The sequence below is a fragment of the Melanerpes formicivorus genome, unplaced genomic scaffold, assembly GCF_026170545.1.
Source record: "Melanerpes formicivorus ecotype bairdi unplaced genomic scaffold, bMelFor1.0.p_v2 SCAF_30, whole genome shotgun sequence".
In the NCBI taxonomy this organism is placed as follows: domain Eukaryota; kingdom Metazoa; phylum Chordata; class Aves; order Piciformes; family Picidae; genus Melanerpes; species Melanerpes formicivorus.
Genome location: NW_027142382.1, coordinates 6,727,323 through 6,834,783, shown reverse-complemented (window position 1 = coordinate 6,834,783; position 107,461 = coordinate 6,727,323). Strand labels below are relative to the sequence as shown.

Here is a 107,461-nt window from a genome sequence, read left to right as displayed (position 1 = left end):
GGGATGCGTGTTCCTTTCCTGAAGAATCCTCCAAAGTAAACCCAAAGCTGAGGCTCAGGGTCAGCTGGCTGTAAATGTATTCACATCTGACACCTTTTACACTTGTACTTTTCCCTGGGAGATAAAGACCATCCCCATTCCTCAGCTGTACACTAAGATCATACAGTCTCACCTGAAGGCAAACCAAGACCCGCTGGAAGATCACTTGGCATTTTTGCTCCCTTCCCCACATTTTTATCAGAAGACTGCCCAACGGGAGTAGATCTCCACAGTTTCTGCCCTTCACATATCCCTGCCTGCCTCTGTCCCTGCTCCCTTAGACATTAGCACTTCTTTAGGGTATTTGTGTCTGCAGCAAATGACAGGCAAGTGATAACAGCACAGTCCTCTGTCATCTCTTTGCCAGACTGCAAGCACCCACTTCTTGGTTTCTCCTGTAGGTTTTCCTTTCCCTAATATTTTGCTTCTCTGAGTATTCCTGGTTGTGCTGAGCTGCCTTAAAATGACGGATGAGTTGCAGCATGTGTCACTGTACAGGTAGACCTTGTCTCTGGAGAGGATGAGCCCCAATTCTAAGAGTACCCAAGCAGAGACTTCTGTTGCTTTCCTGATTTGCACGAATGCAGCTTTTTCTTATCTCTCTGCTTCCACTGGATCTCCTCAGATGCATAATTCATTTTTAAAGGCTGATGATTTTGATCTGGAATTTTTAATGCTCTGTTCCAGGACCTTTTTTTCCTTTCTTCTTTCAGTTTTAATGTGAATGGGTTAATTTTTTTGAGTACAGCATAATAAAGAATTAATTTGATTAAGATATTATGATCATTAGTGCATGCATGCAAAAGCTAAGCCATGAAAAGCAAAGTTGTAGCTGATGAGCTCTGTTCCTTGATGTGTGTTACCTTGCCATGTGCTGCAGAAGAGATAGTAGTTGTTCATTCTCATCCTCAGAGGCACCTGTTTTCTCTCATGGCCTGTTCATGGCCCTTCTGCAAGTCCTCTTTCCTGAGCTGCTTTCTCTTGCTCTATATACTGGAGAAGAGGCAGCAGTGGGTAGTGTGGGTGTAGGGTAGTTTACCAGAGCAGCATGTCACCAGAGGCTTTGACAGCCAGACAGCCCTGTGTGAAGTAGCTGTGGAAATGGAAGAAAACATCTTCAACTTGGATGAAGGCACAGGAAGGGTTGTTAGGTGGTTTGTTTCGGTACTAAGCAGTCCACAGTGGCATTTAGGTTGTGGGAGCTTCTTAAACACCCTCTGTTTGCAGACTTAGTAGGAATTTCACTGTGGTGGTAGTGGTGCCTTCTGGGTGTAGCACTTCTAGATTCCTTATCTCACTTACTCCACCCTTTTTCCCCCAATCTTGCAATAGACTGGGGAAAAGAGCCTGGAATTCAGTAAAAGTGATACTGTATCCTCAGCACTAGACACAATCAGCTACTGCAATGGGAGTGAATTCGTGTTTCAGATGCACTGCTGCATTTGACCTGACTGCAGCTATGTTGGACAGGGGACTTTTTGTGGGGAAGAACAGGTGAATGTGCATTCTACATCTAGACCTGGAACGTGTTCCTGAGACAACTGACAAACTGACTGCACCTAAGAAACAAAACTTTGTGCAACTTGTTTTTTATAGGTAGATAGAAGCTTAGTAACTGTGGTGTGGGTTAATGGAATGCTCTTCTGGATTTTGCCAGCCTATGGATTCACATCCATAAACTTACAGGTATGTATTTCAGGATCTAATGCTCTCTGACTGGGGTCTTTTAGATATCTCAGGTGTGGTAAGTGTAATATTTAGTATCAACTTTACACTTCTTTACAAGGTAGTTGCTGTTATATGGGATTTCTGATTTACCATCATGATACCAGTTACACTGAAAGCACAACACAAATGTGAGTTGCACACAGTAAGCTACTGCAGTGGCAGGACACGGTTTGAGCACAATGCCAATACGTTCTCCATCACTGGTCCTTGATATGCTCACTGTCATGATGCTTCGCATCCCCAGGTGCTGATGAACATGTGGGTTGAAGGCAGCTCAAGCCTATTCCTCTTTCAGTATTTGTTGTTAGTTTTTATACTCTTATGTGGAGCTGAGCTGTTCATTCATTGCCCCTGTGCTGCTCTGCATAGGTCAGGGAGATGTTTACACCACCAGCTGATCCACTCAGCTGTTGATAGCTGTGTATCTAAAATAAAAGCTGCTCTCCAGACCCCTTTGTGGTCAGGTGAGGTCAGTTTGCTTGCACCAGCTGTGGTCAGTCACACCCTGCACTGCTTCCTGAGCTTCATAGGCACCTTATCTCCCTGGAGCCTTCTTCCCTTCCAGGGGTTTATTGGTCAGCTACAACAATAGTCTATATGATACTGGTGTATCATACAACATACAGTATGATATTCATATATCATATAAGATAGATATCTAAATATCCTCTGTAATGCAAACATCATTGTGTTCCTGCTGTGATAAAGGTGTGTGCCAAAGGGGCAGGATTGCTCTGTGTGAGCCTGCTGGGGCTGGAGCTGTGCCACCTGAGGCAGTGTGATTGGCACAGACATTCCTGCTCACTGCTGGAAGGCAAAGCACCTTGCTTACCAAGATATTTGCTTGAGAGCAGACTACCAAAAGCAGATGCCACCTTGCCACCTGTGGTAAATGCCTCTGCACAGACTCTGGGCACGTAACTGACAGGATACAATGATCAGGTTTCCAAGGAGGTGATTGCAAAGAACGTGGCACAGAGCATAGCTGCCTTTGATGGCAGATTGTTTCTCTTCTGGCTGGAGAGCAGCCAGGCAGAGAGGGACTTGGGGGTACTGGTCGATGGTAGGCTGAACATGAGCCTGCAGTGTGCCCAGGCAGCCAGGAGGGCCAAGGGCATCCTGGCCTGCATCAGGAACAGTGTGGCCAGCAGGAGCAGGGAGGTCATTCTGCCCCTGTACACTGCACTGGTTAGGCCACACCTCGAGTCCTGTGTCCAGTTCTGGGCCCCTCAGGTTAGGAAGGAGGTTGACTTGCTGGAACGAGTCCAGAGAAGGGCAACAAAGTTGGTGAGGGGCTTGGAACACAAGTCCTATGAGGAGAGGCTGAGGGAGCTGGGGTTGCTTAGCCTGGAGAGGAGGAGACTCAGGGGTGACCTTATTGCTCTCTACAACTACCTGAAGGGAGGTTGTAGACAGGCAGAGGTTGGTCTCTTTTCCCAGGCAGCAAGCACCAGAACAAGAGGACACAGTCTCAGGCTGCACCAGGGGAGGTTTAGGTTGGGTGTTAGGAAGGAGTTCTGTACAGAGAGAGTGATTGCCCATTGGAATGGGCTGCCTGGGGAGGTGGTGGAGTCACCATCACTGGAGGTGTTCAGGAGGAGACTTGATGGGGTGCTTGGTGCCATGGGTTAGTTGTTTAGGTGGGTTGGATTGGTTGATGGGTTGGACACGATGATCTTGAAGGTCTCTTCCAACCTGGTTTATTCTATTCTATGCAATTCTATGTAATTCTCTTTGCAGTGACTTGTGATGCATACTGCCTTTTGTTTTTCATCCTGCTGATGTAGGGAGCAATGTTTGCAGAAGCTGAATTCAGCAGTGGGTGAGTTGTCTTATGACAACTCTCTTATTTACTTGTCCAATGAATTTACAAGTGGTCACTCCATTTATTGGGAAAATCGTTAGAAGGAGGAAACTAGACAGGATTTAAGAGTGTGCATAGATGTTCCACCTTTGCAATAAGGTACAAACCGTACAAGGATTTTCAGGAAAATGCTGTTTCTTCTCTGCTTCCTATCAGCTCAGAGCTCCTTGTCACAAGTAGGAAAGTGGTACGCTCTCCTTTTCCCCATCTTTAATTCAGCTGTAGCAAAAGTTATACAGTGAAGATTAGGCTTTTAATTGTAGCTCTCTATCCTGCAGATACACTGAAGTATGCTGTTACAGGCTGCTTCTTCCAATCCATGGAGATAAGGCTCACATGGCAGTGCTTTAGGCACCCCCTGGTACTCTTGTTTTTCCCATGACCCCAGGAGGTGTAAGCCTTTTCGTAGGTGGTTTACAGAAAGGAAGACCATTCTGTGCCTTACTACATCTGGTTGAGGCTCTCCATTTGGTAATCAGCCAGGCAGGACTTGTGAAGCAGAATATAGACCCTGCAGCTTGTTTGGGTCATCCAAATGTTTCCATTTGCGTGGCGATGTTCAGGATGATGAGTTTATTTGAACTAAATCCTGTTAAGACCATGGCAGTGACTGGGGTATGTGTCATTGTCTCCTTAGGGATCAGCAGTCTGAAAATTGCCTCATACAGCTGATAGTGACACTAAACCTCTTTGCAGGCAAGTGAGGACAGTAGATGTAGGACTGCAGACCTCATAGCTACTGTCTTCCGTACCTTGTACAGCAAAGCGGAATTGCAGGTTGCAAAAGTGCTGTCCACTGTGCCACAGCTGAGCTGATCTCCTGAGGCTTGCAGGGGGCAAATCCTTCCCAATACAGCTACTCCTCTCTTCACACAACTTCTGCAAGTGTCATGTGTGAGCAAAGGAGGCCAACTTGTGTTATGCACGAGTGGGCTTTGGTCCGGTCATGAGGCATTCCTGTAAGCAGTTGCACAAAAATGAGGCATTGGGAAAATGCCTGAATGGGCAGACCAAGCTCTCTCCTCTTAGACCTTTTACCCTGTTGTGCTGCTTTGTTTCCTCTGACATTACACTCAGAACATAATTGCCTTGTTCCCATCATTTACAAAGCTTTATTCCAAATCTCTTGTGTTTTCAAAGACTATATTAACTTTTTTCTTCTCTTTAAGGAACTGGAGTTTTTCAGTACAGAGCATTTATTTGAGTTATTGTGGCATCTTCTGCCAGAAGGATGGGGAAGCATTGCCTGCTTTCTCTGCCAGCAGGTAGCTTCAGAATGACACTGACCAACTGAGCATGATAAAAGAGTTTGCCTAGCAAATGCCATATTGGTTGCCTGATTAGATTAATGTTAAAGGCTCACCAAAGATGGAGAAGACCTCAACCCACCAAGACATGCCTCTAAAAGGGCTTCTGCATATTCTTCAGCTGTGTGTGGACAAGACACAATGATGTGCTGTGGAGTAAAACTCTGGGTTTGCGAAAGGAAATTTGCCCAGAGCAGTGTTAGCTTCCTGTCAGATGGGAACAAACAAATAACATAGCACCACCACCCCCAGCCCGGAGCCACAGCCTGCAAACTTGTTTTTTCCTGAGACTGCACTGTTTTGCTGGCATCCACACAGGAAGGCAGTTGGGCTATCTAAATTAAGTACCGCACATAATGGAACATAAATGATTGTAGTTAACTCCAATGCAATACCTTGGTTAGAGAGAGCAAACTGCACAGAAGCAATAAGGGTGGTGGGTTTTTTTTTCTCTTGCTCTCGAAGGGATCTCTCAGTGGAGCAACTTCTGGAGCTAATACTTGGTGTGGGAATTTCACAGGCACTAGTAGGATTAGGCACGTGACTTCCTTTTCAGTCTGAGGGAGTCAGGTGTTTGAATTCTTTTGGCTCCCTGAGATTTCAGCATGGATTCAGATGTGGCACCCAAACTGTCACTACATCCAGGTTTTCCTCACTGGCTTTCCCCCAGGCATAGAGAGATCTGCTAATCCACTCATCACAAGGGTGCTTTTTCCAAAGACAAGCAGTTGGTGCACAGCCTGTGAGAAAACAGTACCCACTCCCACTCAGTATGTGCAACAAAGCATCATAACTCTGCAAAACCAAAATTGTACTCTTCCACTCACAGGAGGAAGTCTGTTCTTATTTACCAACAACTTATTTGGGAGGGGCTTCAAGCTTAGTCTTACTCAGCTTTAGTTTGGCGCTTAGGGCAAGGTTCACAATGCCTTCATATCTTCAGGCATAGCTGAAAAAGACTAACAGTATTAGAAGTATCATTATCCATTAGAAATATTTATTGCCTTATTATTTGGTGGGCAGTAGTGATCAGAACAAGAGTTTATGAAACATCTCTTTATCCTTTCTCTCCTGTCAATGATATCTTTGTTTTACAGCTGCCTTAATAGCTTTATTACTAAGAGCACCAATGTCTAATAGGATCAAACCCTGAAATAGGAAGTTGCCTCAGGAACAGCCTGTGCTGTCTGTATGGCTTTGTGACCTCAAATCTTAACAGTACTGTGGTGTCTCTGGTTGCCTTGTCCTCCTCCCCCTCTGTGAAATCACACATAACTGAAGCCAAGAGCTGGCAGTTGTCAATTTAACCCTCTAAGGGGTACTGCTTTGATGGCCTCTTCTTCAGAAGTGAAGCCTAGTGCTAATGAAGCATCTTATTGTTTGATTGTGGTGTAAGAAAAAGTCTCTTTCTTCCAGGACTCACTCCTGTGCATACTTAGATAACAAAAGCCACACCCCATCTCTGCCCCCATACATGAAAACTTGTGATGTCCTTGTAACTGCATTCCAGTGCACATGGAAAAGCTGTCCTCTCTCCAACCAAGCTGAAGATGAGGAGTTTGGCTATACCTCTCATGTCACTGAAGAATGCAATTCTACTGATTCACACAAAAAGTAAGGGCCCTGAAGCGAAAGATTCTTATTTGAATCTTTATTTCCAGGCTGCTTGTGAGGCTTTCCTGAGTTTCTTCTTCAAAATTCATTATTCTTCTAGCATTTCTCCATTCTGCTACCCAGGGAGGACCTGCCTACAGTATATTTGCAAGGGAATCTCATTTCTAATTAATACTACATTTTCATTTAATAGCTAATAACTTCTGACATGCTAATTTTGAAATTAGTTTTCCCTTGATGAACTCAGAGAAGAGTATTTAAATACTGCTGTAATTCTCTTTAAGATTCCCTCCATTCTTCCTCCCATCAGTTTTTAATTATACCTTGGACATGTGAGCTCATCCCTGGGCTGCTGTGATTGGACAAACTGAGATCCTAATTGCCTAGAAAATCAAATAAGAAATGGTGTGGTCCTGCTCTTACCAATTTCACAGTATCACTAAGGTTGGAAGAGACCTCGAGGATCATCGAGTCCAACCTGTCACCACAGACCTCAGGACTAGACCATGGCACCAAGTGCCACGTCCAATCTCCTCTTGAACACCTCCAGGGATGGGGACTCCACCACCTCCCTGAGCAGCTCATCCCAATGACGAACGACTCTCTCAGTGAAGAACTTTCTCCTCACCTCCAGCCTAAACTTCCCCTGGTGCAGCTTGAGACTATGTCCTCTTGTTCTGGTGCTGGTTGCCTGGCAGAAGAGACCAACCACTTCCCGGCTACAACCACCTTTCAGGTAGTTGTAGAGGGCAATGAGGTCACCCCTGAGCCTCCTCTTCTCCAGGCTAAACAATCCCAGCTCCCTCAGCCTCTCCTCACAGGGCTGTGCTCAAGGCCTCTCCCCAGCCTTGTTGCCCTTCTCTGGACACGTTCAAGTGTCTCAATGTCCTTCTTAAACTGAGGGGCCCAGAACTGGACACAGGACTCAAGGTGTGGCCTAACCAGTGCTGAGTTCAGGGGCACAATGACTTCCCTGTTCCTGCTGGCCACACTATTCCTAATACAGGCCAGGATGCCATTGGCCTTCTTGGCCACCTGGGCACACTGCTGGCTCATGTTTAGGTGGCTGTCAGTCAGCACCCCCAGGTCCCTCTCTATTTGGCAGCTCTCAGCCACTCCGACCCCAGCCTGTAGCTCTGCATGGGGTTGCCATGGTCAAAGTGCAGCACCTGGCACTTGGACTTGTTGAATGCCATCCTGTTGGACTCTGCCCATCTGTCCACTTGGTTGAGGTCCCTCTACAGAGCCCTTCCATCCTCTAACTGACCAACATCTGCCCCTAACTTGGTGTCATCTGCAAACTTGCTGATGACTGACTCGACCCCCTCATCCAGATCATCGATGAAGATGTTAAAGAGGATGGGGCCCAGCACTGATCCCTGGGGGACACCACTGGTGCCTGGCTGCCAGCTGGATGTGGCACCATTCACCACCACTCTCTGGGCTCGGCCCTCCAGCCAGTTCCTAACCCAGCACAGAGTGCTGCTGTCCAAGCCATGAGCTGACAGCTTAGCCAGCAGTTTGCTGTGGGGGACGGTGTCAAAGGCCTTGCTGAAGTCCAGGCAGACCACATCCACAGGCCTCCCCACGTCCACCAGACGGGTCACCTGATCATAGAAGGAGATCAGGTTGGAGAGGCAGGACCTGCCCCTCCTAAATCCATGTTGGCTGGACCCGAGCCCTTGGCCATCCTTCAGGTGCGCAGTTATTGCCGCCAGAATAATCTGCTCCATCACTTTCCCTGGCACTGAGGTCAGGCTGACTGGCCTGGAGTTTCCAGGTTCCTCCATCTGACCCTTCTTGTAAAAAAATTCACCCATACTCTTCAGAAGCTAGTCTTAAGCAGAAGGATAAAAGAAGACAAACAACAACACAGAACTATGCAGTTACCGTAAGTTTGTGTAAACCCATCATTAGTTGGGAAAAGTGTAATTTGTGAATAAATCCTGTGATCTGTTTTTAAAGTGACTTCTAGAAATGACCACACATTTATGCTTCTAATAATGTAGTAAGTGAAAATGAGCAGTCACAAATGTATGCTGGAGGAAGGGGTTGTCTTTTGTCCAGCCGGCACTGTCCCCAACTGAGAGTATACTGGTGCATGGTCTGCAGTGTACAGCTGTTAAAACAACTTAAGTAATAGTGATTTACCTCCTGAGCTGTGATCAGAGAGCCCTCTGGCTGTGACACAGGTTAAATAAATCATGGTCCCTCTAAGCTCTCATGGCAGGTCATGGTACAGGTTGTACATACTGGGCAACGCAGTCACCTTTGCAAGCAGTGGTACCAAAGCATCTGTACTTGAGTTTTGCTTGGAGATGTCCTGTGGTGGTGTCTTATCTCCCCCTTTTCCAAAGTATGGCCAGTGTTCAAGTTCTTAACTTTCTGTGCTTCTAACTGCTTCTCTCAGGATAGTGTTGACTTTGGAGATAAACAAGAAATAAGCCCTTTTCTTCTAAGAGCTTCATTCACAAGAGGAAGGTCAAAACTACCTTGGGGTGTGACTATCCAGGAACTCTGCCTTGGGCTCTCCCCAACTCACACTCTTGGCACAAATGAGAATGAAACTCCTCATACAAACCTTGTCTCTCTCTAGCTAGAATAATTGCTTTTCATTCTCATGCAGTAAGAGCTGACTGTATCTTGGGTATGGCTGCAAATTTGGCTGGGCTGGATAACAGGCAAAAGGAAGCTGCTAAGGAAGCAGGTTCAGAGTGATACAGACAAGTATCTCTTCAGCAAGGTTACTGTCACTTTCTGTGCATTCCCCCTATTTCCACAACTCTGGTGATGTGGCACAGTTTTCCTCTAGTCACACAGAATCACAGAATCATCAAGGTTGGAAGAGACCTCAAAGATCGAGTCCAACCTGTCACCACAGACCTCATGACTAGACCATGGCACCAAGTGCCACGTCCAATCCCCTCTTCAACACCTCCAGGGATGGTGACTCCACCACCTCCCTGGGCAGCACATTCCAATGACCAATGACTCTCTCGGTGAAGAACTTTCTCCTCACCTCAAGTCTAAACTTCCCGTGGCACAGCTTGAGACTGTGTCCCCTTGTTCTGGTGCTGGTTGCCTGGGAGAAGAGACCAACCCCTTCCTGGCTACAACCACCCTTCAGGTAGTTGTAGAGAGCAATGAGGTCACCCCTGAGCCTCCTCTTCTCCAGGCTAAACAATCCCAGCTCCCTCAGCCTCTCCTCACAGGGCTGTGCTCAAGGCCTCTCCCCAGCCTTGTTGCCCTTCTCTGGACACGTTCTAGTGTCTCCATGTCCTTTTTAAACTGAGGGGCCCAGAACTGGACACAGGACTCAAGGTGTGGCCTAACCAATGCAGAGTACAGGGGCACAATGACTTCCCTGCTCCTGCTGGCCACACTATTCCACACTACATTGTTGCAGAAGTACAGACACAGGCATCTGTGGATGGAATAGAAATGCTCTCAAATGGAGATGCAATGCAAACAGGGGGTTCCCTGTGCTGGTTTTGTTGCTTTTAAATAAATTTCAGTCACTGATTCTTTTGCAACAATGTGAAATGCAAAGCCAAGGTTGTGTACAGCTAATGGTGTGTGGCTGACATCCTACCTTAAGAAGACACGGTGGCTTTCCAAGTGTTAATTTTGAAACCCCAGCACTTGCTTTACAAAATTATTGAAGTATTCTCCCAAATGCAAAAATCATAGCATTTCTCCCCCCCGCCCCGTGTTTCTGCAGGTGGCTCTGAATTCCTTCAATTAGTTAATTAAACCCACATTTTCCTATGGCAAACCGATTCAGTGAAAAATAATCAAATGACTGCATGCAGAAATGTTTTATTCATGATGGCCTAGAGCTGTCAAAAAGTGAAGTATGCTTCCAGCATTACTTTTTTTTTTACTTTCTCACACACAAATTCAGGAATCACAGAGTGGATCCACCACATTGTTTGCTCTGATAGCACAAGAAGGTAAAAAACCATTGCTAAGCTGGTATCAAATGCATAAATCAGTAATTTCTGACTTCCGTATTGAGATCTATCTGCAATCCAGGCAAAGACTTGCAAGCATTGAAAGTGTAGAGGAATTACCTTCTTTAATGGGGCAAACACTTTGTGTCTTCTTTTTTGCAGTATTTTGATTAACAAGAACTATCTGAAAATAGAATAGAATAGAATAGAATAGAATAGAATAGAATAGAATAGAATAGAATAGAATAGACCAGGTTGGAAGAGACCTTTGTGATACTGTGATCGTGTCCAACCCATCAACCAATCCAACCCACCTAAACAACTAACCCATGGCACCAAGCACCCCATCAAGTCTCCTCCTGAACATCTCCAGTGATGGTGACTCCACCACCTCCCCAGGCAGCCCATTCCAATGGGCAATCACTCTCTCTGTATAGAACTTCCTCCTAACCTCCAGCCTAAACCTCCCCTGGTGCAGCCTGAGACTGTGTCCTCTTGTTCTGGTACTGGCTGCCTGAGAGAAGAGACCAACCTCCACCTGTCTACAACCTCCCTTCAGGTAGTTGTAGAGAGCAATACTGTCTGTTGGCATAGGTTCACACTGATGTGCACACTGGTCACTGCTGGGCCACAAGCTAGTGCCACATGGGCCAGCCTTCTAGCTGCAAGTTGAAATGAAAGCACAAAGCTATAAATTTTCTTCTATATCTACCTCCTTGAGTATTTTTCCCTCTTGGATAAGGTTTCCTCCTGCGCTTCTATAAAACTTAGTCACGATTAATAAGTGTGTTGGTTTTTTAATACTAAATGCTGTACAGCATGAATGAGAAGAGCCACTGCAGGCCATCGGAGTGAAAGCCCATGAACTTCACTATCTAGTTCTCTTAAATATGAATTACCAGAAGTACCAAAAGGAAAAGGTAAGAAATCCCTATAAATAAGAATTTAACATAATTGGAAAGATTCCTAGAATCATAGGATGTTAAGTGTTGGGAGGGACCTCCCAAGATCATCAAGTCCAACCCCCCTGGCCGAAGCAGGATCACCTAGGGCAGGCTGCACATGAATGCATCCAGGCAGGTTTTGAAAGACTCCAGAGAAGGAGACTCCATAATCTCTCTGGGCAGCCTGTTCCAGTGTTTCATCACCCTCACTGTAAAGAAATGTCTACCCATGTTGAGGTGGGACCTCCTGTGTTATGGCTTGTACCTGTTGTTCCTTGCCCTATCACTGGGCACCACTAAGAAGAGAGTGGCACCTTCATCTTGACACCCACTCCTCAGATATTTACAGACATAAGATGCCCCCTCAGTCCCAGTTCTGTCAATCTTTCTTCATAGGAGAGATTCAGATCATCAAGTCCAACCCCCCTGGCCAAAGCAGGATCACCTAGGGCAGGCTGCACATGAATGCATCCAGGCAGGTATGAGGACAGACTGAAGGAGTTGGGGCTGTTCAGTCTGCAGAAGAGAAGGCTCCGAGGTGACCTAATTGTGGCCTTCCAGTATCTGAAGGGGGCCTACAGGAAGGCTGGGGAAGGACTTCTCAGGATCTCAGGTAGTGATAGGACTAGGGGGAATGGAATGAAGCTGGAGGTGGGGAGATTCAGGCTAGATGTGAGGAGGAGGTTCTTCCCCATGAGAGTGGTGAAGCCCTGGAATGGGTTGTCCGGGGAGGTGGTCGAGGCCCCGTCCCTGGAGGTGTTTAAGCCCAGGCTGGATGAGGCTCTGGGGAGCCTGATGTAGTGTGGGGTGTCCCTGCCCATGGCAGGGGGGTTGGAACTAGATGATCTTTGTGGTCCCTTCCAACCCTGGCTCATACTATGATACTATGATACTATGAGATGTTCAAGTCCTTCAGTCATCCTCACAGCTCTCCATTGGACCCTCTCCAGCAGATTCCTATCTCTCTTGAATCAGGGAGGCCAAAACTAGACACAATATTCCAGGTGTGGTCTCACCAGGGCAGAGTAGAGGGGGAGGAGAACCTCCCTAGACCTGCTGGACACACTTTTCTTAATGCACCCCAGGATGCTGTTGGCCCTCTTGGCCACAAGGGCACATTGCTGTCCCATGGAAAATTTACTGTCCGCTAGGACTCCAAGGTCTTTCCCTACAGGTAGAAGTTGATGTTCATCTTGAAGGAAGAGGCTTTCTATAGAAATTGGTTCAGAATGATTCATTCCAAGCTTTACTACTGTCCAGATAATTATGAAGTTGAACATGCATATAGTCATTCTGCCTATGAAGTTTCTTTTCTGTAACCATTTTCAGGCTGGAGAGCATTTGAAGTTTTACCAAAACATCACATGTGTAATCTGCCATTTCAACCAGAACTTTTCACCTGCCTACAGTCTGTTTCAAGTAGTGGGGATAATAGGCCAAAGTCAGAGTATTATTGCATTAATAGTGTAATTCTGCACTGAGCCTCCTCAGGGAAACCAACCCAGCCTGTTAAGTGAATGGTTGCAGTAACAAGCAGTTTGGTACAGTGTAACTTCTACTATTTTTGTGTCTACATTCAAAAGCTCTAGGAGGACATTTTCAAGAGCCTCCACTCACTGGAAGTTGTCTAATGTCTGATTTAGACATTACACTTCCTCACAGTGGCTCCAGTAGCACCTTCCTTTGCTGTATCACCTATTAAATGGTCATTATCTCAACCCATGTGTTTTCTCTCTTCTACCTCCTTTCTGCCACTGTCCCACTGGGGATGGGTGAGGGAGCGGTTGTGTGGCTGCTGGCCCGGGTCAACACACTAGGTGAAAAAGAACTGCTATGGTGTGGTTGGAGGTGGAGAATAAAGATACATTTGTCATGAAAAACAACTTTATTTGCAGGTCACCAAATGGGAGCACTGGGGGATGTGGAGTAGAGGGAACAAGGAATCTTACATTCATGATTGTTACTGCTTAGCAAGTCCTGGGCTCCTATGATCCACCATGATACTCCTGGCCTCTGTTAGCTTAAAGACTATCAGACAAAACTGTAAAGAGAGAATCAAATTACAGTATGGACAGTGCTGGGTTTGTCTTCATCCTGATCAAAACCTGGCAAAGAAATTTTGCTTTCTTCCACTCACACCCTTGCTTGGTGGGAATAATTTCCTTTCCTCAACACCAGTCTCTTTGGGTTTGTCTTCTTTTTTTCTCTGGCTCCCCAGAAGAAGGTGGTTGGTATCATCCTCAAACTCAGCAGGAAGATTTCCAAACGTGGATTTCCCCCTGCAATGAACATTCTATCAAAACATAAGGCAATTCAGGGACACCATTTTACTGCTTTCTATCATTTTTCCTCCTTCTTAAATATTTGAAAGACTTTCAACAAGGGTTGTCCCAGTAGGGACCTGAAGACTGACATAGTATTTTAGGATCTCCTGTTGTACCGATGACCCAGGCTTTAATTAACGTTCTAACTCTTTGGGAGACTTGAGACAGAGAATCCAGTTCCTCACAAAACCACTGCTGCTTCTCCTGCTGTTACTGAGCTCATTAATCTCTCTGACGCTGTACTTAGGACTACGGCTGTGTGTTATTTTGGTCCCCTTAAAGTGCTAAGTATTTTGCAGAGATAATGAAATCCCTTGTCCTGCCTTGCAGACAGTATCATTGAAAGAAACTAATAACGGAAGAAGAGCTGGGGGGAAAGAAAGAAATAGACATTCAGAAGCTGCAAAAGGTGTGCCCTATGCTGACTTCCCCTTTTTGCTTGGTATCTGTGCCATGTGGGTTTGTGCTTCAAAAAACATGAAGTCTGACAGAAGGGGACAGTGAGAAAGTTAACTCTTTTGTCATGGGATGAGCTGAATCTGATGATATTCAATACCATGCTGCAGTCGTGTCAGCTTCCAAATCAAAGTGCTGGCTGGAGCAAAGTATCATGGGGCTTGAAGTTTAGATTGTAACATGAGGGGCTTCCTCTTTCCTGTCACTTCTTCCAGTTTCCACTTTTTTGGGTGAATTGAATAAACCAGGTTGGAAGAGACCTTCAAGATCATTGTGTCCAACCTATCATCCAACACCACCTAAACAACTAACCCATGGCACCAAGCACCCCATCAAGTCTCCTCCTGAACACCTCCAGTGATGGTGACTCCACCACCTCCTTGGGCAGCCCATTCCAATGGGCAATCACTCTCTCTGTGTAGAACTTCCTCCTCCTAATCTCCAGCCTAAACCTCCCCTGGTGCAGCCTGAGACTGTGTCCTCTTGTTCTGGTGCTGGCTGCCTGGGAGAAGAGACCAACCTCTGCCTGTCTACAACCTCCCTTCAGGTAGTTGTAGAGAGTGATAAGGTCACCCCTGAGTCTCCTCCTCTCCAGGCTAAGCAACCCCAGCTCCCTCAGTCTCTCCTCACAGGGCTGTGTTCCAAGCCCCTCACCAACTTTGTTGCCCTTCTCTGGACACGCTCCAGCAAGTCAACCTCCTTCCTAAACTGAGGGGCCCAGAACTGGACACAGTACTTGAGGTGTGGCCTAACCAGTGCAGTGTACAGGGGCAGAATGACCTCCCTGCTCCTCCTGGCATTGGTCTTTTAGGCTGGGCTGGATTCTGTGTGCTTAGGTGCAGGGTACCATTTTATCACTGGCTTCTGCTGCTGCTTTTGCTTTCTGCTTCAAGTTTCCTGCAAATAGGCTAAGGTCATTGTGCATTGCACTATTTTGTTTCAGTAAAACTCTTTATCTTGATCCAGAGGGGTTTTCTGCGTTACTTTCCCTCCTGCCTGCGTGTGGGGAGAGGGGCTTGTGAGAGCGGGCTGTGTTAATCCAGGACACCCTTTAATTGTTTACATTTGTCACCATACAGTATGCACAGCTGAAGCCATTTGTTTTAATTTGAAGAAAACACCCTCTGTCAAGTCAGACATCATTCCTTCTTCAGGACATGCAGCTCCCCAAAGCCACAGAAGCTGCTGACGGAACTAACCTAACCGGAAAGGAGCCATGTAACATGAGTCATGGTAGACTGAGGGATTGCCTGGGGGACAGTGACTATTAGATGTATAGATCTCGAAGTCATCAGTAAGAAGAAGTATTACAGTGGAACACGAGCAACTGCACAAAACTGGGATGAAGAAAACTTGAATTTCTCTGTGACATCTGATAAATCCAATTGAAGTTGTAAAATGTAGGGAAAGTGACCTGGCCACACGATCAGAATGCCATTGGGGTAGCTTATGAACTAACGTGGCAGGTAAGCCAAGTTAGCATGAAAAGCAGAAACTGTGTTTTCAAATGTAAGGAGTGAATTTGTCCACCTTGTTTTTGGAGATGGTTTTTCCTACTAGTGTGCTCTCAGGTACCCCAAGTCCTGTTCCTAGAGACATCCATTGAAGAGAATCAATGCCATGTGCTATGGCGCTGTTCAGCCTGCGTGTTTCCCATGGCTTTGTGCAGAAACCAGACTGTGAAGTTAAGAACAAAAGGAAGGGCTGATTTACACTTCTGTCCCACCAACCTGGAACTCGAAGGAAGCTGAGGTGCACACAGACTTGGAAACCAGAAAACTCTTTTTGGTCTATTAACATATGCAGTCTTTTCATCCTGGCCAACAGATGCCTCCAAGACGAATCTGCTCCTTTATACTACACCTCAAAGCCAAGATCCCTTCCAGTTGTGACCTACTTGGACACTGAGCCTGTTGCTGTAATCATAGTGCTGATCCTTAGGAGAACCATTTGCACCGGCTCTGTCTGGCTACACCTCAAGTTCAGCTTTTCCTCTCTTACCAATTTATCATTCACAGCACAGGTCTCTTCCAACCTTGGTGACACTGTGATACTGTGTTATTTCTATGCACTTAAAAGAATATCTGCAGTACTGTAATGGGTTGGGGCAAACCCCCTCCCCACCATGGGCAGAAACAACCACTCAGACAAAGGGATTGCAAAAGTGATAGAAAGTTTAAATAGAAAAACAATAACAAAAACCAACAATGAAAGCTTTACAGAGAACCACAAGCACCGTGACAAAGAGAGACATCCCAGAACATGCCCAAGAACATCCCATCCCCACCTGGGGGTACACCCAAACCCCCCAGGGCTCTTCCCTCCCCTCCCCCAATCCAGCCTTGACCCTGGGCAGGCCCAAGGGAGGCAGCTCACGCCATTTTACCTAGGCTGCAGCTGGGGACGAAAGAGGAAGTGAAGACCCTGCATGGGCATTTTATAGGGGAGCAGGGCATTATGGGAATGGAATACCTGCCTGTGACCACCCCCTGGGCTGGGCCCACCCCTTGGGACCTCCCAGGTGTGTGGTCTGTGCAGTGGCATCCGGGCCAGCACCCAGCCTAAACCACCGTAAGTACAAACCATTAAACCTTAAGGGGCATATTCACAGCTCCAACTGCTGTGCCCTCCTGTGGAATGGAAATACACACACGACCCTGCCTCCTTTCCAAAGCCGGTTGTGCTCATGCACCTCATTCACCCCCACTTACTCACTAGCCCATGCTCGTTTCTGTTCCCTAAAATCCTCCCTCTCAGCTAACACTCTGTACAGGCAACTCCTCACCATTTCTTCTCCATGGTTTCCATGTGTCTAAGGCCAGCCGTCTGTTGCCCTGTCTGTTGATCTGTTAAGCATATCTTCAAGACAGCCTGCAACAAAACTGCTTAAAGTACTTGAAGTCAGTGGAAAATACAATCCCATTGACCTAGTGGAGGTGTAGGCATGAAAAGCCCGTGGGAATGAAGTGCAAAGCAGTCCTCTGTTTCTTTCCTTTTCCCTACCTGGGCAGAAAAGAAACATGAGGTCTCCACACGGCCACAGCTGGTGAGCAGAGGCTTAAATCCACGTGTGAGAACTGGCAAAGCCTGTGTCACACTAAGCCCGGCACAACCCCCACCCCCTCTTTTGCCCTCAGACTCGGGGCCTGTCCAGCTCCTGTCCCTGCCCCTGTCCAGCTGCATCGCATGCCATGGGCTACTGCCCACGAAGTGCAGAGCGTTACAGAAGTCCTACATCGAATCTCAACGAAGATGCGTGTCGTTCAGCCGGGCGAAGCGGGCACGCCGACCCGGGTCCTCCTCGCCACAGGCACCTCAGAGCACTCTGCCAGCGGCAGCCTTGATCCCAGTGCCCTGGGGTTCCCGCCGGGCGGGGGCGAGGTGAGGCAGACCGGGGACAGCTAAGCGGCCTCCCGCTGCGGCCACCTGCAGCTTCCGGCACCGCCGGCTGCCCCTAACGCCTCCACGGCCCCAAGCCCCGGGCGGACTGGAAGCCCGGAGGGCAGCCCGGCCGCGCCCCACCAACCGCCACTCCCTTACCCTTGCGCGGGGGACAACAGGGACGGGGGGGAAGGGGCTGTACCCCATCGGCTCCGCGCAGGCGCACCCCGCCGCCCTCTCCCCGGCTTTCCCCAGGCCCCGAGCTTCCCCTTCCTTTCACCCCTTTTCCAGGTTAACTCTCGTGCGGCCGCGCCGAGGAGCCCGGGCGCCGTCGCCCCTCGCCGGCGGGCCGCGGCGCTCCCCGGAAGCGGTAATGCTCAGCCGGTGATCCAGGAAGCGGATGAGCTCGCCTGCCTTCCCCTCCGGAGCGGCGCTGCGGGGACGCGGGGAAGGGGGTGGGGGGAGGTGGGGGGGGGGACGCCAGCAGGCCCCGAGGCGGAGCGGTTCGTCCCAGCCCCCCGGCAAGGGGGAGCGGTGGCGGCGGCGGCGGCGTTTCCATGGCGCCGAGCGGGCGGGGGAACCGGGGCTGAGGACCCCGCCTGCTCATGGACTCCGCCGCGGCGGCGGCCGCCGAGGAGGAGGGCAGGGAGAAGCCCCCGGTGATCTACACCATGGAGAACAAGCCCATCGTGACCTGTGAGTGCACGTAGCCGGTCGTTGCTCGCCGGTGCCGGGGGAGGGGGCGGGGCAGCAATGGCCGTCCGGAGCGGCGCAGGGGTCCCTGCCCGGTGCCCCCACCCCGGGCCCGGGCGAAGGGCGGCCCGGGGTGGGGTCCAGCAGTGGTGACGGCGGCGGGCGGGCCCCGCGGTGCAGAAGCCCGGGGACCGTGCGGGATGCTGACACGGCGGGGAATGCAGGAGCGGGGCGAGGCGGAGAGCGGCCGGGCTGCCCGCAGCGCCGGGTGCCGGCCCTCGGGGCTGAGGGACGCGGCGCCCGGCAGGTGCTCTGAGGGCGGGTTTTGCTTCTTGACTGCCCTTTCCTTCTTTTTAATAGCAGTGGACAAACTTGGGCCAGGGCTGTAGTAGATAGCAAAAATTAGTGCCACGCTTACGGGTGCTTGGGAGAGGAAATTCAAATACGACAGTAAATCCTAACCCCAAACTTCTTGGTAGTGAGCTTTGTGCAGTTTTGCTTTACAAGAGCAGAGAAGTCAGGAGAAGTAAGGTATTCTCAGTGAGGAGGAGAGATTCCCACTGATGGATTCCCACTGACATAATTTAACTACTGTGCTTTGGTTTCATCTCAGGCAGTTTATTTAACAAACCGGATCGTGGGGTTTCAGTGGTGAATTAGTTCTTTTAGGCGTCATTGGCAGGCAGCTGGGACATGTGCATGCTGGTCTTGATGCAAAACGTGAGCTCTTGTGCTCTTACAGGTGTAGTGGGTTGCACACAAAATTCTGTTAAAACAAGCATGTGAGCCGCATCCATAACGCTCTTAATGAAGAAGTAAAGTGAATCAGGTCAGCGTGGACAATTCTGCTTTTCACTTTTGAAAGGAAAGACGAGCAGTGCCTGTTGGTAGTCCAACTGCTTGTTTGCACTTCATCAGTAAAACACTGGGAATGCTTTGTGTGCATGTGAAATAGAAACTATTTCACAGGTGTGTTGTCATATTGCAATATAGGCATTGACAGTTAAGATCTTAGACTGATACTGGTGTTTAGGAAAAAAATAACCAGCTGAAACCTTGTAACTGTAGAACTCTGTGTGTGTGTATATATTTTCTTCAGACTATTTTGTAAGTGCACTTTTTCTTTCTTAAGTTTTTACCCTTTTTGGGTGCAGTTCACAGGACCATAGGATGTTAGAGGTTGGAAGGGACCTCCGGACATCATCGAATCCAACCCCCCTGCCAGAGCAGAACCATATGATCTAGCACAGGTTGCACAGGAATGCATCCAGATGGGTCTTGAAAGTCTCCAGGGAAGGAGACTCCACAACCACTCTGGGCACTACTTCACTGGGAGAGTCATTAGTCATTGGAATGGGCTGCCCGGGGAGGTGGTGGAGTTCACTGTCCCTCAAGGTGTTGAAGAGGAGATTGGACATGGCACTGGGTGCCATGGGTCTGTGGTGACAGGTTGGACTCGCTGATCCTCGAGGTCTCTTCCAACCTTGGCGATACTGTGATACTGTGACTAGAATGGCTTGGTCCAAGACCACCTAATTCAGAAAATACTGTTACTTGAGCAAAAGTGCTCAGAGAAGACCTCTCTAGAGATTGTAGGAAGGGTGACTTGCTACTATTTTAAATGGAAACATCTGCTTTTAATGGAGAATACACTTTGCTTTAGCTGGTTTAGTTTCCTGTATTTCTTTGTTCAGAGAAGTGGAGTACTTAGAGACCATAGTATGGCTGACTTGAAGGAAACATCTGAGCATTACAATTACTGGTGATTTATGAGGAGGCGAAGCTTGGTTTTCCGGGGTAAGAACTGTTGGCTTGGTGTTGGCTTGTAGGAAAATACATTGAAAGGCACAATATTAGAAGCTGTTCAACTGTTTGTTTACCTTTTGTTTTGGAGTACTGATTTCAGTCGGTTTAAGTTGTCTGGGATGACTGCCCTGCCTGTCAGGTGCAAATGAGGGAAAAATAGGCCTGCAAAGGGATGGCTGGTTTTGATTACGTGCAGGAAGGGTTAAGGCTAAGTGTTTCTTCTAGCTACAAGATTTAGATTAATCTCTGTCAGGTAAACATTTGGGTCATGAAATGCTTCTGTTAACACTTAGGCTTTATTCTTCATAACAGAGAACCAAAGATAAAATTTTGATTGGAATGAAACTTGCTTTCAGCACTGTGTACCAGAGATGGTTTGTAAACAAGTATGTTTATCTACTGGAAATTAATTTGACAGTATGCTGAAAGAAAGGCTTCGATGGTAAGATTGTTATGCTTTCAAATCTCTAGCTTAGGCTGTATTGTAACAGCAGTCATTTGCTATATTGAGCCAATCCTGACCTCACCATTCTGTGTATGTACAGGCCTCAGCCTGCAAGGTAAACATGGCAGTTTGCACATGGCTTCTGTGTTTGATGCCAATTGCAAATGCGGTTCTCGTCACTGTTTTTCATGTCCGTACTGTGACTTGATTTTGTCCTCAGAATTTGTATGTAGATGCATTCTCCTTGTGTTTGTGGTATATTTATTACTGGCAAAACCCTCCTAATTTTAATAGAGAGTCTAGATGAATAGAATTAGCTAGGCAAACTATCTAACTAAAAACTTCAGGGACATTTTCCCTAGGCAGATAGACAACCGTATTCTGTAAGTGTCAAATAAGTAGGATAGTCACAGAAAGATGCTGTCCCTTTATTGTTTGGGTATTTCCACCCCCACCCCCTTTTTTTTTTTCTCAAGGCGGCAGTAGCCTGGTTAGTATTAAGTGGTTCTTGTCCATTAGGACTGAGTGCTGTGATGACCCCTTTTCAAATTAGTTTGAGTCTTGTTTTTATATTGTCAGTCTTACTAGATTGGAAACCCCCTGGGGAGTTTCCTTGTCCAGCTGTGGTTAGGCTTGCTCTGGCACATTACTTTGCAAACTGTCAATTCAACATTAACTTTGCCAGACCAACTCAGTGACAAGCAAATGAAGCTGTATGTACAAGCAAAATCTACACTCTACAATGGAATGCAATGAATGAGCACGTCTCCTATGAGGGCAGACTGAAAGAGTTGGGGCTGTTCAGTCTGGAGAAGAGAAGGAGAAGACTGCATCTGGGTCGAGGCAATCCCAGGCACAAATCCAGACTGGGCAGTGACTGGCTGGAAAGCAGCCCTGAGGCGAGAGACTTAGGGGTGCTGGTGGATGAGAAGCTCAACAGGAGCTCTCAGTGTGCACTTGCAGCCCGCAAAGCCAATCAGATCCTGGGCTGCAGCAGGAGAAGTGTGGCCAGCAGGTTGAGGGAGGTGATTCTCCCCCTCTGCTCAGCTCTGCTGAGACCCCACCTGGAGTACTGCCTCCAGTTCTGGAGCCCCTATTACAAGAGGGATATGGACATGCTGGAGTGGGTCCAGAGAAGGGCCAGGAGGATGATCAGAGGGCTGGAGCACCTCTCCTATGAGGACAGACTGAAGGAGTTGGGGCTGTTCAGGCTGGAGAAGAGAAGGCTCCGAGGTGACCTCATTGTGGCCTTCCAGTAACTGAAGGGGGCCTACAGGAAGGCTGGGGAAGGACTTCTCAGGATCTCAGGTAGTGATAGGACTAGGGGGAATGGAATGAAGCTGGAGGTGGGGAGATTCAGGCTGGAGGTGAAGAGGAAGTTCTTCCCCATGAGAGTGGTGAAGCCCTGGAATGGGTTGTCCAGAGAAGTGGTTGGGGCGCCATCTCTGGAGGTGTTTAAGCCCAGGCTGGATGAGGCTCTGTCCAGCCTGATGTAGTGTGGGGTGTCCCTGCCCATGGCAGGGGGGGGGAACTAGATGATCCTTGTGGTCCCTTCCAACCCTGACTGATACTGTGATACTATGAATATGTACAAAATATACAGTGCTTACAATATTGTACAGATAATTGCAATTAATAAACAGCACAAGGATCCCCCTTGCCCAGGACCACGGGAAGCTACTAGTTTCTGCCTGTCTGCCTTCCCCTCACCCCCTTGTACAAAAGGGACAAGAGAAAGGAACAGAGAAGTTAGACTTAGCCAAAGCCAGTCGATAAGCAGGTTATCTGTCCTGAGCAAAGCAAAACAGCCGAGATCAGAAGAGAAGAGAAAAGGGAAGAAATGTTATGGTACAGCTCGTCTTGTTTCAGATATTTGTCCAATGAATTTGTTTAGAATAATCTTTTGTTCTCCTTCTTACACCTGGTAGTGATTGATTTCTATTTTTCTACTTTTGTGCTCAAAATCTGTAACTAAATGTTTAAAGGCATGGCCGGAAACCACCACAATAGCAGACCTTGTATGTTTACAAACCATTTAAAGTTAGCTTCCAGCTTTCTTAATGCTGTAGAAATACTATTTTGAGTGCTATTAAGTGTTTTTATTTAAAGAGGCAAGTTGAGCATTTGCATCAGACATCTTGAACTTGGGTGTTTTCTTTACAGTGTTGACTCACTATCTTTAAAACAATGCAGATTAGCTTCTTAGAAAACCTGAACAATATTGCTTCCTTCTCTTCAGTCCTGTTTGAAACTTACATTTGAGAAGGTCTTTGGAACTTCAGTATAATGTTCTTGCACATACATATCAGCCAAGTGTTCTGATGAAAGAACTTGTCCTTATGCAGCTGTTTTGCACTTAAAATATTAGCTGTGTCTGTCTATATAAAGAGGAAGCTGAAGACTGAAGACACTTGCTAAATGAAGTAATTAATAGTTTTTCAGAATAGAATAGAATAAACCAGGTTGGAAGAGACCTTCAAGATCATCATGTCCAACCTATCATCCAACACCTCCTAATCAACTAACCCATGGCACCAAGCACCCCATCCAGTCTCTTCCTAAACACCTCCAGTGATGGTGACTCCACCACCTCCCCGGGCAGCCCATTCCAATGGGCAATCACTCTCTCTGTGAAGAGCTTCTTCCTAACCTCCATCCTAAACCTCCCCTGGTGCAGCCTGAGACTGTGTCCTCTTGTTCTGGTGCTGGTTGCCTGGGAGAAGAGACCAACCTCTGCCTATCTACAACCTCCCTTAAGGCAGTTGTAGAGAGCAATAAGGTCACCCCTGAGTCTCCTCTTCTCCAGGCTAAGCAACCCCAGCTCCCTCAGCCTCTCCTCATAGGGCTTGTGTTCCAAACCTCTCACCAACTTTGTTGCCCTTCTCTGGACTCGTTCCAGCAAGTCAACCTCCTTCATAAACTGAGGAGCCCAGAACTGGACACAGGACTCGAGGTGCAGCCTAACCAGTGCAGTGTACAGGGGCAGAATGACCTCCCTGCTCCTGCTGGCCACACTGTTCCTGATGCAGGCCAGGATGCCATTGGCCCTCCTGGCTGCCTGGGCACACTGCAGGCTCATGTTCAGCCTACCATCAACCAGCACCCCCAGGTCCCTCTCTGCCTGGCCGCTCTCCAGCCACTCTGACCCCAGCCTGTAGCACTGCATGGGGTTGTTGTGGCCAATGTGCAGAACCTGGCACTTGGATGTGTTCAATCTCCTGCCCTTGGCCTCTGCCCATCTGTCCAGCCTGTCGAGGTCTCTCTGCAGAGCCTCTCTACCCTCCAGCAGATCAACTCCTGCCCCCAGCTTGGTGTCATCAGCAAATTTACTGCTGATGGACTCAATGTCCTCATCCAGATCATCAATAGAGATGTTAAAGAGCACAGGGCCCAGCACTGATCCCTGGGGCACACCACTGGTGCCTGGCTGCCAATCTGGGTTTTTTTTTTGTAATTATCTTAATGCAGTGGTGAATATGCTTTAATCAACTCATAGTATTTGTTTATTTATTGTTTGTGTGCATGTGTGTTCTCACTGTCAACACTTTCTTAGTACAGTGATGTTTGTGTATAAAGTTTGGAGATAATGGAATGCATCACTTTCATCTGGTCCATATTCTGAATGTGCTCTGTTGCGTCAAGAGCAAAACCATCAGCAACATCATTGTAGGCCCAAGAGCACAAAACATGCAGAAGTACCTACAAGAGCAGCATAAACAGAAATGGTTAATAGAAGTAAAGAGGTGGTGCAAAGAAATTTACTTCTTAGTGGAGTGAAAATAAATGCTTACAGTTAAGAATATTGTTCTAGGACTGGAAGAGCTTGCTTACTAGTAGGGAGGTGTAACAAAAAACGTGCAAATAAGAAGTGGCAGGTAGCTCAAGTGATTAGAATGATTTGCCGCTAGTGAGAACTTTTAAAGAGCTGTATTCTATATATACATTTTTCCTCTTCTCACCAGACTCCTGTCTGCATTGTAAGTCATCACTACCGTGCAGTTGATCTAATAATATTGTTATGATTACATGCCGTGAGAAAAAGCTACATATCCTCGTTAATCATAACCCCTAGTTACTGGTGCAACAGTACAGTGTTACTGGAAGGATTTTCTTCTGCAGGCTACTAGGGAATCAGCTAAGATTTTTATACAGCAATTAAGCTGTCTCATGTTTCAGTTTTTGGACTTCTTTTGAGTGTGGATCTGGGCAGGACCTTGAAAAGAAACAAGTATGAAAAGCCTACGAGCCCTCCTGAGCTTCAGGTGAATCCATTTATAACAGGCCAGTGAGTTATGGAAAAAAAAGATTCAGAGCAGAACTTTTTAGTAGAGAAAAAATAAATGGGATCAGAAAAGTGAGCTGTGACTGATCCTTGGGCATAAAAACTAAACAAAGCTGCACCAAAGTGCAGTCTTGGCACTCTTTAAAACTATCTGAAGCCTTTTATCTCAGTTGACTGAGTTTGTCATTGGTATCAAAGGGAAATATTTGTCTTCTTTAGTCAGCTGACCTCAGGAGTTTTTGTTTTACACTCTGTGTAGCTAGTGGGTTGGGATAATTTCCTCTAGAGGGGGAAGAAAAAAAGAAAAAGATATGTTCAGATCCTGCAGTGACAAAGCCCCATAAGCACCTGACAAGTTTGGCAAGTTGTATAAAAAAGAGTCTTGGGGACTTTGGTGGGGTTTTGGGTGGGCATCAAACTTAAAACTATCAGTGTATTATGGTTCTTCTGCATCAGACAGCTGTATTGGATGTGGCACTTGGTGCCATGGTCTAGTCATGAGGTCTGTGGTGACAGGTTGGACTCGATGATCCTCGAGATCCTTTCCAACCTAAGTTATACTGTGATACTGTGATACTGTGATGTTCTTCCCGGGTGTCCTGGTGAGGTGGCCATTCTGGTTCTCATATCTTTCCTGTAAAGATCTGCAGCAGAACAGCAAGAAAGCAAGGATGACTGCATTAACTTGGCCTTCCAAAATATCAGGCAGAAAGACAAGGAGGAATTAATAAAGAAAAGGAATATATGGGACCTGTGAAAAAGCAGCAGCGTTTTAAGAATCAGTAGTGTGAGCATTCATAATGGTCTTCTGGGGCTGTGTTTACTGGGACACTCAGTCACCTTTGCATTCTGGTGTAATCTAAGCCAGCAGAGTTTTGGCATTAGATGCCTGTTTCAGTTGTTGGCTGATGTAAGTTTCAGAATTTGTCCCCAGTGTATGAGCTTCTACTTAGGGATACAGCCTGCCCTTGATCAAAAGGCATAGATGTTCTTTACTTGGTTTATGGAATGAGTATTTACAGCCAGGTTTACAGTCATTTGAGTAAGCATTGCTCTTCTTCTGCCTGACCTGGCTATTGTTAAATTTTGGCTTCCACTGCCAAAGTCTTTGGAAGTCTCATAAATGTTTTCCACTTAGACTGTCTGATTCAGTGTTTGGTTTAGCATTATCATAAAACCCTTTTAAGGCTCTACTGCTTTATTTGCCTTTGATTTCTGAATTGATAGCTGTTTGTCTTAATTTATTTGTAAAGTGTTTGGGTAAGTGGCATAGAATAGAATAGAATAGAATAGACCAGGTTGGAAAAGATCTTTGAGATCATTGAGTGCAACCTATCATCCAACACCATCTAATCAACTAAACATTGGCACCAAGCACCCCATCCAGTCTCTTCTAAACACCTCCAGTGATGGTGACTCCACCACCTGCCTGGGCAGCCCATTCCAATGGCCAATCACTCTTTCTGTGAAGAACTTCTTCCCAACATCCAGCCTAAACCTCTCCTGGTGCAGCTTGAGACTGTGTCCTCTTGTTCTGGTGCTGGCCGCCTGGGAGAAGAGACCAACCTCTGCCTGTCTACAATCTTCCTTCAGGTAGTTGTAGAGAGCAATGAGGTCTCCCCTGAGCCTCCTCTTCTCCAGTGTTACTACTACACATACAGACCCACCCCTTACTTGGAGTGGCATTGCTTAAAAAATTACTGGGTTTTGTCTGTATTTTGTGTGCGTGTTGACATCTGGATGGGACATAGATTAATACAGAAGCACATGGTTTAAAAGCTGAGGCAGGTGCTGCAGAGGTTATGGATTAGCAGTTTTTTCCTGTTCTGCCAAAAAAAAAAGTATTAGAACAGAACAATCTAAAAGATGTATTCAATTTAACATCTTTAACATCTTCATTGATGATCTGGATGAGGGGATTGAGTCAGTCATCAGCAAAGTTGCAGATGACACCAAGTTAGGGGCAGATGTTGGTCAGTTAGAGGGCAGAAGGGCTCTGCAGAGGGACCTCGACCGACTGGACAGATGGGCAGAGTCCAATGGGATGGCATTCAACAAGTCCAAGTGCCAGGGGCTGCACTTTGGCCACAACAACCCCATGCAGAGCTACAGGCTTGGGTCAGAGTGGCTGGAGAGCTCCCAGACAGAGAGGGACCTGGGGGTGCTGATCGACAGCTGCCTAAACATGAGCCAGCAGTGTGCCCAGGTGGCCAAGAAGGCCAATGGCATCCTGGCCTGCATTAGGAATAGTGTGGCCAGCAGGAGCAGAGAAGTCATTGTGCCCCTGTACTCTGCATTGGTTAGGCTGCACCTTGAGTCCTGTGTCCAGTTCTGGGCCCCTCAGTTTAAGAAGGACATTGAGACACTTGAATGTGTCCAGAGAAGGGCAACAAGGCTGGGGAGAGGCCTTGAGCACAGCCCTGTGAGGAGAGGCTGAGGGAGCTGGGGTTGTTTAGCCTGGAGAAGAGGAGGCTCAGGGGTGACCTCATTGCCCTCTACAACTACCTGAAAGGTGGTTGTAGCCAGGAAGGGGTTGGTCTCTTCTCCCAGGCAACCAGCACCAGAACAAGGGGACACAGTCTCAAGCTGTGCCAGGGGAAGTTTAGGCTGGAGGTGAGGAGAAAGTTCTTCACCAAGAGAGTCATTGGTCATTGGAATGTGCTGCCCAGGGAGGTGGTGGAGTCACCATCCCTGGAGGTGTTCAAGAGGGGATTGGACGTGGCACTTGGTGCCATGGTCTAGTCCTGAGTTCTGTGGTGACAGGTTGGACTCTATGATCCTCGAGGTCTCTTCCAGCCTTGGCGATACTGTGATACTGTGAATTTATAATATAAAGGCATTGTAGAATCCATTTTAAAATAGTACAAAATAGATATGAAATTTCAATACTCTAAACCTATCACCTGTAATTAAATATTATTTATAAAATAATTGTTTTGGACAAAGTGTAATAAGCCACAAGATACATAGTTCATGTGTTTTGAGTGGTAAAGGATGGCTCTTTAATGTTACTCCATAGCTGCTATCAGATACTTAGATCTTATTTAATTATGTTAGTTCTGAAATAAGAAAAACTTTCTCTAGAAGCCTGCTCATTTTTATTTATGATAGGATTCCCAAATTACTTTTCCTTTCCCTGTATGCATATCCTTCCTTCTCCTTTTTGGCTGGATCCTCTCATCCTTAAGTGTTGGTTAGGAGTAGCTTTCTTCCATTCCTGAGAATCCTTTGAGTAAGGAATCACTTGATCTTTGAGGTCTCTTCCAGCCTTAGTGATTCTGTGATCACTGCTGAGACTCTTCCACTGGATTGAATTTGCAGTGCTATGGTTGTGCTTAGGTACCTGGCCATATTAGTCTAGATTTGAGACTTTGTTTGTTTAAGTTGGTGTTGGTTGTTGTTGTGTTGGTTGGTTGGTAGGTTTTTAAACCACAAAACTCCACAGACAACCTACAAAAAACCCCCACTCCCAAAACGAACACTACCATCATCCCTCTCAAACAAAACACAACACTCCTCCTTTCCCCCCCTAAAAAAAAAGGCAACTAAACAAACCCCAAACGAAAACCTAACCAACTGAGAAAAAAAGGACAACAAAATATTTAAAGCAATTCTCAGACTTCTGTGCAGAATTTTGGGGTTTGCTATGAGTTTGAATTCTGTGCTGTGGTGTTGGGGAGGGGGGAAGTGATCAGAGAAGGGGAAGCGATTGGTAGCCCCTGGTTTTATCCAGAGGGGTTCCTGTGTTCTCTATAAATTGTAAATGCATGTGAATATTGCATATTTTGTACACACTCATTTCATTTCATATTTCTGTAGGTGTGCACTTCATTTACTTCCACTGAGCTAGTCTGGCAATTTTATTTTGGGGAGTCATTCTCTCAATATTGTTTTTTGGGGGGGGTTGGGGGATGATAATTTCAACCCACCACACCGTCCTATGATTCTGTGATTCTACCATGCTTAAGGTCTCTGAGTCATAGGGATATTGCACAGCTCCACACTAAAACTAGAGTGATCTCTCAGGATCTTTTCCTGTGATTCGTGAAGGTTGTGCTCTTACTTGTCTACTTGTTATAGGGAGCATTCCTCCTTCCCCAGAGTCCAGCAGCAAGCAGTTAACAGTTTAGCATGCATCTTGCATCTCTTATGGTCCTTAACTAGTGATGATGTTTGTCCTGTGTCAGTGCTGTGCTAGTGTTGCCTGCTGATAAAGCAATTTTTAGTCATCTTGGCTTGAAGAGCTCAAAACCACCAGTTACAACAGTTACAGGATCTAGCTGAGCAGAACCCAGAATGTAGCCTTTTGCATGCTTGTAATATGTGATAGCAGTGTTTGGTCTGTGTTCAAAAGATAGTTGATGTGTCTTGGAGTTGTGACTCCCTTTTCTTCTAATGCTTGCCAATAGCTTTGCCTCAATCATAAAACACATTCTAATGTGTATTTTACATGCCCTCAAAGCCCGTGCAGGAGGAAAACCCGACTGCTTTAAAAACAAATGTGTCTTTCTTAAGCTGATAATGTGATGTGGTTGTGTCCAATAGCAAAGTGCTTAGACATTATCATTTAGTAGTTCTTCTGTTCCTCTGTAATACAGAGGAGTCCTTTTTACTCAGTGTGTTGAATTCTGAAACCCCTTTTTGATGTATATTAGGTTTTCAGGTGCAGTACAGAGAGAGCGCTTTGTTATGCTCCAGAGGTAAAATGCGTGGTTGGTTCTTTCAGTCAGGCTTCAAGCTCCCTGGGCTATCATTTTGATGTGGTCATCATGCTGTTGCTAAGTCATGTTTCACTTTCTATAGGCAGTAATGAGTTGCAAATCAATAGACTGTTCTCTCTGGCTTAGCTCATAGAGATGTTGTAACTGTGTATAGCACAGCGTTAGCCATATGGCTAATACTTGTGTCACTATTAATTTTAGCTATTTGCTTATAGTCTTAGATTAGATTTGGTACAATACAGTTAATCCATATAGGACAGGATGGAAGGTGATTGCTGATGGCACTAAATTGGGTGGGAATGTTGATCTGCTGGAGGATAGGAAGCCTCTGTGAAGGGATGTGGACAGGTTAGTTTGCTGGGCTGAGGTCAGTTGTATGAGGTTTAACAAGGCCAAGGGCTGGGTCCTGCACTTGGCCCACAACAGCCCTCTGCAATGCTTCAGGCTTGGGACAGAGTGGCTGGAAAGATGCCCATCAATACAGAGCCCAGGGATGCTGGTTGAAAGCTGTATGAAGGTGAGCCAGCAGTGTGCTCAGGGGGCCAAGAAGTCCAACAGCATCCTGCCTTGTATCAGGAGTAGTGTGGGACAGAAGGACCAGGGAATTGATCATGCCCCTGTACTTGACACTGGTAAGGCTGCACCTCAAATACTGTGTTCAGTTTTGGGCCACTCACTACGGGAAAGCCATTGAGTTGCTGGAGCATGTCCAGAGAAGGGCAGCAAAGCTGGTAAAGGGCCTGGAGAACAAGCCTTCTGAAGAGTGGATGAGGGACCTGGGATTATTTAGAAAAGAGGAGGCTGAGGGAAGACTTAATTGCTCTGTACAACTACCTGAGAGGAGATTGCAGTGAGGTGAGGGTCAATCTTTTCTCCCTAGTATCAAGAACAAGAAGAAGGGGTCTCAGGTTACACGAGGCAGGTGAGGAAACGGGTGGAAAACTACCAGGAAAGAGCAGAATCATCTATATATACAATCTAGACTGGAAAATGTAGCTCTTGAGCTGCAGAGATCTACTTGGAGAAGAGTGGGGTGGGGGGAGAAAGCACAACAGCTGAGTGTCCATAGGAGGAAATAAAGGATGTTTTAGAATTGCAGTCTCTGCTAGAGGAAAATACAACCAGACACAGATGAAGCAGTAAGGAGGAAATACAGGGAAGGAAGCAATAGCTGTGATAACTGAGGGTAATGTGCATATGGAGGATTTAGTAAATGACACCACTTAAATGAGTATGGGCCAGCTCATTCTCCTAGATTTGGAGAGTTCACATAACAGATTGTAGAACTATGATCAAGTGCAGTGACATAGACATTTTTAACCATACTTAGTTCTCAGGCGCTGTCTGCCAGATGTCAAATGCAGTGTCTTATGTTTAAGCATCTTGAAAGGGATTATGCATTGGCTAGTATGCTTGATTGATCAGTTTGGATTCAAAAGTGCCAAAGTATCTTGTTCCAGAATTTACCATCTCTTTGCTCAAAGATGCTGATAACCATCAGAAGCTGAAAGAACTTACTCTGAGCCTGTCTTTTCCCCCTGAGCCTGTCGTGTCCCCCCTGCTCCCAAAGGAAAAGAACAGAATTTAAGAATTGATATTTGTACTGATAAAATATGTATGGTTTTTTTGTTATGGTAGACTATAGTTTGTTCCATTTTCTATGTAAGTAGCTACTTCAGTGGTGTTGAATTTAATGCAGCTGTTCAAAGGCAAAGTGATTAAAGCCTAAGCACAGGTTTGTGTATCAGTGTAGGGCCGGTTCCAAGGACCCTGCACCACGTTAACAGACCTGAGGTTTCTGAAGATGCCAAGAACAGTGTGGAGGGCAGGAGCCTGCCTCATGCTAACAGCAGTCCCAGAAAAATGGAGAGAGAGAGAGAATTGTAGATTTAGTAAGGTTGGAAAAGACCTCAAAGATCATCAAGTCCAACCTGTCACCCAAGACATCATGACTACTAGACCATGGCACCAAGTGCCACTTCCAATCCCCAAACCTAGTAAAGCACAAAACACGTGCTAATGCTAGTTGCCTCATGGTAGGCCCAGCTACAGAAGGGACATGAACCACTGTCTAAAATCAGTCTTTTGGCTTGCAAAGGCTAAATTCATGAGTTGTATTCTTTTAATGTACATTGTATAGCAAATGACTTTGGCTAAGTTGCTTGTTTAGCTTTAAGAGTTGGCCTAGCTATATGGATGCTGCTCTCTTTGGTACAAGGGTTATGTAGCAGTGTGAGAAATTGTAATAGGAAGCTATAATGGTAGATGTGTTATGTGTCTTGTTAAAGTGTTATATTGGGTTGTGAGAGCATGTGATTTTTAAAGCCTAGTTCAGTGCTAGACTCCAGTTTCCACATAGCAGGCAAAGTAGAATATTTTTCTTGAGAGAACAAACCCTTAATAGTATAGCTTATTAATCTCTTGTCTATAATTTACATGTGATGATTGATTTGTCCCTTTCCATTTTAGGCGCTGGAGATCAAAATTTATTTACTTCCTTATATCCTACACTTTCTCAGCAGCTTCCTAGAGAACCCATGGAATGGAGGAGGTAAGTTTCCATTTTATTGTGTCACAGTACTTCAGTGTGTATTTTTAGACTTGGGAGATGTTCTTGCCATAAGTTGAGTTGAATATAGCAATTGACTTGAGGAAAGGAAAACTTAGATTACCGAAGGAAATGTTGTTCAGGAAGATCATTTCCACTCAGCTATGTTGAACCTCACCTAAAGAAAAATGGTAGCAAAACTGTGTTTCTTTTTGGTTTTGTGGTTTGTGGGTTTGTCTTGGTGTGTGCTTTGACTGCCTTGCCAGACAGGTTCTGAAACTGACATTCTGTTTTCTTAATGAGAGTATAGGTAGAATTTATGTGGAATTAGATGCACTGCCTGCAAAAAAAAAGTTTAGTATAGCAGTCTGCATTCTGACTTGGGAAAAAAATATTTGGGGGTATTTTCTTATTTGTTCTTTTCTACTTGAGGTACAGAAAGCATTTTCATGAAAGCTGAAATACTTCTAGCTCCTGTTTTTGCAGAAAAAGAGCATCTGTCTCTTTTCAAGTGATAGCAAATTGTAATGAACTTTGTATAAGCTACAGTAAGTGTAGTTTGAGAATTTTCAGTACCAGAGTATTTCAGTTTATTCCTCTTCCCTGAAATACATGTCCATTTTGTATTCTGCCAAATATGTCTCATCCACTAATTCCAGGTTTTAAACTTTGTAGGTCTTATGGCCGTGCTCCGAAGATGATTCATCTCGAATCTAACTTTGTTCAGTTTAAAGAGGAGCTATTACCCAAAGAGGGGAACAAGGCCCTTTTGACTTTTCCCTTTCTCCATATTTATTGGACAGAATGTTGTGTGAGTATTAGGAAAACATGAAAAACCGAGTGCTTGGATTTAAACATGGCATGGTTTTGACTTTCTGCTTGTGCTCTCTGGTGTTTTTCCTTTGATTTTCATGCTTGTTTGAACAATTAAGTCTGTATTGCATAAGCTGCTTGCCAAATGTTGTTGGAAACAAAACGTAGTTTGTGTAGTTTTTGCCATAAGCAGTGTTTCTTTGAAACGTGGCTTGCCACGAAGAGAACAGGCTTTTGAGTAACCTATTTTCCATACTTTGTCATGGAAAGAAAGCCAGGATCTGGCAGTGTTGCTGCAGTAGCACAGCACTCTTGCTTCATAATACAGAAATGTGAAACGTGGGCAGACTTTGTAAGTTACGGTCTATTCACGAGGTTAAATCGTATGTGTTTTGTCTTTAGTTCATCTTCTCACATGTATCATATGTTAGTATGTGCTAGCAATCAAAACTGAGCAGTATTTGAAATGTCTTAATCCTGTTTATCTACAGTTCACTGCTTTTTGGTTGAATTAACTACCCAGTTGAAAGGCAAAGGTGTTATCTGATCTGTGACCAGTCGAAAAGTATCCAGAGCAGCCTTAAGAGCTGTCTGATCTGTTTAAAACCAACCCAGAAGCCAAAAAAGTGCCAAACAACACTTCCAAGTTTTTGTTGCTATTATTTTGATGAAAAAGCTTTTAAAAAGTTTAAGACTTGAGCAGCGCTGGAAGGCACAAATATCACACTTCTGTTACTATGTGAGAATAAAACACTCCAGCTTTGTAATTTTAAACATGTTGTTGTTGCAAAGTTCAAGAAAGTGTAAAAGAAAGATTTAAATTGCTTTAAAATATTAAATTCAGTGATCTAAAGAATGTCAGTATACCAAATACTGACATTTACTCTTAAGCAAAATACTAGAAATAAGTTAAATTCAGAGACTGAAATCTTACCATACCTTATTTGGCTTCTTTCAGTAAATAAAGTGTGTCACAAATTCTGTTTAATATGGTTTTCTATTTGTCTTTTTTTGGAACAAAATTTGCTATTAACGCTGTTCAGAATGTCCATTTGATTTGATGATTTGCCCCTTCTCGTCCCAGGACACAGAAGTGTACAAAACTACAGTCAAGGATGACATCACCAAGTGGCAGAATGTTCTCAAAGCTCACAGCTCGGTGGACTGGCTAATTGTGGTGGTTGAGAGTGATGCCAAGAAGAAGAACAAAACAAATATCCTTCCTCGGACCTCTATAGTAGACAAAATAAGAAATGACTTCTGTAACAAACAGAGTGACAGGTAAGCTTCTTTCAGTTGCAGACATTTTAGCTTTTTGACTAGTGTGCTGGTATAGACAACGGAGATTGGAGTCAATACAGCTGACCAATATGATCGAGTATTATTCCTTTATTGTTCCAGTATTGTAGGCCTATGGTGTGAGTATAGCACAGTAAAGTAAAGCAAAGAAGAAGAAGACGGGAAAGGAAAGGCAGAAGTGCGTAGCAAGGGAACTTCTACAACTTAGATAAACTCGGAGAGCCTCGTTGGCATAGCTTCATTGGTTCCCTATGAGTGACCACACATTGCACTGTTATAGATTATTGGTCCAACTGCTAATGACATGCGAGGTGGTTGATGCAGGTGCATGTCCTGTTGTCCCAAGATAACTCTCTGTGTTTATAGCTACCAGTGTCCTGTTTTAGTTACATGCTGCAGGCACAGCACTGTTTTGCTACACTGCTAGCTGGCTCTGCACTTACGCTGAGCATGGCCTACCACCATGTCAGGCTCTAGGCCTGCACTGCCAGATTGCTCACACTGCTCGACGCTGGCATTGCCACTTGCTGATTATCAGCCTCAACTTCCTATGTAACTGGTTCCTTGCTCATTTAAAGGTTTTCCTTAATGTCAAGGGTTCAAACTGGTGGTACTGTAAGACAATGCTTTGAAGAAGATCAACACAAGTAATAAAGGGAGAAGTTAATTTTCAGTTCTTCCTGGATTCATATCAGAGTTGAAACCTGTTTCAAAAAGCTTTCAAGTATCTCCTCTTTTCTAAGAGAGGGTTAAAGAGAGTGTGATAATAACGATCAGTTTTTAGAACTTCAGGTTTTTCTGTTTGTGTTGCTGTTTGCAAAATTGGTACCAGAAGTACAGGTAGTGGGAGTGAAGTGAAAATATGAAGCCAATAGGATTATTTTTTACCATTGCTATTCCTTACTATACTTAATCATCTTTCCACTATGAGGTAATTAACTTAAAGCCAGTTTCTTCAGATGTTTTTGTTGCAAGGAAAATAATAATGAATATATGAAACTGTTTCTGCTTTCATTAAAGTCAACAAAATACAGAAATCTTAATTTGAATCCAGCTTTTATAGATAGTCTTCCTTACTCTGAAACATTGCACTGAACTATTACATATTACCTTTTGTTTTCCTTTTAACCTGAGGAGTTAACTTTGAACAGAAGATTTTCCCCCTGAGAATGAGGGACAAGGTACACATCTGAGGTTGGAAAGAGCAGATGGAAGTGCTCATTGTACTGTGGTGTGAGCTGACAGTGACTGGCAAGTCAGCATGTTGTGACACACTATGCATTTGCAGCACTTCCATTTCACCTCAGCTGTTTGGTATAGAATTATTTGGATAAATAGTTTGAACAGCTCTGATTCAGTTTGCTCTTGGTTGCTTGGTTTAATCACCTTGCCATAGGATAAGATGACTTTTCTATCTGGAAATGCTGTTTTATGAGTTTTTCCTGCCTTTTGAAATATCAGTGTTTTTTTGAGTGCTACAAAATTGTGATAGGAAAAAAAATGAGGAAGGAAAATGCTCTGAGGAAGGCTGATTTATTTGTGAATTAATGGGATCTGCTTATTTATTTACTTGTTTTCTGAGGAAAGCAGTGGAAGTGTTGGTACACAGAATGTGTAAAACCAAATTGAGATTCTGTGAGAATATATTATGGAGGATTATTTTAAGTGACTTAGGAAAGGCTGACTATGTGTGATGTAATGGATCTTGATTTCTGTCTTGCACAGTCCTTGCCAGGAATAACTATAATTTCTTGGATAGCTACAGTATTACTTAAGTAATTGGAATAATGCATCCATTATTTTCTTCACAAAAAGATACTCACTTTGTGGAAAACACTTAACTCTTCTTGTAAACTGTATCACAGACTTAAACATAGATGGAGGAGTTTTTAAGAGGCCAATAAAAGCTAAACAAAAAAAACACAACCCCAAACCTCAGCATTCCTGTCCCCAAACAGCCTACCCTCAACTTTGTTTATTTCCTCTGGTCAGTGTTGAATGGAAAACTGAATTTTCCTCACTCTGAATCTGTCAGGTATGCACAGTATCCCGATGTGCAGCTATGTATGAATTTTGTGTTTACCTTCCCAACAGCAATTTTTCTCTCTTAACAGATGCGTGGTACTTTCCGACCCTCTGAAAGACTCTTCCCGTTCTCAGGAATCTTGGAATGCCTTCCTGACCAAACTCAGGACGTTGCTTCTCATGTCTTTTACCAAAAACTTAGGCAAGTTTGAAGATGACATGAGAACTTTGAGAGAGAAAAGGACTGAGCCAGGGTGGAGTTTCTGTGAATATTTTATGGTCCAGGTAAGAGTCTCTTTTTATTGGAGGATGTACCTGAGGCCTAGTTCTAATAATGGATTTTTTTTCTCTTTTTTTTTTTTGCTAGGTGGTTTTCTGGTACTTTTTCATGTTCTGCTAGTTCTTTGAGGGTTAGGTCAGGAAATAGGAAGGCTGGGATAAAGCAACATTTTTAGATCTTGTTTGTAATAGGCTTGTAATACAGTGCCATTACAGAAACAAAATCTTTTCAGGCTTGTCAAAGTTTCAGGAGCCTCAACTGAAGCAAAACAATTGCACCTAGGAGGTGGTTTAGTATTTGCTCTTGAATTTTGGGTAAGTGTCTTGTTAGTGTGCATGTGTGAAGACACTCAGACTTGTAATTCATAGTATCATAGTATCATTCAGGGTTGGAAGGGACCACAAGGATCATCTAGTTCCAACCCCCCTGCCATGGGCAGGGACACCCCACACTAGATCAGGCTGCCCAGAGCCTCATCCAGCCTGGTCTTAAACACCCCCAGGGATGGGGCCCCGACCACCTCCCTGGACAACCCATTCCAGGGCTTCACCACTCTCATGGTGAAGAACTTCCTCCTCACCTCCAGCCTGCATCTCCCTACCTCCAGCTTCATTCCATTCCCCCTAGTCCTATCACTCCCTGAGATCCTGAGAAGTCCTTCCCCAGCCTTCCTGTAGCCCCCTTCAGATACTGGAAGGCCACAATTAGGTCACCTCGGAGCCTTCTCTTCTGCAGACTGATTTGACAAGAATGTTGCTATGCATTATTTATTTACATTGCTAAAAACCAACTCCATATATAAGATAATGAAGTGTATATTTTGAAGCAATCCATATGAAGATTGCAATTTTCCATATCAGTAAATATGTCTTAGCTGCTATAGAGAAAAGCAAGAAACAGTTGTTTGATAGAATGAAATATCTTACTCCTTTGGAATTTTCTAGTCCCTGTACAGTGCTGTTCTCTACACCAGTTCCACCTCATCTTCATGCCTCTTGTGACTCCATGTGCTACTTTCTGCATTTGATGTATCTGATTCCCAGACACTTTCTACTTACCACTTTGACTCTGTGTACAAATGAACTTTTTATGGATGCTGCAATTGGTGTCTTAGTAGTGTAAACAGAAGGGAAAAAGTCTAACCGTGGGAGAGATGAGTGTTCAGCAGGGGGTTGGTTTGTTTGGGTTTTGGTTTGGTTTTTTGCATTTTTTACAAAACTTTTTAATAGAATTATGAACAATATCTTGAGGCAAATTGGGATCTAGCAGAAAAGAATTTACTGACATAGCTGTATGACTTGATTTCCTTTTGTGATCCTCCTCATCTGAGGAAGAGATGGGGCATCTGGTACAAGTTTTCCTTGACGTATCAATACTGAGAGGTGACGAATGTTGGAAAAATGATCTCTACGTATGGATAGGGGCAGGCTGTGGTACCAGACATGACAAATAGCAGTAACATGCTCCTTGTATTGCTTGTGTGTCAAAAGGAAGAACTGGCCTTTGTCTTTGAGATGCTGCAGCAATTTGAGGATGCACTTGTGCAGTATGATGAACTGGATGCCTTGTTTTCTCAATATGTTGTCAACTTTGGGGCTGGTGGTGAGTGTCTTTAAAATGTTACATAAAGTTAAAGTGTATTAACTTCTACACTATGCTTCTGCTAACTAACCCAGTGCTTTGGGTACCATATGTACATGGGGGAAAAGATAGTACATTGCAGTGAAGATACAGTAGGCAGTTGGTGCTCTTGTTTTATGCTACATACAAACTTAAGTGTACAACAGACTCAGGTAATAGTCTATTACATTTTTGGATTTAATCTCTGAGGCTTAGAAGCTTCTTTTGATGAAAACCTGCCTGTTGGTTTTATTTAATGATGGTTACAGAGCCCTGAAACTCTGTAATTACCTAAGTATGGATCTAGCTCAGATGCAGTTGCTGTTTTCACAGCTTACTGCTAAGTTATTCAGTAAAGAGCTTCCTGGAGAAATGTATGTGGTTTTTGCCTTGCATTAAATGAGACATTTGGTAATCACTACAAACCTGAATAAAATATCTGCTTAATCTGCACTACAGAAGATTTAGCTTTTCCTTCAAGAAAAATGACTGTACAAGAAGTGTCAAATAACTTTAAGTTGCTTAAAATCATATATTGTTATATAACAACAGCTTTATTCAGGTATGTCTTTTGCATCTGGTAAAAACATGCTGCAGGAGTAATTGAAATGAAATATGTTTATCCTGATGCTATACCTGAAAATGAGGACACATCTATCCATGATGGCTGAGTAAGAAATAATTTAGTGGATAAAGCTTGTTTCTTTGGAATTTCAGGCAGGCTTAATTGCTAAGAAGTACATTACAGACTGATTGCCATTTACAACAAATATGCAATTAAAGACAAAATGCCCATGGGGTTTCTGCCGGTGTTCTGTCTTTGGTTTGAAGTTAAGACATTAAGTCATTTATCCATATGGTAAACTTTAGAATGATTATACCAGCTTACCTTTTCTAGAGGGAGCTTTGGTAGAAAGCAGTGGTTGATTCTTGAATGTTAACTTTATTTACTTAGATGGTGCAAACTGGCTGACATTTTTTTGCCAGCCAGTAAGGAGCTGGAATGGTTTAATTCTCCGAAAACCAATAGACATGGAGAAGAGAGAGCTAATTCAGAACCAGGAAGCTACTCTACTGGACTTGCGTAGTTACCTCTTCTCCCGCCAGTGCACGTTATTAATCTTCCTGCAGAGGCCATGGGAGGTTTCCCAGCGAGCATTGGAGCTTCTTCACAACTGCGTGCAGGAACTCAAGCTATTAGAAGTGAGTCATTATGTGAATGATTTTATCTGATGTGGTGATCCAGACTGAATGCAGGTATTCAGACTGTGAGACAGTGACACTGATTTGTGTGTACCCTCTACCTGTCCCCAGTGTGATCCTTTTTCTTAATACAGACAAACCTCTGAAGGTGGCTTGACAGCGCTGAACATATGGCAGAAATCTGAACTAGTCTGTTCTGACAGTCTTTCTCTTCCTGAAAATTACTTCAGAATTCAGACTTTTCTTTCTCCAAATGCATTTTGCTGGCATGTTGAATGTTCCTGTCACATTAGTTAATTATCTAGTTTGTTATGGGTTTCAAGACTTACATAGCCTTTCTAAAAGGAGTATTTTCACATTGGTAGTGAACAGAATTTTAGACGCCATTGTTTGATTATATTCCAGATCTTTAGTTATGCTCATACTTACTTTTGATTACTGAAATTTTCTGATATCAAACTCTACTGTCTATCTCTGTCATGTCCTGACTGACTCTCTTCTTGGTCTTCTATGTGTTCTTTGTTTGCTTGCTTGCTTTTATCTGCATTCTTTAATTAGTTGTCCATGACAGGTGTCTTATCCTTTGATTAACAAATTTATTGTTGTGAAGAAAGACTGATTTATTTTTTTGTTCAGCTTTCTTCATCTACTTCTTAGCATACTTTCAATTTCAATCTCTGTTAGATCTGATATCTCCCTAGGAAGGCAGTAATACATTTACAGAAATTTTTCTTACCTCCACTTTCATTAGGATTAGTTTAGAAATTCTTGACTTCTTTTTCAAGTGCTGTAACTTATTAATCCTCTTTTCCCCTCTCTTTCGTCTTGTTGGCTACATCACATCTAGTAAATATGATCACTGTTTAGTTGATTAGCTGTTTTAATTTCATGAACTCATACATCTAAATGATTCAGGAGTTAGTGAGAGTTGGCCTGGTTTTCGTGTGTTCTTAGAGTAAGTCCTTCCAAGAGTCTCTCCATATGTTACATCAAGAAAAGTGTCTTGCTGAAATGTTTATTCACCTGAATGTCTCTTTCCCAGTTAATTTTTTTTCTGTGCATCTTCAGGTTTCTGTTCCTCCTGGAGCTTTGGATTGCTGGGTATTTTTGAGTTGTTTGGAAGTCCTGCAAAGAATAGAAGGCTGCTGTGATAGGGCTCAAATAGATGCAAATGTTTCCCACACGGTTGGTTTGTGGAGCTATGCCACTGAAAAGGTGAGTAAATGTTGTGTCGTGGTTGTGATATTCCAGTTCTGAAGTAGACCTGCAGAACAGGTTGTGCACTTTTTATTAGGTAATTTAAAATGGGGCTCTGTGTGGTGTCTTGAGTCTACTCTGGATGAGACATCTGCATTGCTTAGGCCGCACCTTGAGTCCTGTGTCCAGTTCTGGGCCCCTCAGTTTAAGAAGGACATTGAGACACTTGAAGGTGTTCAGAGAAGGGCAACAAGGCTGGGGAGAGGCCTTGAGCACAAGCCCTGTGAGGAGAGGCTGAGGGAGCTGGGATTGTTTAGCCTGGAGAAGAGGAGGCTCAGGGGTGACCTCATTGCCCTCTACAACTACCTGAAAGGTGGTTGTAGCCAGGAAGGGGTTGGTCTCTTCTCCCAGGCAACCAGCACCAGAACAAGGGGACACAGTCTCAAGCTGTACCAGGGGAAGTTTAGGCTGGAGGTGAGGAGAAAGTTCTTCACAGAGAGTCATTGGTCATTGGAATGTGCTGCCCAGGGAGGTGGTGGAGTCCCCATCCCTGGAGGTGTTCAAGAGGAGACTGGACGTGGCACTTGGTGCCATGGTCTAGTCATGAGGTCTGTGGCAACAGGTTGGACTCGATGATCCTCGAGGTCTCTTCCAACCTTAGCAATACTGTGATACTGTGATACAGGTTTATATCCACTTTTCCCACTGTCTTATAAGGCCCAGGAATAATTAGGGTGATAACCTCTTTGTCTGTTTATTCCCTCCTTGCTGCTACTTTGGTAATAACTGGCTCCAGAGTGAACTCAGTCCATGTCAGCTGAGAGGAGGAGTACATATTTCAGTTACAGCAGGAGAAGCTGCCCAAATTTGAATTACTTGCCATTGAGAAAAGATTGCAGCACATTGTTTACAGATATTGTTAGGGAAGTTCTAAACCCTTAACTTCATTGAAGGTGGTGCCCTTGGTTGCTTGTGAAAGAGGCAAATAAGTAATAATTTTCAGTTTTTCAGCCACCATTTCTTACCATGAAGGAGTGGTAAAAGTTGTAAAGTGGCTTTTTCAGTTTAGCTAAACCCCTTCCCTAATTGCATAAATGCCTTTTCAAGTTCTGCTTACTATAAGAGTTGCTGCCTAATGTTGCTTTTCTCTGTTGGAACAGCTTAGAAAGATGTCAAGCTTCAGAAACTAGGGAGATAGCATACTGTGATCTTTCTGGATGTTTTTGATGACCAAACAGATCATCATGTTGGCATAGCCTGTAGAATATTTTCAAACTATTTTAATCATAATTTGGTCACATTCCAGTAGGTTTAGGAATCCTCTACCTGACCCTAGAAGGTCCTTGTCTTATAACAAAAGCAGAGAAAACCAATTCCACCTAAAGGTGAAGGTGGGAGGGAAGATAAGAACAAAGAAACAAAGAACTGTTTGAAGTGTTAATGGGTGCATCAGATTCTTCCCATGATATTTCCATGTTTCTGTGGAAGGTGTCTATCTGAGCTGGAAATGTTCCTCCCACTCATAGCTCTCCTAACACAAAGGGTAAACGGAAAAGCTGTTGGGTATTGAGTTAGCTGTATGGTGGAACAGACTGAACAGAAATAATTTAGTGACAAAATAAAGTGGAATTCAAAAAAGCAACCAATCAAAACCATATACACACAAGGAAAACAAGCAAAAAATTCCAAAGTTAATGACCATCTTGATTTTATATGATGTAGAGTAATGGGACAAGCTGAGACCACCTTTCTTTGCATGCTTACATTGGTAGCTCATTGACTTACTCTGAATGAATTAACCTCATGACCAACACAACTGGCAGTATGCTATGCTGACTTCTGGGTATTGAGCATAGTAGCTGTTGTCTAGAAGGTGGTTGTGTGGCACTGTTTTATCACCTTTAGCTGTGCTAATCATCTCTTCTTCAAGAAGGTTTTCAGCTGGATACAATACATTGGGTGAATTTTCAGGTACTGGGGACTGCCTGAATTTCTTGATTATATAGTGTGTGTATATGCAGGTGTTCCAATTTTGAGTCAGTACCTTACATGTAATTTATCTACTGTGAGAATAACAATTACTTTTCAAAAGTTCTCTATTTTCTCCCCATCATGCAACTTTAATACAGATCCTCTAAGCAGTGTAAGTTGGCAGCTGTGGAAATGTGTTATATTGTAAGAGTGATGGAAAGAATAAAAGCAATTTTGTATTGATTTTTGCTTATTGAAAACAAGCATCTGGTTTCTCCTGCAGTTAAAATCTCTGGGTTATCTGTGTGGACTTGTGTCAGAGAAGGGACCCAATTCAGAAGACCTTAACAGAACTGTTGATCTGTTAGCAGGGTTGGGAGCAGAACGCCCTGAAACAGGTATTGCCAGGACTGTATGCTTGCTGTCTAATAACTGACATTGTTTTAAACACATAGCCTATAAATACATCACTAATAATTTCCAAGTATCCTTGCATATATATAAATGTTTATAAAACTCTATTAATCTCTTGAGAGTTCTTTTAATGTGTCTAGCACTTTAAATAATCAGTGCATCTCCTTACTGTTTCAGGTATACACTTTTCTGTCAATGCTCAGAATTCATCAGCGCTTATTTGTGCAGCTCAAATTTGTCAGCATTTATCAAGTCTTGACCAGTGCTGGTTTTGAATGAAGTTTTTAATGCTTTCAAACAAGTATTAAAAATAAAACTGTTACTGAAACATACATGGGAGCATCCTTGATCTGATGTGATTAGATAACCTGCAGCTGGAGCTACAAAGTGATCTTGAGTGGCTGAACAGTCAGACTTACTCCTTGTGGATTTTATCCCTTGTAAAGATACCTCTGAAGGGAAGAGGCTTTCAAATGCTAAATATGCTAGAGCAATTAGTGTCTTTGAAGCATTAATTGAGAGGCTGATGCTTCACTTGCTCTTGCAGGCTGATTCATATATGTAAAATGAAGGTTTTTTTCTTCTAGAAGTACCCACATGTATTTGGTCAGGCAAAGACTTAACTTGAGTAAGCTACTTCAGAAAATACTTGGTCTTGCTAACCATTTTCCTTTTGAAGTATGTTGTTTAAAGTAGTAAAATGCCTTTAAATTACAGTATACTTCTATCATGCTGACGTATAAATACAGCACCGGGGTGTTCTGAGAATATTACTCCTGGCATAATATGGTATTTAAGTACAATTGTGTTTGTCTCTAGGTTGAATAAGTGTTATGAAATACTGTCTGGAGCAGTTAGTACAGTTGCTATATTGCTATTTGCCTTTACCTTGGTGTCATGAACACCGCTCGTGTATGCATGCACACACAGAGTTGTGAAACAGCCTTTCTTGATCTTATTTTAGAGCCTGAGGAAGAAACTCATGATCAGTCTCTTAAATGTTAGTGATGTTTTGCACATAAAATTGGTTTGAAGCTTTCTTTCCACTTGCTACTGAAGTGAAAAGTGTGTGTGTGATTAAAATAGGAAAGTATTTGTGACACCTTGCTCTGCTTTTTTTTCCCTAAAGCCAACGCGTCACAGAGCCCATATAAAAAACTTAAAGAGGCCTTATCATCTGTAGAAGCTTTTGAAAAACACTACTTAGTAAGTACAAGGTTTTGGTTATTTATTTTAGTTTTGCATGTTTGCCTCACAGATTGAGTAGGGCCAGAATTTTCAAACCTGAGAAGATAACACTAAGAATGTGTCTCTGTATATGGGTGTCCAACGTTATTGCTTACACAACAGACACAACAAGGCTGATGTGGTTTGCAACTGGAACCCTGTATGGGCCCAAGTTTCAAATATTTGGATTAAATTGAATATTTACATTTATGAGTTGGAGGTTATTGTCTGCAAGCTTGTATACTTAGCTATTAAAAAAGTCAATGTTATGGCCACAATGTCGTGCTGTCCCCAGTTCAAAATTAATTGAATCATTGTATTGATGTGTGAACTCAGCTTCCTTTTTGAATGGCTTAGACTCACATCTTGCAGTGCTACAAAGTTTAAATTATACTCCTGAATTCTTTATATAAACTGTGGGATATGTGTCAATAATATCATAGTATCAGTCAGGGTTGGAAGGGACCACAAGGATCATCTAGTTCCAATCCCCCTGCCATGGGCTCGCCAGAGCCTCATCCAGCCTGGGCTTAAACACCTCCAGGGACAGGGCCCCAACCACCTCCCTGGACAACCCATTCCAGGGCTTCACCACTCTCATGGGGAAGAACTTCCTCTTCACCTCCAGCCTGAATCTCCCCACCTCCAGCTTCATTCCATTCCCCCTAGTCCTATCACTACCTGAGATCCTGAGAAGTCCTTCCCCAGCCTTCCTGTAAGCCCCCTTCAGATACTGGAAGGCCACAATTAGGTCACCTCAGAGCCTTCTCTTCTCCAGACCGAACAGCCCCAACTCCTTCAGTCTGTCCTCACAGGAGAGGTGCTCCAGCCCTCTGCTCATCCTCGTGGCCCTTCTCTGGACACATTCCAGCACCTCCACATCCCTCTTGTAATAGGGGCTCCAGAACTGGAGGCAGTACTCCAGGTGGGGTCTCACCAGAGCTGAGTAGAGGGGGAGGATCACCTCCCTTGCCCTGCTGGCCACACTTCTCCTGATGCAGCCCAGGATCTGATTGGCTTTCTGGGCTGCAAGTGCACTTTGAGTGCTCCTGTTGAGCTTCTCCTCCACCAGCACCCCCAAGTCTCTCTCCTCAGGGCTGCTAATATGGTTGGAGCTGGCATAGATTCGAGACATCAAAATGCTCATTGTATTTTAATTAATATGCATGGTTCGAGTCTGAGAGCTCCCTTTCTGAGGAGCCTTTGTAATGATCATCTGGGTTTGTTTTTATTTTTAAATGATGTTGGCCCAGTTTGAGGCAGATCCTCCTTTGCCTCCCAGCGGGGCAGGAAAAAAGGAGACTCACACAAATGGATTGCAGAAGTGATGGAAAGTTTAAATGGAAAAGCAGTGAATGTTTTACAGAGAACTACAAGCACAGTGACAAAAGAAACCCAAAGCATACCCAGAAAGCCTCCCAAGATTTCCCTTCTCCCTACCTGAGGGTACACCCAACCCCCCTCCCCCCCCACCCCTCCCCGGGCTCTTTCTTCTCTCCCTCCCTGCTTCCACTGTTAGGCTAATCTCATCTGGCCAGATCTGAGATTGCCCTTCCCCCTTCTCATCCTGGCATTAGGCCTAGCCAGGCCCAAGAGGCCTTGAGATGACTCCCTTTCCGTTACTGGATAGGGAGCATCTGCCACGGAGTAGTGAGGGAAGAAAGAGGAAGTCAAGACCTTGCAGATGGGTTTATAGAGAGCAGGACATGATGGGAATGCAATACACAGCTTCCTGTGTCCACCCACTGGGCTGGACACCCCGGGGCACCAAAGGTGTATCTTGTGTGGTAGCAGCAGAAGGCACCCAGCCTAAACTACCACAGATGTTAATAAAACAACACCTCCCACCCCCTCCTGACTGTCACAAGACTGTGTTTGGGTTTTTTGGGTTTTGTCTGAGGTTTTTCCTTACTTTTTTTCACTGAGATGTCTTACTTGCAGTGCTGCCATTAAAGTTTTCTGAGGAAAAGCTGGAGTAAAACTGAGCACATTATTTTTTTTTCAATCTGAAAATTAGGTAGTACTTATTTTTACAAATGTTTGTTGAAAGAAAAAGTCTCAAAGGATTTTGTCTGCAGGTACCAGTTTCATTTTTATACTCTCTTTTTTTTTTTTAATGAGACTGGGGGGATAGCTGGATCAAAACTACAATCATCAGAATTCCTAACTGCTCTTACCTGTTTAGTTCTAACTTGCACCTGAAGGTCCTTGCTAAATTCAGCAGTGTCTTCCTAAATTTAAGCAACTGCATGGGATCAACGGAGTTTGGCAATGAAAGAATTGCTGTTCTTGTTTGAATTTCTGACTACACTCATATGCAACAGACATTCAGATACCTGATACAGTACAAAAGTAGTAGGAAATCTGGTATCATCAGATGAAATCTGAAAGTCTGGAAAGTTAAATGCAGCTTTTCAGACACATTGAAAACAAGAAGTGATGAGCTTTTATTATGATGGGGAATGCTTTCATTATATGGCCAGAGATTATGATATACTAAAAAAGTTTAGTGGTGGTCTACAGTCTAAGTGCTGATTTTGAGAAAAAGATTTGTTGCTGTTATTTCAGTCTTAGAGCAGGGTCAGGAAGGTGACATATAGGCTGTGTGGCTGCATTATAAATTAAGCTTAGAGATGACTGAGGAACTTCAGTTTTGGATTGTGTAGCTCCCAGCAGAATTCCTTTAAGGCACTCTTGCAAAAAGTAATTATCCCAACTGTGACTTACTATTTTGCATTTCATTACATGTTTAGATACTGCAATCTTTCATATACTTGATGGTATTAGGAGCAGCTTTAGTGAAAGAATTGTTTACCATGTTCTAGATGTAGTTGATTCAATTTTGCAGTATTAGTTGTGAGTCTTTGGGGGCAAGGTCTCATACTGTTCTAAACATGCTGTGGTGTATTCTGGAATGATAATCCAATGGCATATAGCCAATGAGAAGGAAGTCCTTGTAAACAAAAAAGACAGGAGGATTCAAGTGTAAAGAAGTTCTTGAAGCTGCGTCTCATCTATTGTTTGGTTTTGAGTTGCCTTCTCTCATTTTTCAGTAGGCTTTTTCTCTTCTGCTATTTATATCCCCAGGTATGTGGAAATGACCAAATGTAGAAGAAGTGAAGCTTGCCTGTTACAAACTACTCTGTATTATGTGCTGGGGCAAGGGGAAATAACTAAAAATTACTCATTCTGGTAGTGTTGTAGTAACTTAACTACTGGCTAGAGGTTTGTGGCAAATACCAATTTCATGTGAAAAATAGTGGTGGGATTGCAAGTTCTGGGCGAGTGGCTGGATTTGATGCTCTCTTCCAACCTCAATAGTTCTGTGGTTCTAAATAGCTACTAAAAATATATAAAGCTTATAGTAGTTTCTTTTCTTTTAAACAGGAGCTGTCCCACGCCACCATTGAAATGTACACAAATATTGGAAGGATTCGCTCAGCTAAGCTTGTGGGAAAGGACTTGGCAGAGTTTTATATGTAAGCAACTGTTTTCAATGTCTTAAGTGCATGAGCTTTGAGAAGATTGAATCTGATCCTTGAGGAAAATACACTGCATTTTTAAAGGGAATTTGAAAGATTTATTTTTTTTTAATGTAAGCATACCAGAATTTTTAGGCCATGTTTCAGAAACAAACAAAACCAACACAACACAAACCCAACCAACAAACAAACAAGAACAAAACAAAACCCAATAACAGCAACTTGCCTGTAACTGTCTTTAGCTTGATCCTTTCTGCTCCTAGGGAGAAAAGGGCAAAGGTTAGGGAGGAGGGTGGTGAAGAAAGAGGTCCCTACACTTGCTGTAACTTGCTGTCTAACATGGATTCTGGTTTGTTTCAAAGATTATAGTTATTTTAAGTACATATGTGCCTATGTACACCTAAGAAAAGCCAAAATGTGCTTTGGAGAGTAATCAGTTTCATATTTGAGGCTATGGTTGCAAAATGTTTGTTTCCCCCTCTGTGAAACTTAGTGATCTTATTCCTCTCATCCAAATATAATTTTGGTGTTTATTTTTGCTGTTAAATTCTACTGAAAGAACCTTCTGGATTGGTTTCATTTTTCTTATTTAGAAGAATTTGGGAATCCTAAGTTGCCTTTTGGGAAAACATGTTGGGTGTTCTTCTCACCTGTGTTCACTAAAGGAGTGTCATCTGCAACAGGTTCTCCTAAATTAACTTAAATTTTCACCTGAGGGAACAATGTTAGGTTTAAAGACTACCATTGAACCTGTGTAGTGACAACATTTTCATTGAAGCATTTTCCTGCTTTAAAACTGTTGAGTAAGCATATTTTCAATTAACTGTTAGAAGCTTCCAATGGCTTTTTGTCACATTTGTGGAACATAGCATCACCTTGCTTGCTCTAACACAGGATGTATCCATATATGAATTTTAATGGCTGCAGAGGTTCTTGCATCACTCTGTTCTCATCTCTATTTTTAAAGGAGGAAGAAGAGTCCACAGAAGGCAGAAGTCTACCTTCAAGGAGCACTGAAAACTTACCTTGCTGAAGGCTGGGCATTGCTTGTCACACACACGAGAAAACAGTTAGCTGAATGTCAGAAACACCTCGGGCAAATAGAAAAGTATCCTCTGAAAGGCAGAGCTGGAAAAAATCAAAATAATATTTCTGATTATTTTTCTGACACATCTCTAACAGTAGAGTCTGCCAAACATCAGAAAGCTGAATTATTTCTTGTTCATTTGGGGTGGGTTGGGTTATTCTTCGTTTAATTTTTTTTAACATCTGGTTCACTCAAAGCCTTGTGCGTACGGCTGCTGCTCTCTGTGTTAGGCATGTCTAGGCTCCAGAGAGTGGTGCAACTTCTTCATTATGGAAGTTTTTATGTCAGACTGTTTTTCCATTTGATAAATGTGGCATGATAGTGTCTTCCCATATTAAGAAGCTTAATTTCTGGGCTTTCTTTCTGTAACGACTACCACTACATTTTGCCTCTTGTCTGACCTGGCAAGGACTCTGGTACTTATAATGGTGACTTTTGGAAAAAGTTATGGTGTAGAGGCTTAGAAGATGAAAATCCTGTGGCTCTGATGTGGTGTTTTAAATTTTTTGCTATTATTATTATTTTTTTTTTTAACTTTCCAGCCTTTGATCTCTGCTTCAGAATTGGAGTGGGAGTTGTTTGCTTGTAAGTTGGGTAAAAGCTCAGTCTTCAGCGTGTGAATTAAACAGCTGTAAATGCCCCACAAATGCTAAGTAGTGCTTTGAGAGAATGATTTGGCCTGATCCTAACCAATGTTTGTCAGTCTTCAAATTCTTCACTTTGATACTATTTGCATTATTTTCACAGACCAACTCTGTCTACTGCATCTGTATTTGTTTAAATACTAAACCTTTCCTTGTTACTGCACTGTTGCTGCTTTGGAGAGGGGTGTATGTGTGGGACAGGTCTGTTGTGTGGCCTTGGGTGTTTTGTTGCAATTTTTGGCATTAGAAACACCATAGTTTGAATTCTGCTTTTCATTTTAGCCTCATGTTGTCTAAATTTGGTAGCTAAGTTAAGTAACTTGATTCTAATTTGAACTGTTGTGCCGTGTGCCTCTTCTCCTTGGTGTCAAGCAACAGGATGAGAGGAAATGGTTACAGGCTGCATCAGGGTGGGTTTTGGCTGGATATTATAGTATCATAGTATCAGTCAGGGTTGGAAGGGACCACAAGGATCATCTAGTTCCAACCCCCCTGCCATGGGCAGGGACACCCCACACTAGATCAGGCTGGCCAGAGCCTCATCCAGCCTGGGCTTAAACACCTCCAGGGCCAGGGTCTCAACCACCTCCCTGGACAACCCATTCCAGGGTTACACCACTCGCATGGGGAAGAACTTCCTCCTCACCTCCAGCCTGAATCTCCCCACCTGCAGCTTCATTCCATTCCCTCTAGTCCATATTAGGAAATATTTCTTCTCTGAGAGGGTTATCAAACAATGGAATGTTCTGCCCAGGGCAGTGGTAGAATCACTATGCCTGGGGGCAATCAAGGGGCCTGTGGACTAGGTGCTTAGGGACATGGTTTAGTTTTGACCCTTCACTGCTGAGTCGAGGTTGTGACTGGATGGACTTTGAGGTCTCTTTCAAACAGGTGTTTTCTGTGATATGAGGTAATACAGGAAAATCACAGAATATTTTAATTTTTTTGGTGTATGGGGGAAAAAGTGCTGCTTTTATTGGTGCCATAGCTAGAAATAAAATTCCTGTAGGTGTTCCAGGACGCAGGTATCACAGTATCACCAAGGCTGGAAGAGACCTCAAAGATCATTGAGTCCAACCTGTCACCACAGACCTCATGACTAGACCATGGCACCAAGTGCCACGTCCAATCCCCTCTTGAACACCTCCAGGGATGGGGACTCCACCACCTCCCTGGGCAGCACATTCCAATGACCAGTGACTCTCTCAGTGAAGAACTTCCTCCTCACCTCCAGCCTAAACTTCCCCTGGTACAGCTTGAGACTGTGTCCCCTTGTTCTGGTGCTGGTTGCCTGGGAGAAGAGACCAACCCCTTCCTGGCTACAACCACCTTTCAGGTAGTTGTAGAGGGGAATGAGGTCACCCCTGAGCCTCCTCTTCTCCAGGCTAAACAACCCCAGCTCCCTCAGCCTCTCCTCACAGGGCTGTGCTCAAGGCCTCTCCCCAGCCTTGTTGCCCTTCTCTGGACACCTTCAAGTGTCTCGATGTCCTTCTTAAACTGAGGGGCCCAGAACTGGACACAGGACTCAAGGTGCAGCCTAACCAGTGCAGAGTCCAGGGGCACAATGACCTCCCTGCTCCTGCTGGCCACACTACTACTAATGCAGGCCAGGATGCCATTGGCCCTCTTGGCCACCTGGGCACACTGGTGGCTCGTGTTTAGGCAGCTGGCGGTTAGTTAACACAGAATACTTCTGCAGGACAGTTAAAATTGCCAAGAAAGGGACCTTTTTTTGAATGGGCCTTCTGCCTTTTTTAAAGTTGTTGGGCTTTTTTTTTGTTTTGTTTTTTCTTTGCCTAAAAAGCTTACATTTCAATCTCCAAGTGATAATACTAGGAAATCTTTCTGTAGCTGAAAATCAGTTGAGCTGAATTAAAATCTGTAGTGTATTTTGGGTTTTGTTTTATTTTATTGTGGGATTTATTTATTTATAGAATTGGATGTAAACAATGCCTGTCACCTTTGAAAAGTCTTACTTTGATTTTAGACCCATTTTTCTGCTTCAGTGCAAATGCTTTTGAAGAATGTGAGCCAGTAATGTTGCTGTCTTAGCCTAACATTTGTATCCCTAATACTCAACAGTATCAATACAAGTCTTCTGACTTAGTGATGCTGTAACAGCTGACAAATTCTCAGCCACCTAAATTGCAGGATCATTACAAACTCAACTTACTTAGTTCTAAGTGTTGGGCAGTGTAATGCATTACATATGACACGCAAATTCGTGAGGCAGCCAAGAGGGCCAAGGGCATCCTGGCCTGCATCAAGAACAGTGTGGCCAGCAGGAGCAGGGAGATCGTTCTGCCCCTGTACACTGCACTGGTTAGGCCACACCTCGAGTCCTGTGTCCAGTTCTGGGCTCCTCAGTTTAGGAAGGAGGTTGACTTGCTGGAATGAGTCCAGAGAAGTGCAACAAAGTTGGTGAGGGGTTTGGAACACAAGCCCTATGAGGAGAGACTGAGGGAGCTGGGGTTGCTTAGCCTGGAGAAGAGGAGACTCAGGGGTGACCTTATTGCTCTCTACAACTACCTGAAGGGAGGTTGTAGACAGGCAGAGGTTGGTCTCTTCTCCCAGGCAACCAGTACCAGAACAAGAGGACACAGTCTCAGGCTGTGCCAGGGGAGGTTTAGGTTGGATGTTAGGAAGAAGCTCTTCACAGAGAGAGTGATTGCCCATTGGAATGGGCTGCTGGGGGAGGTGGTGGAGTCACCATCATCGGAGGTGTTCAGGAGGTGACTTGCTGGGGTGCTTGGTGCCATGGTTTAGTTGTTTAGGTGGGTTGGATTGATTGATGGGTTGGACACAATGATCTTGAAGGTCTCTTCCAACCTGGTTTATTCTATTCTATGTATTCCACACTGGGTCTTTACCTTGCGTGCTGCATTTATCTGTTGTTACATAATGAATTTTCTATGCTGAGTGATATTTTTTTTAGATAGGGGAGGATTGCACAGGTTAATAATGGGTCATATTTTAGTAGATCTTGAGAGAGCAGTCTCACAAAAAAGTAGAGATTCTGCAGTGTTCTCAGATGATAGCAGATCTTCCATTTTTCTTTACCAATGGAAGTGTGTGGCAATGAGAAAAGCAGGTCTTGTATTGAAAGATCAGAAAAGCAATACTTTTACTGTCTCATTTTCAGTCAGATTTTTGAACTTTGTAGATGTCTGCCTATGTTTCCTTAACTCTCTTTAGTTATCTTCAAACAAGCAGCCTTTTAGCTGGTGATAATCACTTAACAGAGGACGAACGCAAACGCTTTTGCCAAGAAATACTAGATTTTGCCAATCAGAAAGCAGAGAACCAAGGTAAGTCAGGGTCTTAAAACTTAAGCTGTGCTAATCTGATCCCAGAGTAGATTGGCAGGCTTTTTCTGATTGTTTTCTTTACCTTGTGTATAACTTTTGAACCAGCGTGGTTCTTTTCTTGTGATCTCCAGCACAATTATAAAACTCATGCAATAACTGGATAGTCGATAATGAAAGGATAATTAACATTTTCACCCTGAATACCAGCAAGTCTTTGTTCTCTTTCATTTATCTCTTTCTCTGCTTTCACAGCTCTTTATTTCTTAGGGTATTTTTTTTATATTTGTGGTGGGTTGAAATTCCACCCACCCCACCCCCAACATAAAGTAAAGAAGATTTTTGTTATATTTTGCTGTTCTAGTTGTGCCCATTGCCCCTTGTCCCATCACTGGGCACCACTGAAAAGAGTCTAGCCCCAGCCTCTTGACAGCCACTCTTTAGGTGTAAGTATTGATAAGATGCCTTCTCAGTCTTCTCCTTTCTAGGCTAAAGAGCCCCAGATCTCTCAGCATCTGCTCGTAGGACAGATGTTCCAGTCCCCTCATCATGTTTTAGCCCTGTGCTGGACTGTCTCTAGTTGTTCCCTGTCTTTCCTGAACTGGGGAGCCCATAACCTTGACCTGCTGGTCATGGTCTTCCTAATGCGCCCTGGGAGACCATTTGCCTTCTTGGCCACAAGAGAACACTACTGGCTCATGGTTAACTTGTCCACCAGCACTCCCAAATCCTTCTCTGCAGAGCTGTTTTGCAGCAGGTTGATCCCTAACCTGTACTGATGCATGGTGTTGTTCTTTCCCAGGTGCTAGGACTCTACAGTTATCCTTTTTGAACCTCATTAGGTTGTCCCCCATCCAACTCTCCAGCCTGTCCAAGGCTCCTATCTCTTCTATTGATTTATTCACCATCCTGCCTCTTCTCTTTATTCTTCCTGCTGTGTCAGTAATACCTTGACCTGGGTCATTGATCATAATTAAATTGATACAGAATAGTTACTGTAGATCCGAAGACTGTTCATTCTTGTGCAGAAGTTTTCCTTGATGACTGGATGTACAATAAGGAATATGCTATTTTAGGCTTGTTTGTTAATTAAGGTTTTGCTACTGCTAGTTGTTGGAATCTAGAAAAGAGAATGAAAACCTTTGTGTGGTAAAGCTGATGGCTTTCAGGCACTAATCCAATTTCTGAGGTTCTTAAACCTTTACTTGCTCTTAATTTACACACTGTTGGAATTTTGTGACTTTGTGCTACTGTGGTCATTTACAACACTTCTTGTAGTAGTGAAATGTTAAACTACTTCTTAGAAACTAACTGATAGTTCAGTCATCTTTAGTGGCCTGAGTGCTAAAATCATATTAGATGTAACTGTTAGAAAACAAATCTTGGGCATCTTTGTCTCGTTTCTGTGCAAGACAAAATTCAAATACGACAGTATCGATTGGTTCCGCAAAGAACCATTGGGAGAAGTGGATTTGTTTAATTCTAAGGCTTACACTTTTAAGAGAAAAGATTTGCTCATCTCCAGCAGCACTGGAAGAGAATAAAACCTCTGGTTTTATCTTCTCAGGTCAAAAGGTTATATTGCCTATGCACACCTTCGCACAGTTGAAAACTCTACATTTTGACCCTCCAAATGCTGTCGTCCATGTGGGTGGAAAGTTGTCCATTGAGTTGACTTTGCTGAGCCAAATGCCCATCCCTGTCCAAGTGGATCAGATTGCCATCCATGTTCACTTCAGCATTGAAAAAAACAATTACAGAAAAACAGCTGAGTGGCTTACTAAGCACAAAACTTCCAATGGTGTTATCAGCTTTCCAAATGAAGTTACAGGATTTCCCGTGTCAAGAAACAACTTGCCAGCACTGGAGCTGTATGAAATGTATGAACGGAGTCCCTCAGATAACTCTTTGAACACAGCAGGGATTATCTGCAAAAATGTGCACATGCTACTACGAAGGCAAGAGAGCTGCAGTTCACTGGACATGCCCTCAGGAGTGACTTTAGAAGATGGAGCTCATGTGTTGAAGTGCAACAACTTAATACTGGAACCGGGGATCAATAAAGTAACATTCAATACTCAGGTATGTTTTGTAATTGAGTAAATGTAGCACTCATGAAAGAATAACTGAAAGTGCTGGCTGAGGAAGAGCATAGTGCTGGCAAGGGGTCCTTGTATTGCTTGAGTGATACCATTCCCCTTGTGGCTTTATTCTTATTGTTCTAGACCAATTTCCCTTGAAAGAGTGCTGTTGTGTTTCTGCTGAAGTGTGCAGGTGACTCTCCTATTTGCAATTATGTGAGTCAGCCTTCCCAAACTTATTTTAAACATCATGATTATTGATGCCAAAAATGCAACATAATATACTGCACATGAAGCTTCTCTGATGAGCCTATTGAAAATAATGGTTAAATAATCTGTTGGGAATATATTTTCTAGCCCTTAGTGATTGTTAAGTGTGATGTGATGTGGTGTTCTTCCCTGTGGAGGGTGGTATTTTTGCACTTGGTGTGGATATAGTAAACCTACCTGCAAAAAGTATGAAAATGTTAAGCTCAGCTTCAAATATCTGAATTTAGAAGATGTCAGAATGAAAATGGTTTCCATTATTCATCTTAACTGCATAAGGAATAAGAAAACAAGAACACAGAGATTCTGTGCTACAGGAAGACTAAATTTATTGAGCAGACACCTGTTAAAATAGTGTCACTATCTAACAGCCACCCTCAGAAAATTGACTGTATATGGAAACTCCCTCATTTCCTGACTTAAACATGCACTCCCATTCTTCCCCTAGTGAGCTAAGTACTCCCACTGATTGCTGAAATATTTATGGGTAGTAGTGCTTATCACTTCTGCTCATGTTGCATTACTACTAGATGCATAGTGACTGGAAATCAGCAGGCCTTGAGTACCAATCCTGTTGGTTGGTTGGTTGTGATACTGAGGGTTGTGGGGGTTTGTAGCTTGTTGTTACGTGGTTTTTTTTGAGGGGTTTGATTTGGGTTTTTTGTGGTTTTGTTTTTGTGGCTTTTTTAACTGCCACTCATTCTGTGGCCTTGGACTTTGCTGATCTGTGGTTAGTTTGCTGGTCATAATAAAATGCAGAAAGGCATTTACCTGCTGACTTAGTCCGAGGAAGTGAAGCATCAGGCGTTTTCAAGAGTGAGACCGTCATCATCTGGCACTGCAGGATTAGGAACTTCAGCCTCAGCTTCCGTTCTTTGGATTTCTTTAAATACTTTCTGTCTCCCTCTGCACCTCTGTAACCCCTCATGGGCAGGCATTTACTGGAGCTCAGTGCTGCACTAATGAACATTAGAGCAGGAAAAACTTGAGTGAGGAAAATGCTGAGAATTAGGTGCAGCACCTGAATGAGAAACAAGAGATGGGGCAGCACAATGAGCAATACAACAGATGCTTCCTTTTCTGAGCATTGTCCACCCTGTGTATTGGAAAGGGTATGGATGCTATGAAGAGAGAGATTGTTGTGCAGTCACATGCCTGCCAGCTTTGCAATTTTCTGATTGGTTTAGTTTCTCTTTAGTCCCTTTTTAGAAACTAATTTTCAAATAAAGATTTATGTCTCTGCTTCTGACTAAAATCTAACAGCTGGACAGAGCTGCCCAGGAGGTTTCTTTAGCATTCTTAGTGTATTTTAGGTGCTCCACACCTGATATTTTAACTTTCTCCTTTTTTTTCCCATTGTTAATTTCTATCTTGTCATAGAAGTTTGCTTAAAGCAAAGTTTTCTATAGGCTTCAATATTCTGCCTCTCTGTTCCTGCAGTGCTGGGGCTCAGAGCAGTAGAGAGATGTGCTTGGTATGTGTGAACACGCACACTGTGGAACCTGCATGGGTAGCAGGTGTCACAAGATGGAAGTTGAGTTCAAGTCCTTGATGATATAATGTGGAATGGCAGTAATGTCATTTGAACTCTCTACTGACCTAATTTCTTTAGGTTACTCATTCTTTCAAAGGATTGGGCAAGTTAATGGGATTTGGAGATGTCAGAGGTCTTGGTGGCTGCAAATGTAGTTTTGTGAGGAATAAATGAACGTGTCAGTAGAATGGCATTCCAGATGAAGCAGCTTTACTAAAAGCAAGCTGTTAGAGGCTGTCTGAGCAGGCATTGTGGCTTTATGGGATCAGGAAGCAATCTGAACCATGGAAGACAAGATAATGAATGGAAAGCTACATACAGTTCTGCTTTAAATTTACCCTGCTCTGCATGCTTTTGGTGGCTGTTGGAGGATGAACAGCCTTCTGCTTATAACATTTCTATTTCCCCAACCTTTGTTTCTTTAATAAACTTTGCATGGGAAGACTGCTCAGTGTGAATCCTGCTTAGTTGTTACATAGTTGTTCAAAGCATGATTTCTCTGCCCTTACAGGGAAAATTTGAACATGTTACCATTTTGACAGCATACTACCAGATAACCTGATGAAGGCTGCTTTAGATTTGAGCTGCAGTGTTCACAAAATATTTACTAAAAATCCCTTGTCATTGTAATGGTGTATACTGTTACTTCTGCTGGATTACATAGCTGGCCAGAGGATAGAAACTGCTGACAACTTCTTTTCTAAATCAGTAATGCTTAATTTGCTTAATTGCACAGTTTCTGCAGAAAGAGTAATGTCTGTGCTTCTAAGATCCAGAGGGAGTTGATAATTCTTTCTGCAAATCTTAGACTGATGATGAGCATTGTTTATGCTGATGGCAATCTTCCAGTGTACTTTTTCAAGCTTTAAAGAAGGTCAGAAAGCATTATCTGAATACTTCAGGCCAATATTCCCATGCCACGTTGAGGTTTAAACTGTGGATACTATGAAGGATTTTAGTTGTGCTTACCTGTTTATAGAGAATACAAGGAATAAAATTCAATGCCTTCAATGTAAAAAATGCATAATGCTGAATTTTAGTCAGTATTTGCTGTGTAAATAACTGTGCAAGTGATGTTTGACTGTTGTAGCTTTTCTCCATAGCTTCTAATATTATTATTTACATTTAATTCGATTCAGCATCAATATTTATGTATCACACCTGATAAAATGGCACATGAGAAAAGAAAATATTTCCCATTCCCTAGCACTTAGTAGCTAACAGCAAATAGACTGAAGAATAAATACACTAGGAGGTGTTACAGATTGGCTTTTTAGAACACTATCAAAAAAACATCCAGAATTTATTACTCAGGCCTGGGGAAGAATGTGAAATTAAATATGTATGTATTTCACACAGGATATGGGATGGGGAGTGTGTGAAATCCATAGCTTGAGCTGAAATGTCTTATATAAAGATTGTATGAATGTTGGCCAAAGATGCTTGCTAAATATAATCTCAGTACTCAGTAAATGTATGTTAATGTATGGGGCACTTCAAGGGAAGGAAAAAACCCCAACCAACAAACAGGACAATAAGCATCCCAAAATAATAATTTGAAAGCATACCTACTCTATGATTTATTCTGATTCTTGGTTACTGTTCTGATTATTTGGATTATTGGTACCTGCAGTGTTTTTTCCTGAACAGCCAGCACTCAAGAGCTTCTGTCTTAATGGAGCAAGGGGTGTAAAAAATGTTGCCAGTTACTCAGAAAACAAGTCTGTTGCTTTAATTTCCGAATGCAAAATATCTCTGATTAAAATGAGTTGCTAATACACTGTTCTTTAGTAGGGAGTTTGTTCTAGAAGTATTTCCTGAACTGAAAAACCCCTTCAAATGTTTTCTTCAAAGGCCAAAGAACCTGGGACATACACACTCAGGCAGCTGTGCACTTCAGTGGGAAAAGTACAGTTTGTCCTTCTCCATATTTACCCAATTGTGCAGTATGATGTATATTCTCAGGAGCCCCAGCTAAAAGTGGAACCAATGACTGGTAGGTACAGTTCCTATGCTGAAGCTGTTCTGATGATTGCTGTTGTACTTTCCTTGGCCTACATAAAGTGTTTCCTGGCTTGACTGTTGCTCAGAATTCTTTTGCTGTACTCTTCATGGTTCATTTAAAATACCTTCTCATTTTTTAAACTGTCCATCAGGTATGCTCTGTCAGTGAGGGCTAGTTTTTAACAACTAGTGACAGTGCTTGGCTCTGAAACAGTGTTTTGAACATCAGTTTGAACATGAAGAGTAGATGTAGATTGGATGTTAGGAACAAGTTCTTTACCATGAGGGTAGTAGAGCTGGAGCAAGTTGCCCGGGGAAGTAGTTGAGGCCCCATCCCTGGAGATATTCAAGGTGGGGCTCAAGCATGGCTCTGCACAACCCAGTCTAGTTGAAGATGCACCTGATTACTGCAGGAGGGTTGAACTAGTTGACCTTTGGAGGTTCTTTCCACCCCAGACTATTGTATGATTCTGTGTAGGGTGACTTAAATATCAGGTATGATTGGAGCTGCCACTGTGATTATGAGAATTGAATACTTACATTTGTAATTGTCTGTGCTCCTTGTTGGTCAATCCTGTGATACTTCAATCTCTTTGGTATTTACAAGAAACGTGTAAGAACTAGGATTCTCTACTAGAGGTGATTAATATAAACTTATTAGAATTTAATACTGAATACATCCATTGTTTGATCAGTGGCTGAGCACTGTATTAAAGTTTATGAATGGAAGTTAATAATTATTTTGTTTTCAGACAGTTAACTGAGACAGTTCATATGCAATGTGTAGCAAAGGAAGGACAGGCACATTGGGCATTAATCAAATTACTGTATGAAACTGATGGCTGTGATTCAGATATTTGAAAGTCTGTGTGCCTACTGGCATTTTTATTATCCTAATAATGTAAGTACAGCATGTGGGTATGACTGCCACTGTATGTGCAAGGGCCTTCCACCATCCCCTGGGCAACCCATTCCAGTGTCTCACCATCCTCATGATGAAGAACTTCTTCCTAACATCCAATCTGAATCTACCCATATCTATTTTTGCTCCATTCCCCCTAGTCCTATCACTACCTGACACTCTAAAAAGTCCCTCCCCAGCTTTCTTGTAGGCCCCCTTCAGATACTGGAAAGCCACAATAAGGTCTCCTCAGAGCCTTCTCCTCTCCAGACTGAACAGACCCAAGTTTCTCAGTCTGCCTCCATAGGGGAGGTGCTCCAGCCCTCTGATCATCCTCATGGTTCTTCTTTGGTCACATTCCAGCATGTCCATATCTATCTTGTAGTAAGGACTCCAGAAAAAAAAGATATTTACAACTGGGAGAAGTTGACAAAAAGATATCAGGTAGTGATAGGACTAGGGAGAATGGAATGAAGCTGGAGGTGGGGAGATTCAGGCTGGAGGTGAGGAGGAAGTTCTTCATCATGAGAGTAGTGAAGCCCTGGAATGGGTTGTCCAGGGAGGTGGTTGGGGCACTGTCCTTGGAGGTGTTTAAGCCCAGGCTGGACAAGGCTCTGGGCAGCCTGATCTAGTGTGGGGTGTCCCTGCCCATGGCAGGGAACTAAATGATCCTTGTGGTCCCTTTCAACCCTGACTGATACTATGATACTGTATTTCACTGTCAGAGCTACACAGTACATGAGCCAGCTAGCTGTACAAGAAACAGTGGGTTTGGTCACTCAGTGTTGAAACAAGCAGTTTCTCCACACTGATGTATCTGAACTTGCTTTAATGTGTTGCACAATATCAAACACCACCACCCCACCACCACCCCTTTTGTTACCCTAACACACATGGTGAACTGTCTGGAAATGTTCCTAACAAGCCTTTGCAGTGCAGCTTAACCATTTACTGGTGAGTACTGGAATCTGTTAACAAATGCTGCCTCCTTCTTCAGATAGCCTTTTGGCTGGCATTCCACAAAAGGTGAAATTCACAGTGACTACTGGTCACTATGCCATGAAGAATGGGGATACCTTGCAGCTCAGTAATGCTGATGCCATGCCTATTCTGTACCATCCAGAGAGCAAGGCAGTGATTTATTCCAATACAAGAGGTAAGCTATGAAGTACAAATTAACAATCTTTAAATGGCTGAAAATTCAGCAATCCTGAAGTAAACTTGTACTTACAGTATGAACACCAATGCTGTCTTATTCAGTAGCTGTTGCTAAGAACAATTCTAGGGACTTGCAGCTGAGTATCTAAGTGCAAGAAAGGTTCTAACCTTTCACCTGTGAAGTAGAAGTATGAACTTTTCAGCAAACATAGCTGCACAACTTTTACTTTCTTTGAAGTTCAGTAGAGGTGGTGAAAGTGCTGCTGAGGTGAGGATCTGTCATGATGCCCAGGGGAATCGTGGTGATCTTTTATTGCTCTGTGGGTTCTATTTTGACTAGAGCATTTTTATTGCCACATAGTTACAAGTAGGTTTTTGAGTAGTGTTCTTTGTAAATTGAACAGTCCTTTTGGTTGGGGTCTCATTTGAACAGATGACATCCCATGAGTGCTGTACAGTCTCCTCAGTTGCTCAAACACAAGCAAAGTTAACACAAAAGTCTTGATGAAATTAAGATTAAAGGAGACTGCACAGCAACACTCCATGTGTAGTAATTTAAAGATAGGTGATGAATGGTAACCAAGAATGCTGATGCATGTGTGTTCAGTAAATCCTAAGTTTGCTTAAAGTGAAATTGCAAGACTGAAGAAGGGCAAGATTCTGTAAAAACTTTGATAGGTGTCATATGGTTGATTAAAGAGCTACATTAGCCTGTTTGAAAGTTGATACCAAATTGTCCACAGTTGATTATTGAGCATGGAAGGGACTACTACACAGAGTGTGGTGGTTACCTTACTGCAGTTCAAGAGGGATAGAACATGACTACTGGGGAGTTGTGAACAGCAGTGGTATTTAAGATGTGTGGATTATAGATCATTTGAAGAGGTTACTGTGGAGATATGCAACATGTTCCTCATTGCTGTTTTTGCACAGGCTTGGAGGTCTTGCTGGGAAATGGTTACGGTACTATGTATTTTTCTATGACACTTAGCTTTTTAGGCTGATTTAATTACTTCCAGTTTAAAATGAAAATTGGAAAGGCATGAACATGTTTATAAGCTTACCTTTCCTCCCTATTCTACACAACTACAGAAAAGATCTCAGAATCATCATTAAGGATTCAATCTTCTGAAAAGATCACAAGCATAAGCTTGCCAGTAGCTCCTGCATATCATGTGATTGAATTTGAACTAGAAGTTATGTACTTGCCATCAGCCACAGAATCTGCAGTGGAGAAAGAAAATACTACAAATAAAGAAGTTCACAGAAAAAACAAAGAGAAGCAGAAGCAGGACAACTGCATGGCTACTGTTGACCAAAAAGTAAGATGAAATGGAACATTTTAGGAACACAGATGAATACACTTCACAAAATAGAAGTGGAGGGGGGTGAGGGGAAACCTGCTCACATTAAGCTAATTTTCCTTTAAAAGATGTGCATGAAACAATTATGGAAAATGCTATCAATATAAAGGAAACATAAATATAATCAGACATACACACTATGTTTATTACCAGCTGTTCCACTGGCTACTAATCTGTGACTTAGTGTTCTAACAGTTTATAGAGGACGAAGGATACTTGGGTCCTTGTAAAAGATGTCATGGTGGACTTCAAATACTTCCTTCCAACTTCTAGGAAAGATATTTCTTCTACTTCTTCTACTAATAAAGAATCTGTATGCTTTGTTAAAGTAGTTAACACTGTAGTGTTTCAAGCTGTCACATTATTTAGCTGGAGATAACTTTCCTCTTTAATTTTCAGTATGAAGGGGGAATAAATTGAGTAGTATAGAAAGCAGCTCTTCAGCTGACAGCAAAATGCTCTTGAAATCACCACCTTTCACAGTGTTACTCCTTGTGAAGATTGACCAAGTGTGCTGCCCTGTATCCTTGAGTGTGAAGAATGGGATAAAAAGGAATAGCTCTAGACTAGCATTGCTGAAATGTGATGTGATTAACTATTTTTAATGTTTTTTTTCTCTGCATATAAAAATCTGTCTTTAAATATATGCTTTACAGTTGCAATAATGGAAGCACTCATGTCAGGACAAATTCTTCAGGATAGGTGTGCTGCTTATAGTTTAAACAAATATACATATTTTTGGGTTTGATTTTTACATGTTGAGCTTATAGTTAATATATTCTTTATATTTAATATATTATTCTTATATTTGATATAATTTATTATAGGTACTATAGTATATTTAACGTAGAATTCTTGTAATGTGTAGTTCTTGGTGGTGAATGGTGCCACATCCAGCTGGTGGCCAGCCACTAGTGGTGTGCCCCAAGGATCAGTGCTGGGCCCTGTGCTCTTTAACATCTTCATTGATGATCTGGATGGGGGCAGGAGCTGATCTGCTGGAGGGTAGAGAGGCTCTGCAGAGGGACCTCGACAGGCTGGACAGATGGGCAGAGTCCAAGGGCAGGAGATTGAACACATCCAAGTGCCAGGTTCTGCACATTGGCCACAGCAACCCCATGCAGAGCTACAGGCTAGGGTCAGAGTGGCTGGAGAGAGGCCAGGCAGAGAGGGACCTGGGGGTGCTGGTTGATGGTAGGCTGAACATGAGCCTGCAGTGTGCCCAGGCAGCCAGGAGGGCCAATGGCATCCTGGCCTGCATCAGGAACAGTGTGGCCAGCAGGAGCAGGGAGGTCATTCTGCCCCTGTACACTGCACTGGTTAGGCCACACCTCAAGTACTGCGTCCAGTTCTGGGCCCCTCAGTTTAGGAAGGAGGTTGACTTGCTGGAACGAGTCCAGAGAAGGGCAACGAAGTTGATGAGGGGTTTGGAACACAGCCCTGTGAGGAGAGGCTGAGGGAGCTGGGGCTGCTTAGCCTGGAGAAGAGGAGACTCAGGGGTGACCTTATTGCTCTCTACAACTACCTTAAGGGAGGTTGTAGACAGGCAGAGGTTGGTCTCTTCTCCCAGGCAGCCAGTACCAGAACAAGAGGACACAGTCTCAGGCTGCACCAGGGGAGGTTTAGGCTGGAGGTTAGGAAGAAGTTCTATACAGAGAGAGTGATTGCCCATTGGAATGGGCTGCCCCGGGAGGTGGTGGAGTCGCTGTCATTGGAGGTTTTCAGGAGGAGACTTGCTGGGGTGCTTGGTGCCATGGGTTAGTTGATTAGGTGGTATTGGATGATAGGTTGGACACGATGATCTTGAAGGTCTCTTCCAACATGGTCTGGTCTGGTCTGGTCTGATCTATTCTATTCTAAAGATGCTGTTGGTATTGTTAGTGTCCTTTTACCTTTCCTTTCTTCTATTCCCCCTCCTTTATTTCTAATCTTCAGAACTGGGAATAGCAATTTCCACAGGAAAGGTATCCTCAAGATTTCATATCCCACTCCCAGGAAAATAAAACCTCAGTGTTTTGTCAGATTGGCTTTTGACATGCTGATTTATTTATTTTCTTTTTTACTTTTGTTTTCTCTACTTACCCTTCTGGAAGCATTAGACACAGACTTGCAGAGAAAAGTTCTGCTTGCAAATAAGAATAGAAAATCGTTATGCTGAAGACCGTTATGAGTAAGAACTTTGTTCTCTCTTTCCTTTAGGTAACCATTGATTGTCCTTGGTCAATTTACTCCACTATTATTGCATTAACATTCTGCATACCTTTTAATGCTAAGCATTCCTTACTGTCAGCTGGCAAACGGTAATGTACTCATTAAGTATTTATTGTTTCTTTCTTCTTACAAAATATGGACTTGGGAGTTTCATAAATAATATTTATAGCAGCCTGGTGGTTGTTTTGTTTTGGTTTAATTTGGGCTCTTGTTATCTTCTATAGCTCCCCATTGGAAGCTTGTACATTCTTTCTAATGTTCTTCCATAACAACAAAAAATGAGTCTGTGGTTTCAGTTATTTTGGAAACAAAACCACAAGATAAACCAAACTAGCTATTTGCTTTAATTTAGTAAGAAAGAGGGTGCTTTCTGGTTTTGTTTCAATACTCTCCATAAGTATTGAGAAAAACACTGAAAAAACCCCATAATATATAGCTCCCATTCTGGTTTTGTGAAAACAATTTTCTGGACATACACTCTCTCAATGGAATTATTCAACTTTTGTTAAACAAGCTTGAACGTGTCCAGAGAAGGGCAACGAGGCTGGTGAGAGGCCTTGAACACAAGCCCTATGAGGAGAGGCTGGAGAAGAGGAGGCTCAGGGGAGGTTGTAGCCAGGAGGGGATTGGTCTCTTCTCCCAGGCAACCAACACCAGAACAAGGGGACACAGTCTCAAGCTGCACCAGGGGAAGTTTAGATTCGAGGTGAGGAGAAAGTTCTTCTCAGGGAGAGTTGTTAGCCATTGGAATGTGCTGCCCAGGGAGGTGGTGGAGTCACCATCCCTGGATGTGTTCAAGAGGGGATTGGACATGGCACTTGCAGCCATGGTTTAGTTAGTCTTGAGGTGTTAGGTAACAGATGGGACTTGATGATCTCTGAGGTCTCTTCCAACCTTACTGATTCTACGATTCTATGTTTTTCAGGAAATACGTGCAAGTCTGTGTACAGAATTTGTCAGAGCTCTGTTTCCAGCTTTCAGATAACAGCCTAAAAAATTCTGCTGACTGTAAAGATTTGCAGCTGGTACCTCTGAACCCTGAATCTCAACAGGTAAAAGATATTTGCATAGTGTTTTATGAGCTTTGCTGGCAGTACAGCTAGATGAAGACTCTTGTTTGGGAAATCATTAGCACTTATGTGCATAGACCTTTGTAGTAAGGCTTGATAGCTGATGTTAGGTCACACCTTTGTAGTCCTCTGAGTAGTTTTGATTTTCAAAGATGCTTACAGGCATTTATACCTGTAGATCTTGGATTAAATTCTAAATCTTGCCAAGGTTATTAGGTAAGTTTTCAAGCTTGTCCCTTTGCTTCATGCAAAGAATTGCTTGCTTGCTTGAACAACAAATGTAATGCCACTGATATCACTGTTAACATTTAATAATCATCCAACAGCTGCAGATTGTCAAAAAAATGAGGTCCATGGTACACCTACAAACGAGTTAAGTTGCACAACAGTCCCCTCAAAGTTTCTTGCTGCCTTCTCTCAATATGCTAAATTGGTCATTCTTGGTGCCCAGGAGAAGTGTATACAAACATTATTAAGGCCTTTCTGAAATTTGACTTGTGAATAAAACATTTTCACATGTACTTGAGTGTGAGTTGTTCTCTTTTGAAACATTGAGCAAGACAAAACATTGAGTGAGAACACTGAGCACTGGTTAGGCCACACCTTGAGTCCTGTGTCCAGTTCTGGGACACTCAGTTTAGGAAAGATGGTGTCCAGAGAAGTGCAACAAAGCTGGGGAGGGGTTTGGAGCACAGCCCTGTGAGGAGAGACTGAGGGAGCTGGGGTTGCTTAGCCTGGATAAGAGGAGGCTCAGAGGAGACCTTGTTACCATCTACAACTACCTGAAGAGAGGTTGTAGCCAGGTCTCTTCTCCCAGGCAGGCAGTACCAGAACAAGAGGACACAGTCTCAAGCTGTGCCAGGGGAGGTTCAGGCTGGATGTTAGGAAGAAGTTCTTCCCAGAAGGAGAGATTGGCCATTGGAATGTGCTTCCCAGGGAGGTGGTGGAGTCACCATCCCTGGAGGTGTTTAAAAAGAGCCTGGATGAGGCACTTGGTGCCATGGTTTAGTTGATTAGATGGTGCTGGGTCATAAATTGGACTAGGTGATCTCAATTCATTCTGTATTCTGTATTGATTCTGACCGTTTGATGTGCCTTTTTTAAAAAAAGATAAACTTATTTTGGTTGTGTTTTTTCCTTAATTATTTATTTAACACTTGTCAGGGAATTTATTTTTATAAAGTACAGGTAATTTGTTTTTATAAAGTATATTAATGCTAGAACAGCCCAATCTGTGTGTGCCTTTGTTCTCATAGGAAAGGAGGAGCTAACGCTATAAACATTCTCTTTCAGGTCATATACAGTAAGCAATCAATATTCTTTGTATGGGAATTGAAGTGGACAAAAGAGCTTCCTCTCTCCTTGCAGTGCCTGTTTTCAGTAAGCTTTTGTCCAGCTACCTCTGAAGAACAGTCTTTCACCCTGAAGCCCTTCACTTACAAATTCCAAGTGGAAAATTTTTTTGTAAGTTCTCTTCTAAATGTAGCAGATGTTAACTCCTAATATACAGAGAGGGGAAGTCAAGGAATGTATTAGAAAACTGCTGTTTCCTTAAGGTGATGAATGCCTACTTGGAATCATTGGAAAGCTGGCTTATTGGGATGCTCAAACTGAAGCCTGATACAATGTGGTGGAATCCTGCACTTGCCCCTGTAAGGGATGGGAGGGAACCTGACACTTGTGCAAGTGTCCAGGACCTTTTTTCTGTGCTTTTTACCTTTCTAGGCTTGTGCCATGGAGAATGTCTTTAAATTACTGAGCTGTTTTTCTCTGCTGCCTTTAGACTCTGTTCTCCAAACTGCAATTTCCAGAATCTCTTTGCTATTGAAAGCATTTGAGTTGATTTTTGTAGTAGTGGAGATGAGTTCTTCTAATGAAATATTTAGGGGTTTGTAGGCCATTATCTTAAATGTTTCTTCTTTCCCTTTATGGATGAACTTTCTATTCCTTTGGTCAGCCAGGAAGCTTTTATAGGCTAGATACAACTTCCTGTTAAGGGAATTCTATTTAACCTCATCTCTAAATTCACTCTTGTGTTACACTTTTTGTGGCTTGGGTGAAAAATAGCAACATGAGAAAGCTCATTTGGTCCTTTTGTCTGTTTTTGGTGTTGCTGTGTTTTCTACCTGCTTACTACAAACTGGCATTGAACAGTATTTTAAGTATTTACCTACTGGCATGTAACTAGCAGCTGTTGGCACCTGCATCAGCATCTTCCTGGAGTGTTTAAAGAGAACTAATGGCATTAAACAGTGTGGGGCTGTTGGTAGAAGTGAAATTTCCTAGTAATTAAAAATTACTTCTTTGCCAGTGTGGAAAGGCTGAGTTAAGGTACAGAAGGGGAGAGAGAAATGGTAAGGCTGCTGCTGGTATCAAAAATAGATTTAATGGAATTTGGTTTGATTATTTTCTCAAGCTTAGCAAGATAATAAAGTAATAAAGTACATAACTGAATCTTGCATTAAAAAAATATAATAGGATACAGATGCTAAACGTAAAGTTAAGTTTGTGGTCTACCAATTGTCCAGTTCAGTTTAAACACAAAATGCCCCTTTTTTTCTCGGTAACAGCACTGGTTTTCTTCTTGACAGACATTGTATCATGTGAAAACAGAAATTTTTCCACCACTGGGGACAGAGTACTGTAAAACAGGCTCGCTCTGCTCGTTGGAGGTGTCAATCACTCGACTCATTGACCTTTCGGAGGTCGACAGAGATGAAGCATTAACAGAATCAGATGGGTATTGCACAACAAAAATTATGTATGAAGGTAAGAATATTTTTCATAAGCATATTGACAAAATTCTCCAGTTTTGTCTTGATAATGACACCAGCCAGACTTTTTATGGCTTATATTCTTGTATTGGGAGTATGGCTGCTCAGTAAAGCAGCTTTCATTTTGATAGACTAAGAATATTTTGGTTTTCCCCATTAAGGGGAATAGAAATGCTGTTCAGCCTGTATGGGTACTTGCTTGAGGTCCCTTTTATGTAGGGCTGTTCTCTTAATGTGCACAGCTCTTCACACAGAAAAAAAGCTGGTGGGACTTTTAGGTATTGCTAACACACTGATTCATAGTGTGCTCAAAAACTATACTGACTGAGTGTTTTTAATTTTTCAGGAAAGGTATTTATAGTCTTTGTTCTTCATTCTTGCAGTTGTTGACAACAGTAGTAACTGGGCAGTCTGTGGAAAAAGTTCTGGAGTGATATCTATGCCTGTAGCAGCTCGAGCAACTCACAAAGTCCACATGGAAGTGATGCCACTGTTTGCTGGATATCTGCCTTTTCCTGATGTCAGATTGTTTAAATACCTCCCTCACCATTCTGCTCACTCCACGCAGCTTGATGCTGGTAAAACCGTCTTGGCTACATGGCTATGTACAAAAATGGTTCTGCTTCTCCTGGGTTCTTGTGTAACGGGAAAAGCAAGGCGAGGACACATGTTGACCAAACACTCATTGGTCTCTTCATTCCTTATCTTCATTCACAGTTCTGGCTGTGTGTGGCTATGATGGAAACTTTAAATTTGGGCTTGCAGCCTTTATCTGGCAGGAGGAATAATAAATGTATTGTTCTCTTACATTTCCTTCAAAACATTAATGTGGCAATAGTTGTCACTGGATTTGTAACGAAGTGAAAACTGTCTGATTAACTCCCTAGTCCTGTGGTTTTGTTGTTGGAAAACTGCACACCTACTGTGTCTTCAGTAGCTTTGACGCCCCCCCCCCCCAGTTTTTGACAGGATTAAGTATGAATTGAAAGAACTGATGAAAAGTTGGGGCATATAAAACAGATTAGATGAGGAGTTTAAATAACCACAGCCACTTAAGAGTATTTATCTGTGCAGTACAGGCTTTGTTTGTCTGCATAGCTCCAGGAAGTGCCAGTGTGCACCTTCTAGACTGTGATACATGTGAGGTAATGCTACTTAAGTTTTCCTTAGAAACCAACATAAATAATGCTGAAAAAAAATCAAATAAACTTTCAAGCATAGAAATCCTTTTTCAAATGTGAAAATGGAACAGCAACTTCCCAAGATAATCGCAGAACAACTGCTTAGTTTGGTTAGGTATGTATGAAGTAGAGCATCTTTGAAGAACAGGTTAATGGCGTCCCAGGTGTAAAGGGGATGTTAATAATACTCATCATCTAGGAGAAGGGAGGAGGGAGTTAAAACTCCATAGGAAACTGTGAAAGTTGTGTCACAAAAACAGTCAGTGGTGTACTGGTATGCAGTCCATCCAGAAGCTCATCTCAAGCTGTGGCAGGGGAAGTTTAGGCTCGAGGTGAGGAGAGAGTTCCTCACAGAGAGAGTTGTTAGCCATTGGAATGTGCTGCCCAGGGAGGTGGTGGAGTCACCATCACTGGAGGTGTTCAAAAAAGGATTGGATGTGGCACTTGAAGCCGTGGTTTAGTAGTCACGAGGTGTTGGGAGACAGGTTGGACTTGATGATCTTTGAGGTCTTTTCCAACCTTATTGATTCTGTGATTCATTATGTTACACCTGCTGCTGGCCAAAAGTGTGCCCAGACCGTTACCTCAGCAGAGATGAACAGTGACTGCTAACAGTGTGGTAAAGTGACTGTGTGTCTAAACTGCAAAGTAATTTAAAGTTATTTAATGGCTTCATAGACTAAAACTGTGGATTTTTGCTTTAAACAGATAGCTGGATTGAAAACGATAACCTGTCTGTGGACAAGAATGTGGATGATCAAGCTGACAGCAGCAGCATAAGGAGCAGAGGTAGCTTGCATTCTGCAGCCAGTGGGGAACATAAAGGTTTGCCAATGCCCCGCCTGCAGTCCTTTTCAGCCGGCCAGGTCTTCAACTGCAGCTCGGGTATGCAAATCCTTGTCATTCCCAGCAAGGACGACCACGTTCTGGAAGTCAATATCACGTGACAGCTCTGTATGAAGACAAGGAAAACAAAACCCATTAGAAACTGGATACGAAAGCACTTTACAGGATTATGACCTGATTAGTCTTTGTTGTAACATTCTAACTCTTAAGGAGACCTATGGCACTCAACATGTACCGGCCATGGAAGCACCAGACAATTGTATCAATTTAAATGTACAGTGAAGCTTGTGTCAGCTAGTTTATATTGCCACTTTAGTATGTTTTTGTGTAAGCTATTGGGTTTTCTTCCTTCAATCACATCCTGCATAGCAACACAGGGCAACAGAAACAAACAAACAGAAATCCAGATATTTACACCACTTCTTTATTTTTGTTTCACGCTTCCTACGTGTTTTAGAACTTAAGAGTTGGATGATGTAATTATCCAAGTCTTGAGTTTTCATGTAATAATTTACAGGCTTTTCCACACAGGTGCCAGAAACACAACACAGCATACAACAGCACATTTACTGGGGGGTTTGGGTTAGCGTTGGCTCCTCCCATTGCAGTTTGGTATTAAACTTCCATCATTTATTTGCATACTTAGATGCATGGCAGAGATACTGCTATAAACAATCTTAACTGAACAAATTTCCTTAATTTTTTTTGAGGCTTTCTCCTTCACAGAGTAGACACTGTGATGTCACATATATGATTGTTTTTTTTTTGGGGGGTGGGAGGTGAGGGTTGGGTCATCTTCTTTGCATAGTTCTTACCAAAGAAAGACACTGATGGAATAAATTATTTGGCTTACTGAGTTCCCAGATTAATTTCTTTTGTTACCATTTCTAAGTGGCTCGGTTTGTTGTCTCAGTTTTTAAATTGGGGCAAAAATGTCAGTATGATGTGATACTTGAACAGTCAACCTTTCATCATAAAGGCTTAGTGTAATTATTATTGATTAGAGGCCAGACTTCCACATTCGTGATGGAAGACAGAGGTTGGTTTGATGTAGGAAAGCTTGCAGATGTAGAATAATTGTGAAGCAAAGCTCAAACGTGTAACTTAAAGAGTTTCATTATTTATATCCGAAATGTAAATATAAAGAAATGTACAAAAAGAAAAAAGAAGATGTAATTTTGGTGAATGTTGCAAATCCACCTGTGACTGGAAAAATTACAACTCCTTCTGATGTCCTGCTTCAGATATTGAAACTTGTGCATTTGCTGTGAGAATGACCTTTTCTACTCGCGGATCTATAACGGTGCGTTGTCAACAGGCTCCACAGAGGAACAATGTCCCATGTCAGATACTTGTCAGTAAAGCTAAAGTGAGGAAATGCTCCTTAGACAAGTTCACTGGTGTTATTATTTTCTAAACTCAGGTTCTTGTACATTTAAAGGAGAAGAAAAAAAAAAACAAAACCCAAAAGCCTCTTTCCAAAAGGAATCACAATTAAGTTTATAAATTAATTGATAGCTTGAACTGGTCTAAACTTTTTTCTTTTTTTCCCTTTTAATGATTATTACTAGTTTTTATTTTAAAAACCAATTCTGTCTAAATAGATGTATAAAAGTCAACCTGCCAGCTGAAAAATGTTATGAATCTTCTTTCTGTGAAGGAGTGCCCTTTCTCTGTGGAAATCATACCATTTTATTCTGGATAAAACCCAAAGCATTTAGTGTGAACGACTGCTGGGATTCTTTGACTGGAAAAGGTAACAAATGAGTGACTTTGACAAACTGCAGGTCTAATAATTAATTCCATTTTCATGGTTTGCTATTAAATCATTTTTCACATTGTTCTGTAATATACTGTTAGATTAAACACATTGTACTAAGATTGTTTAATGAAATTGTAAGCGTTACAGTTCTAAATATACATGTTTTAAAAAGAAGTCAACTTCTCTGCTGCTGTGACATCTATTTGCCTTCAGAGAAGTGATTGTTCCACGTTGATTTATTTAGCTAGTTTTGATTTATTTATTGTTGTAGCAAAGGCTGCTTTAACGGAAAACAGAACAAAACAACCCTCGACGTTTTCTAAACGGGAGGTGCGGGGAGGAATCTGCCGTAGCGGTCCATGGTGTGCGCTTCGGGTAGCCGATGACCTTCGGGGCTGCCTTGCTGGCGGCAGGTTTCCAGAAGCCCCGCTGGCACCAGCGGTGCGCACCGGGCAGGCACGGCCCGCCGCCCGGGCTCTGTTCTGTGTTCGTTCTCTCGCTTGCACCGGGTCCGATGGCTGCCCGGACCGCGAGCCTCACGGCGCCGCCCTGAGAAAAGCCCGGAACGGCGGCATGAGCGCACGCTGCGGTAGCCAGGTGGCCAGCACGGTGTGCGGAGACGGGTGACACCGACTGGACTTCATCGATTCACCTCCTCCACCTGGCTATCCGGGAGAGGCGGTGCAGCGCTCCCACGCCCCTCCCGCCGCCCCACCAGCGGCGGCTCCCAGCCCCACGGCCCCTGCTCGGCCCCACCCCCGGCAGGAAGCCGCCTCCCCTTCTCCGGGCGCATGCGCGGGGTCGCGCGCGCTGGCGGCTGCCGGGCCGCTGTTCCGTGGCTGCGCGTGCCGGCGGTAGCTCCACGCGCTCCTCACGTGGGGCCGCCGCCATGAAGTTTGCGTACCGGGTGAGTGGCGCGCGGCGGACAGCGCCTGTCTTCCTCTCCCAGCTCCTTTAGCCGCTCCCTTCCCTTTGTATTTTCCTTTCCCCTTTTCCTTCCGCAGTTCTCGGGCCTGCTGGGCACCGTGTACCGCCGCGGGAACCTCAGCTTCACCCCCGATGGCAACTCCCTCATCAGCCCCGTCGGGAACAGGATCTCCCGCTTCGACCTAAAGAAGTAAGCGAGCTCCATCGTCGGTCTCTGCCCTCTGTCCCCCCTTAAGGGCTGCCGGCCTAGTCCTCTCCTCGCCCTTGCCCAGGCCTCTAGGCGCCGGGGACGGAAGGGAAGGGGTTTGCTGTTACCAGTGGGGTTTTTTGGGATGAGGGATAAAGCTCGCAGCGGGTTGTGGAGCCCGGCTAGAAGGCGGCAGCCAAGTCCTCGGTGTGCATAGTGCGCGGGGGGAAGGATGCTCCGCGCACCGCCGGCTCCCGCATGAACGGAGGAGTGCGCTGCGCCGCGTGGGGGTGCGGCTGCGGCGGCATGGGCTGCGGATCTCGGGAATAGGTTACCTGCACAAGAGGTCCTGACAAGTTGCTGGCTTCCCATTAAAAGTAGAAGCCTGCCTGGTAAAGTAATGAATTGTTGAGGTGTTGCACATTGCAGATTTTCTGTCCTCAGGTCCTTGAGAATAGCATAAGAAGCACATAAACGAGTGCTTTAGCAACAGAAGGGAAGACAAAGCTTGCGTTTGGCTAAATACATGATCTCTTTGTGTGCTTCTGTCTTCTTTGCCATATTGTATATGGCAAAGTCATCTGCCCAAGCCTAATAAGCCAGAGTAGTCAGTGATGCTCATTGTGCTGGTGCTCTGGTCAGGAGCCCATCTCATACATAGTCGGTGTTAAGGGATTGTGACAGCTAAAGAAACTCATGAGGGTTTTCTAACTAAGTTGGTTCTGTGGCTTTAACATAGGTATCAAATTGCATTTCATTGATACCGAAGATCACTTGTTTCTACAGCCTCATATCCTCTCTTATCTTTTCTTTTCTTGCAGTAATAAGTGTGAGACCTTCCCACTGGCTACCCGGCTGAACATTGTGTGCGTGGGTCTGTCTCCAGATGGAAGTCTTGCCATTCTAATTGATGAAGGTACTGTCACAGAGGGGGCATTTGTTTTATACAAGGATGAAATAAAAAAATCTAGCCTTAGGAAGAGAAAGTATCTATTGTTAGGTGTTCAACCTTAACACACGTTAGAAGTGTTCTGCTTTAAAACTATGTGAACATTTTTGGGGAAGATCTCTTTACATACAGAGTTTTAAAATGACCTGTTGACAGAATTTAGACAGGGATTTGTAATTTTGATTGACTCTTTCTTCTTAGTAATATTAGGCACACTATCTTGAAAAGTTTCTGAAGCAGGTGGCCAAGAAGGCAAATGGTATCCTGTGGTACGTTAAGAAGAGTACGTCCAGTAGATCAAGGGAGGTTCTCCTTCCCCTCTCTCTGCCCTAGTGAGGTATCACCTGGAATATTGCAGCCAGTTCTGGGCTCCTCATTTCAAAAGGGGCAGGGATCTACTTGAGAGAGTCCAACAGTGGGCTACAAGGATGGTTAAGGGACTGGAGCACATGCCTTATGAAGAAAGGGTGAGAGATCTGGGGCTTTTTAGTCTGGAGAGAAGACTGAGAGGGGATCTAATAAATGTATATAAATATCTGAGGGCTGGGTGTCAGCAAGGAAGGGACAGCCTCTTCTCACTTGTGCCTGTGATAGGACAAGATGCAATGGATGTAAGCTACAGCACAGGAAGTTCCACCTCAACATGAGAAAGAACTTATTTACTGTAAGGGTCACAAGAGCACTGGAACAGGGTGCCCAAAGAGGTTGTGGAGTCTCCTTCTCTGGAGACTTTCAAGACTCCTGTGCTACATTCTATGGTCCTGCTGTGGCAGGGAGTGTTGGACTCAAAAGATCTCTAGAGGTCCCTTCCAACCCCTAACAGCCTGGGATCTGTGAAGGTACTTCTCCTTCCCCTTTCAGGGAAGGGTTATGATAGGGTTATGATTTCTGTTGGAACTCAGTTATTGCTATGGGCCTTCTTGTCCTGTCTTTACAGAGGGAGCAGCCTTGCTTGTCAGTTTGATTGGGAAATGTGTGATACATCAGTTCCATTTTCAAAAGCCAGTTCACAGTGTCAGCTTTTCTCCTGATGGCAAGTAAGTAAAATGTGCCTTCAAACAAAACAAGAGGATTTGCCCCAGAATTATGTTTTGGGCCTTGTTTTGTTGTAATGCAGCCTGTACTGAAAAGTTGTGTGCTTTAACAGCTTTGTGTGCAATTGTGGGTTCTTTCCCCCCTGTGCAACAGGAAATTTGTGATTACAAAAGACCATGTTGCCCTTATGTACCATGCTCCTGGGAAGAGAAGAGAATTTAATGCATTTGTTCTGGACAAAACTTACTATGGTCCATATGATGAAACAACTTGTATTGACTGGACCGATGATTCCAAGTGAGTTCCTAAACTAAAACGCTGTCTACCTGTTCATGCTAATATTCCTATGCATGTTGCAGTCCATTTGCTTTGTTCTGAGGTGTTGCACTAGCTTCAAAAATTCTTTCTGGCTCTTCTGTTTCTCTTTGTATCTTGAATTTAAAAAAATATCATTAGGCAGACTAGAATGAATAAAATATGCTTGTACTAGGGATCAACACTGGATGCTTGCTTGAAAATGCCTAGTTATCCACAAAAGGAACTTACCTTAGAAACGTGAGCGTGATTGAGTTCTTCTGAATGTGTTTAATCCCATCTACCTTTGCTAGAGCAGCCAGCGCCAGTTTGCAACTGTTGTGTGTAAAATTGCTTTTAGAGTGGTGGCTGGTGTCTTCCTGCTCAGAACATTCTCCACCCAATGAAGAGTTTTGCAAAGCAGTATTCTAATTCAGATTGCCTTTTCTTTTCTAGATGCTTTGCAGTTGGGAGCAAGGACATGTCTACGTGGGTGTTTGGAGCAGAACGATGGGCAAATTTGATCTACTATGCTCTCGGAGGGCATAAGGATGTCATCGTAGCCTGCTTTTTTGAAGAGAACAGTCTAGATGTATGTATAATCACACAACATTCTTGAATTTTAACACTGGAATAGAATCTCACCTGTAGAAAAGGGTGGTAATTGCTTTAGTATCTCAGAGTTTAGAAGATACACAAGTAATATGCCTCTCAACTCTTTTGTTGTGTTTGGGAGTTTACAGTTCCACAAATGTGTGAACTGGCTCCCCCAAAATAAGAGAGGTTTAAAAATGGCAAAAATTATCACCTGTAATGCAAACTAGTGAGCAAATTGCCATCAGTCTTTTCAAAAACTGTCTGAGGACAGGTGAAATAAATTACCAGTCCTCAGGACAAGTGAACTTTCCAGATCAAAGCACTTGTAATTCTAGAAAATTAAGTAATTGTATCCTAATGATACAATACAGACTTCTCACTTAAGAGTACTAACCCTTGTACAAGTCTGTCTTCATAACAAGACAGCAGAGTGGATGTGGCACACTAATCATCCTGTTCTGTGTTTGCATTCCAGCTGTACACAATTAGCCAGGATGCAGCTCTGTGTGTGTGGCAGTGTGATACAGAGCTTGATGGGTTGAAGCCCATGCCCCGTAAAGATGCAGCTAAGGGAAACAGTGCAGCAAGAAATGATGATGAGTTTCTTGAAGAGTCAAAAGGTGAAGAAATTCGTGGAAAAGCCAATCCAAATGAACAAGAGGCTAGAAATAAGGTTAAATACTCACGTGTTGCCAAGTAAGTCATTTTCAGTTTTCCAAAGACAGTTGTTAGGAGGATTTACTATGATGGGGTGTTTATACCCTTTGCCAGTCATTCAGAGCAGTACAAACCTGCCCAGGATTTAGGAATATCTGTTTGTTTTACCCTGACTCTATGAAGGACAATACCTTCAGAATGGCAAGTCAATGCAATTTTCAATTATGTGAGAAATACTGGCTTCAGATGGATGTGTTATTGTTTGAAGCTCAACAAGTGTAATGAGACATGGCAAGAGGTGGCTTACCAGGAATAATCCAGTTTTAAGGTGGTCATATCATTTAGCTTTGCTTAAAGAAGGATAACATTGATAGGCAGTCTCCCATCAGTGCAGTGATGGGATGTGTGTAGGGGCCAACTGGTAACTCTTAACATCAAGCTTCTGCCCTCAGTCTCTCTGTAAAGGAAGTATCAAGAAAGTATCCTACCCCAATCCAGGCTGAAATTAGCCTTTGTGAGCATCACTTCCAGGCTGAGGGAATTTAGAGTATCCAACTGTTGGATAATGTTACTGGTCAGGTGTTCTTTTATTTGATTGTCATGTGGTGCTTACTTGCTTAATTCCAATAAGAGATACAGCTACAAAGACACAAAACCTTCACTAGACTCACAGCATATATATAGGACTATTGCTTCCATCCCTTACTGTGTAACAGAGAACTCACCTGCAGAAGAATAATCATCCATATTGATGTTAGAAGATCAAAAAGAAGTGCACAGTGCAGTTTCTCTGAGGTTATCCTTTCATTGCATGTGGTCAGGTGTCATTTCCAATAGTCAGATTACCATAGCAGCTGTAAACATTGATGTAAAGAAGAGAATTAGCTTTTGTGAGCTATATGAAGTACATATGCTTGGCAGTTTCTGAAACTGCTGCTTCCTAGTTTTATGGCAGGATACCTTGAACAAAATACTTGGCCTGGATTAAAAATACAACTGTAACAGCAGATCTTCACATTCAGTTTGCTTCTTTCTTATTTCTTTGATGTCAGGTATTTTTTCAACAAAGAGGGAGATTTTAATAACCTGACATCTGCAGCCTATCACAAGAAAACACACCTTTTAGTCACTGGGTTTGCCTCTGGAATCTTTCACCTCCATGAGCTTCCAGATTTCAATCTGATCCACTCCTTGAGGTGAGGTATACGGTGGTTGTTGGTTGGTTTGGTTTTGTGGGGAGGGTATGTTGCTTTAGAGGAGGTTCTCATTTGTTTGAGACCACACTGTAGTAGCCAAAGGGTGACTCATCAGAGCACAAAAATCTTAAAGCATGGGTATCTGTTTAGCATTGTAATTTCTGCCAGGTACAACTTACAGAATGGAGTTGTACAGTGTTTATTACCTGTCTTACTATGGAAAACCGAGATCTGATTGAGGAACTCCTTAGTAGTAAGTTGTTTGGTATGGATGTCTTCAATACTTTGGACTTTATCTTGTTAAGTTTTTTTGTTGAAAATAGAGAGAGTATCTGCAAAAAGTTCTAACTGTATCAAATTATCCATAAATTGTCTCTAAGCTGAAAAACTAGACAGCCATTCTCTGCTGTCGCTGCAAGATGCTAGCTAAAGAATGTGTAATCTCCCTGTGCAATCTTTTTGTTCCTTGAATACAGGGACTTCTAGTCTCTGCTGGCAAGTACCTCTTTCTTTGGGATATAGATACTTGGTCTTCATTCCAAGTGAGGCAGTATTGCTGGTTTTCCAGTATAATAAAGGAATGAATTTGGATGTGGCTGTTACAGTGGTACAGAAGTTATCACTAAAGTAATCAGGGAACTTGATTGAGCAGAGGTAGTAAACCCTAGATTTGAAATTTTATCACACAAGACTTGAAAATTCAAGGGTTTTTTATTGGTTAAATTCTCTTCAGTATTTCAGACCAAAGGATAGCTTCTATTTCTATCAACTCTACTGGTGACTGGATTGCCTTCGGATGTTCAGGTTTGTACATTGTTTTGGTCTGTATTTGTGGAAAACTGAGGAGTGTTTTGGGCATGCAATGCCAAATTCCTCTTGCCTGTCTTGATTCTAAATGTTAACATTTTGTTCATGTCTCCTGTCTGTAGCATACAGATACAGTAAAGCAAGCATCCCTCATCAGTTTCTCTTCACAGAATTCTTGTGATTCAGGAAAACATTCAGTTGACAAAGGGAAAAAAATACGTGCTTCATGTATGAAAACTGGCAGAGTTAGAGGAGAAAGCCTCATAGCTTTTCTTCTGGGCTCAGGCTCTTCCTTTGCTGCTTGTTGCATGTGTGATTTTACAAAGCTTTCTGGATTTGCTGGAATTCTCACCCAGTCCATAGTGGTTTTTATGGTAACTAAGATTCTACCTTAATATGCAGCCCTGCTTTACTTTCCAGCTCATTTATTAGCTGATTGATAAAACAGTTGGCCTTGTAGTATTAAGAATGTTACTCCTAGTAACAGCTCCTGATTGTGGAAGAAAGTTGCTTTGACCTTGCAAAAGAGAAGGGACTTTCATTAGGATTGATAGATGAACAATGCAACCTGTCTGCATTTTTTGTTGTTGTTGCTTTATAAATGTCTTTATTTTTAACATTGCTTACAATTGTGTGTTTTGTGGCTTGCATTTGCAGGGTCATTGTATTCATAATTCTGGTTAATTCTCCTCCATGCATTTACAGGTTTGGGTCAGCTCCTGGTGTGGGAATGGCAAAGCGAGTCCTACGTGCTGAAGCAGCAGGGACATTTCAACAGCATGGTTTCATTAGCATATTCTCCAGATGGACAATACATAGCAACTGGAGGGGAGGATGGGAAAGTAAGTGAGGCAGCATCACTGAAATGTGAACATAAGTCTTAATAACGTAGTAAGCAGCTTGAATTTCCATTTTATGTGGAAAGCTGTTACTGTACCTGATGCATATTTGTCTCTATGTTAAAGTCACAACTTGTGGTGTTTTCTGAAACATTTTTGATTTTTCTCCCTATTATTGGTATCCTCTACAAATTACAGCATGCTTTTAAATTTTGAGATAAATAATTGTTTAATTATTATAGATGCAGCCACCGTAAACACAACAATACATCATTCATCAAATGTTAGTTTGGGTATGCTTGTGATGGTTCCATGATGCTTTGGGGTGAATGAGCTTCAGTCACCCACATTCATGCCCTTTTAGTAATTAGCTTGGATGTGAAATGAATTAAAAACTATTCAACAAGTCCAAGTGCCAGGTGCTGCACTTTGGCCACGGCAACCCCATGCAGAGCTACAGGCTGGGGTCAGAGTGGCTGAGAGCTCCCGAACAGAGAGGGACCTGGGGGTGCTGATCGACAGCTGCCTAAACATGAGCCAGCAGTGTGCCCAGGTGGCCAAGAGGGCCAATGGCATCCTGGCCTGCATTAGGAATAGTGTGGCCAGCAGGAGCAGGGAAGTCATTGTGCCCCTGTACTCTGCACTGCTTAGTCCTTGAGTCCTGTGTCCCGCACTTGAGTCCTGTGTCCAGTTCTGGGCCCCTCAGTTTAAGAAGGACATCGAGACACTTGAATGTGTCCAGAGAAGGGCAGCAAGGCTGGGGAGAGGCCTTGAGCACAAGCCCTATGAGGAGAGGCTGAGGGAGCTGGGATTGTTTAGCCTGGAGAAGAGGAGGCTCAGGGGTGACCTCATTGCCCTCTACAACTACCTGCAAGGTGGTTGTAGCCAGGAAGGGGTTGGTCTCTTCTCCCAGGCAACCAGCACCAGAACAAGGGGACACAGTCTCAAGCTGCACCAGGGGAAGTTTAGGCTGGAGGTGAGGAGAAAGTTCTTCACCGAGAGAGTGATTGGTCATTGGGATGTGCTGCCCAGGGAGGTGGTGGAGTCCCCATCCCTGGAGGTGTTCAATTATAACTTCTGAAATGACTTCACAGTTGGTTTTGAATTTGACACTTGCCTTATTCCTGGGCAGTCCAAAGCTTATGAGCCAAGATGCTTACCAAGTGCTGTATCTTTCCTTGAACACCAACCTTGTTTCAATTTGTTTGTGTCTGTCCCCACTTAGATGTTCATGTTATATGTACTTTTAATGGCTTAATGATAAGCTGTGTCCTGTTTGCCTCACTTGCACAGAATTCCTTACTGGTATCATTGAAAGTCCTTCATGCTATCTCAGAGTTTTGGGGCTAACTTTTCTTCTCTGCTACCTTATTTTCTCTCTGAACCAATGACATTGATTCTAAGGCTTTTCCTGTCTCCCTTGCAGGTGAAAGTGTGGAACACTTCAAGCAGCTTTTGTTTCGTCACTTTCACAGAGCACAGCAGTGGTGTAACTGCTGTAACTTTTACTTCCAATGGTTATGTCATTTTGAGCGCTTCCCTAGATGGAACTGTGCGTGCCTTTGATCTGCACAGGTAAGCAGCTCCCTGGAAAGCTTCCATTTCTAATTGAGTCTTCATCTTCCGTTCCCTAAAATACAGCAAACCAGTGATAGCTCATTTCAAGTTGAAGTTGCACAAACACAAGTACTGCTTAGTGATTCTGCCTTGGATTCAGGTTTAGATAGTAATTGGAAATCCTGACAAAAAGCAGGATCACCTAGGGCAGTCTGCACAGTAATGCACCCAGGTGGGTTTTGAAAGTCTCCAGAGGAGGAGACTCCACAACCTCTCTGGGCAGCCTGTTCCAGGGCTCCATCACCTTTTCTGTAAAGAAGTTTCTCCTCATGTTGAGGTGAAATCTTCTCTGTTCAAGTTTGTATCTGTTGTTCCTTGTCTTATTAGTGTGCACCACCGAAAAGAGCTTGGCCCTCCCCTCACTTGACACCCACCCTTCAGATATTTATAGGCATTGATGAGATCCCATCAGTCTTTTCCCCTCAAGACTAAACAGCCTCAGGTCTCTCAGTCTTTCTTCAAAGGGAAGATGCTCAGGTCCCCTAAAAGTCTGGGAGAACTTTCTCAGGGAAGCTGGAAACCCAGTAAGATTATTCTCTGGCTTTATTACTTGAACTAGGAGAAGGCACCTGTTGCCACAGTTTATAATACAACTTGTGTACAGAAGTGGATGTGTTTTCTGAGGAATGGGCATATGCTATGTGAGAGAGGAAAGCTCTTCTGTTTCTGTGGTTTTGTGTGCTGTTTCTGCAGGTGTTACTGCTTTCTTTGAAGGTTGCAATCAAGCTGAGGCCTTGCATCTAATTTGATACTAACATTATATTTTCTGTAGAAAACTTAAAAGACTTTTCAAGTAAGATCTTTAAAAAACAAGTTCATAAAACCTGTGTTTAAATCTAGCTGAAAAGTTCTCATGATTTATGTTCACGTTTACAACAGATACCGCAATTTCCGTACCTTTACATCTCCACGACCAAGCCAGTTCTCTTGTTTAGCTGTGGACTCCAGTGGTGAGATTGTGTCAGCTGGTTCCCAAGATTCCTTTGAAATATTCATCTGGTCAATGCAGACTGGGAGGCTGCTAGATGTAAGGATGTTTTCTTATGTTCAAGAAGCGGAGCTACGTTGTTCCTCTCAGCAACTGTTGATTTCTTATTGGAGGCTCTTCTGGATTTGTGTGGGAAATAGTTCTAATTAGAATTTTGAGTAATGAACTCTTTCTGACTGGTGAAATAAGACCAGTATTGCTGAGCTAACACATGGGCATGAGAGTCCTTCCACTAACAGTTGTTCAGAGATGTTATTTTTTACGTGTTTTGTGCAGGTAGAGAAGAAATTGTAGCTGTTGTGCTAAGATTGACACAGATTTTATGGACAGTTTTGCTAGAGCAGAGCAGGGGCGTGATTTCTCATGTAGGTTTTTATTGTATGGGAAAAGAAAACAAAGAAGTTAAATCTCCACTGTCTTGCTGCTAGTTCAGAATTGCTCATCAGCAAGCCAGACTCGTTTTCTGTTTTCAGTTCTTAAGTGTTACTCTACTTGTACAAGATGTACAGTATCACTAAGGTTGGAAGAGACCTCAAAGATCATCGAGTCCAACCTGTCACTACAGACCTCGTGACTAGACCATGGCACCAAGTGCCACGTCCAGTCCTCTCTTGAACACCTCCAGGGATGGGGACTCCACCACCTCCCTGGGCAGCACATTCCAATGACCAATGACTCTCTTGGTGAAGAACTTTCTCCTCACCTCCAGCCTAAACTTCCCCTGGCGCAGCTTGAGACTGTGTGCAAGACTTAGTGTACAAGATGTACAGTAACTTAGTGAGTCGTAGCTTTTATTAGTGTTCTTTCTTAAACATCTTCAGCTGCAGGGCATACTGAATTCTCAAACTGATGACCTGCTTTTTCACAGATTTTTCCCTTAGAAGGGGGAGAAAAAAGCACCCTGAGTTCCTAACCCTTGGTCTCTAAAGAGACTATGTGCATGCACAGGAGTGCTTATAGATGCCTGGGCAGTGGCAGCAGCACTTCAGTGAATTTTCTTTCAAATCCTCAAAATAAAGAGCTGAGATTCACTGGTATGTGTCATGCCACATGTCAAGCACACATGGACAAGTTAGGCAAGGTTTCATTGCTGTATTTAGGGTTTTCTGAATGTGGACTACATGAGTGTCAGTTTCTTTCCTCTAATTCCATGTTACCTTTTCTTTTATTAGGTGTTATCAGGTCATGAGGGCCCCATCAGCAGTTTGTCTTTTAACCCAATGAAATGTGTCCTAGCTAGTGCCTCTTGGGATAAAACTGTCAAGTTATGGGATATGTTGGACAGCTGGAGAACCAAGGAAACACTGATACTGAACTCAGATGGTAACCTTTATTTCATCTTAAATAAATATCAAATCATTGTCAGAAGTATTTCTAGAATGAACAACAGAACATGTCAAATGCAGACAGACTTGCTCTCGGTAATGAAATCCAAAAGGTGAGGTAATTCTCTGGAGCACTTTGTTAACAGTGCAAGGAATGCTTTTTTATTTAACATTAACTCTAGCTTTATAATAAACTACGTTGTCATATTTGTTATTCTTAAGCTTTTTCTGGTAGTTGAGATCCTAGAACAAAAATGCAGGGTGTTTTGTTGGAAAAAGCCCTGATTGCATTTTTAAGTGCGCGTTCATTTCTTCGCAGTTCTCGTTGTTGCTTTCCGCCCTGACGGCCAGGAGCTTGCAGTTGCAGCTTTGAATGGAGAGATAACATTTTGGGATCATGAAAATGCAGTGCAGGTTGGCTCAATTCAGGGAAAGCATGATCTTCAGATGGGAAGGAAGGAGCTTGATAAAATAACTGCCAAACAAGCAGCTAAGGGAAAGTAAGTGAATGAGCGTGTGGTGAAAAGAGTGCCCCACCTGGCACCTGGCTTTTGAGTTGCTTTGTTCTGCTTGGCTTTTCTGTGAAGATTTCAGAGTGCATGTGCTGTTCAAATATTTTGATTCTGATGTTGGATTTTAAAAGACTGCCCGATTTGACATCTGGATGGGCCCTTTTTTGTCTTTTGCTGTGTTCACCCACTGGTCAGCATCATGCTGGGCAACTGGTCTTTCACATCAGTATTAAATTTACTTTGTCAGCATAATAGTAAGCTTTTCATGACAAGTTGTTATGCATCTTGTTATGTAGGTACTAAAAACTTGCATTTTAAAAAATGCAAATAGGCTGTGGGGTTTATTACAGATTACTACATGTGAAGTAATGTTTGAAGGCAAGTTGAATGTGTATACAGTCAAAAAGTGTAATGTAGAAGTCACAGTATCACTAAGGTTGGAAGAGACCTCAAAGATCAAGTCCAACCTGACACCACAGACCTCATGACTAGACCATGGCACCAAATGCCACATCCAGTCTCCTCTTGAACACCTCCAGGGATGGTGACTCCACCACTTCCCTGGGCAGCCCATTCCAATGATGAACAACTCCCTTGGTGAAGAACTTTCTCCTCACCTCGAGTCCAAACTTCCCCTGGTGCAGCTTGAGACTGTGTCTTCTTGTTCTGGTGCTGGTTGCCTGGGAGAAGAGACCAACCCCTTCCTGGCTACAACCACCTTTCAGGTAGTGGTAGAGGGCAATGAGGTCACCCCTGAGCCTCCTCTTCTCCAGGCTAAAAAATCCCAGCTCCCTCAACCTCTCCTCACAGGGCTGTGCTCCCCAGCCTTGTTGCCCTTCTCTGGACACGTTCAAGTGTCTCGATGTCCTTCCTAAACTGAGGGGCCAAGAACTGGACACAGTGCTCAAGGTGTGGCCTAACCAATGCAGAGTACAGGGGCACAATGACTTCCCTGCTTCATCCTTCTCTTCTCCCCTTGAGCCCCTCTTTTTTCCACATTGTTCTCACTCAAAATGGAAAAGGGGAACAATAAGTTTTAACAATGGTCTTTTTTTTTTGGTGATAACCTCTCAACCACCTCTTTAAAACCTGCCATGACATTAGTTTAATTCTTCTGACCACCTTTAGTGCTGCGTAGGGTGTAGTTGAGGGCGTGATCTGAGCTGTGACTCAGAATCGGAAGTATGGAAGTACTTCAGAAGCTGCTGAAGTTCTAAATTGTTTGTAATTCACAGTGAAGCACTAATGGGACAGGAGTCAATACAGCTGACCAGTATGATCGAGTATTGTTCCTTTATTGTTCCAGTATTGTAGGCCTATAGTGTGAATATAGCACAGTAAAGTAAAGCAAAAAAGAAGAAAGGAAAGCAAAGGCAGAAGTGTGTATCAAGGGAAATTCTACAACTTACATGAACTCAGAGAGCCTCGCTGGCATAGCTTCATTGGCTCCCTATGAGTGACCACACATTGCACTATTATAGATTATTGGTCCAACTACTAATGACACGCGAGGTTGTTGATGCAGGTGCATGTCCTGTTGTCCCAAGATAACTCTCTGTGTTTATAGCTACCAGTGTCCTGCTTTAGTTCCATGCTGCAGGCACAGCACTGTTTTGCTCCACTGCTAGCTGGCTCTGCACTTATGCTGAGCATGGCCTCCCACCATGTCAGGCTCTAGGCCTGCACTGCCAGATTGCTCACACTGCTCGTCGCTGGCATTGCCACACAGCACTGAGTACTTGTTTGTGCTGAATGATTTTGTGTGTTCAGCACACGTATGTGAATGAAGTTGTCCACTTTTCCCATGGACCGATTAATCCTCTGTGTCTTTACATTGTATTCATGTCTTGTAGCTCAGCTGTGGCGATGAGTGTAACTATTTTCTCTTTCCCTTTGCTAGGTCTTTTACTACTCTGTGCTACTCAGCAGATGGTCAGTCTATTCTGGCAGGTGGCTTGTCAAAATTTGTCTGCATATATAATGTCAAGGAACAGCTTCTTATGAAAAAATTTGAAATATCCTGCAACTTTTCTTTGGATGCAATGGAGGTAGGTGACAAGAGGAGTCTAGGTTTTTGGTATTCATGAATGGTTTTTTAAACACAGGCTCTTTTTCTTGGTTTTGTGAAGGAGAGCGATAAGGAAATAATCTGTCAGAGAGCAAAAGTAATCCCCTGAGGCTCAGCTTACTGAAATCTTGCCAGATTGCAGTGTGTTAGTATTGAATGAGCAGAACTCTTAAGCGTAGTTAAGCCAGCTGGCACCTGACTTAAAATTGAAGAGAAAAGTTAAATTATCACTATCTTAGAGTATATTATAAAACCACATATATAAATTATCACTATTTATCTTATCAATCTTTTATACTTCCCCTGGGTGTCAGTTGCTCGTGTTAGCAAAGAAATGAGAGATGTTAACATCACTGGCCTTTACAAATTCGGTTTCTTCGTCTTGCCAAATGCAAAACATCAGAAGGAGAAAATTCCAGTAACCCTTTGTAACATACCCTTACCTGGAAGAGTGGTGATTGGTCCAGTGTTCATTTCAGGTCATATTTAGTTGTGGTTCCATTAATGGTGGTTTGTGAAGCAGCTTTCATTGCTCTGCTGCCCTCTGTTGCACTAGTATAGCTTAACACATGGCTTGTAAGAGACCCAGAAGTGAGCTGACAGAAAAGATTCCTGGAAGGGGGCTTAAAAAGGGGGGGCACATGGGTCCCTAAAACATCATTTACATAGCTGTATGGCTACACAGCCTTCATATTAGCACAGTAAAGTTACAGAACCTGAAGGGGAGAAACATGAAGGCTGCATCTGATGGAATGGTGCTCTTAGGTAGAATAACGTTCTAATGATACAAAATCACAGTCTAAACTGACCTGTGCCATTCTGAGGCCTTGAGACTGAAATAGCCTCATTCACATCTGTGCTTGGACACTGTTTCTGCTGTTGTGAAATTGTCAGTTGTCCGAGTGATTTTGGAGAAGCTTTTAGCAGAAGGGGCAGGGAAGGAATCTCTGGGTAACTCTGGAATGTTGTGCATCATTTTCAGTTAATACAGGTGTTTGAGAGGAGATTCAGTGCAGTGAATGCAACTGATTTGTTTTTCCAGGAGTACTTAGATCGGAGAAAAATGACTGAATTTGGCAGCATGGCTCTGTTTGATGAAGGGGGTGGAGGTGAAGATGCTGTTGCCATTCCTCTTCCTGGAGTAAAAAGAGGTACAGCTTTTGGCTTTGCTGTCTTATTGCTAGCTTTATGTGGATCAAAACCTTTGATGTAGAGTTGATACCAGAGAAAAGAAGGGCTTGAATTGTTAAGCTCAGTTCTGAATTTAGGATTACCTGAATATTCTGTAACTGCAGAAGTGTTCAGCTGATGTATGGGTGGGTCCTTTTGCAAGTGAAAGCAACAGGAAATGGGAGATACAGTAGTCTTCTGCTTATGAAACCCAGGAGTCCGGATTTAATTTTCAAAGAGCAGACACGCTGGAGGGAAGGGAGGCCATCCAGAGGGACCTTGACAGGCTGGAGAGGTGGGCACAAGCCAACCTCATGAAGTTCAATAGGAACAAGTGCAGGGTCCTGCATCTGGGTCGAGGCAATCCCAGGCACAAATACAGGCTGGGCAGGGACTGGCTGGAAAGCAGCCCTGAGGAGAGAGACTTGGGGGTGCTGGTGGACAAGAAGCTCACCAGGAGCTCTCAGTGTGCACTTGCAGCCCACAAAGCCAATCAGATCCTGGGCTGCATCAGGAGAAGTGTGGCCAGCAGGTCGAGGGAGGTAATCCTCCCCCTCTGCTCAGCTCTGCTGAGACCCCACCTGGAGTACTGCCTCCAGTTCTGGAGCCCCTATTACAAGAGGGATCTGGAGGTGCTGGAGCGTATCCAGAGAAGGGCCAGGAGGATGATCAGAGGGCTGGAGCACCTCTCCTATGAGGACAGACTGAAGGAGTTGGGGCTGTTCAGTCTGGAGAAGAGAAGGCTCCCAGGTGACCTCATTGTGGCCTTCCAGTATCTGAAGGGGGCCTACAGGAAGGCTGGGGAGGGACTTCTTAGGATCTCAGGTAGTGATAGGACGAGGGGGAATGGAATGAAGCTGGAGGTGGGGAGATTCAGGCTGGATGTGAGGAGGAGGTTCTTCACCATGAGAGTGGTGAAACCCTGGAATGGGTTGTCCAGGGAGGTGGTTGAGGCCTTGTCCCTGGAGGTGTTTAAGCCCAGGCTGGATGAGGCTCTGGCCAGCCTGATGTAGTGTGGGGTGTCCCTGCCCATGGCAGGGGGGTTGGAACTAGATGATCTTTGTGGTCCCTTCCAACCCTGAATGATACTATGATACTATGAAATTCAGTTGCACTCCTTCAGCCCTTGGGTGTGGAGTATCCCCTTACTTACCTGGTCTTTAAATCTCCCAGGTTTTGGCATGTTACATGGGTTTTTTTGGATCATAATGGTAACAGCATGTTTAGAGTTGGTAGCTAGACTGTGAACTCTTGGTTAATGTATTAAATCACTTCTGAACTTCTGTTTAAGGTGACATGAGTTATCGACACTTTAAACCAGAAATAAGAGTGACTTGCCTGCGATTCTCTCCTACAGGTAAGCATTGACAATTAATGTAGGATTTTTTATTCCATGGAAAACAAGCAAAAGAGTAGAGCATTGCCTTGGAGATGGTCTCTCCAGATGTTAGAATAGAATAATAGAATAATAAACCAGGTTGGAAGAGACCTTCAAGATCATAGCATCCAACCCATCAACCAATCCAACCCACCTAAACAACTAAACCATGGCACCAAGCACCTCATCAAGTCTGCTCCTGAATACCTCTGATGATGGTGACTCCACCACCTCCCTGGGTTACACAGTGCTGCTAGATTTGTAATTGTTTCCCATACAGGAGATAATTAGGAGGCTTAAGTGTACATCACTCTCAGCTGTTATTTATACAAGCACTGTCATGGGTGATGGCTCTTTCAGTGATGCACAGCTTTCAGTCTTGTAAACCATGAAGTCTGTTTATCATTATTCTTCTGTTTCCGTTCTAGGAAACACAGTTTTGTTCTTACATATTCTTACTTATCTCCTAGGACGAAGCTGGGCAGCCACCACCACAGAGGGTCTTCTTATCTATTCACTGGACTCTGGGCTAATTTTTGATCCTTTTGATCTGGATATTGATATCACACCCGACAATATACGCAAAAAACTACATCAGAAGGAATATACTGTAGCTATCATCATGGCCTTCAAGCTGAATGAAAAGAAACTGATTCAGGAAGTCATAGAGGCTGTGCCTAGCAGTGAAGGTGAGTGGCTTCTCTGTGAAAATTTGGCTGAGCTAGCTGTAAGCAGAGATGTGTAAGCCAAACAAGGTGGAAAGGGCAGGGTTCAACTCTTGGAGGTACTTGCCGGGTGGAGTATAACATCAGTATTGAAGAACACTTTAGCTGAAGACTAAAGAGGAAGGGATGATCTTTTGTTAAAAGAGTAAATTTTAGTGTTTACTTGTGTTTAATTTTACCAGTCTACTACATGCTCATCTAGTGACTTTTGAGCATAGAATATGATCAGCTGATGTTGTAAGGGCTCAGCAAGTTTAACCTGTTTTCCGATGAGTTAGCAGTGTTCTTGCATGATAAAGGCAGTTCACTGGATACTGGGTTGTACTATGAAGGATGTAGTAAGCACTCTGCAACTGTCAGCCTACTCATGATGATTTTTATTCCATGATTGTGTTTGTTAAATGCATCTCTCTAAACAAGTGTAAATATGGTCTCTTCTGAGGCCTTTGTTCACACAAACCAAACAGGTTTTTAGTTAAGTGCCAAGTCTTTTCATAACAAGAGACATGCTGTTGCAATTGTCACATCAGAAACAAAAGGAATGGATGAGATGTCACAACTTTGGAGAACGTTTACTGAAGTAATTCTTTAGCACTCTTTTCATTATTTTGATAACTGGTGTGCACATTCATTACCTATGTATGGGAGACATGACCTTAAAAATAAGCTTTCAGTATTCTATTTGACTTCCTAACTCTATTAACAGTTCTGTCATAGTAACATTATATCATTTATTTCTCAGCTTTACCCCACTGTTGTTACACCTTTTATCTAGTCAAAACGTGCTGTAGTCTGAAATCAGATGTGTTGCAAGCCAACTACTCTGTAAGATTTTCTTACTTTACTAATGAGGTTACAAGCCAGATAATTTTGCACATCAGGGTAGATAATCATTTGCATGTCTGTGTTGGCATAATGGTGTTTGCCTCTGTCTGGCAAAACTTAGTTCTCTCTTACTGAAGTTAGCCAAAACTCCATGTACACGGGCATGGCAGTGCAAGTAGCACCAAAACCTCAGGAGCAGGAGATGAGGCATGGATATTTCAGGTGCTGTAGTCTGGTTAACAGCAGAAATGTGTGCCTGTGTCTTTAAAAGAGGAAGACTTAACAGGCCAGTTGGGATGGTTGCAGAGAATTGAAATTGGTTATTTTTGAGGGAGGATTATATATATAATGAGGTCAACATACTTACTTGTGAGATTATTTTGAATGCATACAAGTCATGCTGCTTTGTGCTGTGCAGTTGCTAACAGCACTTAGACACCTCGGTAAGCAGATGACTTTGCTATCTTTTCAAGTCTTCTTTATTGCCTCTGATCATTGCACATAGCTGGTGCCACCAAATACAGAAATTGATATGAAGTCAGAAACAAGAAGACTTCAACAGAGTCTGGTTATACCAAGAGAGGAAAGGGTGGAAGGAAGAGTTCTGAAGAAGAGATTATGATGTTAGGAGGAACAACCTGGGGAATGAGGAAATTAAGTTCTTGCAAGTTACAGTAGTAACTGGAAGGTTCAAGGAGCAAAGGCTGAGACTGAAATGTGTCCTGAAGTGTATCTTGAAATGGCAGCTCTTTGATGTTTAATTGTAAGACAGTGCTTTCTTCATCTTCCCGTTATGCTTTCCTGTAGTCTTTTCCATGTTATTCCAAACAGTAATTCAGCTCTGATGTCTGGGCTTTTTTCCTTTTGTGCAGTTGATGTTATCTGCTCATCACTCCCAGACCTGTATGTGGAGAAAATGTTGGAGTTTCTGGCTTCTGCATTAGAGACATCTTGCCATTTAGAGTTCTATCTTATTTGGACACATAAATTGCTCATGCTGCATGGACAGAAACTGAAAACAAGGTGAGATCTTTGAACATTAGGAGGAAGTTCTTTACAATGAGGGTCATGAAGTACTGGAATATGTTGCCCAGAGAGGTGGTGGAGGCCCCATCCCTGGAGACCAATAAGGTCAAACTTGATGGACTCTGAGCAACCTGATCTAGTTAAAGATGTCCCTGCTCACTGCACGAGAAGTGGACAAGATGACCTTCAAAGGTCCCTTCCAACCCAAGGCATTCTATGCTTCTATGATCTTGTGAAATTCAAAATGCTGACAAGCATCTTGCAATTTATTTACCTATCAGTTTTGAGGTTTTTACTTAACATTTACTGATATTCTAGATAATGTGTGCACTATCAAAACTACTTAATTTTTACAGCTTCTTTAATAGTGGTGAAAGTTATGGTTGGAATTTGATGATCAGAAAAGTCTTTTCCTAGCTAAATGATTCCATACTTCTAACAAGTGTGTGTGATAGAATTGGAATGCATAATAGGATCTTTGAGGACAAATTTTATCAACACTTTTCAAATATGACAGGTAAATCCTTGCATAGCTTGCTTAGCCTACAAATGCATTGAGATTTCAAGGCTGATAGTAAGAGTTTGGCAGTTGTGTTTTTAAACAGTTACACATATTAATCTTACTGATGGATAATGTGCAGGTGCTGACTGCTTTTCTATCAACTTAGCTTGTGATTATAGTGTGCACTCTTAGCTTGTTAGTGCTCTGCTTTCCTACATAGTTCTTTACAACTGCATGGGCCTAGTCTCTGAATTAAATTCAGCCCACCCATAGTATAGATTTTATAGACTATGGGGAAGAAAAATATGCAGCTATATAAATTTAAAATAGGCTAAGTGAGAGCTAATCTGAGAAAGGAGTCCTGCAGGTTGGAAAACAAATGCATTGTGCAGCTGTTGCTTGCCTTCAGCATGGGTGTTACTGATTTAGTTACTGAAATGACTGGAATAAATCTCTTCCTTTTGTTGCTGTTAAAGTAGAAGAGGATGATTTGAAACAAATTCTTCCTTGTTCAGAAAGTATTGTGGTGCCTGGAGGGAGCTGTCATCACTACAGCAAGCAGAATTTGGTTTTCAAGCTGCGATATGATACTGGAAACAAACGTTTTCTAGCAATGTATTACTTGCATTGAGCATAATCACTCCGTTACTTGTGAGGAGAGTCAAAAGCAAAGAGCTTTTTGTTCATTCTTTAGTATTCTCTTTAAAAGTTCACGTGGAAAAGTTAGCTTGCATGCTTGTTAAAATTTCGAGAGCGTGGAAGAGATCTCTGTTTCCCTGTGTAAATACACATTGTGTGTCTCCATTCCAGGTCAGTGAAGCTGCTCCCTGTGATCCAGTTCCTTCAGAAAAGCATCCAGCGTCATTTTGAAGGTGTTTCAAAACTGTAGGTATCACTCCATTGACAAGTCTAAATCAAAACCCTGCACAAAAGTGTGGAGGAGTTTGAGGGATGATAGTGTGGGTTTAGAAGTTTCCAGACAGTTTTGTTTTAGAGTTTTTTTTTCATTTGAGGGGTGAAATGTAATCTTGTCTCTAACCTGGTTGTGTTTATTTCTACAGCTGTGAGTGGAATATCTACAATATTAAATATGCACTGGCAATTTCACAGCAGCGGGGCATGAAGCGCCTGGCAGATGAAACATCAGGAGGAGATGAAGCCGACTTCGATTCTGATAGTGATTATCTTATGCAGGAGGTTAATAAAGACAAGTTCAGTTCCTAGTTACTCTTCGTGAGGGGGAGAAAACCTAAGACAGGAATTTTATGCAGTGGTATTCACTGAGAATGAGTGGCCCTCATAGTGGCATAATTAAGCTCTTCTTACCAGTGTGGATGGAGTTACGTGTGAGTGAGTGGGGAAAACACGGGACAAAGTGCCAGCCAGAGCGCACTTGGTGTACCCTGTTATTATACCAACTTGACAATGTTGATTGCTTGATTTGATTTCTTATTCCTGATACCAAGGGGGAAAATATATGCTTACATCAGTAAAGCTAGAGGTATGATTTGAAGAAGTGCATTCTTTACTGAAAATTGTACATAAAGTAAGCCTTGCAAGTCTCACAATGCAGCCTTGTCCTACTTTGGACTCCTGTTTTTATCCCTTTTAAAAATATTTTTTTATTGGAGGTCTGCACATTGCTCTCAGCTTGTTGTAAAGGTTGTTTTACTTGGTGTTAATACATGTGTGTTACTGGGATGCTGTTTTCTTGGTTCTGTAACTTTCAAACCTGAGGAAGTTTCAGTAATGAGGATAAGCAGTAAGATAACAACGAATAGAGGAGAAAACTTACTGGATTATACAATTTGTGCAGAAGTTCAGCAGTCTTGAGATACTGTGCTAAAAATCTGTTTGGAAATTACCAACTGGGTGTAACTTAAATTGTAAGAGAACACGTTACAAATGTTTCTTTTCCTGATGAAAGCCCTTTTTTGTCTTGTTTTTGTAAAATGTTTGTTAACATACTAAAATCAACTTTGTTTCCTTGTTTTCTGTGAATCAGGGTGAGAATTGGTTAATAATGACAGTGAGGTCCTGAATATATCTCTGCTTGCAATGCTTTGAAGCCACATGTTGAAAGCACTTTTAAAATGACTGTAAATATTAACAGTGAGTCAGGCCCTCCTTGGAGCTGCCCCAGCAGAGGTCCATGGCCTTCCTACATTGAGGGCTCCAGACCTGGACACAGTACTCCAGGTGAGGTCTCCCCAGAGCAGAGCAAAGTGACAGAATCGCCTCTCTGGATCTGCTGGGCACACATCTTTTGATACAGCCCAGGATGCAATTTGCCTTCTGTGCTGCAAGCTCACACTGCCTGCTCCTGTCCAGCTTCTCATCCATCAGCAGCCCCAAGTCCTTTTCCGCAGGGCTGCTTCCTATCGTCTCGTCCCCGAGTCTGTATTGAGAGCGAGGATTGTTCCGGCCGAAGGACTCATTTCCATCTCCTGTTGCTTTTGCCCCCACTGCTCTTCCTACTACGGAAGGAGGTTAGAGAGGGACGGACCTTTTGCAGGCCCCAGCGGCGGCGTTGCTCCTCCTTGCCTGCAGGGGGCGCCCCCAAGGGCGCAGCTGCCCCGCGGCGCTGCGCGGCACGCCCCCGGCGGCACTCCTCCCTGCGCTCCCGCCGCCATGCTGGCCTGCAGCGGTCCGGTCCTGCGCGCTGCGCTGCGTCAGGCAGCTCCCTGCGGCCTCGCCTCCTTCCACTGCTCCGCTCGGCGCTGCCGGCCCGCCCGCGTCGCTGTGGTGAGTAGCGGCCGCGTCGGGCCGCGCCGGTAAAGAGGCCTCGGCGGCCCGCGGGGTCGTGGGGGCGGGGAATCGCCGCTGCTCCAAGGAGAAAGGTTGGGTTTGCTGCCTGGCTGTTCCCGGTCACCCTTAGCCCCGAGCCTCCACAGCTGGCTCAGCTCCAGCCAGGGGGTGGGTTCGGCGTGGCTTCGGGCCCAGGAAAGGCTCGCCTGTGGCGACGGCAGCTGGAGAGCCTTGGAAGAAACTGAAACTGGGAAGGTTTAGAATCGAGTAACTTGGAGGATGCCGGAGCAGGAAACACGTAAAAATTGGCCTCCGTGTAGCTGTCGGTGGCCCGGAGTTAAAGGGAGCTGAACTTGGAATGCTTTACGGTGTGTTGGGGAGAGGTACTGGCAGCGTGCAGGTGTCGTGGTTTAAGGCGGCAGGCAGCTAAACGCCACACGGCAGCTCGCTCGCTCCCCCCACAGCGGGACGGGGTCAAAAAAGGAGAGTAATGTTTATGGTCTGAGATAAAGAGAGCTTAATAAAAGGTGGGGGGGGGGGGTGGGGGGGGTGGGGGTGGGGGGGGGGGGAGGGAAGGAGGTGATATTAGCAACAACAATACTAGAATATAGAAAAGAAGTGATGCACAATACAGTCACTCACTCCCTGCTGACTGATGCCAGGCCAGTCAAGCAGTGGCCCCCAGCCAGCTTTCCCCCTAGCTGGTATACGGAGTGTGATGTCATATGGTATGGAATATCCCTTTGGCCAGTTTGTTTCAGCTGTCCTGGCTGTTCTGTCTCCCAGCTTCCTCACTGGTGAGGTGGTGTGAGAAGCCGAAAAGTTAGGGTAGACACCACTTAGCAACAGCTACATATCAGTGTGTTACCAAACATCCTAGATCCGTTCTTATCCTAGATCCAAAACACAGCACTGTACCATCTCTTAGGAGGAAAATTAACTCCATCCCAGCCAAAACCAGTTCAACAAGAAAATATTCAAACTGGATTATGCCCTTCTATAGGAAGGAGGTAGAGCATGCTAACAATATAAAAGAAAGGAGATGAAGGAGTTATAGTTTGCTAAAGGAAAATTTAGGCTGTTGGTAGTGTTGCAAATGGATACACAGTTTTGGGGCTCAGTGGGCAGTGTTTGAATGTCAAGTTTTGTATAGTCTTGACAACATAAAATGTAAAGAAATAAGGCATAAACTGCATGAAGAAGTCTGGGGCAGAGTTAGTTTGGGAATGGGCAGAGTGGCAGTTCAAATGTCTGAAGGGTAACATACTAGGAATGCTGTCGTTTTAGCAAAGGAGAGCTTTGTATATTGTGGTGGTGGTGATGGTAGTGACACAAGGTTCTGATAATGGTAAGCAGACACATCTGTCACCAAGCAGGTATTGAAATAACAGAAGAGGATGGCGGCTTAGTGCTTTGGTTTCACTGAGTTTCAAAAATATTTTTGAAGTGTGGCTTCCAGAAGGTAACTTCTAACACATTTGCTTGCAGGTCTGGTCAGTCTTAATTAAATGAAAGACAAACAGTTGGAACATAGAAGGCAGCTTTTATTTATCAGAGCAGCAAAACTGTAGTTGAGATTATCACAGAGGAACATTGGTGGATCTTACTCATTTGTTGAAGTGATGGGAGGATGTCGTGCCTGTTGTGGTGGTTTTAGGGCAGGCTGTTGGGATCTGACAGCTGCTTCAAGCCCAACATTTCTAACGAGGTTCCAGTTGTGAACTTGCTGTTTGTGCTTCTGTGGTGAAAAATTTTCCACCTTCTAAAAATGGAGATAAAACCAGGAGGGAAAAGTTAACTTGATGTTTTCTTTTCAAACAAACAAGCAAAGAGACCCTGCATAAGTTCATGTATATAGTCTCAGGAGCTAGATAATCCTTTCGATAGTTTTGTTTTGCTTCTATAATTGTCACTTTTTTTTGGGGGAGAGGGGAAGGGGAAGGAGTGGGGACGGGATTAAAATGTTTGGTTGGTTGGTTTCTCATCTACTTTGTGAAAGACTCTCCACCCATATAAAGATAGCTAATTGCTTTGTGCTTTTTATTCTCCAGTGTGTATAAACAAACTGAGAGTGTTATTATCCTGGTAGTAGGGAAAGGCATGGCTAATACTGCATAATTGGATTAAAAGTGATTTAGCTGTTGATCTGTGATATAGATCTTCAGACATACAGCAGCAGGTAAAATAGTTGATCCTCAGTGCTGCCTCGAAGCACACTTCTGTCCCACTTCTGACTGATGGGAAGGTACTTCACATGAATATAGGCACTTCATAAACAGATGTGTGACACTCAGAATAACCCACTGAGTAGACAGTAAAACCATACCTAAGGGTATCCTGTCAGTTTATTAACTCTGAGGGCTAAAGGCACAAGCCAGTGAGTAAATATTAGTTATTTCTGAGCAGTGCCTGTGATGGGTAACTATAAATAGGAAAGGCTGGTTCTGCAGTGTGTCAGATGACACCACCGGTGCAAACAGAATGATATTGTCTGGCTTAGTAAAGAGTTTGTTGCTAAGTTGGTTTTATTGCAGGACTGGAGGGAGGTTTGTTGCTTGATTTAATTTTTTTATGATTATTTTATTTCAATCTTAAAAGGTTTATGAAGGATCCTGTAGGAAGTTTTGTATCACCTGAGGTATTCTCCTGATTTTCTTACTGCAGGTCCTGTCTGGCTGTGGTGTCTATGATGGCACAGAAATCCACGAGGCCTCAGCGTAAGTTGTTTGGCGAAACTGTAGGCTCGAGAAAAGAGTCTCCTTTACATTACAGCACTCTGTTGAAATCAGTTCTGTTTTCTCTGGCCATCAATATTGCCCCAGAAGATGTATGTTGAAGCTTAACAGCTTTCACACTGTGTAATTGGAAGCTCAGGCCGTGATCTTGGGGTACTTGGTGACAGTATTGCAGAACGCGGTACAGTATGTCTGGTACCAGAGCGGCAAGCTTGAGAGAGGCTTTATCTTCAGAGGCAGAAATTCAGAGTTTCAGGATTGATCTCCAGAGAGTTAAGGAGAGACATGAGGAGGAACTCGCAGTGAGGGTGACAAAGCACTGTAGCAGGCTGCCCAGGGGGGTTCTGGATGCGTTCCTGTGCAGACTACCCTAGGTGATCCTGCGTGGGAGGGGGATTGGACTCCATGCTCTCTGGAGGTCTCTTCCAACCTCTAACATTCTGAGATTCTGTGAATTCATTTCATAATTGCCAGTCTAGCACTGGAATTGTTAATACTCAAGTTGAATTGCTAACTCTTGGTATTAATTGCAAAGGGATATTTTATTTACACCTGGATTAAAAGGATACATAGGTATGGTAATTGTGAGAATTCCTGCATAGCACCTAGGGACTTGCAGCAAGTTCCTAATTGCCTGCATAAGAGCACTGAACAAAGTAAGTCATCTGTTTCTTCCCTGACCCTGCCTGTAAATTGACTTTCTGCTTTACACCTTGGTGTTACATGCAGGGATTTCGCTGCTACGTGCTCAGTATGTTTGGTAGCTTGTGTGTTGTTCTTTGAAAATCAAGTGGTGGAATACTTGTAGCAAGACGTAGGGACTAGATGAAGCCTCTCTTCTAAGTTTTTCAGTACATCTTAACTCTCTATTTGTAGCATACTGGTGCACCTTAGTCGTGGGGGAGCTGAGGTTCAGATGTATGCTCCAGATGTTCCTCAGATGCATGTCATCGACCACAGCAAAGGACAACCAGCTGAAGCTGAGTCAAGGTAAAGTCTGTGTTTAATGTGTTTTCTGTGACTGCTGACTCATTCTCTTAGGTATACTTCAGACACAGCAGCCTGTAACTGCACTTAGAGCACTTTTCTGACTGTCTTTAGTGGCGTTGTGCTAGCTGGCATTTTGACTGGAGAAAAAATACTCAAGTTTTCTACGTTTGATTCTGTGCAGTCTCTTAGCTCCTGTGTTTCAGAACATCAGCAGCCTCTGTTCTTGGTTCCTCTTTTCCTTCCCCTCCCGCTCCTTTGCCAACACTTTCTTGATGCTCTTCTGTGTGCAGGCACTTTATGCATCTCATTGATTTTTTTCTGATTCTTCAAGGAATGTCTTAGTGGAATCTGCAAGGATTGCTCGTGGTAAAATTTCAAGCCTGGCTAAACTTACTACAACAGACCATGATGCTGTGATATTCCCTGGTGGATTTGGAGCTGCTAAAAATTTGTGAGTGCAAACTAAACCACTAAATTCACTAGCTACTATTCATCATTAACTATGTTTGAGGCAATAAAATCAGGAAGCATAAATGGCTTTACCTACTACATATGTAAAAAACCTATTTGAGAAGTAAAACTCTTTTCAAAGTGTTTTGAGTTAAGTTGTGCTATTCAGGATGGTTTCCAGCTACATTGTCCTGTTCTAAATTCTCTGAACACTGCTGGTGAGAGTTCTGGAGTTTAGATAATGCACCAGAAGCCCTTTTCCCCCACAACTTTATGGTGATTATTTTTTGGGGCCTGACTGAGGGAAGTGAAGCTAAAACTTCAGTAGTTTTTCTGTTTCTGTGTCTTCATGTCTGCCCATCAAAAAGCCTCCTCTTGCAGGAGGGGGGGCTTTTTTCCCCTAGCTAAAAACAAATTTAACATCCCCCCCACCCCTTATGTTTTGGTTGGCTTTGAGAAACCCAAATGTTATTTCCCTTTTCTTCTTAGGTATTTTTCTTTGTTGAAAACACTGTGCCTCTTCTCAGTAATCCTAGAAAGCTGACTTTTTAATTCTTATTTCTAGATGTTTATACCAAACCTTAAGAAGTGAGCCATTGTGGCTAAAAGCATTGATGGTCAGCTACAGGCTTTTTCACTCACCTTGCAGAAGCTGTTAAGTTTGTGATGACCCTCGAGAGCCAGTCTCAGAGCAGACAGGCATCTCTCTTTGTGGCTTTATACTGAGGTGTGTATAAAGTTTCTTCTTGTGACAGATCCACCTTTGCTGTTGATGGGAAAGATTGCAAGGTGAACAAAGAAGTTGAACGTGTCTTGAAAGACTTCCACAAAGCAGGGAAACCTATTGGGTATGTATGGTAGTGGGAGGGCATTGGGTTGATAGTGTGAGCACGGAGACAGTGTATGTTCTGTTGTAATGTGGAACTAGCAAAAGCATCTTCTGTTTTCTATCAGTTGTAGATGAGGTTTTCTTTAATGTGTTTTTCAAGATGTATGTCTGTGTAGGTGTTTGTCAGAGAGGCTAAGAAGATGCTGAGTGTAGCTTACAAAGCTGAGTGGCTTTGTAAGACCATATGCATTTGAATCCTCAAGGATGACCAAGTTTTGAAAGAGTGCAATTGGAGAATTACTCTTATTATTCCTTTTTGTTGCAGTCTTTGCTGCATTTCACCAGTGTTGGCAGCAAAGGTTCTCTCTGGTGCTGAAGTAACTGTGGGCCATGAAGAAGAGGAAGGTGGCAAGTGGCCTTATGCTGGGACTGCTGGAGCCATTAAAGAGCTGGGAGGAAAGCACTGTGTGAAAGAAGTGACTATATCCTTTGCTGTTAATTTCCATCTTGAGAGGCAGTTTAGCAATGTGTCATTGCAGTAATGAGTGCATGCAGGATCTGTGCTTGTCCACTTATCAGTCAGTGGTGATGTACAGTGTGGAATTAAAGTCCTTCTCAGTTGTTGCCATAGAGCTACCTTGGGCACCTGTTAATGCAGTAAGTGTAGAGGGCATTTGCACATAAAACTGATGTGAACTGACTTCCTGAGTTTTTTTTGTTTCTTTCTTTCATAGGCTAATATTGTAGTCAGAGAGTGCTTAAAGACATTTTATCCCAGTCAGTAAATTTCATAGGTTTTCTGCTCTTTCTGAGCATTCCCACAGCCTGCTCTTGCAGTCTTCATTTATATTTCTGGCAAAAAAACCCAGCTTCTGGTCTCTTGGGTTGTAGGTTCCAGCTGTCTTTGCAGTGCAATATACTTGGGGGTGCTTTTTTACAGGCTAGTGGTCTTGTGAGGTTTTGTCAGTGATGGTTTATTGATCTTGAAAGTCTTTTCCAGCCTAAGTGATTCTGTGATTGTGCAGAGAGTCTCTGCAGGTGAGACGTAGGCCGTGTTTTCCTTAACTCCCTTTTACGAAGCTCATGTGGATACAAAAAACAAGGTGGTGACCACCCCTGCATTTATGTGTGAAACAGAATTACACAAAATCTTTGATGGCATTGGAGCCATGGTGAAGAATGTGCTAAAATTGACTGGCAAATGAAGAAAACCAGACCATCTTGAAATGTAGGGTTTAGTATCAAATACAATATGGACCAATGGAAACATTTTCATCTGCTTGTCCTGTTCACGCTGTACTGAATGCTGATATGAAGCTGATTGATTCCCAGCCATGGGGCTTTCTGAGAGGGGCCTGCAGACAGAAGGCCTTAAAAGTCAAGTGGCCTGAGACACAGAGCATTGTCTGGAGCTTTTTCAGCTGGAGAAGGCTGTGCTGACTCTGAAACCAGCCCTGCTGATGTACCGGTGTTAAACCACTTCTGTGGATGCAAAAAAGAGACTAAAGGCCCTTCAAGAAGCTGGTAGCAGAGTGTTACAGGGGTGTAGTGGATGAAGAATGGAAGTTGAGAGGAATTAGTGTGTGGTTCATTTATGTGCTCAGGCCTGTATTTGTGAACTGAAAACCAGGGTCAGCTGTCAAGGGAATCTTTGACGTTCTAAATTAGCTGGTATTCATTAGAAGACTGATGTTTTGTTTTTTCCTGTTTTCACAAAGGAGCCACTCTCAATATTGATCAGCAGCAGGACACGTCTCTACTGTCACAACTCTAGCACTTGGAAAAATTTATCCATTGGCCTCTTACAACTAAAGAAGTCTTTAAATGAGGGAGAAAATCTCCGCTGATGTGACGCACAATTCGTAAGGATAATACCCATGTCGAAGTAGTTGCATGACTAGCAGTGGATGGGAAAAACAGTCTCAAGTTAGCCTTGCTTCCCCTGCTTTAGGATAATAAAGCTTTCTCCAAAGAAATGTTGCTGAATGTCTGGAATAACAATGAATAAATAAATTAATTTCTGCCTTTATCTCACCCTTGTGACTTCAGTTTTGTTTCACAGCTGAATCCGATAACACTGGTTACACAGTATCACAGTATCACCGAGGTTGGAGGAGACCTCGAGGATCATCGAGTCCAACCTGTCACCACAGACCTCATGACTAGACCATGGCACCAAGTGCCACATCCAGTCTCCTCTTGAACACCTCCAGGGATGGTGACTCCACCACCTCCCTGGGCAGCCCATTCCAATGACCAATGACTCTCTCGGTGAAGAACTTTCTCCTCACCTCCAGCCTAAACTTCCCCTGGTGCAGCTTGAGCCTGTGTCCTCTTGTTCTGGTGCTGGGTGCCTGGGAGAAGAGACCAACCCCTTCCTGGCCACACCCACCTCTCAGGTAGTTGTAGAGGGCAATGAGGTCACCCCTGAGCCTCCTCTTCTCCAGGCTAATACATTGGTACACTGGTTGGTACATGCTGGCAGTTACTCAGCTTTTCAGTTCTCTTAGCATCTGAGACACTTTTTCAAGATAGAGTCTGGCAATGTCTCCTTCCCCTCTTCCAAGCTGTCACCTTTCTGTTCAGCAGGAGGTAACGTTTCTGGAATTAAAGCAAAGAGACATCCCTTTCTTTGTATTACAGTTCCTTTTATATGAGAGGAGTGCTGAAGGGAACCTGTATTTTTAAGGGAGAATTGCGTGTTTCCTAAATGAAATCTACAAGCCTTAGGTTGAGTTGGAGTATGGTAAATACTGTCTGTGGCTGAAGACTTGCTAGGGATGTGGAATTAGATTTCTTTTATCAGGGGGAACACAAACAAGGAATGAAGCTTGAATATGAGTGGTCGCATTCTCATCTTGTTGAGTTGGTGTTCACAGAATAAGGGGGTTTGCTTCAGGAGCCTTTTAGTGCCTGACCTTTTTGTCACTAACATCATGTTAGGATTTAGAAGATCTGAATCTGTAGTTCAAAGATGGCACTGTTTTCTTGGAGGGTTTCAGAGCAATCTCCTGTGCAGATCACAAACTCCAGCATGGGTACAGAGATATCAGAGACCAGATCATGGTAGCAGGCCTGGTTTGCAAAGTGGATTTTGGACATACTCTGAAACTTTATTGCTTGTGGTGACATTCTTTGGGAAATTGTCAGTATGAAGTTGGTAAGAAAGAGAATTTAAGATACTGAGTCTAATTCATTGCAAATAAAGCCTTTCCTTCATAAGCTTTGCTTATGCATAAGTGGATGTTTTTAATACCAGTTTTGTACAGAGTATGGGAGGTCCTTGTTCATACAATTTTATAATGTGCTTCTTTCCTATAGCTGCAGGAGTTTGAAAAGAAACATTGAAATCCCTGGAGCAGAGGAAGGACAGCTGCTGCCTGTGTTAACAGCACCTTCCTCGCCTGTAAGAGTAATCTGAATTGAGCTCAGCTCTTCCTATCAGGGTCTGTGAGTTAGGTCTCTCCTTTCACCACAGCAGGTTGTATCTGTATTTTTGCTTTCCCCTATCTGCAGTTCCTTGTAAGTGCAGCTGTAGTGGCATAAAGCTTTCTTAGATTCTAAACCTTCTGAACCGTAGATTCAGATGCCCTGATGAAAACCATGAGTTTTGGGGAGTGGAAATTGGTATTATCATGCAGTAATCAGTTGTTGCAAGTTGGTTTGGAATCATCCAGATGTTGCCTCTTTTGACATTCTTTGTTGAGTCCAAATATTCAAATAATGAAGGCTACTCATAATCTACTGTGTACCTTTCTAAGCAGATGCAGTGGTGGTCTAGTGGTTAGGATTTGGTGCTCTCACTGCCGTGGCCTGGGTTCCATTCCTGGTCTTTTTTGCAGCATAGATTTAGGAAGGGCAGGTTCTGACTGACCAACCTGATCTCCTTCTATGATCAGGTGACTGCCTGGTGGATGTGGGGAGGCTGTGGATGTGGTCTGCCTGGACTTCAGCAAGGCTTTTGACGCCGTCCCCCATAGCAAGCTCCTGGCCAAGCTGTCAGCCCATGGCTTGGATGGGAGCACACTGCGATGGGTTAGGAACTGACTGAAGGCTGAGCCCAGAGAGTGGTGGTGAATGGTGCCACATCCAGCTGGTGACCAGTCACTAGTGGAGTCCCCCAGGGATCAGTGCTGGGCCCCATGCTCTTTAACATCTTTATTGATGATCTGGATGAGGGCATTGAGTCCATCATCAGAAAATTTGCTGATGACACCAAGCTGGGGGCAGGAGTTGATCTGCTGGAGGATAGAAAGGCTCTGCAGAGAGACCTCGACAGGCTGGACAGATGGGCAGAGTCCAAGGGCAGGAGAATGAACACATCCAAGTGCTGGGTTCTGCACATTGGCCACAACAACCCCATGCAGAGCTACAGGCTGGGGTCAGAGTGGCTGGAGAGCAGCCAGACAGAGAGGGACCTGGGGGGTACTGGTCCATGGCAGGCTGAACGTGAACCTGCAGTGTGCCCAGGTGGCCAGAAGGGCCAATGGCATCCTGGCCTGCATCAGGAACAATGTGGCCAGCAGGAGCAGGGAGGTCATTCTGCCCCTGTACACTGCACTGGTTAGGCCACACCTTGAGTCTTGTGTCCAGTTCTGGACCCCTCAATTTAGGAAGGAGGTTGACTTGCTGGATCGTGTCCAGAGAAGGGCAACAAAGTTGGTGAGGGGTTTGGAACACAGCCCTATGAGGAGAGGCTGAGGGAGCTGGGGTTGCTTAGCCTGGAGAAGAGGAGACTCAGGGGTGACCTTATTACTGTCTACAACTACCTGAAGGGAGGTTGTAGACAGGCACAGGTTGGTCTCTTCTCCCAGGCAGGCAGTACCAGAGCAAGAGGACACAGTCTCAGGCTGTGCCAGGGGAGGTTTAGGCTGGAGGTTAGGAGGAAGTTTTACCCAAAGAGAGTGATTGCCCATTGGAATGGGCTGCCTGGGGAGGTGGTGGAGTCGCCATCATTGGAGGTGTTCAGGCGGAGACTTGATGGGGTGCTTGGTGCCATGGGTTAGTTGGTTGGGTGGTGTTGGATGATAGGTTGGACGCAATGATCTTGAAGGTCTCTTCCAACCTGGTCTGGTATATTCTCTATTCCTATTCTATTCTATTCTATTCTATTCTGTTCTGTTCTGTTCTGTTCTGTTCTGTTCTGTTCTGTTCTGTTCTATTCATGTGCATCCTTGACCTGGAGGCTTCCAGGCTGGATTATCACAGTAGCACAGGCTTACAGTCAAGGACACAGATTCAGCAATATTCTGAAGTGATGGTCAGTCAAACAGTCAGTGTTTGAGGGCTGTGAGTTGTTAGGAAAGGAATTAAGGAACCAGCTTCTCCTCAGTGCCTGGAATGGTTTTCAAGGGAGTACAAAAACCAAGCTACCAGTATGGTGATGCCAGTACTGGAAGCTTGGCCATTTAGTGAAGATGGCTCAAACAAGGGAAATCAAAGACATAATTTTATTCTCAGAAATAATCAGCTTTTAGAGCATGCTCTTACCCTTCTGTTTTTGGGTAATTGGAAGATAACATTTTTAAGGGAGAAGTTTTCATGCACCAAAATGGCCTTTTTTAACCCCCTTCATTCTCTAAATGCAAACCTTTACTGGATACTTTGTTGGGTTTTGTTTTGTTTTTGTGGGGGAGGGTTTGGTTTTGGTTTTGTTTAATAGAGTATCTTTTCAATTTGGCAGCAGATACAAGACTGTCATTTTAGCCTTCCACCAGTGTAAATTTGCAGGGAAATTCCACAGGCATTTAGAGATTAATTTATCTGCCAAGCTGGGTTTTTCCTTTCCTTCCATTGGCTGTTTGGAGCTGCTGAGGGATTTGGTAGTTTCAGTCAAGTGGACAGAAATTTATGATTCATATGTTTTGTTAAATGTTATGAGAAACAAGAAGTGAAAGAGTTCTTCAAGCCTCCACAAGGAGGCATGCAGTATCCAGCCTATGGATCCTGTGGCTTTTCTTCAGAAAGCATCTCAGAACTTGGTCTTACTGAGAGGGAATGGTAGATAAATGCCCCTCCTGCACTCTCTTGGTTGTCTAGTGATGTGGTGGGGTTGACTTATGTGGTGTGGGGAGGAGTTCTCACCTCTCAGTTGCATTTCTGCCCACCCCATTTTGCCCTCACTGATGCTTGCACACACACACACAAAACTCACAAAGTGTTTTTCTGCAGATTGTTGCAGTGTTCACAGATTGACAGTGGTGCTTTTTTCTTCTAAAGGCAGAAATGAGAGTTGGGGATCACAGTATCAGTCAGGGTTGGAAGGGACCACAAGGATCATCTAGTTCCAACCCCCCTGCCATGGGCAGGGACACCCCACACTAGATCAGCCTGGCCAGAGCCTCATCCAGCCTGGGCTTAAACACTTCCAGGGACGGGGCCCCAACCACCTCCCTGGACAACCCATTCCAGGGCTTCACCACTCTCATGGGGAAGAACTTTCTCCTCACCTCCAGCCTGAATCTCCCCACCTCCAGCTTCATTCCATTCCCCCTAGTCCTATCACTACCTGAGATCCTGAGCAGTCCCTCCCCAGCCTTCTTGTAGGCCCCCTTGAGATACTGGAAGGCCACAATGAGGTCACCTGGGAGCCTTCTCTTCTGCAGACTGAACAGCCCCAACTCCTTCAGTCTGTCCTCACAGGAGAGGTGCTCCAGCCCTCTGATCATCCTCCTGGCCCTTCTCTGGACACCTTCCAGCACCTCCAGATCCCTCTTGTAATAGGGGCTCCAGAACTGGAGGCAGTACTCCAGGTGGGGTCTCAGCAGAGCTGAGCAGAGGGGGAGGATCACCTCCCTTGCCCTGCTGGCCACACTTCTCCTGCTGCAGCCCAGGATCTGATTGGCTTTGCGGGCTGCAAGTGCACACTGAGAGCTCCTGTTGAGCTTCTTGTCCACCAGCAACCCCAAGTCTCTCTCCTCAGGGCTGCTTTCCAGCCAGTCCCTGCCCAGCCTGTATTTGTGCCTGGGATTGCCTCGACCCAGATGCAGGACCCTGCCCTTGGTCTTGTTGAACCTCATGAGGGGGTGGAGGTGCAGTTTTGGTTGTAACCATTCAGTTTGTGGCTACAACAGGGACAGGTTTTGGGTAAATGAGATGTCAGCAGGGGGCACTTTGTGAACAACATTCTGTGCAGCTTTTCACTTACCCAGCACAGTGTTCTAGCTGTTGTTTTCTGTGTGATGTTTTTGTGTTGACATTTTGGACAGGGCGAGGGGGTCAAACCAATACTGCTTCCTACTTGTTAAGCAAAAATAAATAGGAAATCCAGTTCCATCACAATGTATGTATTTATCCCACGAGTCTTCAACACAATGACTTATTTATCCCCTTGGGATTGTTATATCAAGTATACTTTCATTCAGCTCTCTGAAAAATGAGGGAAAGTGTAGTATAAAGTCATAAAACTACACAGTGAGGGCTTGTGTTGTTGTTGGGCTTGTGAAGGACCTGGAGACCATGACCTATGAGAAGCATCTGAGGGAGCTGGGGGTGTTCAGTCCTGGAGAAGAAGAGGCTGAGGGGGAACCTCATCTCGCTACAACTACCTGAAGGGAGATTGGAGCAAGGAGGGGACTAGCTTCTTCTGCTTGGTGGAAAGAGAGCTGCCAAACAGAGAGGGACCTGGGGGTGCTGATTGACAGCTGCCTAAACATGAGCCAGCAGTGTGCCCAGGTGGCCAAGAAGGCCAATGGCATCCTGGCCTGCATTAGGAATAGTGTGGCCAGCAGGAGCAGGGAAGTCATTGTGCCCCTGTACTCTGCATTGGTTAGGCCACACCTTGAGTCCTGTGTCCAGTTCTGGGCCCCTCAGTTTAAGAAGGGCATCGAAACACTTGAGCGTGTCCAGAGAAGGGCAACAAGGCTGGTGAGAGGCCTTGAGCACAGCCTGTGAGGAGAGGCTGAGGGAGCTGGGGTTGTTTAGCCTGGAGAAGAGGAGGCTCAGGGGTGACCTCATTGCCCTCTACAACTACCTGAAAGGTGGTTGTAGCCAGGAAGGGGTTGGTCTCTTCTCCCAGGCAACCAGCACCAGAACAAGGGGACACAGTCTCAAGCTGTGCCAGGGGAAGTTTAGGCTGGAGGTGAGGAGAAAGTTCTTCACTGAGAGAGTCATTGGTCATTGGAATGTGCTGCCCAGGGAGGTGGTGGAGTCCCCATCCCTGGAGGTGTTCAAGAGGAGATTGGACGTGGCACTTGGTGCCATGGTTTAGTCATGAGGTCTGTGGTGACAGGTTGGACTTGATGATCCTCGAGGTCTCTTC

General features: G+C 43.7%; 3 protein-coding genes and 1 long non-coding RNA gene across 4 annotated transcripts; 3 read left to right on the top strand and 1 right to left on the bottom strand.

Moving 5' to 3' along the window:
• Positions 1-13,353: 13,353 nt before the first annotated feature.
• On the bottom strand, positions 13,354-17,761 carry LOC137449607 (uncharacterized). The gene is made up of 3 exons (XR_010989435.1): positions 17,015-17,761; positions 15,760-15,906; positions 13,354-13,728 (listed from the first exon to the last, which is right to left on the bottom strand). It is a non-coding gene; the product is annotated as an uncharacterized lncRNA (long non-coding RNA).
• A 314-nt stretch (positions 17,762-18,075) lies between these two features.
• On the top strand, positions 18,076-71,994 carry TRAPPC10 (trafficking protein particle complex subunit 10). The gene is made up of 23 exons (XM_068155158.1): positions 18,076-18,306; positions 32,027-32,108; positions 32,781-32,916; positions 34,003-34,199; positions 36,332-36,527; positions 38,013-38,124; positions 39,098-39,345; positions 40,414-40,560; positions 42,797-42,911; positions 44,057-44,133; positions 47,542-47,633; positions 48,604-48,744; positions 52,563-52,675; positions 54,240-54,754; positions 58,409-58,550; positions 60,457-60,615; positions 61,710-61,939; positions 64,181-64,281; positions 65,118-65,244; positions 66,556-66,726; positions 67,854-68,031; positions 68,420-68,614; positions 69,926-71,994. The coding sequence occupies exons 1-23, from the start codon at positions 18,216-18,218 to the stop codon at positions 70,162-70,164; spliced, it is 3,804 nt and encodes a 1,267-aa protein (XP_068011259.1). The 5' UTR covers positions 18,076-18,215; the 3' UTR covers positions 70,165-71,994.
• Positions 71,995-72,663: 669 nt separating this feature from the next.
• Positions 72,664-93,450, top strand: PWP2 (PWP2 small subunit processome component). The gene is made up of 21 exons (XM_068155157.1): positions 72,664-72,732; positions 72,830-72,942; positions 73,761-73,855; positions 74,826-74,925; positions 75,077-75,220; positions 75,674-75,809; positions 76,290-76,510; positions 77,524-77,667; positions 78,401-78,471; positions 79,180-79,316; positions 80,740-80,888; positions 81,810-81,957; positions 83,091-83,241; positions 83,563-83,743; positions 85,656-85,803; positions 86,866-86,974; positions 88,285-88,350; positions 88,842-89,060; positions 90,794-90,944; positions 92,260-92,334; positions 92,511-93,450. The coding sequence occupies exons 1-21, from the start codon at positions 72,715-72,717 to the stop codon at positions 92,671-92,673; spliced, it is 2,739 nt and encodes a 912-aa protein (XP_068011258.1). The 5' UTR covers positions 72,664-72,714; the 3' UTR covers positions 92,674-93,450.
• Positions 93,451-94,061: 611 nt separating this feature from the next.
• GATD3 (glutamine amidotransferase class 1 domain containing 3) lies at positions 94,062-101,230 on the top strand. The gene is made up of 7 exons (XM_068155156.1): positions 94,062-94,194; positions 96,862-96,914; positions 97,809-97,922; positions 98,254-98,373; positions 99,128-99,220; positions 99,527-99,683; positions 100,278-101,230. The coding sequence occupies exons 1-7, from the start codon at positions 94,081-94,083 to the stop codon at positions 100,404-100,406; spliced, it is 780 nt and encodes a 259-aa protein (XP_068011257.1). The 5' UTR covers positions 94,062-94,080; the 3' UTR covers positions 100,407-101,230.
• The last annotated feature ends 6,231 nt before the right edge of the window (positions 101,231-107,461 follow it).

Excerpts from the sequence above, each read along its gene's own strand:
- TRAPPC10 (XM_068155158.1), top strand. The coding sequence starts at position 18,216 with ATGGACTCCGCCGCGGCGGCGGCCGCCGAGGAGGAGGGCAGGGAGAAG. Across the intron at positions 32,109-32,780 it reads GAACCCATGGAATGGAGGAG|GTCTTATGGCCGTGCTCCGA; the intron begins GTAAGTTTCCAT and ends TAAACTTTGTAG. Across the intron at positions 34,200-36,331 it reads TGTAACAAACAGAGTGACAG|ATGCGTGGTACTTTCCGACC; the intron begins GTAAGCTTCTTT and ends CTCTCTTAACAG.
- PWP2 (XM_068155157.1), top strand. Across the intron at positions 78,472-79,179 it reads GATTGCCTTCGGATGTTCAG|GTTTGGGTCAGCTCCTGGTG; the intron begins GTTTGTACATTG and ends ATGCATTTACAG. Across the intron at positions 86,975-88,284 it reads TCTTCCTGGAGTAAAAAGAG|GTGACATGAGTTATCGACAC; the intron begins GTACAGCTTTTG and ends CTTCTGTTTAAG.
- GATD3 (XM_068155156.1), top strand. The coding sequence starts at position 94,081 with ATGCTGGCCTGCAGCGGTCCGGTCCTGCGCGCTGCGCTGCGTCAGGCA. Across the intron at positions 94,195-96,861 it reads GGCCCGCCCGCGTCGCTGTG|GTCCTGTCTGGCTGTGGTGT; the intron begins GTGAGTAGCGGC and ends TTCTTACTGCAG. Across the intron at positions 98,374-99,127 it reads TTTGGAGCTGCTAAAAATTT|ATCCACCTTTGCTGTTGATG; the intron begins GTGAGTGCAAAC and ends TTCTTGTGACAG.